The sequence below is a fragment of the Peromyscus maniculatus genome, chromosome 3 (assembly GCF_049852395.1).
Source record: "Peromyscus maniculatus bairdii isolate BWxNUB_F1_BW_parent chromosome 3, HU_Pman_BW_mat_3.1, whole genome shotgun sequence".
NCBI lineage: Eukaryota > Metazoa > Chordata > Mammalia > Rodentia > Cricetidae > Peromyscus > Peromyscus maniculatus.
Genome location: NC_134854.1, coordinates 148,290,155 through 148,434,333, shown reverse-complemented (window position 1 = coordinate 148,434,333; position 144,179 = coordinate 148,290,155). Strand labels below are relative to the sequence as shown.

The 144,179-nt window shown below is 45.2% G+C and overlaps 1 protein-coding gene across 1 annotated transcript; it reads left to right on the top strand.

The window, feature by feature from the left end:
• The first annotated feature begins 66,349 nt into the window (after nt 1-66,349).
• On the top strand, nt 66,350-134,139 carry Ntf3 (neurotrophin 3). Its single transcript, XM_016006411.3, has 2 exons — nt 66,350-66,610; nt 133,213-134,139. The coding sequence occupies exons 1-2, from the start codon at nt 66,593-66,595 to the stop codon at nt 134,008-134,010; spliced, it is 816 nt and encodes a 271-aa protein (XP_015861897.1). The 5' UTR covers nt 66,350-66,592; the 3' UTR covers nt 134,011-134,139.
• The last annotated feature ends 10,040 nt before the right edge of the window (nt 134,140-144,179 follow it).

Below are 144,179 nucleotides of genomic sequence, written 5' to 3'. Positions count from 1 at the left end.
CATCCATCCATCCATCCATCCATCCACCCATCCATCCATCCAGTCAGTAAGTCAGTCAATATTCATTAAGCATCAGTTACAGCATCAACCACTATGGGGCTTTCACTGTTCACTGTGTGCTCTACTCCGATTAGACACTTTATCTGTTCTTCTTTTAAGATCAGAGAACAGAGAATGTGTTTTTAAAAACACAAGGGAAATCAAAGTGCAGTGGGGCCCTCAGACACACCTTAGGAAATTCATGTGTTGCTCAATCTCAGCCCTCAATGTGGAGATCATTTGTGGATGAGGTATCTGAAGTCTTAGCAGTGGCTTCACCACAGAGAATTTTGCTTGAAATTTTATAAATGGTTACATTAATTCACAAAAAGTAGAGTTCAAGGGTGATGGGGCAGTTTTAATTGGGCAAATCAGTCTGTGGACACATGGTTGCTGGGTCCTGGGGAGAAGATGAATGAGACAGGGCTCTTTCCTCAGGAGGAAGAAGAAGGCATACACAGATCTGCATTCACTGAAACAGGAACATCATATGTCCTCAAAGACAGGGGCTGAAAAACACCTTGAAGGAACTGAGCGAATAATCACTGTGGTCTCAAGTGATTAGAAAAATATCTAGAAAAGCTGGGGCTTAAGGATAAACAAGATTTTGCCAGGAAGAGCCAGAAAGATGCAAAGAAGGAAATAAGACACACAGATGGCAAGTTCAAGAGCCTGGATGAGGAACCAGGATTCATACAGCCTGAGAGAGTCTGAATTCTGGGGCCAAATTCTCAATTCAAGAAGCTCTGTCATTTTATCAGCCCTGGAGAAATTCCAGCTGTCATATTTAAAGGTTCATTTTGAACAAAGATGGGATGCCACCTTCTACTCCCCACTGTCAGTCCCAAGAAGACCCATTTGGAAGGTTTGACATCAGCATCACCTTCTATAACAACAACAGCAAGGTACATTGCAATCCTAAGACATATGCAAACTAGATACAGGGAACCTTTCACAAAGCAGGGCCATGTGAGTCTCCCTTCAACTGCTTGAACCTGGCACAGAACTCTGCATGTAGAGACACCGAGGAAATGCTCACTCAGTTAGTGAATGCATCTTTTCATTTGAGCTTTAACTTCTGAGGATGGTCAATGCCTCTCCCTAGAAGAGAAGTAAGACTGGAGTAGGGAAATCATTTGTCCAAGCTTTCTTTGTCTACTCTTGTTGCTGCAGTTGTGTTTGTTTTGAAGTGTAGGGACTGAACCTCAGGTCTTATGCACATTATGCTGATGCTATGCTACTGAATCATGCCTCATGTCCAAGCTTTTTAAAGTACTATATTACAGACTTTACATGAAAATTGTCAACAAACTAAGAGCTAGAAGAACTGGGAACTTGTGAACACAGAACTTAACTTTGCTATCTGATTACTCCATGCCATCTGACCACTCCAAGTCTTTACTTCTTGAACTGTTAAAAGAGTTAAGCAATGCATACATACAGGCATACTTACATACACTCACAGACATATACACACAGACATACACATATACTTTACAATTGCATTTTAATATTTTTGAAGGTGTTTGAAAATGCACTTTTATTTTATTTAGTGTGTGTGTATTAATGTATGCCGCACATATGCAAGTGCCTGTGGAGGTCAGAAGAGCACATTAGATACCTTGGAACTGGAGTTACAGGCAGTTGTATGCTGTGGAATAATGTTTTTGTACACTGGTTTGGTAAAATGCTGATTGGCCAGTAGCCAGGCAGGAAGTATAGGTGGGATAAGCAGACAAGGAGAATTCTGGGAAAAAGAAGGCTGAGTGAGGAGATGCCAGCCCACTGTCCAGGGAGCAGCATGTAATGGCACACAGGTAAAGCCACAGAAAATGTGGCGACAAATACATTAACAGAAATGGGCTGAGTTTAAGTGTAAGAGCTAGTCAGTGGTAGGCCTGAGCTAATGGCCAAGCAGTTTTAATTAATATAAGCCTCTGTGTGTTTACTTGGGTCTGAGCGGCCGTTGACCAGGCAGGACACAGGAAAACTTTTAGCTACAGTTGTAAGTCACCAATGTGGGTCGTGGGAACCAACGTCCTGTTATCTAGAGGAACAGCAAGCACTCTTAAGCACCAAGCCTTCTCTCTAACCCCAATCTCTGAACTTCTCATTTGCAGTATTTCTCTTGGTTTGGACAACAAATTCTAGGCAGTATGGTAAACTGTCCTACCTGCATGCCTGATGAAATGTGAATGTGAATGTTCCTTGTAAAATGGGAAGTGAACAAAAAAAAACTAATGAAATAAGGGTCACTACTGGCCTCATTCAATACCTGGTCTCAATTCCTAACCTGTGCTAATGTCTTCTCAAAATCCCCAAGCAGGCTCTGTGACAAAGAGGATTAAAGGGCATTAGCCGAGCCAAGAAGATCCTGCCATCCCAGGGACACCTGGAACAGACCTTTGCTATTGATTAAAGGAATTAGTGATTTTGGAATGTACGGGTAGACAAAAAACAGAGAAATGCAATCCTTTCCCACAAGCCCAGGCACAGACCAGACATTTGCCGGTTTCTTTTTGCCTGCTGGTACACACCTGTGGTTCAAAGGGCTAAATTTCTAGAAGGAACCCTTTTGACACTGAGCCCCTGTCTAGAGGCCACACCCTTCCCAGCAGAGCACCCTACTCCATGCCACTCCACAATCTGCTAGGACTTCAGTGGCCCATGGCCAGGCAGACAATCCACTAAGACTTGATAAGAGAGATGCCAGTCTCTGCTCTGAGTCTGCTGTGGGCTGCAGTCAAAGCCAGCAAACTACTCAGATGGTCTCTGTTTGGTCTCCACCACCCACAGTTTCAAAAAGCAAACAAATATAGTTGACATTAGGAGAGAAGGCAGGAATGAACATGGGAGCCACATCCAGGGTGAGGCAAGTTGAGTGTCCTGTAAGCAATGGAAGTGAAATGAAAAGAGGAAAACACATTACAGAACCATGTTTAGCCTCAATATCCAGATTCACCAGTGGCCCCTTGAGCTGAATTCCCAGGGGAGTCCTTGCCCTGGAGGAGATGGGAATGGGGGGTGGGCTGGGGGGAGGGAGGGAGGCTGGAGGAGGGAGGACAGGGGAATCCGTGGCTGATATGTAAAATTAAATTAAATTATAAAATAAATTTAAAAAAAAATCTAGGATAAAACTTTGAATGCCCCTGGGCTCCAATACCTCCAAACATAAACAGTAGAGTTGTCTGTTAGATGAGAAAGCTTCTTGCAACACTTAACTATGAATATCTCTCTCACACATGTTGTTATATGTTCTTATTGCCACTTATACATTTGTTATGATAATATAAAGCCATCTATAGCTAGACATATAACTGATATAGAGCACAGACATCGGAAGCCAACAGGGGCCTAGCACCCAGAAATAACTTGCTGTAGAAGTCTAGGCTTTGCTCAATGCATAATGTCCACTTTAGTGCACAGCATGACAGAGTTGTCTCACCTCCTGCAATGACCACACAGATGTTAACTAGGAGTCACATGTCTCCATCCTATGCGCTATTGATTTAACAAGGCCTGGTTTAAGGAAGTTGACATGGACTTTCAGCTTTCAGGAGATGTTCCATGGAAGAGTGGAATGCACCACAATGGGAAAGAGGAGAAACAGATGTTTTGTTACTGTATCAGACTCAAAGTGGAAATGGAGGGGGAAAGGACGGCATTCCGTAAGAGAATCCATGCACAGCATCTGCAGATCTCTAAGTTAAGAAACAAGACCTACCATAGTCCCTCTCCACAAAGACGAGATAAGTTTCCAAAACACATCTGAAACAGCGTGATAAGGACTTGCTTTCAGAATTGTGAAAATAATTTATTACTCTGGAATTCATCAAAGGCTTGTCCTTACCAAGGACCACTATTGAGAGGTCATCAAAGCCTTGTTATTGCCAAGGACCATTATTGAGAGGCAATGACCTTCTCTTCATCCGCCTTTCTCTAGGTCTATGGCAGTCTTGAAAAATCAACAGCTTTCCATTCATTTTGGCCATGAAAAAAAATAGCATCCTAACACCTACTGTTAAAAAGAAATGATAGGTTTGGAGCTTCCCCTCAAGCCCTGTCCCCAGAAAATGATCTCTATTGGATGTGGCAGACAGCTTTCTGGAAAAGCCTCATTCACCAGACTAGCTATCCAGCATATCTACCCAAGGCATTTATTTTAAATAAAGGAGAAATTAAGCTAATCTTGGTTAAATGAAAGAGTGAGTTCATTGTTGACAGGTGTGCACTAGAAGAAATGTGGAAGGAGTCCTTCCAAGCTGAAATGAAAGGGGTGAGGGAGCAGTTGAACTCTACACAAAGACACAAAGAGCACCTGGAAAGACAACTTCCTAAGCAAATTGCAAAGGATTCTTAAGTATGTGCTTGTAATTCCTTAGATCTATGCAATGAAAAGCAACTGAGAAAGAGCAACCATTGTAATAACAGCACAGGAGGGATGTAATTCTAAGGGAGAGTAGATTTTTTGTATGATTAAAATTAAGTTGACATTAATATGTTCCAAATTGTTGTAAGTTAAGATGTTGAGTACAATTCCCAAGGCAACCACTAAGGAAATATATATACATACATGTATTATGTAGTCCTTTCCCCTCCATTTCCACCTTGAGTCTGATACAGTAATAAAACATCTCTGTTTCTCCTCTTCCTCATTGTGGTGCATTCTACTCTTCCATGGAAAATCTCCTGAAAGCTGAAAGTCCATGCCAACTTCCCTAAACCATGCCTTGATTTATATATACGGGGGAGAGAGAGAGAGAGAGAGAGAGAGAGAGAGAGAGAGGGGGGGGGGGAGGGGAGGGGAGGGGAGGGGAGGGGAGAGGAGAGGAGAGGAGAAGAGAAACCAGGAGAAAACAGTACACTCAAAAATATCACTCAATACAAAAGCAGGCAGTAATAAAGAAACTAAGAAACAAGGTGACCTAAGCCATACATAATACCAATAGCTAAATGACCCATATAAATCCTACCTTAACTATAATTACATAGACTGTAAATTGTTGAACTATTCAATTCAAAGAATGAAGCTGGTGAATTGAATTATTTTAATGAACAAAGCATATGTTACTTACAAAGACACACTTTAGATACAAAGACACAAATACTTTAAAAGCCAAAGGGATAAACAGAAGCATACCATAGAACCAGTGTGCAAAAGGGAACTTGGATGGCCATATTGCTATTATTTAAGTAGACTTCTTCACAAAATTGCTAATAAAGACAATGAGTGATATTTCATAGCAATAAAAGTGTCAATTAATCAGGAATAAATAACCATTACAAACATATACACATCTAACAACAAAGGTCCAAAACACATAAAACAAAATCTGTAAGAACCAAATGGAGAAAATGTCAGTTCAATGATAAGAATTTAATATCACATATTCTTTAATGTAGAGCTGCTAAACAGAAGTCAACCAAGAAAATATAACACTCCAACAACAGTGTAAATCAACTAGATCTGTGAAACAAACACCCCACCTAACAACACCCAAATCTGCTTGCTTCTCAAGTGCATATGGAATATTCTCCAAGATAAACTATGTGTTAAGCCATAAAATAAGTCTCAATGGATTTACAAGTGTAGAAATTATTCTAACAAGATTAGAAATTAAGGGGGAAAAGAAAATTTTAGAAACTCATAAATATATACAAATTAAATAATACATTTCTAAATAACCATTGGGTCTGTTAATGGGCTGAACAGTATCCTCAGAGTCTCCTATTTTGATGTATTTGGAGAATACATCCTTAAGAGATAATCAAAGTTAATTGACAATGTAACAGCAGGACCCTTAATTTTATAGGACCAATGTCTGCAAAAGAAAAAAGCTGGCATGGTGGCACACACCTTTAATCTAGCCAAGAGATAGAGGCAGACAGATCTCTGAGTTCAAAGCCAAGCTGGTCTATATAGTGAGTGCTAGAACAGACATGGCTACACAGAGAGACCCTGTCTAAAATGGGGGACATCTACAAGGACAGATAGATTTAAAATCCTATTTCCCAGAAATATCAACCAAACTCAGAATAGCAAGATACAATAAGACTAGGCATATACTCCTCATATCAAGACTGAATGAGAGAACTCAGTAGGAAGAAAAGGTTCCCTCAAGCAGGCAAGAGAGTCAGAGACAGCTACACTCCCACTGTTAGGAGTCCAACAAAAACCCCAAGCTAATGAACCACAGCATGTATGCAGAGGGCCTGGAACAGACCCATGTAGGCTCCATGGTTGCTGCTTCAGACTCTGTGAGCCTCTTTGAGCCCTGCTTAGTTGATTCTGTAGACAGTGTTCGGGTGTCCTCAACCCCTCTGGCTCCTACAATCCTTCCTCCTCTTCTTCTGCAAGGCTCTCCTGAGCTTCACCTAACATTTGGCCATTAGTCTCTGTATCTGTTCCCACCAGCTGCTGGAGGAAGCCTCTCTGATGACGTGGGACTAGGCACCTATTCTATATGTATAGCAGACCATCAGTAGGAATCATCTCATTGACTTTTTTGTCACTTGTGTTTAGTTCTTCCCTGGGTCTCTGAGCCATCCAGCTTCCTGATCCTGGCCATCTCTTTTCTGAAGGGAAACACAGGAGCAACAGATCTGGGGGAGAGGGAAGCGGGGGGGGGGGATTTGGGAGGAAGGGAGGGAAGAGAGGCTGTGGTTTGGATGTATTGTATGAAAGAAGGATAAATAAAATCAAATCCCATTCCTTATTTTTTTCACAATCTCCTTAGCTTCACAATAAAACAAACAAAATGTCAGATAAAGGATTAGAAACAAGAGCTTCCCAAACCTGAATTAATATAAAACAAAGGAGGAAAGAACATCATATGAGGAAAAAATATTCCCTGTAGATAAGGGGTACTAAGGGTCGAAAGAGTTTCCTTTTCACTGTGGGATGACAGAGAATTAAGCGTGTTTCAGAGCTGGGAGAGGAATGAGCAATTAGATAGGGTGCAGTTACAGAACTGGGGGCTTTGGTGAAAGAAGGTGTGGAAGGAGACTGTTGGGGAGCAGGCTCCTGGGAATTAGGAGCCACACATATGCTAACTGAAAAGATGGCGATCATGTCCTTGAAACCAGAGAAAAGGTAGCCAGGGTGTCTATGGATGTGGAGAGAGTTTGACAAAGATGAAAAGGATGAAGACAATGACGTCTGAGGTGATCTTGAATGAATATCCCCATGAAATGGAAATGAGCATTTCTCATGAGGTTGGGGGGTCAGGAGGGTGTAGGATTCTTGGAGGAAATGATGGTACACTGGCTTCCACCACTGAGGATTTGATAGTGGGAGCTCACCAGGTAACTTTGAAAACTGTGTCAATGAGTACCCAGGACCTGACTGATGATTCCAATTTTTAGCTCTAAGATTGTTCCAGAAAGGTGGGTGATGATTAGAGGAAGAATCCAGAGCCCTGAAATAGGATTGGATTGACACTCATCCTTGCCGGCTACAACTTCTCATCTTTGAGCTCCTACTGTCTGGCACAAAGCAGAGCTGTTTCTCCCAATACTATTCAACAGGGGTATGAAGTTTCTCCACATTTGGATGATACGAAGTTCTACTCCACTGAAATATTGTACAATGTGTACTTCATTTCTGGGCATAACCAATAAAGCAGCAGACTGAATAAAGAACATCTATAACCCAAGAAACAGACTCATGTTTATACTCCTCTGCAGTTAAAAATGATGATAAATTTTATTTAAAATATCATAAATTGAAAAAAAACTAAGCTAAACTAAAACTAGTATTCTTGCTCTCCATCTCTCATTGAGGAACTGGGGCATTTAATGGGTGCTTGGGGAGGAAGGGCGAATTTGGTCAGTGGTGCAGCCAAGAGTAAGTTGCCCATGTTCTAGTAAATAGCATCCACTTATGCTTGTGCAGGCAGCTATGAGTAAACTGAGTCAATGCACACACACACACACACACACACACACACACACACACAAGCACGCATGCATACACACAACACATGTACACCCATGCACAGACACACAAAGTCAGAGGGGATTTGCTAGGAAGAAGTTTCAGCAAGGGAAAAGGGATGGTCTGGGTTGATGGGGCTGAAAACTATCTAATCCAGTATATATGTATATGTGTATATGTGTGTCAAAAAATAAGAAAGAACAGTTTTAAAAGAAAATCACAGGTATGTGGAGAAGTGGCTCAGAATTGAGAGCACTGGCTGCTCTTGTAGAGGACCTTGGTCTGGTTCCCGGCATCCACAGGGCTGCTCATAATCATCAGTAACTCCAGTTCCAGGAAATCTTACACCCTCTTCTGACCTTGGTGGGCACTAGGCACATATGTAGTGCATGTACATACATGCAGACAAGGCATACATATAAAATCAAATAAACATGTTTTAATTTGTTTTGTTTTTGAGATTTTTTTTGGAGGGGGTGGGTTTCGAGGGTTTCGAGACAGAGTTTCTCCATGTAGTTTTGGTGCCTGTCCTGGATCTCGCTCTATAGACCAGGCTGGCCTCAAACTCAAAAAGATCCTCCTGGCTCTGCCTCCTGAGTGCTGGGATTAAAGGTGTGCACCACTACCAGTGTCCAGCTTTTTTGAGATTTTAATATAATTACATGATTTCTCCCCTCCCTTTCCTCTCTCCAGGCCCTAGTATATGACCTTCCTGACTCTCTTTCATACTCAAGGCCTGTGTTTCTTTTCAATGTTGCTACATGCCTATATGTATATAGACATATATTCCCAAGCATACGGAGCTCAGCCTGCACAATGCCATTCGCATACACTTTCTTGGGGCTGACCATTTGGTAGTGGATAACCAACTGGAGTGCTCTTTCCTAGAGAAGACAATATTTCCCATCATCAGCATTCCATGGTTGTCTGTAGTTCTTTGTGTAGTGTTGAAGCCTGTGGGCTTTACTCCACCTACTTGGGCACATCTATTGCTGTTGTCCTTGATTAGTTCATGCTTAGGCAGTCAAATTGGTAAAACTAGAAAAAAACACATTCAGAATATTAAGAACTAAAAATATAAAGTAGATATGACAGTTAAGGACACCATGGGGCAGAAATGATTTCTGGAAACCCATGGAAGTTGGGAGCGAGAAAACCTATCCTGACCAGTCATAAAGTATACTTAGGAGTAAAGACATTAATAATATTAATGGTCCTTTAAATTCTTATCTTAAGAAAGAACAGCTGAATCTGACTAAATTCCCTCTGACTAGTTTTCTTCCTAACCATCATATACAATATGATAATATCATACCAAGTAAAGAGTACTAGCATTGGGAATATTTGAAGGTTTCAAAGTAAGCTTCTTTTCTTTAAAAAGCAAACCACAAAAATACTGTGCATTAGCAATGTGTGATGAGAGGGTTGGTTCCAAGTAGTGACAAGACTTAAATGAGGTCCCGGAGGCAAGACAAAAGCAGCCTGAGAACTTGGTTCCAGAGTGGAAGAAGACTGAGAAGTGTGTGGCCCTGTGAGATGGAGGACATAGTTTTCTTTCTTTATTTTTTTTTTCATAGTATCGATTAGGGGCACAGACTTCAAGCCAGCCCTCCAGGATGCAAACCCTATCTGTCTTGGCACATGGATGCTCTTGGGAATATTAAACCTTCAGGCCTCATTTTCCTCTTCCATCAAGTGGACATGATAACAGCAGCAATGTTGTTAGGTTTCCTCCACCTCGAGTTAACATCTGTAAAATCTCAACATCCTGCTGAACATTTCATAAAACCCACATGATGTTTTTGTAACAATAAGTATGGTTGACTTTGTATCTCTAAGTCCTGATCAGGTTTTTGTTGTTGTTGTTGTTTTGTTTTGTCAACTTGACACAACCTGGACTTATCTAGAAACAAGGACCTCAGTTAAAAATGTCTTCACCAGATAGACCTGTGGGAAAGTCCGTGGGGCATTTTCTTGATTGATGTTTTATGTGGGAGGATGGCCCAATGCACTGTGGGCAGTGCCACCATTGAAAAGGTATAAAATAGCATTCTGAGCAAGCCATGAGGAACAAGTTCATCAACAGTGTTTCTCCCTGGTCTCTGCTTCAGTTCCTGACTTCAGATTCTTGCCCCGACTTTCCCTTCATGATGGACTGTAAGTTGTAAGCTGAAATGACCCATTTCTTCCCCAAAACCAAATTTGGGTCATAGCCTCTATCACAACAATAGAAATAAGTGGGATAGTTTGAGAATAACTTGAATACATGACTTAATTCACCCATGGATTTTTTTATTGGTGTTTGTTTTGTTTAATTAAATTTATTTATTTATTTTACATCCTGACTGCAGTTTCCCCTCCCCATCTCCTCCCTTTCGCTCTTCCCACCCCTCCTCTACCACCACCGCCCCAATCCACTCCCCTTCTTCCCACCTCCCCTCTACCACCACCGGGTTATTCACTCTTCCTCTTTCTGCTCAGAAAAGGGCTGACCTCCCATGGGTATCAACAAAGCGTGGCTTATCAAGTTGCTGTATGACCAAGCACCTCCCCTTGTCTTAAGGCTGGGCAAAGCTATCCAGAATGAAGAATAGGTTCTCAAAAGCCAGTCAAAGCATTAGTTTTGTTTTATCATGATAAAACCTCAGCAATGTTCTTCCCAGTTAACAAAAAACTTTTTAATCATGTCTAAGTCTGTAAGAACTTACCCACTAAAATACAGCAATTTCACATTAGGATGGAAAAGAAGCGAGGGACCCTGAATGCAGCCCAGTATTGTAGTTGGACCATACCTACCACCTTTCCCTCTTCACCCAGCAGCCCAGGCACTCCCATCTCCAGATGCTCAGCCCATCTCAGCATGCCTGGTATTTTCAGAAGAAGAAGAAGAAGACGAGGAGGAGGAGGAGGAAGAGAGGGGGGAATAGGGGGAGGAAGAGAAGGAGGGGGAGGAGGAGGGAGGAGAAAGAGAGGGAGGAGGAGGGGGAAGGAGGAGGAAGAGGAGGGAGAAGGAGGAGGAGGAAGAGGAGGAGGAGGAGGAGGAGGAGGAGGAAGAAGAAGAAGAAGAAGAAGAAGAAGAAGAAGAAGAAGAAGAAGAAGAAGAAGAAAGAGCTCCATGAAGCAGGCTTCCAGTATTCTGGGATCAGAAGCTCTGGGTTCTGCAAGGAGAGACCAGCTCCTATCTGCTCCTTCCACCCCTGGCATTCCCCACACAACAGCACCTTCAAAGGATCGCCTAGAAGGCTGGGCTTCCACCCACAGAGGCTTGGGCAGAATTACTGCAATTCCCTGCAAACCTCTTCTCTGAAGCAGGGTAATTTTCATAAGCTAGAATAAATCCTTCGAGTGACAATGAGTAATTTTTATGGTCTTTCTGCAGCCATCTAACTAATTGCATATCTCACATTTTATAATTCCCCTCCCCCACCAGCGTAAGAGTGGTGGTTAAGCAATGGCCTTGACCTCTTCTCCCTTAGAACCTGTTCAAAATCGTGACTGTGGGGGCGGGTGTGGAGGAGAGTGGGGAAGGGAGGCATGTGTAGCTGGGGTCTATGCAGAGAGCATCATTATTCTCTTCTCTGCTTCTTCTATAGTTCCTCCATCTATGTGTTTAAACTAGTCAGTGGTTGTGGAAAGCTTCTGTAGGATGGAAAATGAAGCTATATTTTTGACACATGGCTACCCCTTCCCACACCAACTCCAGCTGTCCTTTTTAAACACTGATTCTGCAAACTCTTGAGTGAGGTACGTTTGAAGGTGCAGAAATGCACAGCCAGACATAGGTGCAACAAGGGAGACAGGCAATATGTGAATAAATACCCAGCAGTGAGATAAATGCACAGTTCCACTAGATCTTTAGGTTCAGTGGGAACCCTAACAAGGAAGCCTCATTCTTCAAGGGGTCAGGGGGCATGATATGGGGGTTAGATCCTGAAACCTGAATAGGAATTCTCCTCGAAGAGCTCCAGAGAAGTGAAATGACCTGTATGAAGTCTTACAATTGCATTGTGTGTTTGGGAAATTGCAAACGTTGCAAACTCACGTCGTTAACTAGGGGAGGGGACTGGGAAACAGCTCAGGAGTCCTAGTGGTAGGCAGAGCCAGGCTTCTGAAGACCTTGTGGCTAGTCATGGAAGCTATTCAATGGGCAAAGCATTGTTGTTGTTGTTGTTGTTGTCATTATTGTTGTTGTTGAAGCCCTGCAGAATTTTTGGTGACTGATGCCAATAGCATTGAAGGAGAGCAAAACAGATTGAAGAAAGCTGTAGAAGGAGCCTGTGCCAAAGACAGAGGCAGCAAGAACAGAGGTCAACATTCTTTCTGCCCCCTCTTCCTCAATGTTCCTGGGCCTTGTGGGGAGTGATATGAGTTCTTAATTTAGGATGGTGTATGAATCTATTTCATTTTCCTACAAGCCTAATAAATACTCAATAGAGTCTAAGAATTTTTAAACACACATGAAAGAATGTTTCTCACTTTTCCAGGCACTTTTCCAATCCTCGTCTAAGTAAATGGAAGTTTAGGTTAGGGCTTTGGCTTCTGATGAGCTGTCAGCAAGTAAAGGGCTTCTCCTCAGAACTATAAAATGTGACCTCTGACCCTGTAGAGTTACATCAGAGAGGAAGAGGGAAGAGTCCCAAACCATCACTGAATGTGGCCATTGAAGGGACCTCATACCAATGTCTCCACTCTAAAAACAGATAAGCTGAGTCCTAGATAAAAAGTGATTCATAATCATCTGTGTATTAGCATCTGAGGACAGATCAATGAGGAGCAGTAATAGCATGTCCAGAGAGCAAGATGTGACTAAGAGAAATGACACAATGTAATGCTAGCACAGAGGTGCATGTGGCTACGAAGACCAAAATAGGAGGGCTAAGGCTGATCTCCATCATTACATTGTGGGTGGACTCCAAAGCAGTTGCTTTTCTGATGGTAGGGAAGAGCAGAAGCCCAGACTTGTTAGTTTTTCTTTCCCTCCTCTGAGCTGTGAAGAGATGTCTAGGCAAAGCTTCCTAGAAAACAGATTGGACCATTTGAGAGTCTGAGGGTCAGTGGGATGGAAGACACTAGGCAGGTTTCCTAGGTGTCAAATTAGTACAAAGTGCTATTGCCTCCGTTCAATAAATAAAAGCATTTCCGGCCCTGCGTCTATTGATGGGAGTCCTGGTATATGCAGCCCATGGGTGTAGACTGGCTCCTTCAAATACTGCACCACTCATTCAGCTTCCCCTCCCTCATGCACTATGGGAACAGCTCCCCTTAATCAGTGTCTCTTCTGTCAATACAATCAGAGCCCCCCTGACCTCAACCTGCCTCATCTTCTCTGGCCTCAGTGACTTGAGCCTTGCACATACTTCCACCCATCTTGGGAGAGAAGGCAGCTTTATACACTTTCTACTTGGCTTAAAAGAGTCTTGAAAATCAGATATTTTATATCAAATGACAGGGCAACAACTAGAAACTTGAAACCCAGTGGGGGAAAAATCCTTTTGATGAAAAATCTCTTCCGTATGTTTGGAAACCAATCTGCTCTCATGTTAATTGAACATAACGAACATACATAAAGTAAAACAATTTCTTAAGATCTTCCTTTTATGGCCCTGGGTTCAAAAGCGTTGGATTCCAAAGTGTTTCTGCCGAGGCTCGGAGTGTTTTGCAGACGGTTGTGTACTCCTAGCTCAATCTGGCTCAACATTTTGGGCCAAGCTACTCCATTCTGTGAGTCATGTGATGTCCTTTGACATTTGAAATGTGTTCCACATCGCTGTGCCACGGAGAGGAGGAGAACTGCAGAAGGGAATATGTTGTGTGGCCATGATCTGGAAATTCAGGGGGAACCAGAGTTAGGGAGCATATGCTTGGTTTCAGAGTCACAATTACGGACCATAGGTCTAGTCCCCACTCCTGGTCAATTTTGTAACTTTGCAACAGACAAAACACACAATTATCAGGATGATTGTATGCATTCATTCCTCTGGGCCTTCTTTGTCACTCTTTCTGAATATTCAGGAGCAAAGGCATGTGCCCGTTTTCTGGCTAAAACAGATCAAAGGTAGCCAGGGTTTTGAAACTATCCATGAAGGTCCCATGTGCTTTCTTGGATACCAAGGTCATCAAGTAATTCTCAAACCTCAGGAGGTTGTGCTGCTCTTCTTTCTGTGGCTGCTCCACAGACAGGAGCTCTGACAAGTGACTCAGTATCAAAGGAGTTACCATCAACACATATCTTCATGAGGCACAATGGCATTGAAAATGCTGAGAGAGAGAGAGAGAGAGAGAGAGAGAGAGAGAGAGAGAGAGAGAGAGAGAGAGAGAGAATATTTAATATTGAAGTAACTGGCAATGATTCTGGATATTCACTATCTTCTTCCAGATTCCCAGATCTTTTCAGTTCCCACCATCTTCATCATTGGATCTATCTCCAACCACATCAAAGCTTCTTAGGTTCCAAGAATATGTGTCCTTGGACATGTGTCTTGTCCCCATGGTTGATTGGCCTGTCCATCCCTGTCCACCATCAAACACACACACACACACACACACACACACACACACACACACACACACACACACACACTCCTCTTTTTCCTCTCTGAATTCAGTTTTAAATCCTCTCCATGTGGCCTTCCTGGTTACCTTGAAGTAACTGGCTCCTTCCCAATCTTTAGTACTCTCCTCTTTCATTAAAGCTCATATTAGTTGTCATTAGCTAGTAGCATCCCTGTAGCCCAGACTATGAGGTCCTTGAGGACAAAGATGGATTATCTGTAGCATGAACCTTACCTTAATTAAACAAAGCCAGAGCCAGGTATTGGGGTGAACTGGAAGATCAGAGAACCAGAACAAGCCACAGCTACCTCACCTCGCCGGATCCTTAGCTGGTCTAATTTCCTCAGACTGGAGGCCTCTGAGTCCTCATATCTGAATGGCTCTCAGCTGAACTGTGCTACTCAAACCCTAAAAGCTTAACCAGCCAAATGCTTCTAGTTCCTGGTCCTCATACCTTATATATCTTTCCTTTCTACCATCACTCCCTGGGATTAAAGGCGTGAGTCACCATGCTTGACTGTATCCTTGAACAGATGGATTTCTGCCTCTGGAATGCTAGGATTAAAGGTGTGAGTGCCACCATTTTCTAGCCTCTGTATCTAGTGGCTGTCTGTTCTCTGACCCCAGATAAATTTATTAGGGTACACAATAATTTGGGGAACACAACACCACCACAATTATCCATCTCTTAGTTTACAGAATCCTCCAGGACACCTGGCCTTGACCATTTGCTAACCATAAAGTCAGATGGAAGTGTGACAGTGACAGCTTGTAAGAAGGGTTGATGTCTCGGAACTCTTGTTAGGTAACATTAGAAAGTATATGTAATCTTAATAATCAAATAATATATTTAAAACAAAGTTAAAATATCATAACTTATCACAAACGCTCCTTTTCTTTGTTGGCTGTACATTTGGGGTCAGAGCTGAGCATTTCCCAATTGTTGGCAGTGTAACCGTGCAGTCACACCTCCCTGCCCAACCCCCATCATCAGTGATGTCGTGTCAGTGGCTTGAAGTTAGCAGCCATGATAAGACTGTTTACACACATCCTGGCAAATGATGTAAACCAGAGCTTGCTTTATTGTTTTGTTGATTGTATACACATAAAAAACCGAAAACATGTTCATGCACATTTGATTTACAGTATGTATAATAATTGTATTCTGAATCACGCATACAGCTGAGGATTTGGAAACTGCCATTGAACTCAGCAGTCTCTCGTGTATCACTGAAAATGGACAGAAATGTGACATGCATCTTTGGAGTTTCACTTTATTTTGTTTGTTAAAATATCAACCAACACTTATGTCAGAGAAGGAGACTTGGTGAGGGGAAGTGGGTACCAACGCTCCATTTGGGCAGAGCAGTACCAGCCAAGATGCAGAGATGGGAGAAGCTGAGCCTGTGTGGGAAGAAGTAAGGCATCTGGACTGCAGGCTTTGGGGGATGTGGCACAGAACAAGCCAGAAAGGGCTGGATTCCAGAAACCAATGCCAATGAAAAGGAAGAGAATTTGATTTAGCAGGTAACAAGGAGCCATCCTTGGGTCTTGAAAGAAATGGGGATGAAAGAGGAACAGTGACTTTGGAGGATTAACAGGGCCACTGAGGTGCTCAGAATAGATTGAAAGGAGAGACTCACTCCAGTCCCTCCAAAAGCAGGGGGCTGAGGCATTTCAGGTGAGACAATGGATAACACAGCACCCACCCACCCCTGCATCTTCCCTTCACTATTTCCCCTCCCTCCATCAGCTCAGCCACATGCTCCTCCCTCGATCATTGCTATAGCAGCCCTTTTCTCTGGCATCTATGATTAATTTTGCCTTAAAAGTATGTGCTGATAGATCAAGGAGCATTTCACAGATTCTGTCTCTTTATGGTTTTAAAACTTCCTTTTGTCTCAATCAATTATGAAGTAATAAAATCTGACCTGAGACAGATCACACATCTATTCTTCATCTGAAATTCAGCCATAACCAGAAAAACCTAAAAATAAATGGGATTCTGTATTTAAGGAGCCCAGACATAAGATGCTAAATCAGCATTATCAGATGGTCTTTAAAGTCAACTGCATAAATTCTTCTCTTTTCATTTCATTATTTGTGGATTCTACACACACACACACACACACACACACACACACACACACACACACACACACACGAGATGATAGGTAGGTAGAGAGAGAGAGAGAGAGAGAGAGAGAGAGAGAGAGAGAGAGAGAGAGAGAGAGAGAGAGATACTACACATATACACAGTCTCCTAGTATGCGGCAGTATGTCAGTTGGATATCTCTAGCCTACCATTTCTACTTACATGGACTGCTAAAAAAAGAGGACTACTCCCAAAGGAGTCATTTTTAAAAAATAAATCCTAACATTGATAATCTTTCAAGGATTCCAGTTGCTTTAAGTCCACTGCTGGCACCTAAATAATAGTCTGACTCAAGAAATACATCTACCTCTTCATATTTAAGTCATCTAATTCAGCCATCATGTCACTCCAGGTGCAAAAAACATGCCTAATTCCATGATCTCTGCATATACTCTAGCTGGTCAAGCACTAATTGAACAGTCTTTGAGTCACTAATAAGGCCTTATGGGCTGGTGATACAAGACATTCCTGATGACTTCAACTTAATTGTCTCCTATTTCTATGGTGACCTGCTTTTGTTTGCCGAGGCATATAGGGGATCACTGTATTAGTCAGCTTTTCATCACTGTAATGAAATGCCAGTGATGGTCTACTGATGGAATAAAAAAGGTTTGTCTTGGTTTATAGTTGTAGAAGGTTCACACTCAAAATGAGGAAGTCCCACTGAGTTGGACCTCCAGGGATTGTAGCACATCATGAAAGGAGTGAATAGTGAGCAAGCCACTTACAACATGAGGCAAGATGGGAGAAACAGAGAAGACTGGCTCCCACAATCCCCTGGGAAGATATGTGTTGCCCCCCAATGATCTAAAGATCTCCCAGTTGGCTCTGTCTCTTAATGGTCTACAGCAACTCTCAATACTACCCCCCTAGGAACTGAGCTCTTCTACAGAGGTTTGGAGAGGAGGAGCATTCATCCAAGCTATATCTGTATCTACATCATCTCTCTCTCTCTCTCTCTCTCTCTCTCTCTCTCTCTCTCTCTCTCTCTCTCTCTCTCTCTCTCTCTCTGTGTGTGTGTGTGTGTGTGTGTGTGTGTGTGTGTGTGTGTGTGTGTGTGTGATGTGAACAATGGAATGATTCTTTGTAGAGAAGAAAGGCCTTTGTGTGGTTTTTACTTCTTCAGGAATATGATCTTACTACAAAACGAAGTACGAAATATATAATTAGGCTTTTTCTTCTTCCCAAATGTAGTCTTTTTTTTTTTCTAGAAGCTACCAGCACAGACCCTTGATCACATTCTCCCATGCACATTCAAAGGCGCGCATGGGGCGTTTCTGTTCTGTCTTTGAAATGCCAAGCCTGCAAACACTTCTGCCCAAATTACTCAGACACTTCAACTGCTCCTTTCCTCCTCGCGCCCTGTTGACAACCCACATGGACTTGGCTCCCTAATTTTTCTTCCTTCCAAGTATAAAAATAAAAAGACATAAATTCCAGAAATTTCTAGGGGCCTAGTCAGCGCCTTTTGATGGGTGACGTCTATGCTGGGCTCTGTCAGCATTCTGTCAAACCTCTGGCACTCAGCTCCATGGAAAGTCAAGCTGGGTTGGTGTTACCCATCACAGGCAATGGGTACCTGTCCATCTGTGGCATCGGTGTGGTCTTCTTTTCTTCTCTTTGTCTTTGACGTTGAGAGGGGCAATTGCAAAATTCAGAGATGAAGTTTTTTTTTTTTCTACTTTTAAAGAAAGAGAAGCTAACATGTGCACAGCTATTTGAGAACAGCTCAGCACTGAACTGGGTGGTGCTAACCAGTGGAGACAGCGAGGCTGTCAACAAGTGCTTCATTTGGAGTCAGAAGTGTGAGCACTTCTGCCCATTTCCCCATCCCTCATAGCACACAGACTGGCCGGCAGGCTCTTCTGTGGCACTCAGTCATCTCTACGCCTAACCCGGTCTCACCCCTTGACCCCAAAAGATTGCCTGAATTAGTTATTCCATCAGGGTCCCTGGAGATGGGGACACTGATGTGCTACTTTCTACGTATGGGGATACATAGTGGGAGATGTCATAGACGCAGCTCTGCTAGTCAGGGCTGTGTTTCTTCTTCCCTGTGTGAAGAAGCTGAACTCACACAGGGCTCTGACTTTCAGCAGGTGCCTAAAGCTGCAGCACAGGCTTGTCACTGGGGCCAAGCTAATGCTGCATTTGTTCCAGCCGACTCTCATACTCTCACTTTACTTCCATGAGAACATCCATCAACCTGTAGTTCTCCAGGGTTGCGGATTCTTGTTGGATTCTGAAAGTCTGGCAGCATGAGGTCAGAAAGCTATTTATGTATTTACCCTGTTCGTCCTAGTTTTGTCTTCCATAAGGAAAGAAGAACTTGTTCTATGTGTCAATCATGTCTAGAGTCTGTTGTTGCTTAGTAGCTTATGTTCTTCATGCTATAGGGTCATCTTGCTTTCTTCTAAGATAATTATAAAATATCTACTCATTCAATTACATTCATCCAGTATATACTTTGTGAATGTTAACTCTATATTGGCCTTGCTGAGCATAATCCTGTCCAGGCACATGTGGTATATTGTACTAAATCCCTATCCATGCCCAGACAAGGGAGTGAAAATGAGGATGAGGAAATAATTACTAGCTTTCCCTAAATAAGCACCATGATCACTGCATGAAGGAATGATTATACAATGTCGTAGTTGTGTGTGTGTATATATACATATGCACACACATACAAACACAAGGACACACACAAACATCACATCACATGAGCTCTGCCTATTAACTCATAAATGAACTCAACTATAGTGATAAATAAGTTTCACTTACCAAGTCCTTACTCAGTTTCAGGCACTCAGCAAAGACCATTTGATACTAACAGCAAAACTGAGATGGGAGCTATGTGATTCCTAGTCTCCTGACAAGCAACTAGTACTTTGAGGGACTGGAGAGAGGTCTAAGGACACCATGCCCTTCATTGGGCTTTTACTTCCATAGCGATTCCACGTTTCTCTTCCTTCAGTGAACATGGCAGGCCTAAACCATTGGCTACCTCAACGCTCGGACAGATATGATTCTTCATGTCCAATACAAATAAGGTCACACCTACTCTACAGGTAGACCTTTGCTTTTCACACCCAGAGAAGCCACTGACAGTGGTTCCTTGCTCCCACTGTCCTACAAATGTGTTATGTGATTTGGGAGCTGTCTAAAGGAAAGCCTGAAGGTAAGTTAGGACAAAATCAAGAACATCCCACCCACAACCAGGCCTGGCTTACCCGTTGGGAAGAGCTTCTTACTTAGAAAGTCTTGCTATCTGCTACAACATAAGATGGGGAGGAATGTGTGTCCTTACAGCCAGTGGGCATTGTCCTAGCTCTATCAGGAATAATAAGGAACTAGCCTTTATCCTATATGTGCAGTTGACACTCATGGGATTTGTAGAAAAGAAATAGAGTGAACCAAAAGAACTTCCTGAGGGAGTCCTGTAATTGTAAGAGAGACCCTTAAAAAGTATATATAAATTGCTGACCTAAGCACCACATGGCATTCTGTCCCTGACTAGTCACAGCTCCCCATTTACCGAGGAATTTTATAAATATTATAAAAACTAACAATTCTTCAAGTAGGTACAACTATACCCATAACCATAGGATAAATTACCTGAAGCTCTCTGAGTCCCATGGTTGGTCTGGCAGGTTGTAGATCCTTTCTGTAATACCTGCCTGTCCCTGGGAACATCTTCCTCATTTTAGCATAGAAAAAAATGAGCACTAATATTAGGACTTGATGAAAAATTGTAATGTGATGTCATAAGGGAAAAGACAAGACACAGCCTTGACCTAAAAACTTTGAAGGTAGATCTCAAGGAAAGAAACAGAACATTCGACAACCTCTCAAACCTCCCACAGAACTGGTAAGTTGACAAGATAAGAAAAGTTATATTTCAACTCTTAAACTTAGAAGATGTGAGTGAAGTGGTGGGTTTCTCTGCCTGGTGGGGTGGTAGTACATGGAGCTAGTCACAGAATTTGGGGAGATTTCTATAGGACAGAGAGATACACACCCAAACGGTGAATGGGGACAGTAAACAAAATAAGCAGAGAACTGGATGATTCTCCATGACATTCATACAGAGAGCCAGATGGATGGCAGCTCTTACCCCTCAGCCTAACTGAGGAGGACAGTTGACTCTAGTCAAGAATGGAAAGAAGCTATGCCCACTTCCTAGCAAATTAAATGGAAGATCAACATAGGCCATTCAGATCAAGCCTCAGCAAGACACAATGAAATAAATCAGCCATGGAAAACAACCAAGAGGGCACACCATTCAGAAGAACATCTTAGGGCAGAAGAAACGGAATCTAAAAAGGATTTTCTATCTTTGTGCTTCATACTGTACAACATATGTAATTAGAGTTTGAGCTTAATTTTTTAAGGTTTCTGTATTTTTTATTTTATGTGTATGGGTATCTTGCCTGCATGTCAGATCTCCTAGAACTGGAATTATAGATGGTTGTGAGCCACTATATGGGTGCTGGGAACCAAACCCAAGTCCTCTTTGAGAACACCAAGTGTTCTTAACTGCCGAGCCATCTCTCCAGCCCCAGATCTTATTAAAAAAATACCTTGAAAATTTGTTGGTAAAGTCACAAAATGAGGTGTTTTCTGACCTAAAGGAAAATTCTGAGTAGAAACAGTATTACCAGAGACCAAAAAGGAAAGGAAGAAAAGAGCAGTTCTAGCTGGGAATCACAACATCAGTTCTCATGTTAAGATCTGATTGGGAATGTCCCCTATAGGTTAGGTGCCTAGTGTTTGGTCACCAACTGGTGGCACTATGTTACAGGCAATGTGGAAACTTAGAGAGGTCGATCCTCAATAAAGGGAATGGCCAAGCTATACCTGATTCTTAGTTTTCTCTTTGTTGTCCATGAGGCGAGCATTTTCTGCCATAGGCTCCTACCACCATGATGATCTACCTCATTATAGGCCCTGAGTGGGTGGCTATAAGGATCTCTCAAACCATGGGCCCAAATCAGTCTTTCCTCCCTGAAGTTACACCAGGTATTTCATCCTACGTAAACCATTCAAAGTCTTTTAACACAGTAGGACATGGGGTAAAGTCTCAAGAAAATCTCAGCAAATACAGAAGAAAAAATACAATGCTAGGTAATCAACTGGAATATAATGACATGGTGGAAAGGGAAGAGCATCGAAAGTGTTACTGATTTACATAACTGGATGCCCTGAAGTAAGTCATTCAACAAAGGCAACAGAACGTGATTGCATAAATGATGAGAAAAATCATCTCTGAAATGAAAGAGTCAAGTATCTGAGGGACCTGAAATGTCCACAATCACCAAGGCAATGTTTCAAATGTGAAAAACAACTGCCCAAACCAGGTTAAGGTTAAACGATGTGGTGGTGACCTCAGAAGATTCAGCCCAGACTCTGCTCAGCATCCCCAAACCCTGCTAGCCATCCTTATTCTGAGCCAAGTCTTAGTGCAAGGCTTCCTTGGACTCCAACAAGCCACCAACTCAGAGATAAAACACAACCTGAACTTGACATTGAGTGGGGATACAGAGAAAGAGGAAAACAATGATACTGATCATCAAGACCTTCTCAGGTTCAGGGAGTTTTACCAACTTTTCTTTGGCAAGAGGCTGTAATCCCAACTATATTGGCTTAAGAACAAAACCCAGAGGAACTTTGGCTTAGATCCATTGGTGTCAAGTGCTCAATAAATCTCCATTCCTCTGTTCTTCCTTCTGTGTAGGCTCTGTTCTCAGGCAAGTTTCCTCCTGAATATAGAGGTTTGCCCATAGGAAGTATAGTTCTAAGTCCAAAAAATAAATAAAGTATTTCAAGTTAGACAGTCTGGAACTGAATCTCTTTAGATCTGAGTGGTTCATGTGCCCACCACTGAACAAAGCCCTGTGGCTGGGAGACCTTATAGCTCTAATCAGCAAGGGTCAAATCAGTTCTGAAGCAAGCAGACTCAGCTCTGTTCATGGTTGTGAGTGGAAGAGGACTACTGCCTAAAGGCTATGTGTGGGAATGTGAATGAAGGAGATGGATGTTAGCAAAGAAAAATAAATAGATCCACTACATTAAAGACCAGAACAGAGAGAGAGAGAAAGAGAGAGAGAAAGAGAGAGAGAGAGAGAGAGAGAGAGAGAGAGAGAGAGAGAGAGAGAATGAGAGAGGAAGGAGGAGGAGAAAGGAGGGAGTCATAATTACACACTTTCGCATTCACAAAGCATACTACAAAACCATGACCTTAAGAGAAAGAATGAAAAAGGAGCCACCATTCAAATGGAAGATTCTAACACCTTAAGTTTCCATGTGTTCCACCAGCACTGTCACTGTCGCTATGAATAAGACAAATGAAACATCTTTTGTCACAGGTGTGTTGTAACCAGAACCATCCTATTAGAACAAATTGAAGATTTTCTTTCTTTCTAAAGGCTCACCTTGTAAAATAGGCCAAATGTGGGGAGGACTGAGTACAAAGAAATGGAGGGCAGGTAAAAGGTCTGGAGCTCATCTGAGAACAGACATATAGATATCACAGAACATTGATTGATGCATTCTTCACGTATGCCTGTGTCTCCTGGGTGTGAGGCAACACCATCTGCTCTACAGCTACATTAGAGAGCTAGAGGGCAACTTTGCCAAGGTTATGTCTTGTAGAAGAGGTTACTAAGTCCAGAACTGGTAAGTAACATTGCTAAGGCCATGATGCCAATCAACGTCTAGAACTGGAATGGCTATCATCCAAGCATCCACATTCTTGGACTGTGAAATAACATGAACTTGGAAATCAGCATAACTGGGGTGCACAGTTGACTCTGTCATGAACTAAATGTGAGAAGCCCATTTTCTCTACCCTCCCTTGATCACATGTTATATGTAGAGAATCAGGTGAGCTGGGCTGCCTCTGCCTGCAGACATCTGCTTTGTGAGCTCAGAAGTATTTCACAGTGATGATTCCCCAGACAGGTTTATAGCTGGTCTTGGCTCAGTGCCTTGGAAACACTCACCACGTGATGAAGCAAGAATGTCATCCTGCAGACCATCAATAAACCACCCTGGCCTTCCCACCACACCATCACTCCACTCTCACAGTTTCCCTTCCCTGCAGCCAGCTCCCTCCCCACATCCCAAAGACATACTCACCATCTCATTAAAAAGCAGCCTCCAACAGGATTCACTGCTGAGGATTAGAAGCGGCCAGCGTCTGTCTGCAGCTTTCAGACACTTTACTGTATGGTGTTGAAAGCTTGATGATGAGCATGTACAGTGCCAAAGCAAAGCGAGTTTGAGTTAGAAAACCCATGAAGCATCCATTAGAGGGCTATGCCAGATAGCAGAACAAGCCCTCAGTTCTTGCCTGCAATGGCATACTACAGACTTGAAAAAGGCTTGCCCTTTGGATTCAATCCCAGGCGGTTCATCCTGGGCTTTCCCTGCCTGGGGCAAGAGTGGATTTTCCTGAAGAAATGGCACCTTGGCTTGAGTTCCCAGAGTGCAAGGGTGAGATGGATGCCATTGTGTTGAAGTCTAGCCATCCCTAACCCTTCAGAGATGCTGGGGGGAAGTAAAAGGTTCAGCAAAGCCTTCAAGGAATGTAACACAGTGCTTTCCTAGCGCCTTCAAATAAAAAAAAAATCAACCTTGTCTGCAAACTTGTTATTCACTCACCTTGTCCAAGGCACAAGTGTTATTGGTGGTCTCTGTCTAGAGGAGGCTTTTTTAGGTTCTTGGAATCTTGTTCAAGGAATTGAAGAAGCACACACAAATAGTAAGTCAACCCAGAGTTTTATTCAGAAATAAAATGCACTTACGGGTGAGATGTTCTGCAAAGGCTCAGTGTGTCCTGAGCAGGAATGCATCTCAAGGGCACCTGCTACTGCCCAGGATTTCCTGTTGTAGGTCTAGGAGGAAGAAGATTCATTGCTAGGGGCAGTATACAGGTGGTCTTTCCTTTGACTGACAGGCTTGGCTTATGAAGACCTTGGTTCACTGTGTGTGCCCTTTCCAAAGATGCTCCTGATTTTAATCACATGCATGCCCAATTATACATAGGCATAAGAGAGTAAATAGACAGGGTCTCCCCTGGGGAGTCAATCCAGCCTGGTAGACTCAGCCGAGGCAGGTCCTCTCCTCCTACACCAGGGCTGAGCAAAGTGTCCCAGGGGGGTGGAAGGAGGGAGGACGAGGGAATCTGTGGCTGATATGTGAAATTAAGTTAATTATAAAATAAAAATATTTTTAAAATTTTTGAAAAAGAGAGAGTAAATAGTTTTGCCTTAAAAGCTCATTTTGAGGACACAGTCTTACTGTGCATGCACCCCAAACTAGTCTGGGCTGAATGGGTGTGATGCCCCTTCTTCCAGCACGTGTGTCAGAATGGGTTTGGTCACAAAGGAGGAGTCACCAAGGGTCACTGGGAAACGATAGGTAGGAGTGACTACTTTGTTTGGGGGAGCGGATGCAGCTCAACGCACATAGAAGTCCCAGGTTGCTAAAGGGTGTGGCTTTGGACAGGAGCATCACTCAAGCCAAGCAGGGTCCTGATTTGCTTAGCCCTCCCTATACCACCTGGCTCACAGGCCCTGGTATGTGTGTCTGGGTCACTCCCTAGGCATGTAGAGAGAGCGACTGTTCCCAAAGAAGTAGGCAAAGTCATAAAGAGATTAAAGCACATTCACAGCCGGGGAGAAAACGCACAACCTTAAATTGTGAACGTTCAGAGCAACAGAGGCTCAAAGAACTCTCCAGCTAGGAGACACTGACACCACTAAACAACCAATACTGTTTGAAAGGAAGACTCAGTTAACCAGCATTTTCTTTCAGCCAGGCCACAGAGAAGCACGCCCTTTGCAAACCACCCTACATCCACCAACATCATGGCCAAGTATGAAACTGCCTCTGAATTAGGACCTGGTAATGCCGTACCTTTGACTTCCTTATTTCCGGGAAGACAGGGCAACTTCTCAGTGTGTCAGTTCTGGGGTTAACAGTGCCACTTCTTAGGTTTACTGTTTGAAACAAATATAATGATGATTGTCAAGAAACAAAATCAGCACTGATTTAAGGCATCTGACATGGAACTGAGTGGGCTTCTTTAGTCTGGTTTCAAATACTAACACAGCCCAGCCTTTGATCTAAGCCACAGCTGGTCCACCCTCCATGTGGGCAGACCTTCACATTGAATCAAACATAGCTTCCTGATGCCTTGTCTACTATCCCCTGATGAGCAGGTCAGCAGACTCCTTCCACCAAGCCACCCAGGGACAGTGACCACGCCCAAACCCTCCGACAACACACCATTTTACCAGCACCCATCATAATGCCTGACTAACAGGTGAGGCAACTTCCAACTTCCCTTGCTGTTCAAGACTATAAATACACCTGCCATTTTGTCAAACCTGAGAGCATATTTTCTGGACTGCATGAATCTGTGTTTCCCAGATTGCAATCCTAATTAGCCCCAGATACATGTAATGTTGCTTGTGTTCAGTTAGATTGATCTTAATTCTGACAAGATAGATTTGAGAGAATCTTGAATAATTGTGAACTGCCACTATTCCAGTCATTGATATTTCCTGTCCATCTTCTATTATTTGTATCCTGTTGATAAAACTAAGCACTTAGGGTCTGTCTTCCATTTAGAATATATATTGCTGCAAGGACTTAGGCTTCCTTTTGTGTAATTGGTGTTCTAAAGGTTTTTTTTTTAAATGTATTTATTTGTGTGGTGGAGGATGTGCCATAGCATGTATGTGCAAGTCAGAGGACAGTTTTTAGGAATAGGTTCTTCCCTTTGCCATTTGGGTCCAGGTGACAGCACTCGGGTGACCAGACTTGGCAGCAAGCACCATTACCTGCTGAGCCATCTCTCCAGCCCCCTCCACAGGGGTTCTGATGAATGAGTAAGGAAGGAATGATGGACTGCTACAGTTCACAGTCCTCTCTGTGCTGTCCCAGGAGCATGCATCTGTGCCTGCTTCAATTTACACCTGGTGGCCCTGGGCCAGGCGAAGGTACCAATTGCACAGGGCTACACTGGGCTGGAGTTCAGCAGCCTGTCTTTGCTCTGGCTGCCCATCTGTTCTGTGACCAAAGCCAGCACTAAACTTAGCTATAGTGACTCATGGACACAGGGCTGCTCTAGGCCTCACAAGCCTCTCCATAAGCCACCTGGCTGTGGTCAATACCCACTCCCTTCTTCTCTGCTCCTATTATCCTTAGGGAAATTCTCTGACTTACCTTTCCCAAGCAACTGAGCCAGTCCAGGGTTGAGATTTGGGGCTGAAAGACCAAGCCCATGGAGATGGCCCTCTCTTCCAACTCACTCTCCCCTAAGCTGTTGTGGAAATGGTCAGTGACTCCCTTGGAGAATCATCCTAGTAGAGTAAGGAGGTATTGAACAGCCACTGAGAGATGAGAATGGTGGGCAGCGTTTGGACTGTGGTGGGGACACTTACTGAGCATCTTTCCTGTGCTTTCTCCGTGTTTGAGTTTTACACTCAGTGTAACTGTAACTTCTCACTGCTTCTTGGAGCCTGCAGAGCATCAGGGAGAACCTCAAAGAGAAACCGTTATCCCTTCATTTTTGTCAGTCAGAAGCATCTGATCTACTTATTCTGGCTTGATTAACCACAAGGTGAACTGAAAAGGTACCACGGGCTACATCAGCTCAGACGGCAGAAAAGACAGAGGGAGAAGCCTTCCCTGCAAGTGGTAAGAGATGTGACGTAGCGGGGAATAAAACAGATTCAAAGTCAGCCTGGCTGTTGTCATGACTATGGGCTACAAATTCTAGAAATGGAGAGCTGGAGGGATGGCTCAACAGGGAAAGCATGAAGAACTAAGTTTACTTCCCCCGAATCCATGTTAATTATTTTTTATTTAGTGTGGCAGCAAGTGTCTGGCCTAGAGCTGGGGGAGCAGATACTGGGGCTGGCTGGCCAGCCAGTCTGGCCAAATCAGTGAGCTCAGGGTTCAGAGAGAAATGTTGTCTCAAAAATTAAGGAGGCTAGCAATTTAAGAAGATACTCCACACCAAGCTCTGGACTCCAGACACACAGGTACCTCATGTGTACACACACTGAATATCATGCTTACATACATCACACACACACATTCTAGAAATGAGTGAATTAGTCCTAAATTCTCTATTCAACTTCAACACAACCCTAAGCAACACTTGTCATTCGTGAAGTCAGCCAGCAAACACTTTCAAAGCATCTCTTAGGAGTAGGATGTTGTCCCGGAGGTTACAGTTAGATCTCATGGCTCTGGCAGCTGCCCCTGGCTCTCAGGCTCTTGCACTGAGTTCCCCAAGTCATAACAAATTGGACTGTTGCTACACTTGCCTGAAGATGGACGAAACAGAGGAGGATTACAGCTCAGCAAAGGGAAACCGAACATCATTGTCAACAACCACAGCTGCTTGAACACACTTTCCCTGTTCTCTCTCCATGTACTCCCTTCCCATACCCTGCATTCCTCCTCTGTGGTACCATGGCTCCACCATGATAGACCACATGATCACTTCCAACTTTCCGGACACCTGTGCTGAGCGTCTTAGTTCCACATCCATTGCTGACTTAAGGTTCTCTTTTGTGTTCATGTCCCCAAAGCATGAAAATGAAAGTCGTTAAGCACAGTCCACTCTCAGCGGCATTTGTAAAGCGGTCATTCACGCTGTATCCAAGAGATTAGTGAAAAGGAGACAGAGAGACCTGGTGAAAATTAGAACCAAGGGATTCCACAGCCGTCTGGTGTCTGCGTTGTGTTGCATCTACAGAGAGAAATGAACATGGGAAGAACTCCAGGGATCTTTCAGACCCTTTCTTTGAGGTCACAGTCAACTGCCACAAGGTAACATGCTGGGTTATTTTATGCTAAGCAATGATCTGCATAGATTCCTCTATGTGCACAATAAGCCTTAAGTCGTAGATCCTTGGAAATCTGTTGTCTTAGGGTTTCAGTTGTTGTGAAGAGACACCATGACCACAGCAGCTTTTATAGAGGAAAACTTTTAAATTGGGTGGCTTAGAGTTTCAGAGATTTAGTGCAACAGGCTTTTTCTTTTGGGCCACTAACCAGCTCCCAAATCATAACATGGAGACTTATTATTAGTTTTGAATGTTCTGCCTTAGCTTAGCTCTTATTTTAATCTGTTTCTCTTTATCTACATTTTTGCCTCCAGGCTTTTTACCTTCCTTTCTATATGTCCTACTCTCTGTCTATTGGCTGGTGGCTGCCTGGCTGGCCCTGGGCATCTCCCTCTCTTTCTCTCTCTTCCTCTTCATTCTTCTCTCCTCTCTCATTCTTTTTTCCATCCTATATACCTCATCCTATTTATTCTCTTTGCCTGCCAGCCCCACCTATCCTTTTCCTGCCTAGATATTGGCCATTCAGCTTTTTATTAGACCAATCAGGTGCCTTTAGGCAGGCAAGGTAAAACAGCAACACATCTTTACATAGTTAAACAAACGCAGCATAAACAAATGTGACACATCTTTACATAGTCAAAATAATTTCCACAACAGCTTAGTCCATTATCGCCATGGCGGGAAACATGGTGGCATAGATGCAGGAATGGTGCTGGAGAAGTAGCTAAGAGTTCTACATCTTGATCCTCAGGCAACAGGAAGGGCACTGTGACTCTGGACATAGCTTGAGCACAGGAGACCTCAAAGCCCACCCCTACATTGACACACTTCCTCCAACAAGACCACACGTACTCCAACAAAGCTATACCTCCTGATAGTGCACACTCCCTTTTGGGACTATTTTCTTTCAAGTCACCACATCTGTAGAGCCAATGATACTTCTGCCCCATTTCTCAGCTTCAGCATTTTATAGTGAGCTACACAGGGACACACAGCACAATGTCAGTCCGTCATCATCTCACGAAGTCCAGTTGGCTTTAGTGAGAAAGTGGGAAAGGTGGTATCAGTCAGGCCATGAAATGTGTGGGCTGGGCTGGGATTATATTGGAAGAATGAGTAGCAAGGATTCTGGGGACATCTCTCTCCTTCAGTACTTGGGTGGTCTTCTTTTTGTTCAGCTTCTTTTTCTTCTTTTCCTTAAGATTCTTGCCTTTGAGACTAAATGTTGGCCCCATGCTCACACCCTCTCTCCTTTCCTTTTGCTTCCTCATGTCCCTGCCACAGTCCTATTTCTTCTAGATTCATCCACAGTGTGACATTTACTTTTCTTTTTTATTTTTGTTTTGTTTTGTTTTTCGAGACAGGGTTTCTCTGTGTAGCTTTGCGCCTTTCCTGGAACTCGTTTTGGAGACCAGGCTGGCCTCGAACTCACAGAGATCCGCCTGCCTCTGCCTCCCGAGTGCTGCGATTAAAGGCGTGTACCACCACTGCCCGGTGACATTTACTTTTAAAAAAAGAAAGCAACAAAGGAATGTCATGTTAAAGAGTTTAATCTCAACATACTTAAAGTCTTTTAAGGGCTTTCCCAAGACACCTGCTGTAAGAGCTTTAGTGTGCCCCCATGATTTGAGGTTCTTAAACCGTACTACTATAGTAGGCCACTTTAGCAGCTTGATGAAGTTTATGGATGGAGCAATCCTCTCAAATGCATAAAATAAAAATACATGGAGTTAAAATGGATACTAGTTTTATTGATGCACAGGTGTCAATGCAACAATAAAATAAATTGATTCACTCACAGCCATGCTTTTTCTAACACATGAAATAACAAGTTGCAGCAAGATTGAATGACTTTAATTCTGAATCAGAGAAGGGAATAAAGAATATGTCTTATCTTCAAAGGTATACTATGCATAGAAACATTTTATTGATGTCAGTGTCACTTACTGCTAATACATTGTTGCCTATTTAATAATTGAAGGGATTGCTGAATTTAGGTTAGAGATTAGTGATAAAAGTGTGTCACTTTCATCAAGTAATGTTAATAGTCTCTTGAACTGTCTGAGAGAACAAATTTTTCTCACCACATTAAGTGCTGAATGCAGACAGCCTTTTGAATAACAATTGCTACAGTATGAATGTGTTCCCAAAGCCTGCATGAAGGAATTCAATCCCCAGTGTGTTAAGGTGGGATCTTGCTGTCTGGAGTTTTGAGAATAAGTAACAGTTGAGTACTTAGCCCTGAACCATTCATTTAGGCCAGCCCTTCCAAGGCTCAGGGGATACCCAGGAAGAGGCAGAGTCCATGTTGTCAGAGCCAGAAGGCAAGGAGGACTAAGAGATTTCCTGGGAATGAGACAGCCATTGCAAAGAGGATTTCACAGCAGGCGGGGCTGCCTATACTGAGCCTGCCCAAGACTGGGCCTGTCAGATGTCAATCATGGGTCAGGGAGGGTTCACTGGGCCCTACCCCCTTCCAGTTGAACCATTGGCTACATGAAGGAGTGGCAGTCATTGTTGCAACTGTGTGCATTATACATATATGAAATTGTCCAAGAACAAATCTAATTAACAAGAAAGAAGTGTGACCTTGAATAGGGGAGTAGTGTATGATGAATGGATTGTTGTAGTCACCACTGGAGCCAGTCACTGTAAGAGTGGGTTCAGGGTTGACAAGATGGCTCAGCAGGTAAAGGTGCTTGTTGCTCAGGCCTGGCAACCTGAGGATGTTCCCTGGAACTCAGGTGAAAGTAGGAGAGAAATGTCTCTAGAAAGATGTCCATACAAGTTTCTTAGCATGTGAATCCCCACGACACACATAGTACACACACACACACACACACACACACACACACACACACACACACACATAATTAATAATAATAATAATAATAATAATAATAATAATAAAAATCTACAAGAAAAGCAGATTCTGTCCCCTCTTGTTCTCTTGCCCTCTGGCATAGATGCTGTAGTAGAAGGACCCTAATCACACATGAGACCCTCAGTCTTGGAGTTCCCTACCTCCAGAAATTTAGGAAGGAAATCTCTGTTCTCTGTAAGTGACCCAGCTTTGAGCATTGTGCTTACAAAGGCACAAAGCAGAGTAAGGCATCGTTCTTTGTTGGAAGCTGCCACTAGAAGTACAGTAATGGAGGCAAGCACGTGGTTCCAGGTGCACCAGCAGCCTCTGCTCCCTTCAGATCACTTCCTGACCTTTCAACCCCACAGCAACCAGCCTCAACTGCCATTTTCTTCCTGTCTATTGGGCCCTGGGAGTGGAGGTCCTTGAGTATTCCTTCTCTGACAGCCCAGTCTCTCCAGGGTTGGGTGAGTCTCAATAACTCTAATAGCACCATCAGCCAGAATCAACTAACAGCTTGAGAGTAAGAAAGTTAGAGGAGCTCCAGCCATGAAACTCAGTCACTGGGAACTTGATTTCTGAGCTCTACACAGTCTCAAGTTCCTTGTTTGTTAATGTTGATAGCGACCTCTGCTTTACTTGTGTGCAGGGCATTGTGAGGATCCAATTAGATCACATAAATTCTGCTCAATTGCAAATGCTATTATAAGAAGTTTGGTAAGTCAATGGCAGCAGATAGTGCTGGCCCTGGTTCAATAACAGAGCCAGTGAGGCCCAGAGAGGAGAGAGTACAGAAGCCTCAGACAGACTTTCCTGCCTTCCCTGTGGTCTCTTGTGAGACTGCACATACAGATGATAAGTTGAGTAAGATAGCAAGCTACAGTTCACCCTTCCCCCTGATTCTGCACCCCACTGGCTCTCTGAGAACCACAGTGAAGAGGACCAAGCCTAAGCCCTCTCAGACTCAGCCTGAAGCTTTCAAAGGGAGGAGTGCCACTGAACTCCTATGGAGACTAGGGAAAGGCTACACCGTAAGTCAGCATCACCACGGACTCTGAGCTTTGAGAGAGGATAGCAGTGAAGGGGACAGGGGGCCTGTTCAGGGCCATGGCATCAGGCAGGAAGGAGCCAGCTTCCTGAAATAACTTCCTGGATACTTTCCTGGTGCAATACTTGCTCAATAGCACCCACTCTACAGACTCAGACACTTCACTACCTTTCCATTGCCACTGAATTGTTCTGTGTGCCTCTCATTGATGACTTGTCCCAAGGAGCTTCATTTCATTCATTTAGAAAAGAAGAAACTGAGGTACAGAGGGAGAACACAGTGTATTCTCAGTCATGAGAGTCATTAGGACAAATAAGTGCAGCCTCTTCAGTCCAAGGTCAAAGTCATCCAGCTCTTTTTCTTCTCTGTCCACTTAGATCTAACCCACTTAGACTCTATATTCCAGCCAGGCCACACTCTTTCTTGTCCCTTTCTTGACAATCTTGTTGTTCTAACCATAACTGTGGTGGTATTGTGTTCCTGAAATATTGCGCACGCTAATAAACTTTTCTGGAGTCAGAGAACAGAACAGCCACAATATTAAACATAGAAGATAGGCAGTGGTAGCATGCGCCTTTAATCCTAGCATTCCAGAGGCAGAGATCTACTTATATCTCTGTGTGTTCAAGGATACAGCCAAGCATGGTGATTCACGCCTTTAATCCCAGAAAGTGATCTTTTAATACCAGGGATTGATGGCAGAAAGCAGAAAGGTATACAAGGCGTGAAGATCAGAAACTAGAAGCTTTTAGCTGGTTAAGCATTCAAGCTTTCGAGAAGCAGTTCAGCTGAGAGCCATTGGGATGAGGACACAGAAGCTTCCAGTCTGAGGAAACAGGATCAGCTGAGGAACTGGCGAGGTGAGGTAGCTGTGGCTTGTTCTGCTTCTCTGTTCTTCCAGCATTCACCCCAATACCTGGCTCCTGAGTTTGTTTTTATTAATAAGTACCTTTAAGATTCCTGCTACACATAACCTCCATCCTAAGGACTCCTAGTTTTGAAACTTCAGTCAGTCTCACATTTGAAGGAAAAGTACAGTCCGTGTTACCTCAGAGGTCAAGTTAGTTTATATCTCATACTGGAAGCTAAGTCATCTTGCACTTCAGTTTTCTATGGTGACTTAAGGATCATTATACATCCCACCAATTTGGCATCTACAACTGATCATCCAGGCAGATTATTTGCCTCTCCAACACAGCTATTATTTTTGCAGTTCAGGTCATCTAGTGTTCTAGGTCTAGTGTTCTAGGCTGCACTAGTTTGGGGTCTTCTCTTCCCATCTTGCATCCTTTACCTTATCCATGTGTGTGAGCAGGGGAGGTATTGTTCCATCCCTATGCAGGCTCGGTAACCCACCAAATACAGTGCTCCATCTGATGCCAGCACATCCTCCCAAGCATAAAGGCTACTACTCCCCATCACCTGTTTTGCCTAAACTTCATCCAACTTGTATCATTTGCCACATCAATCGTTCAGCAGCCAGCAATCCCTGCTGCTTCCGATGGCTGTATACTTGAGATCTAAAGAGAATGCCATGTCAAGAGTCTCCAAGTTCTTCTAAGGGATGCTGGTCTGAAAGTCTGCATCCTTTGAGGTCATTTCTCTTTGCATCTGCATTTCATCTTGTGACTCAGATTCATCTTCATCATGTTGTGTGTCCCTAAGAGTATCAACATGGGAGGTAGTCAATAAACACACTGAGTGGACAGACCACATGTTTAGCTGTTGATTCAAAAATAAATATCCACATGTTAACTTTTTGACTGTTACTTGCATTAATTACTGTATTCATCATGTAACAGAATACCCAACGGAAGCAATTAAGAGAAGAAAGGTTCATTTTGAGTCATGGTTTAAGGGAACACAGTCTAATATGGTGGGGAGAACGAGACAGTTGGAGTGTGTTCCACAGCTTGTTCACATCACAGCCGCTGAACAGAAATCAGGTCCCAAGCTGGAACCTGTCCCATCCATAACACTCTGGCCTTGCCCCTATGATTTTGTGCCTCCTTTCCAGGCCCCATGTCCAAAAGGATCCACAACTCTCAGCCCATCCACTGGGGACCCAGTACTCACACACCTGAGTCTGTGGAGGACAGTTCACATTCAAGCCACAGAACTGCTCTATTCTGTCCCCACCCCTCCAAACCTTCAACTGCTTTAGACAAATGTGACAAATAAAGAAAAGGAAACAAATGGTGTGTTTTAAAAAGCAGAAAAATAAAACCAGTAAAGCAAACAGGGAAAGATTACCTATAAACAGAGCAATGGTAAGCACGAAAGAATGGATTACATACATTGTCTTTTACTACAGGGAAACTGTGCATCTTCTTTAAAAGTAATTAAGTCTCTCCCTGAAAGGGTTAAGTGCACCTTGACCCACATGTCTCAGACAACAGGAGCCTGCCATACACAGTATATGCCACACATGTTCTGTGCCAGCCTCACTCACTTCTGTGAAGCAGTGTGTCCTGCTGAACTGATCAATGTTTTCAGAGACTCCCTAAGACTTTCCTGAAAGCAAGGTACTTCCAGTTTCAACGAACCACTAACAGGAGACTGTAAGTGACATGAATCACACCTTAGGATGCATTGACGCTGTGGATGTCTCAGTGTGGGGCATTGTACCTCAGTCCCATGGAACCATGGACCCATATCTCTGTCCCTTGTCTTCATCTCCCAAAGACTACAATGTCCAATATTGATGCTCATGTCACTTCCCGAGGATGGTTTCACATTTGTGGACAGCCTTGGAGCAGGACGCTCCTTTGCACTGACTCTCTATTCCCCCATGCCCAGAGCAATGCAAGAAGTCAGATGGTGAGGGTGAAGAAACTATTTTTTGCTTTAAAAAATACCTTTTTTGTTGGTGTTTTTGTTCTGTTTTAGTTTTTGTTTGCTTGTTTGTTTTTGAGACAAGATTACTCTATGTAGCATTGACCAGCTTCAAGTTTGCTAAGTAGCCCAAATGGCCTCAAACTCTTGGCAACTCTCCTGCCTTAGCCCCACACATGTTAGGAATACATGCATAAGCTTCCATCCACCACATATTTGTGCAAATTAAAAATGAAAACCTAAGACTGTAGACAAGAATTAGATCAGTTACCCAAGTGATTGCCTAGCATATATGAGAAGGTTCCAGCCCCAGCATGAAAAGAAAGGTAGAAAGAGAAACAGACGGGCACTTTTTGCAAATATACTAATGTTAAAGACCCAAGGGTAAGAGTATCCAAATTTCATGGACCATATGAGAGGCCAGGAACCAGGTATGTGGCCAGACAAAGACAAAAGCCATAGAATCAAGCTGCCACAGACGAAGGGAACCTCAGGTTTCTTGAAGCCACAAAGGGCAATGAACGGGCAAGAGTATTTCCCCTCTGAAGTCTTTGGTAGAAATTGTGATTTCAAACTCCTGGTTTCCAGGACAGTAATACAACGTATCTATCTTCTTCAAAAGTGCCGAGTTTGAAGTCATGCATTATGATAGCCATACAGACCCACATACAGAGAAGATACACATGGGACTGGGACATTTCCGTATTACTAAACACACCAGGGTGTCAGGGAGACTCAGACTTGGATTTCAACTATGCCACTTCTCAAAGAATGTTCTCAGATGAGTTGCAAAGCTCCTTCTGAAGGAAGATGAGACAAGATTTGTCTTGGTACAGATGCTAAGGAAATGCTGCTTTTCCTCTTCACTTCCTCTTCTCTTCCTCTTCTCTTCCTTCTGCTCAGAAAGCTGTGCTGGGTCTCCTGGTGACTTATAACATCAAGTCCAAATGTTGTTCAGGACCCATGCAGTTTGGGGCTCTCATTTCCATCAATGTCTCTCCAGACACCTCTTCTTCAAGCACTTACTTCTGCCTGGCTATGGTCCCAAATGTCTCCCTTCCAAGTTGTCAGACGTGTTTACCTGTCCCTGCTGTTATGCTAGCTGTACCCACTTAATCACATCCCTCCCTCTAGATCCCCTGCATCACTTCCTCAGTGCTCCAGTGCTGGAATGAATGACCTCAATCCTGCCATGGGGACCAGGATTGGCATGATAGGGAAAAGATGTGTCTGCTTTTGTGTCTTCATCCCACTGGCTCCTCTGTTGGGCTCCTTCCTTTTCCCAGCATTAACTTGTCCCTAATGAGTTCTGCTCCTCCCTTTGCTTTTTCACACTATGCTGTTAAATAATACAAAGACATAAACTACAGCTCAATGAAGAGGCTCAAAATCCTAAACATAAATAAGAAACTTGGTGTATCATCAAACATGGAGATAATGGAGATGATGGAGGTGATGGGAATGATGGAGATGATGGAGATAGGGATGATGGAGATGGATGGTGGTACAAAGAGAGATGTGGTCCTTAACCACACTCAGCTGGCCCTGCCCTCCAGGTACTCCTGTTAGGACTATGAGACAGCCTCTCCCACTCCATGCCTTACCTCTGTTGCTGGGATTATAAGCCGACATTGAGATTTAAACATCACTGTCTTAATGCCAGACTCGGTTTCTCTTTCTCAGCCCAGCCTTTTCCCTCCTATTTTTTTCCTGCTATTTCATGTTCTAATTGCTCTTTGGGGGAACCATTCATCTTGCTCACTGGGTATTCAATTAGAGCAAACCTTAGCAGCCCATCTTCCTTCCCCCTCCCTCCCAACATGCTACCCTTCAGGAAGCAATATATAACACTTTCCATCCACAGCAGCCTACTGGCCTCCCGCCATCTCCACCCCAAGTCCCCATTAGCTTCACAGAGGCAACTGAACAAATAAATCTCTCAGAAGGAAAAAAAAAGGGAGGAAGTGCTGGTTCAGAACTAATGAAGGTCACCTCCCAGCCAGACTTCCCACTCCCACTCCTATGAAATGGAGCCCAGGACTAAGGCGGCAACTTCCTCCTCAGACAAGAATCCGGCATGCATCCATCAGCGCATGTGTGCCCTGGGTCCCTTCCAGGATTGCAGTGTATTGTCATAGCCCTGCTCCTGAGAACATGGCTGGATTTGGCCTTCACTCACAGCGAGAGCTTAGGGCTTGAAAGGCACACTGACTCTTCCTGAGGTAGAGAACACCTGCTCAGAGGCTCAGGCAGGCAGAGCACTTACTGGTGTGGCAGAGAGGAGTCAGTGTGCCACTGTGGCCTGGAAACTGGAATGGTACTATCATCATGACAAGGGAGGGAAAATTGTCCCACCCAAGACTAGAGGTGATGAGATGCCAAATCTATTTTTTTTTTTTGACTTGGATTTTTATTCATTGACATTTCTCAGAAAGGGAACACACAACTCTAGGCATGCTTGGTTTTCTGCCAGGAACAGGTGAGAGACCAGAATGTCAAGAGGACATTTCTTGGCTGGTCAATTTCCTTTGCTATAAATAATCTGAGATAACTTATTACTAATGATGTCAATATGCCTATATTATAGCTACATATTTTGCAATATGTCGTATATACACAAAAAACAGAGAAACATATGGCTGGGGCGATGGCTCAGCAGGTAAGAGTACTAGCTACTCTTTCGGAGGGCCTGAGGTCAGTTCCTGGCATCTACGTGGCAGCTCACAACTGTTGGTAACTCCAATTCCTCTTTTGGCTTCTGCAGGTACCAAGTAGACTTACATACATGCAAGTAAACACTCGTGCACATAAAAATTAATACAATTTTAAAAGTAGAAAAATATTTGTATCTCATTTTGATTTAAAAAAAAAAGCATGCAAGCAAGCAATTGCTGGCTGTTTTTTCTCTACAGCAGGAGTAAAGCACAGGTTTCCCAGGGATGCCTGCTCACTCTCCCCTGACTTACTGACCAGCAGCCCTGGGCTACTCCAGTGAAGAGAGTGAAACCCATAGTCGTTCCATTTACTAATGAGCAATGGTGTGGCTGTGGGAGCTCGCTAAGAGCAGGCCTAGCCTAATTCCTTTCCTTGGTCATTCTTCAACTGTAGTAAGTCTTCACTAAGCCCACCTTGAGCATCACCTTCACTTGCCCCCTTCAACGGGTCCCTCATCATAGTCCGGACCACATTGCTTCTTGTCCTAATGACTACAATCAATTCATAACCTTTCCTCCTGAATCATGTTTGCTTCTCCCATCCATTCTTTAAAAAAAAAAAAAAAAAAAAAAACTTTAATTGCTTTATTTCAAGTGTATGAGTGTTTGCCTGCATCCATTTGTACACCACGTGCAAGCCTAGTTCCCATGGTGTTCAGAAGAGGGCATCATACCTCCTGGAACTGGAGTTACGGGTAGTGTGAGCCACCATGTGAGTGCTGGGAACCGAACCTCAGGTGTCCTGCAAGTGCAAAGAGTACTCTTAACCCCTGAGTTATCTCCAGCCCCATCTCCCCATCCATTCTCCGTATACCATCAAAAGAGGCCTCCTAAAATATAAACCATTGACCTCCTTCCCAAAGATGCACTCTGCTGAGATAAAGAAGCAAATGTAACAGCTCCAAGGCACTGCACAGCCTGACCTGTGCCTTCCAGACCACCTTCAGTGCCTTATAGCTCTCCTGCCCTCACCAAGCTCCAGGCTGTTCGCCTTCCTACGCCTTCAGCATGCCAAGCCCCCCTGCTGCAAGACCCTTACATAAGCCACTCCCTCAGCCTGGAGACCCCTTCCTACCCTCTGCTTCTGTCTTTTTACATAATCTAATGCAGCCAGGAGGCTCAGTCTTCCTCCATGGAATCTTCCCAGGTCTCCCAGTTGAAGCCAATGATGTCTCCCATTGTATTCCCTCAGGACATTGCCCTAGCGGTCCTTAGCCTGTTCTGCACATGTGCAGTTACTCTTATTGATGTTTTTATTTGTCCTGTTGTCAACATGCATAACTCTTTTTGCTTGAGAAGGTCCTTAAGGACACAGACCACATCTGTTTAGCTCAGCTTTGAGTATAATACTACTAACAGCCTAGGACCTGCCTCTTAAAAGGTATTCAACGTTATTTTTGATGAATGAGTGAATGAATAAATGAATTGCCTATGAGTGCCATCTTGACTGCATGGGTTTCATCAAGGGAAACCACGGTCCTAACACCTTTTAAACATGAAGTATAAGTAGAAACTGAGGATCAGCAGGGAGGGGATGGTGGCCTGAGCCATCTTACTCAATAGGAATGGTCAGTGTTTATTGCAAATTTTAAAGAAATTTATATGTCATAGGCCTTTTTATCAGCTAGATTTGAGTACCAGTACTGGATTTGACATTTACTCATTCAAAGCCTCAATTTCCCTAAAATAAAATAACCAAGTACCTAAGTTGTAAAGTAATTACAAGCATTAAATATTAAAATACTCAGCCAAGCCTTTGGCTTTCATCACACAGTCAGGAAAGATAGCTGTGTTTGCTTTTCTTATAAGTAAGGCTCAAAATAATACATAGTTTTTCAGCCACTGAGCTAGCATAGGCCAAATACCCAGCCACTTACTTTTCATTTGTTTTAATAATAGACCCAATAGCACAACTTTCCCCCAAAACACACACACACACACACACACACACACACACACACACACACACACACACACACACACACACTGGCTGAATACATAGCCACTTAGTAGATAAGAATAGCCAGTGACTCAAGCATATGCCAATGAAATGTAAGAAAACGACACACATGATTTCCATGCCACTGGGCTAAAGGCATTTCCTGACTTCACTTCTCTTCTGGAAGAGAGACACAGTCAGGATCGGTTCCTAGTTCCTAGCGTGCAGAGGAGGACCATACCCTGGGGAAGTGGCCTAGCCGTAATAGGAGAAGGATCTGGGTTTCACATGCCCTGGAAGTCACAGCTGCCCTGCCAGAGTCACCTGCTGGGCACTGGACTATTGAGAGTAGAGAAGCCACTTCTCACTTATTCAAGAGATACGGCTTCAGATTGCCTCCTGATGGCACATAGCCTGAGTCATTGGACTTCTTACTTTGAAAATGCTTGGGATCTAAGAACAACAGTATTGGGACCCACAATTCTTTCACTTGAACTCTATTTTTCACACTGTGGTATTAAGGAATGTTGTAAGGAAAGTATTAGTTGTTCTCTTGTTACCTGCCCCGAACATTAAAAATGTCCATTCATTTTAATCTGCATCTGAAGTCCATCAACAAGACTGAACCTCACTCTCCCATAGAACCATAGAATCTTGGCAGATCACTCTAATTACTGAGCCTCAGTTGACCCATCCTTAAGAAGGAGTTGTATTATTCTTCGAAGCCTCGCACATTTTTGAGTAGCCTGTGAGGGAGCAGTGAGCTGGAACATGCCATGCACTGAGGGATGTCCACGACACTCTCCATCCCATCCCTGCTCTAATCCTCTGAAACCTCGAGGGAGCTGGCTCTCACTCACTGGCCCCAGCAGTGAGAGGGAAAACAGGCATTTCTTTCAAAACCCATGGTTACCTGAGCTGTGCCCACTTGCCTTGCCTTTCTTCCAGCTGCTTAAGCTCTTTCTAATGAGGATGCCACCCTGGAGCAGATCACAGTGTGAGCTTGCAAAGCGGCTCCTGGAACATATTTTCCAAGTTGGGAGCCAAGGTGAAAGATGTTCCCTGGGGAACACACCAGAACAGGGGGGTGATAGAAAAACACTTAGCCTCTGGAATCCAGCTCTAGCCCTGACGCTGGGGCATTCTCCGACCATTTACCCCACTTACACTATCTCTAAACTCCATTCTAGAAAGTCACATGGGTTGAATCGGGTAATTTGGAAGTTTCTTTTCTGGTTCTACAATTCTGTATGGTTCTGGGGCACTACGGAGAAAAGAATTTACCAGACGATGGGGACTCGTTTACTCATAGGCTTGTTTATTTTCTTTAGTAGGACCCCATTGGTCCCTACTAAAGCACTCTGTGGGTGAGAAAGAAGGGACCAATTAATTTCCTAGGGACTGAAGGTGAAGGACCACTATCAGCCTGACACTAAAAGAAACCAGAAAAAATACATGAAAACTAGAGGTTTGTCACTGTATAGTTAATTATATCCCTGGAGGTAGTCACACAGCACACTTGGGTGCCTGATTCAATGACTCTATTCATTCATCTGTTTTTCAACATGACCCTGAAGCAATAATGGCTGAAATAAGAGAAATCACCAATGTTTAAAAATAAATGATGGCTACAAACCTCAGCTTGTTGAATTGCAAAGACCAGAGAATTTCCATGTAAGAACCAAAACGATAAGACAATAACATGTGCACGGTAGAGTTTGAACCAGACATCTGGGTTGTTGCCCACGATCTGTCACTAGTTGTGAGATCTATGTAACTCTGACCAAAGCGTATTCCCTCTTTGAGCCTTGGTTTCCTGTCCTTTAAAGTTTGGGTTGAACTCGGTGGTCTCCAGGGACACTTCGGGGTCTGATGTTAGACGATGCTGCCCCTGATGTTATCCCAGGAGGTACTGCTCCCTTCTAATAACAGCAAAATAAGAGCACCTCAAAGCCAAGTGCAACACATGGGCTTCCTATGCATGCCTGATTGAATTACTAAAAGCCAAGCAGGTCCTTACTGGGGAGTCTAGGAAATTGTTGGAGATCCTGCAGAGATTTCTGAGGTTAGTGTGTAGTTGTCCTTGGCTCACATGCACAACCCTCCAGAGTTCCCTTGGCGTTGTGATAAAGTGTGATGAAGTTCAGCTCTGCAGAAAACAAGCCTGAGCTCCCCTCAGGCAAAACACTCCTCAGCAAAGGAGCCCTTTACTGTGTCAAGTGAGGGAAGTGAATTCATTCTTTGATTCTGTGGGGTTTTTTCCTCTGTAGTCATTTTTTTAAGAATTGTATAGAGTTATAGAAGCAAACCTGAAAAAAAGGTCTTGAGTTTCATCTGACAGTTATAGGTTATTTGTATTATACTGGGGACTTCCTGGGACCCTCTGGCAATGCTGTGTTTGTGTGTGCGTGTGTGTGTGTGTGTGTGTGTGTGTGTGTGTGTGTGTGTGTGTGTGTGTGTGTGTGTACAGACATGCTCATGTATTGTTTTTGAGCGAAGAACTTGGTTGGGAATCTCCTTCTCTGAGGTCTTCTGAGATGATGGGACCTATGAAGTAGGTCACACAAGGACTCCCAGCATTTTGCTTTAACTGGTCTTTAAGTCTACATAAAAGCCAGTTAGAGCCAGGATGTCAATCATGATACAAAGAAGATAATGTGCATTTGGTTCATTCAAACTCAGGACTGAAATTGGGAGGACACAGAAGTTAGTCATCATCAGAAACCTATTTATGCTCTACCTACGGAGATAAGAACTTCTTAGGTATTTTCTTGTCCTTCAGATTCATTTTTCTGTTTCTTAACTAAGTATATGTGTTTGTGTCTGAATGTGGGCATGTGCAGATGACTACAGTTTTCCTCAGAGACTACAGGTGTTTTGTGATGACTGACCCAATCACTAACAATAATAGATTAAGGAAGGGTAGGCTGATTTTGGCTAATGGTTCAGAGGTTTCCTTTGGTCCATGTTTGCTTGGTCTCATGTGTTTGCAAAGAACATCTTGGTTGTGATAATCTGTGATATGGAAGGTCTTTATTCATGACAAACAGGAAACGGAGATAAAAATCAAAGGACCATTGAGAAGCTACCCTTGAAGACCCACCCCTAGTTATCTACTACCTCCGTTTAGATGCTGCCTTCCAAAGTTTCCAGCACCTCCCAAACAGAGTCATCGAATAAAGATCAAACCTTTTGTACACTAGGTTTTTTTTTAGGAGTATGATTTCTATCTACATCATAACATCACATTTACACATGCATTTGTTTATAACTCAGGTTATGCCTATTTGTGTCGATTTTATAAATAAGGAAAACAGAACTTAGAGATGTGATCTGACATTTATAAAAGAAAACAATTGCAACTCATCCCCTACTGACTTGTAAGCCTGAGTTTTTCTGCAAAATCAAGCCATTGTACAATGAATGTGTGGGACACAAATTGGAAGGAAGCACAGACATCACTGCATCAATGATAAAAGACTATCTGAGCTGTCCAAGCCCATGAGAAAAACTGACGAGAAAGGAAGGCAGAATGTCATATTTTACATTTACACATACTTTACTGAATGTGGCATGCCCTCACCTAGAAGCGTTAAAATTAAGAGGCCAATTCTTAGCCTTGTCTCTCCAGCCTCTTATTTCTGAGCCCAGCAGATTTTGACTTTTCCGTATTTCAAGGCCATGTCAGCGTCTCCTTGAGAAAACAAAAACAAAGGTGCTCGGTAAGTAAGTAGATGGTAAATGAATGAATTACCATAAGCCATTCATTCCAGGTTCATTAATTACTGTTGCCTCATTCATCAGCTGTGCTGCCTAATTTACTTTAGAGGGTCAGCTGTCATCAACTCCCGAGAGTTTACACAGGATTGAGATAATTAGTCCCCAAGCCTGGAGGGATATGGAGACTGTCTTGCTCTCTTGAAAAACTGTGCCCAACAAACCTGGAAGCCAGCATCAAAATGAGCTATTGCTTGAACATGGGTGGAGGGATAGACTCTTATGCAATTCTGGACCTGCACAGATCTAGAAGAGGGTATGTTTTGAAAAGATGAGATGAGATGGTCCCTTCACCGTGTTGAAGACATGAATCTAATTAGTCTTCTCTCCAAATTCTCACTAAGGTAGAAGAAATCTTGTGACAAGCTATCCACAGCCCAATGTAGTAAATCCAGGCAGCCCACCGCACAGGAAATACCCCTGGTCCAGTCTAAGCAAGCCCCCTTCCCGTTTGCCCCTGACAGCAGTTGGCTGGAAAGTCACTTCTTTGGGCTTCAGTTTTATGGTTGTTCTGGAACAGAGGCAATTGATGGATTAAGAACTAGTGAAAGGCGAGTTCTAAGGGCACTGAAAAGGATTTGCAGCCCAGAACATGAAGGCCTGGGCGTGTTCGGAGATCGCACCAGCACTAATGGGCAGTTGCCTGGTAAACATCTCAAATTGTTGAATTGTTGTTCTCTCTCTCTCTCTCTCTCTCTCTCTCTCTCTCTCTCTCTCTCTCTCTCTCTCTCTCTCTCCTCTCCATCCTCCACACAGAAGCACACACACAAATGATTACGCATTCTGCACTCCTCATTGCTAGCATGCCACACACTCACTTGCCTGGTAGAGTCTCTGCAACATGTCCCCCAACTGTACGTAGAATCACTTGAAAGCATAGTACACAGACCTCAGAAATTCAGCAAGCTAGCAAACTAGCTCCAGAAACCCCAGTGGGGCTCATGGGCTGGCAGACCAAGCCCAGAGCAGAACTGGAAGTTAAGAGGTTTCTGTCTGGCTCCTTCAGTGGTGGTGAATAACCTTTGCTCCTCAGCAGTGTTTGATGACTGTTGTGGTTATTTTTTTAGCAGCTTGACACAAGCTGGGGTCATCTGAGAAGAGGGAACCGCAACAGAGGAAATGCCTCTATCTGATTGGGCTGTGGGCAGTTCCTTGGTTAGTGATGGGTGTGGGAGGTCCTAGCCCTTATGGGCAGCTCCATCCCTGGGTAAGTGGTCCTAGGTTGTATATAGAATCAGGTTGAGTGATCCATGGTCTCTGCTTCAGTTCCTATGTTAAGGTTCCTGCCTTGAGCTCCCATCATGACTTCTCTCAGTGATGGATGACTATGATCAGAAAGTCCAAACAGATAAGCCCTTTCCTTCCCAAGTTGCTTTGCATCAGAGTGCTTTAAAATCACAGCACTAGAAAGCAAAGTAAGGCAATGGCCCCCCTTGGGAGCATCTCTGTTCAATCCTTTTCATGGTGTCTTGAGGATATACATTGAACCGAGTCAGAATGCTTTTAGCTGTAGGCAAAACACAGAACTAGGGTGGGTACACAGAACTAGGTAACGGTGTGTGTGTCACGCTGTTCACCTGTGGCCATCGGATGCTACACTAAAGCATCACCTTAAAACAAAGTTATCTGTGAGGCTGCTTTGAACACACTAACCTGGATATAACCTAGAGGAACTCACAAGCCTGCACAAGTGAACTCAGGGTAAGGACAGATGTAAAAGAACATTATAATAGGCAGGGTGAAATAGGAACAGCAATCCCAGAACACATTCTGGAAATGTTATAGTTTAAGGAGGAAGAGAGGGAAAGGTCACTCTGGGCATAATTTGGCTTCAACATCAATTTTCCTTCTAGTAGAAGTTGGCCAAGTCAAAAACAGAGTCCTCGCTCTTCCCCTATAAATGGGCTGGGATCTTTCCCCAAAGCACCATTATGCCTTCAAACATTCTTTTACTATATTTATGTGGGAAAGAAAGAAAATAATTCACAGCCTCCCCAGTTCTTTTTCTCGCTACTCTCCATTTGTCTGTGTTGCTGGCATGTTATTTCACTGGAGAGGAATGTCCTATTTTAAGGGGTGGAAGGCAGTATGTGGGGTGGAGGTTATGCTAATAAATTTTGACATGGAAAGAAAAGAGTCCTTTGCTTGTTTCCTTATGATAAAGGGAAATGAAGTCAAGAATTTTGAAACCCAATGTCATCACAAAGTGATGTGAGGACCTTCAGGAAGGAGGACATGTCTCAGAGGATGCCAAGCATGTGCTAGGATGGCAGGAGGGGACAGAAGAGCCCGGAGTCATCCCCCCCCCCCCCGTTTCATTAATGCCCTAGATCAGTGTTGATCTTCTAGAACTCCTCTGCTATTTCCTTCTCCCCAGGATGCGGTGCCTCTCTGTAACTCACTTGGGATGATGCCCATCACAGGTTCTCTCTGCCATTTGCTGTAGATGCCTTGATTGTTTCCAGGGTTCTGTGAAACTTGAAGTATTCAAAGATTAATTAAGAGAAGTTTTCCAGTAGTTTAAATGTATTGATTTGCTAGGGCTACTACAGAAAACATTACAGACCCGGTGACTTAGCTAAGGAGGCTGGGAATTAAAGACGGAAGTGTTGGCAGGTTTGGTTTCTATGAGAGTCCCCTCCTTGGTCTGCAGAGGACTGCCTTCTTGCTACACACTTGTGTGGCCTTTCTTTGTGTGCATTCACCCCTGGTTTCCTTCTCTATATACAAATTTCCTCATCTTCTTAAATGTGTGCGCACATTTAATGTGTGTTAGGCAAGCAGGCAAGCATTGTACCACTGAGCCTCATCTCCCTCCTTTTTAAAAAAGTATTACTATTTTTGAATTTGAGACAGTGTCTTGTTACACTTCCCAGGCTGGCTTCGAATGGGCTGTGTAGCACTGGCAATCCCTGAACTCACAGCTAGTCGCTCAGGAGGCTGATTACAGGGTTGTTCTATTTGCCTGGCCCATATTTCCTCTGCTTGTGAAGATCCAAGGCAGAGTGGATAAGGCCCATTCTAAGGCTCTCATTTTAACTCAGCGATCCCTTTAAAATCATCTTCAGCCAAACATGTCACATTCTGAACTCCAACATTAAGGACTCCAATGCACAGGTTAAAAAAGGGCACAATTCAACACGGTGACATAAAAGAAACTCCCCACACTCAGAACAATGGACATCTTCAGCCAACTCACATGAAAAAAGAAAACAAAAAGCCTCAGCCCTATGTGAAGAGCCAACAGGTGGAATGAATCTTCTGGGGAGGAGTGGGTGTTTCACACAAATTCGGTGATGATATCCCCACAATTCCCAACAGTTTCTGATTATATTGGATGTTTAGTGTGCAACAACAGTTCCACACAGAGAGAATAGTAGATGCAAAACTCAGAGAGAACCCCATGAGAGGGCTGGGGGTTAAACAGTGTCTTGTAGGGGATAGTGGGAGCTGGGACACTAGGTTGGGTACAGATGGTGAACCCAGCCTACTGTCTGGACATGTGCTAATGATCCACATTTTACCCTCTTTATGTAGTGGAGCTGGGGCTTTGAGCCCGAGTGCCTCCAATTCTCTAGGCATGTGTATATGTGTATAGCTGTATATGTGTATATGTGTATAGCTGTATATGTGTATATGTATATATGTATATACATAAACATATATTATATATGTGTATATATATATAGCTGTATATGTATATATGTGTATACGTGTATATGTGTATAGCTGTATGAGAAGTGGACCAAAGAATGGGAAGACTTAGACAGGGCCCTCATTTAGCTAGTGACCCACAGGGTGCAGAATAAGGGCAAGGGTCCCCCCTCATTGCAAAGGTGTCTAGCTGGCACTCTTATTATCTCAGGACAAAGGCCAGTGAAGTCAGAGTTTGGGAAGGTCATCATACGGAGATGATACACCGTTTTCTGTAGAAGCCAACAGACACAGTACCATCAGTTTCCCTTATATTTGAACTAAAACCATATAGAGCAGAAAAGAATGAAATCAAAGGCCCCAACATCTGTGTGGAGAATCTCCATGGCCATGTGAGTGTTTGGAATTAAATTGCTTCTTGGGAAAGTGTCATATAATTTCTCTTTCTTGTGTAGCATTCTTGGGAGAGAAATGTGGGCCCTCTACTACATATTAGCTCGATCTAATTCTAAGCATTAAGGCCAAGTGCTAAAACCAGGGTTTAAGGCTCATTTGTCTAGGATGTGGGTCTCACTTGCCAGATGAGACTAGACTCCTCTACTTCTAAAAACAAACCCTGTCTTCTGGGAATTTCTGTGCTTCATCTTGTATGTGTCGATGCCAATGGAACAATGATGACTATGAGTCTCAGGGCTCTGGCTTTGTGGTAGGCATCAGGCAGATATAAATGGATGACATAATGAATCCTGGCATGAAGGTCCTGTTGAACCTGCCTATCAAAGGACCCGAGGAAGAGCCACACTTGAGCAGTGGCTGTCATTAGACAAAGGATGCCACAGTTTCTGTGGAGCAGTGATCCTTCTAGATGCAAAGGCCAAAGAACTATTGACTGACCTGTGCAGGCACCTGGAACTTCAGTTCACCCACTTAGAATATCCATGTACCTAAAGTATATTGTGATGGCTAATCTTGGTTGTCAACGTGACCACATCTGGAATCAACAAAATCCCAAGTTGTTGGGTGCATCAGTGAGAGATGCTCTTGACTAGATTGCTTGATGTGGGCCCTATCTTCTAATGGCAGCCCATATAAAACACGTGGAAGAGGAAAGCTTTTGCTCTTTGCCTGCTTCCCCTCAATTTCACTGGCAAATTTGTCTATCCTATTGCTGCAGGAAGCAATAAATGCACCTTCTTTAGAATTCTAACATAGCCTGAAAACAGCAGCTCTTCAGGAATCCTTCCAGAGCCTGCCTGCCTTCTGAGAGTATGAAAAGGACTCACCTCCATATCCCCTGAGTCAGAAAGCACCTTGCTTCTGAAAGCTCATCTGTGTTGCTTCTAAGATGCTTTCAGGAAGAGGCATTCAGTAAACAGGGCCACTTTCAGTGTGGTTCATTTACCATTCTAATGAACTTATGCCCTGAACATATTCATAAATAAGATAACTTAACCAGGGGACAGAAGAGGAAATTCCTTGCCTTCAAAGCTAAAAGGCATCAAGATGGAACTCTTGATTTTTAAGGACCCTTTGCTAACTGATTGTGGGGGATCTGGGCCCCAGAGACCACTGCTGGGAGATTAGCCCTAGCTCCAACATTCCTGGCTAGCTCAGGGTTCCCAGGGATCATCTTCCAGTCAGTGGACTTGAAGTTCTTTCAATGCAGCCAAAGGCCACGTTTGCTTCAGCCTGGGTCTTCTACAATCTGCTCATTTCCGGGGGGCTGCTCACCATCCATGCAGTCTGCTACACACCCTGCCTAGCAGAAGTGCCTTTTCAATCTAAGCCTAGATTTGGAAGTTTTACCTTTTTGTCTCATTTAGTTTGATGCTGCTAGTTTTTATGCCCCACATTACAAATCTCAAAAATATTTTTAATACTATACCTGTAATTCACTATATTCCTATTTCTAAGAACTGAGCAATCTACAAGCATAGAAATCAGAAACTCTGTTCTTCTTCCAAGACCCTGATGAAAAGTAAGAAACACAGACACACATTCAGGCTTCTATAGATGTTGCTCGGCACCTGACACAGGCTGGCCCCAGCCTTTGAGACAGCCCAGCCTCAAGCCAGTCTGTATTCTGTGGCACATTTTCTAGGGGACACTTTCTAGATCTGGAGACCTACGCCTTCTAGGCTAAGGACTGAGAACGACCTGATTAATCATCTAGTCCAGAAGAGACCTACAACATCTGTTTCTTTCTCTCATCAGGAACAGACTCAGAACAGTCAATAACATTCCAGTATATTCACCAACATGTAATATAATATTTAGCTATTTAATTCCGCCTGTGATTATCTTTCTCCCCATTTGCCCATTCCCAGGACCCATTCAATTTTGTGGGACGCTTCAAAGCTTGCAAGATTCTAACCCCTGATTCACTCAGTATGTTGATAGGTACTTTATCAGATCAGGTCTGAATTTAAATAGGGCCTGGCTGTTCTTGTGCCTGTTTGTCTATTCTTCCATGGAGGGCTCAAGTAGACACATTTGGAGTCTATTAATTGGACTCCGTCTCACACGCAACACACATGGAAACTTCCCCTCCTCCTTAATCTGTTTCTGGGGAACACAAAGTTGTACTCCTCTCGAGACCACCCAGTGAGGTCAGCAGGCAGCATCCTCCTGTCAAGTCATGTCCCTCACACCTTCATTAGCTTAGACCCTGAAACCAATTAGCAACTTTTAAAAGACTGTACAATTTCAGAAGTGGGAGGGGATTCTGAGAGTCTTGGTGCAGGTCTCAGTACCAGCCTCTTTGGCCTGACCCCTGGCAGGTGGTCCTCAACACACACGAGCAATTTGCTAACCCTTAGTAGTTGGCCTGTTGGACATAGTTCAGTGAGGGAAGGCTTTGAAGCACAGGTCTGTGTTTGATTCCCAGGTCCCAGGGGAAGGAGAGACTCAGCTCCCAAAGGCTGTCCTCTGACCTCCGTGTGCTCAACCATGGCACATGTACTGTGGCCGGGCCATGTCTGCATCCACAGACACACACATCAGACACAAACACAGAGACCTACTAAATAGAATAGCAATTAAAACTTGGTTGTATATTAGAAGACATTATCAATGAGGCAACTGATTTTGGTTGAGCAGTAGTGACATTTTAGGTAACTCTGCCTTAAGGGCACTCTAAGTCAGGGACCTGAATCAGAAGCAAGCACAGCTCTTAAAGATTCTGTTGTGCTAAGCTTGGCCCTGGCTCCGCCCCCTTGTCATTCCTCCAATCACCCTAGTTTCTCCTTACTAGAGTAACAAACAACTCGGAATGGCGGGTGCTGTTCTTGGGTTCTTGAATGAAATAATCTATGTACTCTTCATAATATCCTTATAAAATAAGCACTGTTATAATCATTTCTGTTTTATAGATATGGAAACTGGGGTACAGAAGAAGGTCAGGAAGTGTTCTAAACTTGCATAGTGCTAAAGGGATTCCGCCCCAAAAGGCAAGGCTCCTAATGCTGTGATTTTAACTGTTAGGTATAATGCTCCCTCTTGCTCACAAGTGACTTGGAAGGATGTCTTTATCAAGGTGTCTGCCTCTTCCAACAGAATATACCTCCTTCAGCTGATGCAGCTGAGTTGATAAGTTTCTGGGCACTAAGGAAGGTAAAATGAGCTACCCCTCTGAGAGGGTGTCCTTTGGCAGGGACTGCTGGAGCAGAAGTCTCTGCGTGAACTTCTCAGTCAGCCTTGTTCATGGACAGGTGCCATGCGGGACATAGTAAAGATTTTTCTCAAGAGAGCTAACTTTGTCCTCTTTCTTGCATAGTGATGCCACATGCCCAGTGTTCCAGGAATAATAAGACCCTGTGCCAAGATGACCTGATGACCATTTCTTTCTTCTTGTATCCCTCCATGCAAGCAATTTCATACTGAGGTAATGCAGAACCTTCAACTCAGTGGTACCCAGGTGTAGACCAAAGCCTCACGTATGTTGTCCTATTTAGTGACCACAGATTGCTTTTACAACCTCATTTCACACCTGAGGAAACATCTCAGAGAGCTAACTACACATTATCAAACATCTCCACCAAGAGCCAGTTTGTTTGGTTTTAAAACCCTGCTTTCTCTCCCCTCTTCTTTCCTCTCATTCCCCACCACCTCCTCCCTCCTTCTCTTCTCCCCACTGCCCCCGTTTGCTCCTCTGCCTTGATTTTGGAATTATCTTATATTCTCTCACATCGATTAGCCTATTTTAGGGTATGGGTCCTCCAGGAGGGAATAGTGTAGGCATTTCACAGGAGCCAGATGAAGGGTGATGGAATATACTATATTCATCAGGCTTTACTGGAAGTTGACTAGAATGAGGACTAGACTTAGATCCTGGAGATGTGCAGCATCCTTAGAAAGGTACCCTGTTGCTGAGTGCCCATATCCATATCTGTAAGTTAGAGGAACTCAGGGGAGCTAGGCCCTTTTCTGGAAGTTTGTACATTTCACATAAGTTTTCAAATGCATTGATAACATCCTGTCCACCATGTCTTCTTAATTGTATTCAAACTACTTAGAATTGAAGACTTTCCTTTTTTACTCCAGATAGTATTAATGCATGTCTTACATGGCTTTATTAATGAGCTTTGCCAAGATCAAGTATATCTAATATCAACTATATTAGTCATTTATTAAGATGTTTAAGAAAATCATTTAAAAAATTTAACTTCTCTGTAGTAAGTTTGTTTTCTTCATCATTAATTTCAGCTCCTAGGTTATGATTTATTGCTTCTCTTTTTATTCAATTGGTCCTTTGTTTTCTGACTTCTTGAGATAGTATTAGATTAAATTAATTTTAGCTTTGATTCTTTCCTAATATATATTCAAGGCTATATATTTGCCTTTATTTTTTGACTTGGTTGAGTCTCACATATTTTCTTATTGTTTAATAGTTAGTTTAAAATGTTTAACTCATTGTGTGAGTTATACAAAAGTATATGGATTAATATTCAAGGTTTTTTCACTATTTGATATAGATTTGTCTCACATGAAAATTTAATGGATAATTTTAAACTGTAGAAATTTCTGAATCTTGCTTTGTGGTCCAACATGTGATCAATTTTAATTACTTGCTGCATATATGCTTGCAAGTAACTATTGGATGCCGTACTAGTCAGTTCCAGTGGTGTAACTAAAATTCCTCCCCAGCAACATCTATCCCTTCTCCTTAGGTCCCAAGAACAAATCAGGGCACTATTCCACTAAAGTTCACTCCAGGGAACAAGTGAGTTTGTTGGGCTTTCTTACAGAGCACAGGTGAAGGGTTACTTACAGGGTGCAAGTGTTCCTCCCCACGCCTAAACAGGTTGCACCCAAAAATCCTTACCCAGCAGGGATGAGGGCTTTCCCATAGTTACATAAATGCATCTCTGACTTTGGTCTTCTACAGCCTGTCTACTCCAGCCTCTTCTCCAGCCATGTGCAATTAAGACAGAGTTGAAAGCAACCGAATGCTCAAAGGAAGATCTCCTTACCCTCTCTGGCCCTCTACAGTGGGGTGCAAACTATCAACAAGCTTATTTGGAATCATCTTTTTCATAGATGAATGCCCCAAGATGGCAGTCATGTAGCTCATAGGACAGTCACTCATGACAAGTAGTCATAGTAAAACACCATAAACTATGTTACTTAAGATAACAGGAATATATTTTTCCACAGTTCTAGAGGTTAGAATTCCATGGTTAGGTTCTTCTGGCAAAGGCTCTCCTGGTTCCAAGTAGCTGCCTTCTCCTCATATGGTCTTACGGCGTTGGAGAGAAAGGGCTTCTTTCTGAGAACATCATCTAAATCTGCTAGCCCTTCAAAAATCTCATCTCCAAATCCCACACTGATGGGTGGGACTTCATCACAGGACACCGAGTTAGAGCTGGTTCACTTCAGTTCCACGCACAGCAGTCACAGTATTTTTAAAATGTGTTGCCAGTAAGTCAATATGAGTTGCTGAATTATGCAAATCTTTCATAACTTTACCATTTTTTTCTACTTGCTCTATGGATTTTGGAGAAAGGCATATTAAAGTCTTACATACTGTCATTTGGTTTTTCTGTTTCGTTTGTTGTCTTTCTTCTTTCTGTCTCAGTTTTGTTCTCTCTGTTATATTCCCTGTCAATACACATGTAGTACCAAGTGTTTGGGTTTTAGTTAGATCAAACTTTGTCCTGCATTCTCCCTCCTCCTTTCCAGTCTTGCTGGGCTATCGCATCTGGTGTCTGTATAGGGGCACCATCTTTCTTTGGATTAATGTTTTAATATTATATAGGGTTTTTATATACATTTGCTAGCACCTTTTGGGTCAGTCCTGAGTCCTTTAGACTCCTTTATCTCATTATATTCATTTATATATTAGTAAATAAATAGATAACTAATGAGTGTCTTTGGATTTGTCTCATCTGTACTAGGTTCTCCTTTGCCTCTTTCCTGGCGTTCTTCAGAATTGATTGATATTTTCCTGTCCTCTGGGTTGACATCTTAAACATTCCTCTTTTAGTCAATCTGTGACTGTCATAGAGACAACACACAAACTCAATTTTTTAAAACATTATTATTCATTTTATTTGTGTAAGCGTTTCTCCTCCAGTATTTATGTGTGCCAAGTGTGTTCCTGGTACACAGAGCCACAAGAGTGCTCAGACACCCTCTAAAACTGGCCTTACAGTGAGTCTCCAAGTGGGTGCTGTGAACTGAACCCTGAACCCGGGTTCTCTGCAAAAGCAGTAAATGTTCCTAACCACTGAGCCTTCTCTCTAGTACCCTAAACCCCAATGTTTGAAGTCTAATATGTACAAGTATTTTTATTATTTTCCAAAGAATGCAAGGATGTCTGGATCCTTCATCTATTCACAGCTCACGTGTCTTTCAGGCTATGATGATAATGGTGATTTAATTTTACAAGACACGGCACAGCTCCACTGTTAATACACAGTCATATTCCTCTCAAACTAAAGTTTTATGTTGCCTTCTGTCACTTTTTTTTCTCATCTCTATTTTTCATATGAAATCGTTTTCCCCATGCTGGAACAACTGCCATTAACATTCCATTACTGCACATCTTCCAATAATGAACTACTCAAATTTCAATAGTCTGAAAGTAACTTTATTTCAGCTATTTTGAAGAATATGTCTTCCTAGATAAAAGATTTGAGATAGCCAGCCATTTTCTGTTGTACGTTAATGCTCCGTTGTTGCCTCACCACCATATCTTCCGGCAGAAATTGAATATAAGTATGTTTTACCTTTGTGTTTTTCTTTCTCTTTTTGTTTTCAATGAATTTGCTACAATTTACCATAAAGAATGAGCTTTTCTTTATTTATACAAATCCAGTTTTGCTTAATTCCTTGGGTATGTGAATTGGTGTCTTTCATCAATTTTGGAACACTGTGATACTGTTTCATTGCCTTTCCTGGTGGGACTCCAATTACACATGTGTTAGCTCTTCACTCAGCGTATCATGTTTTGTGTTCTCATTTGTATTTACCAGCATTTTTGTGTCATATATTTGCCAGGATATTTTTTACTGATCTTCCTCCTATTGACTAATCCTTATTTTGTGTTATAATATAATAATAATGCTTAATTTCTGTTGGAGTTTTTCGGTTATGATATTTACATTTTGTTATTGTTTAGATGAATGTTTCCCCGAAGAGCCACATATTAAAGAATGGGTCTGAGAGTGGGGATAGTGGAAGGTGGTGAAGACTTTAAGGAGTGAGGACTAACTGAAGACCCTAGGTCACTGGGGAGCCTAACCCCCTCTTTGTTCATTTTCATGGTTTCTTGAAGTAAGCAGTTTTGTTCAACCACACACTCCTGCTGTGATCTGATGTCTCACCATAACCCAAGAGCTATGGAGATAGAAAATTGAACAGCACACAGTTGATTCTTATTCTCATTAAACTCATTATTTTGCTCTACTCAGATTTTCAACATGATAATTTATTTTAAAGTCTGTGTGTAGTGAATTCAGTATGGGACTACCCTGAGTATACTTTTGGTTTTGTGGTTTTTTTCTTTACACCTTTGATTATTTGAACATATTTCTTGATGATTCATAGCTAAGGATAGAGATTACATAGAAAGAATTGTACAAATCATTTGAAGCATGGTGTTCTTTTTTTTAACAATAAAGATTTTCTTTTGTCTTTAGCATGCAATCAGACTGAGAAAAGTTCATCTTTGGATTAATACCTGAATTTCTTCCAGTGTAAAAGTGTTTCTGCTGTGTTTGTTTCCCTGCTGGCACTAAGGGAGGCTTCTTGATATTCAGTACCAAGAGCTATGAAGTTTAACTCAGTGAAGTTTAACTCCAATTTCCATGTCTAGAACCTGGGGAGACTGTTCAAGGCTCATGTCCTTTGTGTGTTCTCAGCCACCACTTACAAATCGGCTGTGTGGTGAAGCTGACCCTCTATCTTCTTGCTCCTCCCCTTTCTAAAGCTCCTGGCCTCTCACATTCACATGTCTTTGGCTGCTACCTGGTTATTTCAAAATGCTCTCATTTTCATTCAACTCTTAATTGTGGGAATTTCAGACACAAGGAAAGGTTATATTATAGTGATCAGTCATATCCACAGACCAGACTCCACCATTTGAATTTTATAATTCTTGATTTCTTATATGCCTCTCCATCTACTTATCCCTCTGTTCACCAATTCATCTCATTTTTCGGTGAATTTCAGGATAAATAAAGGACATTTCTCTTTAAATACTTCTGCATGCATTTAATTAAGTTGAGTTCAATATTGCTTAATGGGTATTTCTCATTAGATGCAACAAATACATAAAATAAATTGCATAAACCTTAGATGAACATTGACTGTTTTGACAAATGTGTACATTATAATCTAAGGCTCTATCATTCCAGGAAGTTCTTTAGTACCTATTTCCAGTCAATACTCACTCCTCACACCACAGATGTAAAAATACAATATTTTTGTCAATAGATTCCTACTGTTGGCTACCATAGGACTTCCTAAGATTGACATTAGGAAGGCTAGAGATGGTTCAGAAGTTAAGACCATGTACTATTTTCACAGAAGAATCAAGTTTCATTCCCAGTACCCACACCAGGCAGCTCACATCCACCTGTAAATTCCAGCTTCAGAAGATCTAGTGCCCTCTTCTGGTCTCCATAGACACCTTCACTCCCACATGCACATACCTACACACAGGCAAACATATATACACACAATTTTTTAAAACTAGTTTAAAAAAGAATGGGGTCAGATATTTTCTATAAAATATCTTTAACTGGGCATAATATCTTTGAAATTCACTCTCATTATTCTGTGTATTGATAGTTTTCCTCATTATTGCTGAGAAAGTTATCTATTCCTCAACATCTAAGAGCTTGTTTTTCCTTTCCTCCTCTTATGGGTTTCTAACTTAATTCTATATTCATTCTTTGAATTGACTGGGATATGATCTCTGTCCAGCACTCAGCTTGTTGTGTTGAAGAGACCACACATCCTTTATGTGTATCTTGCACAAATCAGTGTAGCATTCTGCAAATGGCCATTAAATCAGAATTGCACTTGGACCACCTTTTTATTTACTGACATTTTTTATTTTTTTTTTTTGTTCTCATTTCCTAAAGAGGACTACTGAAAACTCAAGTAGGACTGGGAATTTTATTTTTCTTCCTCATCTTAAGCTTTTGCTACTTCGTGTGGTCCCAACCATGGCCTGCTCTTAAACTAGAAACCTAAAACCCTTTACCATAAAACAAAGACAAAGACAAAAGGAACTTTCACCCTGTACTGGTTTCTTTGAAATGTCAGTCCCTTTGCAGAGTCTATTTACCTTCACCCTCCAGTCCTGGGACATAGTTTTTAACTGCTGGAGAATTGGTCTTCTAGAGCTTCTGCAGCCATTCCATAAGTGGAACCTTCAAATCATTTTAAAAGTATTTTCCCAGCTTTAAAAGATATTCTTGATGGAAAGATTTCATGTATTACAAATTGGCCTCCATAGCCAGAAGTCAAGTTTCACAGTAAATTTAGTCGAGGAAAGTTTTATATCTCCACAAATAGATATAATGCATTAACACAACGTAAGTATCACTATTAAATTTAAAAATGTTTATCCATGCACAGCCCAAAATAGTTTTACATAACATCAGTGGCACAGACTTTGAGAAAGTACCCACGTACTGAAGGGATTGGGTCACTAGCATGTGAATCTCATATTCAGAAGGTATCTTGAAGACCAAGCTCCAGAGTTCTAGTCAATGAGAGAGAGGAGGGATTCTATGAGCAAGGGACATTGAGATCATGATAGGGAACTGTACAGAGATGGCTAAGCCAAACTCGTGGGAACTCATGAACTGTGGACCAATAGCTAAGGAGCCCCCATGGGACTGGACTAGGCCCTCTACATAGGTGAGACAGTTGTTTAGTTTGAACTGTTTAGGGGGCCCCTGGCAGTGGGATTGAGACTCATCCCTGGTGCATGAGTGAGCTTTTTAGAGCCCAGTGCCTATGGTGTGGCACCTTGTGCAGCCTTGGTGCGGAGGGAGGGGCTTGGACCCGCCTCAACTGAGTGTACCAGGCTCTGCTGACTCCCCATGGGAGGCCTAGCCTTGGAGGAGGTGGGAATAGGGGGTGGGTCGGGGGGGAAAGGCTGAGGGGTGGAAGGAGGGAAGAGAGGGGGATCTGTGGTTGGTATGTAAAATGAATAGAAAATTTCTTAATAATTAAAAGAAAAGAAAAGAAGGTATCTTGACAGATGAGCTAACCAAACAACCCTGAACCCCCTACACACATCACTTCAAGGCAGTTTTTGTTTGTTTGTTTGTTTGTTTGTTTGTTTAATAATTTATTTGTTTTTATTCTATGTGCATTGGTGTTTTTGCCTGCATGCATGTCTGTGTCAGATCTTGAACAGTTGTTAGGTGCCACATGGGTTCTGGGAATTGAACCCCAGTCCTCTGGAAGAGCAGTCAGTGCTCTTAACCACTGAGCCATCTCTCCAGTCCCTCGAGGCATTTTGATGCCTAAGATCACTCAGTGGCAGAGAACAACTCAAGAGCTGTGGAGGAGGCAAGTGGTTCTATTTTGGGAAATTCTGCATATCAGAAACACCACCTTTGACTTCACTTGGCATCAGCACCCCGGAGGTCCCTCCCACCTACCTGAGCCCCACCCTGGAGATCTTGTAGATCAGCCAGCTTTTGTTGGAAAATGAAACTAAAAGTTCTACCAAATATTCCTTTAGTAACATGGATCTTCTGGTCATTTTTTAAATATAAAGAAGAGAAGATGAAGAAGCACAAGACAACAATGGTTGAAGGTGTTGTTGCTTGGTTTTTTTTGTTTTGTTTTGGTGGGAACCTTCTAAGGTCATCTGATATAACTATCAACAAATTGACAGAGGTCATCTAAGGGGAGAGAGCCCCACTTATCTAAGGTTCTGCTTTGCTCAGTTGTAGTCATAGCCAACAACAATCTGAACATCTTAGATGGAAAATTCCAGAAATACAAAACTCATAAATTTGAAATAGCTTTTATGATAGCCCATTGCTCTGATTGTTCTGGTTTGTTACTGGTTATTAATCTTACTGGATTTTATTTCCGTGTTAAATTTTATCGTGGGCATATGTGCATAGAAAACAACACATGCACATGTACTTTGAGGTTTTGGGCATCCTCTAGGGGCCTTGAAATTCCAGAGAAGGGGGAAGGACCACTGTTGTCAGAAAGAGCTAACCCTATGTCACCAGCCCTAAGACAGCAGCCACTTCACGTTTAAAGCTATCTTTTCACCTCCTCTGATCAAAACCCTTCCAGTTCCCACATTAACCTTGCCTTCTACATTCTAAGTTACTCTTTTCATTTTTGGCCAGTAGTTCACAGTGAGAACAACATGAAGGAAATGAAACATTAAAATAACTTGCAATAAGTAAAAGAAGGGAGTAAACAGAAATGGCTGGAGATCAAGAGTGGTACACAGAATGTACCCTGGAGGAAACAGCCCTGCGTCTCTAGGGGCTGTATGGGAAGAACAGAGAGCATTCTGGGAGTCAGGATCATGGGTACCACACACTCACTGATGAGTCTGATTCTCTGTGTGTTCTCAGGCAAGTCCCTTCATTTTCCTGTATGATACTGACTTCCGATGTGAAATGGAGGACTGGACCAGGGAACTCTCAGGCTCCTTCCAACTCTAAAAGAATGCAAGCCATTCATGCGCCGGTTCCACATGGCAGCCAGTCTCTGTTTTCCAACTTGAGATAAGGGGTGTGGACCAGTGTGTCATCTTGTGATCCCCTGCCAGGTCTGATTCCATTGTCATTAACCACAAACTCCCTGCTAACTCTGGGAAAAAGTCATTGCTTTGATTTATGAATGTCTGTGTAGAAAACTGAGTATTTCCAATTCTGCTGTTTGGCTCTCCTGGTTGCTTTATCTGAAAGGTGTCCCTGGGGTCGGATGGGGAGGTGAACGGGTGAAGAGACAACTGCTGTTGTCATTTGCTAAGTGACTCTCTCCACTTCAAAGGATCTAATGTCTAATTTTTGGACTTGTTATTGCAAATTGCTTGTGGGAGAGCTCACAGAGTGAGAAAAGAACCAGTAGAGGTTTCTCATCCTTGTTTGGAGGCAGAGAAGAGGATGTGATGAAGCAGTGATGTGCAAACTGTGTGCTCTCTGGTTGTTATCTGGAAGCAGCTCCAGATTTTTAATCTTGGCCACAGGAAGACTTCAAATGCTGACATTTAAGTCTGTGTCTACACTGGACGGACAGACATTTGTATGAGTGACCAGTTGCTACTGGATAGGATTCAAATGGTAACACATGTGACAAAACATGCATTGTCCACAGGTTCAGGTTCAAATTGTATCGTTCTGGGTAGGCATGCACTTATTGCAGTCTCAAGACTCAACCACTTTCTTCCTCAATGTCTTGATTCTGAAAATGCAAGTTGTTTTGATTTAAATGTCTTTCCAACCATTGGAGCAAAGCCAATGGTCTGACCCCTGAGACAAATTTATGAGAACTCTGGCACGAAAGGCTTTGTCTAGCACGCCTGTGAGAGCTCTCTTACCCTAGCTGTCATGAACAGTTACGTAGGTGTGTCTTTCACAGTGAAACCAACAGGGTGGATGGCTCCATGCTGAAATCACTCTTTCTTCTGTATGTCAAGTCAGTGCCCTGGACACATTCACCTATCTGACCCATAGGTAGACTGGACCAAATCCCACTCACAGCCTCTATTGCCCTTCTCTCGTACTCCCAGACAACCTTGAGCCCTGACACACTGCTTCTAACATTTCTATAACACTCTCTTCTGGCCCCCACGGGTACTTGTTCATATGCATACACACACAGACACCCAAATAAAAATAAATCTAAAAAGAAGTTTGTAAAAGAAACTCTACATGACACAGTATAATAAGTACTTTTCTGGTTGCTGTGACAAAATATTTCAGGATTACTACTCTATTGTTATAAGAAGGAACTGAGCCTTAAGCTCTCTCGACCTACATCCTTTCTGATTCCTTCTAAGTGTTCAAGGTATTCCTCAGCTGACAGACATCTCTCACAGAAAAGACCATTAAGTTAGGGATTTAAAAATTAGCTGTCTCTATCGATTCAACCCTCAGGCCTCAACTGTCTATGAGGTTACACCAAAGTTCTTGGAGCCTGAGTCCATAGTGATCAAAAGCATTGCACATGTTTCAAAACATCTAAATTGATGCAACTTTTCCCTTTCATCCTGACATTTGGTGGCCTCTAAACACAACTAGTGGAAGGCTCAGGTTAGCATGCTCAGAGTGGATACAGCTCAGCAGTTGACTAGAAGGCTCGGGGTTTCTCCGTTTGCATAATCAAATCTGTGAAAAGAAACACTGGCATCCATGATAGAAGGACAGTCTATGGGGCATTTTATTGACCAAAGATGGAATTAATGGCAATGCCACATCTATGTCAAACACACACAGTAAAACTTTATGGTTCCTCTCCATGAAATATTCTGTTTATGTCACATGGGTCTAATCTAATGTTTTTTTTTTTCTTTTTGGTTTTTACATTTTTTTCTTCCCCTCCCCCACTCTCTTCCCTGTCCTCTTTGTCTCCTGAGACCTATTCCCTTTGGAAATGCATTAGTTACCTAGGAAACCTTAATGTCATTTTTTTAATGAGTGGAGTTTGGTACAACATAAAGCTAATTTATAGGGTGGTTAGGAATTCGTGTCGTAACTAGTGAAACAGGAGACTTCATTATGACTTCTAGATCCACCTGTGTGGCAGGGATACATACCTCCACTCTATCATTACGGGTAATTTTTTGAGGCCTAATTATAAATATGCATTCTATTTCACAAAGTGAGTTGATTCATTGTTGTTCCATGTAATGCATTAGATTGTTCAGCATAAGCCCCAGAACATAATTAGTGATCACAACAGGACAGCAACACACTAAGAAATCTATTAACAGTAGAAGGATGTGCTGGAATTTCCTCTTAAATGATGAGGTGATTCTGCCCCAGAGGCGAGGAAGGAATGAGGATTTTAAACCCTTCATCTATGTCTCTCATGAGGCCCACATTCAAAAATTAAATAAATTCTAAGTATGTCCACATCTTCATTCTGCTCATTTCCTACTGTCTGAGAACACACACACACACACACACACACACACACACACACACACACACACACACACACGAAGTTATATTAATGAAATATGGATGGAACACAAATAATAGGCATTTTTCTTTCTAATGACCGGCACACTCACCAGTGGGGGTGCCAAGACGTCAGTGTGAGGACTGCAGAACTCGGATCTGGGCTGTGCACTATACCAAGCACTGTGTGGTGAGTTTTAAATCACTGGGTTCATTTGGTCTTCATAGTGCACCTGTAGGGTGGACACCATTTCACCAACTCCAGATGGGCTTTGATCACCGAGGAACCCTGCCTAAAAACACATCTAGTAGGTTGAGGGAACAGCAACAGCATGAAACTCAGATTTGTCCGACTACAAAACTGACCCTTTCGATGAATTCTACTTCCTGGTCTCTTTGTGTGATCTTTTGTTTGCTTGAGTATTTTCTGTCCCTCTAAAGAAAGTCACTGAAAAACTAGGGAACTGAGTTTCTTCAGTGACTGCATGTAGGGAGGAGTCTGAGAAGATGTTAGAGTATTGTAATATGTTCACTATGTTGAAATTGGTCCTTGAAGCAAAGATGGGCTTGGAAGACCTCTTAGAGCTAAGCTGACTGAATAAGTATAGACACATCATCCAGTTTCCAGGGACAACTGATCTCCTTTGGGGGAAAAAAAGAAAAGAATCCCGGCAAATAATGTCTCATAAATGCTCCAGGACTTTTGGGAAGAGCTGCTAACCAGCAGGTTAACCTATATGCTTACTGCTTAACAAAGGTGTAGCTGTGTATTGCGTGGGGAGCCAAGATAACAGGATGCATCACATTCCCCTGACCCTAAGTTCCCATTTCTAATTCAAACGCCTTTTGCATTCACTTTGTTTTAGAACTGTAGACTTTCTGACTCCATCATCTGTGTGAGTGGGGGTGGGGACTGAGACCAAAAGCAAACATGGGGGCTCTAGCTAGTCAGCCCTAGTACCCTCCAGCAACACGCCTGATATTTAGGATCAGCTAAGGTATACCATTTATACAAAGGCAAGTAAAGGAACTGCAGTGAAGGCTACCATGTGAGCCAAGGCTAGCTGCACAAAGAAGCTTATCTTTGTCTCGTGTGTAGTCAGACAGGACCATGAGGTCCCATACATTCATTTCCGGGGTCAATATTTCACTGTGAGTTAACCAGATGCTATTGCTGCATGAGGGACCCTTTCCACCCTAGATAAGCATAAGGCATTCACTGAGCTGAAACAAGAGAAAATGCCATTTTCCAGGAGGCTCAGATTCATTTCCACCTTTTCATTTTGTTTCTGTTTTGCGTTTCAACCACACTGTGGCGCTATTACAAAAGATAAAGGTAGGCCAAAGGCAAGCTCTAGGAATTCGCCTTAGGAGAGAGTTGAAAGGGGGCTTTCAAAAAACTGAACAGGGCTTCTGCTCTCACAGACTGCTCTCGGGACCGGCACCTCAGATACAATAGGGAGAAAAGGCAAATCCTTTGACCCAAAGGTGCTGTCACAGGTTGGTGGCCAAAACCAGGGAGTCTGCTTAGAAAGGCCACTACCTAGCTAGCTAAGACAGGACTGTCTGTGGAGTGAGCACACTCCACAGCTTCTTGCCCTGTCTTCTCAAAACTCTAGCTATCTATAGGGCTCTTAGCTCTGGTCGTTCTGCAAAAAAAACCTCTCTATTTAGAAACCTGGGTTTGCCTAGAAGTCACTAGGACTCTGACGGGCTTTTATCTACCTGTAAGCGAGTGTGTCTTTCTGCCTCCTTTTTCTGCCCAGCATCCTCTTTAGACATCTGAGCTCCTACAAGTCCACGATGCCTTTGCATCTGCCGAGAGAAGGGAGGACCTTTAGCTTTTCAGTGGAAAGAAACAAGGAAGGAGAAGATTGACTGCCTGCTGGGGGAAGAAAATCCTCAGATAGGTCTTGCATAAAGAAAAGGACAACCGTTCTCCACATGGGTGGGGGTTGATGGGGGCGGATCAGTTCTCCTAGGAAAGTGCGTTTTTCCCCCCATGCTCTTGCCTGGGTCTCTCCCTGCTCCCCTCCCCCCTCAACACACACACACACACACACACACACACACACACACACACACACACACACACACACAAGACACCGCACATATTTGGCAAGATTAAGGTGTCACCTCTCATATTACAAGGCCTGTTGACTGCAGGCGGAGACAGACCCTCCTGCACCCTTGAGGTGGAAACAATGCACTCTCCCAGCCGTCGCCCAGGTCTGGCAAAGGGAGGCAGCCCGCCAGTGCACCGCATCTGCAGAACAAATCGGAGTCTTGAACTCTGCAGCCTTTTCTTCTGACTGTTCATATTTAAGCTTGCCCCTCTTAGACCCCTCCTCCCTCCAGACCGCCAGTGACCGGGGAGCAGCCGGCTGAGCAGCCCACACGTGTATTTAACCCGTTCCTCCCTGCCTGGCAGTCAAGCACCACTTTGGTTGCAGTCTGTGGAGCCCCGGGACCAGGAGCTTGAGAAATGAGCCCCTAGAACTCGGCCGGCAGCGAGACTGAAGGGAAAGGAGGGGGAAGCAGGGGGGAGAGAGGCAAGTGCGGGAAGTGGGGGAGGGCAGGGGCGGGCCAGAGGACCTCGAGAAAACCAGAACCCCACAGAGCACGCCCAAGCCAAACCTCCAAAGTGCTGTGTGGCAGGGCGAGAGGGAAACTCTGCCGCCCGATCGGATCCGGAGGAAGAAGGAGATATTTTGGCCGGAGGGGAGCCTTGAAGGAGGACTCAGGCCTTCTGAGGGGACCGTTGGAGGTGACGTCCTTGGGCCTCCGTGGGTGCTGCAGGCCATTTTCGATGTGGCAGCCCCCGTCAGCCAGGATAATGATGAGGCAGGTACAATCTATCTAGTACGCAGCCCCCCAGACTCTCCATCCTTTCTGGCCTCCCTTCGCCCTGCAGCTTCTCTTGGCCTCAACCGGTGGGTGCAATTCTGGTGCTCCTGGGTGTGGACCAAACGCACGCAACTCTAAGGAATTTTCAGGTTTTGAACCTGGAACCTTGCTGAACTACACTGCGGGTTGCTTATCAGACACTTTAATGGGAAAACAAGGAAGAGGTGGACTATTAAACCGCGCGTGTGAGTCAAATGTCCTGACAAGAGGCATCTTGGAGAGTGGTTGCGGTGGTGGGGGCAGGGTGGGGAGGGCGCTTGTACTTTGAATTCCACCTTGCAAGAATCGGGGAAGGAGTGAAGGAGCAATACTCTACTCTCGGGGTCTCCATTTCTCCTTACCACTAGGATCACTTCCCCACCCTACTCCCCTGCATTTCTCTTGGACAGCGATAGAGCAAAATCTAGATGCACTGACCATTGTAACTTCTGAGAGAACCAGCTCTGAACAAATGGGGTCTAATGGGTAGCTAAAATTATCTCCAAATAAGACCTCTGCCTGAGATCCTTTCTCAAATGAATCTAGCGGTTGTGGAAGAGAGCGTCGATACTTTCGGGAAGTCGGGAAGAGAGGTGTGTTGCTTGCCTTTTTTCTTCTGGACGAGCTGTTTTTGTGCAGAGCGGCGGCGAGTCCTGGGCGAGTGCTCAGCTCCAGGGGCCCGGGTCCTACTTTGGAAGGAAGGGGTAGAGAAGTTGGAGACTGCGTAAAATGCGGGGCTTGGCCTCATGCCTCTAGTTTTCTTTCACGCACGCGCCGCGCACGCAAACCAACCCCTCCCTTGGTTGCTCAGGACCCCCACCCCCACCTTACCTCTGTGATTTAACCTCCCTAGACAGCATGCACTGCGCCTTGGTCCCCAAGACTGGCGAGTTCAGTCCTGAGAGAGCAATTGTTCTTGGGCGGGTTCCTGTGGTGGGGGTGGGGGTAGTGGCGATAGGGGGTGGGGAGAGATTCAAAGCAGAAGGGTCTGAGGTTTGGAGGTAGAGTTTAAGGTTGAGACTCAAGCTTTCCTGAAGCAAGGGGCAAAAAAGGCCTTCTGCCTCGTTAAGAGAGAAAAAAAGAAAGATAATAGAATCTTAATAGAAAAAATTCAAAAAGAAAAATTTCAAGAATAAGACAGATCGAAGATACCAACGTGTAAAACATAATGATAAATTAAATGTTTTCTATGACTCCTCCCCATCTCTAAAAGGGAAATCAAATATAGGAGGTACTGGGGGATAGGCTATTTTGGAAGGGTTTGTTTGTTTGTTCGTTCGTTCGTTTGTTTTCCTTTAAAGGGGACTAGGAGAATTGACCCGGTCTCCCGGTTGGTCTCAAGAGCAAACTCCAAAGTGCTGGGGCACCGGCCTGCGAATCACGGCGGGCGGGGCTCGGGGGCGAGGGCTTGGCGCGGAAGGGGTTAAGGCGCTGAGCGCAGAGCCATCTGGCCGGGTTGGCTGGTTATAACCACGCAGATTATGTTCACGGGACTCAGAGTTGAAGGCTCCTCTCCTTACCCAGCAGCTCCGCGCACCGCCCCGCGAGAGAGCCCGGCACAACTTTCTTCTCTCTTTCTTCCTCTCGTTTTTCCCACCGCTGGGTAGTGGCTGCGGCAGGGGTGGGCGAGACTGAATGACCGAACTCGAGTCCACCTTTCTCTTCATGTCGACGTCCCTGGAAATAGTCACACGGATGCCATGGTTACTTCTGCCACGGTAAGGGGAGGTGGCGGGCACGCTGGGTGGGCAGATCCGGGAGGGGGTGGGGGATCGCGTGGGGGAAGATTTTTCTTGAGGATCCGCGTGGGGGGTCCCCAACTCTGCACCGAGCCCCACCCCCACCGTGCAACAAGCTTTTAACTTTACGGATCTTGTGCCTTCTTTAAAGTTTGCAGTGGGATCTGCCCAGGCCTAGGCGCAATCACCACCAGCCTCCTTCCACATGCACGCACACGCTCGCGCGCGGATATGGCTCCCCACCTCCTCCTCCTTCTAGTCCCCTGGCTGCCCAAGAAACCGCCCTCAGTCTGGGAAAGTGATCAGGTTTAAGAAACCTGCAATTGAAAAGGGAGGGAGGTGGAGGAGAGGGAAAATGGGGACCACGAAAAGGCAAGAAAGGGTTTCTGCATCCCCTGCCCCTCCACCTCATGCATACACACCTCCAGCCCTCCTACCTAGTTCTCCCAAAAGACTCCCGCGCATCCTATAACAAAAGGAGGCAGCAGACAAAACCGGGGCTAGGAAGAGGCCAGGATCCCGGCATTCGCCCTGCACCCCGCTGACCACCGGGCACAGTTCGACAGCTCCACGGCACAGCCAAGCAGGGCGTGGGCTGGGGGAGGGGACGCAAAGCTCTGGACCCGCGTGGTCACTTCTCAGGTTCGGGGAGTTGGGATTCCCAGCCCAGTAGTGCGTACCTGCGTTCGTGTCCCACACAAGCCTTTTCTCTGAGACGCTCCCCAGCCCCGGGCTACTCTGGCCAGCATCTACTCAACGGCTACCCACCCCGGGTCTTCGCGCAGATGTTGAAACAAGCGCTCAGTCCGCCAGTCTGGGACCCCGCCAGGGAACGGTGGGTACTGGGGCGGGGTCATCGGTAGGGATTTGGTAGCAGTTCCTCTGAGCCCATTTTAGTCGTCTCCCCAACCCCCGCCAGAGGTGGTGCAGGAAGGCCGAGAGCATAGACCCTCAGAGCTAAGTCGGAGTTAAAAGAACCCACAGCGGACTGTTTCTATTGCCACGGGGCTCTACACAGTGGTGGATACTTCTAATGAAATTTGGCACGCTTGGGAACTGAAGGTGCGGAATGGGAAGCTGGTGTGGGGAGCGAGCGGGGAGGACCGCTCTGCTTGTCGCTTTCGGGCGTGAGTGGGTGTGCATCCAAGAGGCGCTACTGCTTTGCGCAATTTTGGCGTTCTTCCGCAGCTCTCAGATGCGCCTCACTGGGACCCCAGCATCAAATGGTGTGGACGCAGTTGATTAGAGAAGTCGTAGGCGGGAATTGGAATCGAGGCTCGCGTTTTCCAGGTGGGGGAAGCACCCACCAGGTTGACCCCGACCTCTGGCGGCCGGCGGGTAGCAGGTTGAGAGTCAGAGTGGAGGCTGCTCTAGGACGCGGTCCTAGCCAGGGCAGGCTGCTAGCACGGAGAGCTGGAGCCCCTGAGCCGGGACTTGTTTATGAGTGTGAAGAGGTTGGGGGCGGGGACCTGCTGGGGGAGGAGAAGGAAGACTGTAAGGGTGTGTGTTACTCGCTGAGTCTGATGTTGGGAATTCTGCGGGTTACGGAGTGTGCTGGCAAACCTGCTTTTCAGTAAAGGGATGCCTTTCCTCTACAAGCCAGCGAGCGAAGAAATACCTAAGCACAGTGCCCTGAACGTCAGGATGAAAGTAGAGTGTACCAGAGGGGTGGCTTGTACAGGGGAGCTTTACAATCGGTTCTGTTTTCTAAATAGTCTGAACTTGACCAGCTTACTCAGCCTCTCCTGATGCTGACTGTTGCTCAAAGAAATTTGAGAGGTGGAATCCAGAAGATAGAGTCCAACTACCTCCGCCTTAGGCTCAAACAGACCCGAGTGTAGCGTTGGGAGAGTGGAGAAAGGGAGGGGGAAAAAGCAGGCTGTGGGCTGCTGTATCTAGCAGTATGTAGGGACAGAACAAAGTTTACCGGCAGCGTTCGCCTCCGGGAGAGCAAGTAGACTTGCGCTTTGGTGAGGACTGTGTAGAAGACTGTGTCTCTATGAATCGGGTCTGATTTCCCAAGGAGGGAGACTGATCCTTGGGTGGCCAGAGAACGACTGGGAGGGCCCTCTCAAGTCTCAGTGAGAGAGGGGTTGGGGGTGGGAGAGCAGGGAAAGAGGTGGAGCTCGCTCCAGCTTCCTCCAGCCCCCTCCAGCCCGGCTGGCCCTGGAGGGGTGGGGAGCCTGTGTGATGGGCATCTGTGTGCATAGCAGGAGATGAGAGCTTGTGGGAACATAGGTGTAGCTAATGAGAAATCTGCGCCTGCGAAGGGTGTCGGAGCTGGAGAAGTACAGTGTGCTGAAGACAGATGGCTTGTGCGTGCCTGCACAGACACATGGGGTGGGTGTGGTGTGGGAGGGCGGCTGGGCTCTGTGTGTGTGTGTGGAGGAGGGGGTTAAAGGTGGACATGTGTGGGAGCTGGACGCCTGAAGATTACCAAAGGGATGTGGAGGGGTGAGGATCTGAAGAGAGTGGAGTGTTAACTTTATGAGCATGTGCAGCCCTGGGATTTGACTGGAAGGGCATTGGGGCACATGGGAGATAAAGAAGTATAGACTCTGGCATTCTTGCAGAGATAGTGCAAGAGAGGGTGGCTTTTGTCTCTCCCCCTTCCCCGCCTTCCGGTGAAGGGACGGGAAAAGGCTTAGAATGAGGGTTGCACATTTAAGGGGAAAGTTCTTGTGTGCTGGCACAGGGTCCAGTGACAGAAAGTGCTGTGTGCACAAGACTCCTGAGTAAATGAATACATTTGCATGCCAAGTGGCAAGGATGCACATCGTATAATATCGTGTCACGGGCTCCTTTTAGTCGAAGGACACACTACCGCCAGTTGATTACTATGAAAAAATTAATGGGATGCCTACTAGATGCTCAGCTCGTTGTCGGGTGCTGGGACATGGCACACAGCCTTGGAAAAATTCCTTCTCCGTGCTCAGCTGACTGTTGCTAACTGTTGCGGTGGTGCCAGGAATAGGGAGTGCGGTGCCTGTTGAGGTTTCTTCTAGAGTTGGTCATGGATCAGGGGAGCCAAGGGGAAGCTGACTTGAAATATATCTGTGGCTTTGTCAGAAGGATTCGATAAAGGTAAAGATGATGGATACTTCGGTGGGTGGGAAGGGAGCTGGAGGGTGTTACTGCTGCTTAACCTGGGCACAGGCTAGGGTGGGAACTGAAGGTGATGCATTCCAGGATGGAGTGTGCCAGAATGAATCTTGGTAGATGGACCTGAGGAAAGATACAGGGATGCAAAGGACAGGCTGGGCCAGTAGTGTTTGCTCATCTTTGAGGCTTTTGCACTGTGTCTGAATCTAAAGCTACTCTGAGTATGTGCTGATGCTTTTGTCTGGGGGCTCGCTGGGGGCTAAAGCAACGATGAGAAAACTAGCCAATGGGGTGGAGAAATGTACGTGGCTATATGGCCCCAGTGAAGGAATAGGCAGTGTGCTTTTGCAGGAATTCTGTGGGTCTGGGGAAGGGAGAAGCTGGTCTTGGATGCTTAGACATGTGTCTTAAGTGAACAAAGGTGTGGTTAGAGGAAGAGCTGTGGGTCCCAGGGAGTGAGCACAAGGAGAAGCTCCTTGAGTTCACTGAGGTGTGAGCTAACTGGGACAAAGCAAGAAGAAGGTTATATACTTTATGGGTACACACATCTGCCCACCTGGGCCAGGTGACAAGGAAACCCTTTTGATCGTGGGAAGCCATCTGGGTAGGACAGTATTCGGTTAATGGCAGTCTTGCTTCATGAAAGTGGAGCTGTACTATTTTGAGGTTCTCCCTCAATGTTTCAGAGAAGTCCATCTCTCTGAGAAATAGCTGATGTTAGGCAGAGCTGGTGCCCACTGTTCTCTGAGCACAATAATGAGGTAGGAGACTCCCAGCTGGAAATGTCTGCATTTAGTCTGCCACTTTGGAACAGTGGAACTCTAAAGTTTTCTGATGTCTAGGACTCTCCACATCCCTCTCTGTAGAGTGACTGTATTGATGAGGACTGAGTAAGAAGGGAAATGCATTCCTCTTTACCCAACACAGCTCAAAGGAAGTAGTTGTAAAAGCTATACAGAGATGCAATCTACTTGGGCACAGGTGCGGGAATATGTCAGTCACTGGGAAAATGGAATCTTTGTCTGTCTGTCTGCAAGACAAGTCATAAGTCTGGATAGCAATCACATCTCCACTCCTTACCCACTGTAGAAACAACAACAACTTCCCATGGTTGCCTCAGTTTACTACTTATCCATCCACAAAGTGGAGGCAGCTCAACTTAGATTTTCATTTATGGAAGTCTGACAGGTCTCTGAATTACTCAAGAAGAGAGGCAATACAGAAATCAGTTATTAATTTTCAGAAAAACTTTATTTTAGCATCAGCTATGCAAACCACAATGACAAAACAAATGTGACTTTGAAAGCACAAAGCATAGTAATTGTCCTTGGCATAGCCATAGTTTGTGTAAGAGGGAAGCAAAGTCCAGCCGCCCTGCGTTTCTGTCAAGGTCTGTGTTTTTCTAGCCGATAAGTCCTTGGCAGGCCCCAGCCTGCCTGGAGAGAAGAACCCTGGGGCGCAGCGTTGTGAAATGCAGCATGCCCAGTGCAGCAAGTTGGGCACAGCCACTTTCCTCGGAGACAAGGATGGAGGCCCAGAGGCTCTGAAACATCCCAGTCCTCCCAGAAGTTAGCACACGCTGTCAACTCCTGGCTGAGAGTCAAGGCTCCCATCCTTGAGTTCAGTGGCCATAAATAGTCAGGAGCTAAGCTATTTCCATGAGGCACTAAACCAATTCTTTTGCTTTTTTTGGCGAGATTGGGCCAATTAAGTTGATTGGAAGAGGTCACTGCTGATGGGTCTCACATTCCCCAAGCAGGACAGGCCAGCAGAGTTTAATTACATAACATTTCCCATCCCTGCCATTGCACTCCCAGATGGATCAGATGTTCAGGCCTTTCCTCTTTCCTTCCATTCAGGATGTCTAATTGAGCAGGCTGCTTCTGCTGCAGGCTTCTCCAGACCTCTTCCTGAGCAGTTCCAAGGAGCCCACCCTAAGCAGAGGGGCTGCAACCCCAGGTGCTGGCTGCAAGTGAGAGAGGGTTTGGACCGACACGGAAGGTCGTTTAAACCCACCACTCTGTTTCAAGACCTCAGCAGCTGCTGTTGTACTCATTAATGAGGCAGGCAGTTTCTGACACTGGGAATACTGAACTAATGACTGTTGGATTGAGTTTTATATAAGACTGATTTTGTTGGAAAAGGACCAGATCTTTTACTGGAGAAAAGCCTATGACCCATGTGGGGTTGCTGATAAGGCCAGTGGATATACTTTGTGCGTGGGCAAGCATGTGGAGATGAGATCACTCTGTGTGTGTGTTTGTGTGTGTGTTTGTGTGTGTGTGTGTGTGTGTGTGTGTGTGTGTGTGTGTGTGTGTGTGTGTTGGAAGAGACATGAACACAGGAGCTGTCCTGGAAGGGCAAGAAGCATCATAGAGTTTATGTATATTGGTAGGCAGGTATATTGGTAGGTGGGAACTGGCTCAGTTTCCATTGTCATCAAATTGCTTCTCATGGGTGGGCCAACCATTTATTTATTGTGGAAAAAATAAGGACAGTTTCTTTCAGATCAGTTGAATATGGGGTTTGTGAGTTTTCAAGTGTGAGGCCAATGTCAACACTACCTCACCCTTCCTCATCCTTGCCTGGAAAGATTTCTAAGATCAAAAGGAGAGAGAGAGAGAGAGAGAGAGAGAGAGAGAGAGAGAGAGAGAGAGAGAGAGAGAGAGAGAGAGGAAGGGAGAAAGGAGAAAGAAGTATATGCATTCAGAATTCTCACTTTCAAACTATGAACATACATGTAGATAGTTCAAGAGTTTTTGACAGTTTTTTTTTAAGCCAACTTTGATTTTACCTACAAATACTTGGAGCTAAATAGAGATAGTAATTTCATGTGGTCAGAATACACTTGCTGTTTATTCATATCCTTATCTGTCACACTGCTTCTCTAACAGTATTGATTAGGAACCGAGGTCTCTGGGACTCTAAGCATACTCACAGGACAGATGTTTGGCTCAGAGTGGTTAACAGATTTTGACTCGAAATTTGGTGTGACCTGTTATCTAACATCACCAAAGAAGATATTTGAGTAAGTGATGTTCAAATGAAGCAAAGAACTAAATAGCTTACTGATCTCAAAAGACTTCATTCAGTCCAAGGTGATCTGAAGCAGCATGAGGCGGCAGATGGCCTGCTGACATGGAGGTAGGGATCAGGCTTTCAACTGAGCTCTGTCACTAATTAGCTGTTGCTATGTCACCCTGGACATTCTCTTCAGGCTGTGGTTTCCCTGACTATAAATGAAGGGCTTGAATTAGTAGACCTCAAAGCCCCGTTCCAGCTCCACCACCCTAAGATTCTACATTAATCCTGTCCTATCTAATCTTTGCTAATCTGCCTTACTTGGAGCGTGCCTTGGCATAGTCCAAGGGGCTCCTGTTTTTATCTTCAGGGAAAGGCAGAAAGGCATGCAAAGAATTTACCAGAATATTTTTTTTTTTTTTTTTTTTTTGGCCAAGAATGCTCAAGATATTGGCTTGCTCTATACAGTATGCAGTACACAGAGCTGATAATAGTTGCGTTTGGCTTTCTGGTAGACCTGGTGCTAATCATTCAGCAGCTTCTTCTCAAATACCTTTCATTGTCAACATTTCTAATAAAGATAAGTACCCATCTTTAAGACAATGATAGTATTGAGGTAGCTAGTGGGTGCCAGGCATTATGGCAAATATTATATGAACTTATCTCAATATCCCCAGATAATCCCGTGTGAACTGGGGACACTGAATTCATGTGAAGCTAAGGGATAGGTCCATAGTTGCACAACAGAATGCTGAATGTACTTTCCTTCCTGGGCCCAATGTCCACCAGATTGTGTTTTCTGTGTTCTGTGATGTTATCCAGGAGCTGGTTCTGTAGCCCTTTGCTGAAGTTTGTCACCCCACAGGATAGCCTGCTCCACCAGAAGCTTCCTTTTCATGTGCAAGACAAATGTTTAGGTTTTCTAGCCACCTGCTGGCAAGCATGTGTCCAATCTGTCAGAGCTTCCATCAGCCCTCTCCATTTACTCCCCTTACTGTTGACAAGGGAGTTTGCCCTTCCAGCACACAGGTATTGATTTAAGCCACAACTGCCTCCTTGTAAACTCTCGAAGAGTGGAGCTGGACATCTGGTTTTGATCCACACATCCATAAGAGGTGGTGGGTCCTGGCATTCCTGAGTCCTGGGATGAGGACTGCACAAACTGTAAACTTCGATGGAGAGCAGGATATCTCTTGAGAGTTTGGAAGACGCCTTTCTTTGATAGGCTGGAGAACTCAACCATTTAGACTCAGGCTTCGACTAGGCAGATTTCTTGCTGGAGGGTTGGGAAACATGAGTTGTTCTAAAGGACTGAGTCCCCAAGCTATGTTTGATACAGAGTAAAGCGGTCCTTCATGTCCTCCAGCCCTGGTGTCTGTCTCCACATTTCACTCTCTGGGCAGAAGTACTTGCAAGAATAGGGAAACAAAAGGACTTCTTGGAGGGAACTCTTATCCTCTTCGAAGGGTATGGCTGGATGATGCTCTTGATATCTCCTCTCCCTTATCTCCCCAGTACAACTCTCTCTCTCTCTCTCTCTCTCTCTCTCTCTCTCTCTCTCTCTCTCTCTCTCTCTCTCTCTCTCTCTCTCACACACACACACACACACACACACACACACACACACATACACCAAGGCCAATAGAGAGGTGACTTTGTTGTGTTGCTTGAAGGTATTTTCACTGTGCAGCAGAAAACACTGACCAAATGCCCATTAGATTGTTTTACAATATTTATGCTCCAAATACATTTATTTATTTTGTTTTAAATTTTTCACATTTAGGGTGATGCATTTCTTCTCTACAGAAGAGATATTCTCTCTCTCTCTCTCTCTCTCTCTCTCTCTCTCTCTCTCTCTCTCTCTCTCTCTCTCTTTAAGTGATTGCCAAGAACTTGAAACTTACTACAATTTACTGTTCCCTTCTGTTTCTAGACCTAAGCCTTCATCATTTAAAAATATCCTCCCTCCCCCTCTGGCTCCCCAGTGTCCCTTGAGGAATGTATTTCAAGTTCTCAGTCTGGGATTAGTTCCATCCTGTGTCTAGCAGACCTGTTCCTGCTGGTTTATAAGGTACTTCCACTGGGTTCAAGAGGGAGACGCAGCTGTAAAACTCACCTGATTCCCCAACAGGTGTGTCCCAGCACTGAGAAGTAGCTTGGCCAGCCTGACACCCAGTAGGTTATCTAGAACAGCTTGTAGCTTTTCTCCCTGCATAGGACTCAGACTAATGGTGAATTTTAAACAGAACCTTTTCCTTCCATGAGCCTCTGTTTCCTGGTCTGGAAAAGAAGGGAATTGGAGTCACTGGCTGATCAAAAGGAGCCTGAAGGCTGTGACTATTCAGATGTTCCATGGCTCTGCTGTTCCCTCTGCCTTACCATGGTCCATGCCTGGGATTTCCAGGTACTCCTTCTGGCCTGGAGTACTTATGTACAGAAATGTGGAGGGGGTGGAGGAGGAAATTAAGTTATGTGATGCCAGATAAGTTATTGAACATATGGATGAGTGAATGTTTATAGAGTGCTGAAGAAGCAAGCTTGCCAGATTTGTGGCGGATCTTGGATTGCTAGCTTGGAGCATAGGGGAGAGGTTTATGTGGGATAAAATTGTCTGTGGGTAGCTGAATTCAGTAAGCCAAATCCGAATGATCCCCAACTATGCTCTGTGAGACAGTCTTGCCTCTGACACTACCAGAGACCGGTTGCAAGTTAGACATCCAGGGTCTTGCTTTTCTTGCCTATTAAATGGCAGAGTTAAGAACTTGGATGAGTGCTAAAGTCTTTCCTGCCTTCTCATTAGACCGTGGGAATTTAGGGCTAGAAGAAAAACCTATATAGATGGATGGATGGATGGATGGATGGATGGATGGATGGATGCATGCATGGATGCATGGGTGGGTGGATGGAGAAAAGGACACTTTCAAATAGGTGTTATGGGAAATAGCCCGGTGGAAAATGGATAGGAGTGGTCAAAATATGCATCTGTTCTTGAGTTGGAGATGACGACAGAACATGTGGTGTGTATATTTGTGTTGCATCTGAATGCTCACCTCTCCATCTCCACCAACAATATTAAAATCATCCAATACATGTTTGTTTCTCCGTTACCTTCCTTGGGAAGCCTCGCTGTGTGCCCGCCTCCCCCAGAGCCTGGGGCTCCCTTCCCAGTCTTCTTTATGTTATAGCACTTAGCAGCCTCTGCTGCATTTGCATCCCTGTCTTCTGAGTAGAGGATGAAACCCTTGAAGAGGGGTCTGTCATCTTTGTGTTCACCAACACCTGGACTAGTGTCTGCCATGGAAATGAGTCAAGTGCATGTATGATCTTACGAGGGAATCATTGGTGAGTTCAGTAGTAGATGACACAGGAACTGGCCTCAGAGATGCGATGCACCTCGCCGAGGGCTCAAAGCTGTCTCCTCTGTGTTTCTCTTTTGTTTTGCCCCAAAGGTTAGGTCATAAATGCTGCCTGCTGACTTGCCAGGAAAGGTTTCTGGCTCTCCTTTGGACCCTGTCCCTCATGTCCTAATATACATAGTTCTGCATATCTGGGCTCTTGGTCTTGGGAACTGGGTGCCACTGGGCATGAATTAGAGTAATCCCCCTTAAGACACTCTGAAGATCTTAAGACACACTTAAGATCTGAATACATGTATAAAGATGATTCAATACATGTCCTGTTGGTGGCTCTATGCTAGATGTTAGAGAAGATGTACAGATGGATGAGGCTCTGGACTGGAGGGCTAGAAGTGGGTAGGGACAAGTCACATGATAACTGGGCTCCAAGAGAGAGAAAGGTGAATATTGAAGATGGAAGTCAGGCTCTCTGAGTGTGGATTTTTAATGTGGTGAACAAGACAGGGAGTCCTCTCAGTTCAGGAGCTGGCTGGCCTTCAGTTCTGTGTGGCAGGGGTTTTATTGCTTCTGAATTTCTGGTACCAGGCTGGGGTTAAGAGGAGGATGCTCAGAGCCTTTGGTTCTTCATGGCAATTGTGGTTAGTTGAAGAGGCAGTGCTTATGGGGATGTACGAGCTCACAAGATTACGTTTAGAAGTGTCTCCATTCATTGATACCAGCATGATGAGAAGGAAGTGGGAAGGAGGTGGATCCTCCTCAAGAATTGTTTTCCCCTGCCCCCTCCCTATGCATTATCTCTGTGGCCACTTCTCTCACAGGAACAGACTGCCATCTACTGTCCACTTCTGTCCTCTGAGTCCCTCCTGCTCAGCCAGCTCCTTGTCATCCCCTGCCACACATATCCCATTTTAATGGGTGCAGATACCAAGAAGAAATAGACAGTAGGTGCTTGTTCATCAGTTTCTGCAGAACTTAGAAGGAAGCCTTTCTAAAAACATAACATGTTAAGTGGTTCGCCTCTCTGCTTCATGACATGACATTTGAAGGGGACTGCCTGGCATCTCCCGAGTCTTCTAGGGCTCAGTGGCAGGGGTTCCAGGTGAAAGGCAAGGTCTCGCCATCAGTGACCTTGCGGTATCCTTGGGAGTACAGAGAGCTAGCCGGTAGGATGAAGTACCATGGGTCTGAAAAAATGCAGAGAACAGCAAGGACTGTAGTGGCTGTGGGGTTTACAGGAAGGTCCTTGAAGGGAAAAGATGTGTGGACATCTTGTCCTGCATCTCCACTCAGTAACCCGAATGTTAGGAAAGAGGGTCCTGGAAGCTTGTGGTGTCCTGCGATAGTCCCCGAGGCAGCCACTGTTTGACTTCCCTGGCCTGCAGGGGAGTTTGAGCACCCAAGTAGAAGGAGTGAACTTTTCAATGCTGCTCCTTTGTACCCCTTCTCCTGTCTCTCCGTGGCCTCTTTTCAAAATCACACCTGCCCAGTGCTGGAATCAGAGCTTCTCTTAAAGAAACTACATCCAGGTCCTGACTCAAGTCTAAGATTCCTCCATGCTAGAATTCATGTCCCCCCAGTAAGTATCCGAGATATTGCTGGTGTTTCCTTTAGGCTTGTTGTTTGTTTATTTGATTTTTTTTCTTTGAGACAGGACTTCTTTCTAGCCCAGAGTGACAAGGACTCACTTTGTAGCTGAGAATGGCCTTGAATTCATGGCAATCCTTCTGTCTCAGCTCTCAGGCACTGGGGTTATAGGCATGTACCATCCTGCCTGGCCTGTGTCTTTTGGTGGGGGTGACTTTTCAGTAAGTCTTTGTCTTATTCTCCAGGTGTTTCTTTCTTAGTGTTTATCACCACTGTGGAAATTTCCAGTGTTTATCTCATGTTCTTGTCCTTAGATATGAATGTGTGCACGTGACAGAGGGCAGGGCTGGGCAGGACAGGAAGAGAGGGTATATTCTATTGAGGTATAGGAATTCCACTTCGTTTTGAGGACTGGGTTACCAATTAAGAGATCTCAGAACCTCACTACAGTCCTCTCACATTCTCTTTTTCTTTTTTGGCTACCCCAGTACCTGTCAGTGTTGATATCTCCTTTTGGTTCTGCTAGAGAGTCCCTTCTCCATACAAATGTCCCGAATTTTGAGCGGACCATTTGACAGAGATAAAGTTGACCACAGGACCATTGGAAAAGGCCAAGTTTTTAAATTTATCTATTTTCATATGTATGTATGAGTGTTTTGCTTGCATTTATGTCTGTGTACCATGTGCATGTGGTGCTCACAGAAGACAGAGGAAGGTTTTGGGTCCATCTGGGATTGGAGTTAGAGAGAGTTGTAAATCACCATGTGGGAGCTGGGACTTGAACCCAGGTCCTCTGAAAGAGCAGCAAGTACTCTTAAGTGATGAGCCATCTCTCTTGCCCCAAAGATTAAGGTTTTGACCAGGGGGGTGGGGGGCTGTGAGAGGGTTAGAGCAGGATTCCAGGTGTTTATCGTGTGGCGTAATGGTTATCTGTGATTACTGTTGAAAAGAGATAGCGAGCCAGGGTTGGGGTAGAGATAAAGGGGACATTCTCTCAGACCAACTAATGTAGTGCGAGATAATCAGTTCCCAACAAAAACTTGGCCATTTCTTCCTCTGGGGAGATGATGCCAGCCTTGGAGAACAGGGCATGACACAAATGATTAGGGTGTTGCTAGCTGCATGGATCGGAGTTATGAGAGTAACTCTAGTACTGAGTCTAGGGAGCTGACAGAGAGGGCCGATCAGTCATTTGCCTCATGTGTTTTCTCACCCTAATTTGATTTCATTCAAGATCAGAGAAAAAAATGGCTTTGGGGTTACAACTAGAAATTTTGAAACTGAAACTGTGGCTGTGACTTGCTCCGGAGAAGGCCACTTGTACTGTGGGTCTTTTCTAGGCTCATGGTGAAATATGACTTTGGGGACACCCGAAAGGCTCTCAGATTCCTAGTTTTCAGATTCATCCATGGGTGATTCCTATGGAATGAAGTGTGTGTGTGTGTGTGTGTGTGTGTGTGTGTGTGTGTGTGTGTGTGTGTGAGAGAGAGAGAGAGAGAGAGAGAGAGAGAGAGAGAGAGAGAGAGGAGACAAAAACAGAGAGATGGGATAGACAGAGAGAGACAGACAGAAACAAGGAGGGAGACAGAGATAGAAACAGAGACACATGGAGAGAGAGAGAGTAAGAGAGAGAAGAGAAGAGAAGAGAAGAGAAGAGAAGAGAAGAGAAGAGAAGAGAAGAGAAGAGAAGAGAAGAGAAGAGAGAAGTTTTAAATCCCACAGAATCTCTTTTTCAATACTAGCTCACATGGAAACTTCTTTGCAAGGTCACATTATTTACTATGTGTAAGATGAGTATGTATGACAGTCATATATCGTATGACATATGGCACCCAACATATCACCCAGCAACTTTGGAGGTAGGAATACTAAAACTCTCCTTGGTGAAGCCAGCGAGAGCCAAAGGTGAATCTTGGACACCGAGTGTCATCTTCAAGGATTTTGCCCAACAAGAACTCCAATATTCTGCCTAGTCCATTCTCACCTTACACTCCAGGATCTGTGAACTCTAGCTGATAGTACTCACTCAGCTTATTATTCAGTCCAGTTAAGTCTGCATGCTAAGAGGGGGTAACGATCATCAGGTGACCCTCCTGTGCAGCCCAGATTAGGAGCCACTATCTTACAGAACTAAGCAACTGTGCCTGCACCCTACCTCCCTCAGCCTTGCTGGGCATCTGAGCTCTTCTGGCCCTTGGTGCACTTCAGAACTCATTTTGTTAAGAATGCCAAGCTGAGTTTGGGATTTGGGCCGAGCCCTCTGCCTACTGACTCATCCAGTGTTTGCCTTAGAAATCAGAAGATGGACAGGTTCTCAGCATATTCTAAAGTGCTACCCTTACCATCTACTGGAAGGGGTTCTGAGCGTGAACGGTGGGGCAGAGAGGAGGGGAAAAAAAAGCAGACCAACATTCATATGTCATTATTGGTGGTGTAGGCATTTCAGTCTCTAGTTCTCCCAGCAGCCCTCGGGGCAGTCAGTTTGCATAATGTGCTTGTATGGCAAATAGTTTCTGATCACCTTTCCTACAATAGCTCTTCCTGGGAAAAGCTGTCAGCTACCCTTAACCATGGATGAAATCAGCCCATTACTGAGACTGGTGGCTCAACCCAAGCATCAGTCTTGGGATGGTCCTTCCAAGAGACACACCTGAGCCTGTATCTTAAACCGAAGTCTTTCCTGTGAATGAAATATGCATTACTTGTTTGTGCATTTCCTGGGATTTGCAGGAGGCATGGGGAGCAGAGGTTTGGGGAAAGGGGCTCAACACAAAGCCGGGAAAAGCTCATTCCCAACCATATAGTCCCAATTTGTAAAGCGAACCGTGTGGAGCTATTACGCTCTCCAGGTTTCCTGCTCACAACTCTGTGAAAGATCCTGTTGCTGGTGCCATCCAGGATGCTGGGCAGGATGTGTGGCACCCACTGCTGGGTGTGTGCTTCTGAAGAGCCTCAGACTTGGAATTCTCAAGACTGCTGAGTGGCCTAAACACAGCATAGGAAGTGCCGTACTGTGCAACAAGTTATGCTAACCCAATGGATGGTTGGTTGTTCAGGAGACTAGAAATGGTGATACCGCCATGACCTGTAGGGTGGGCAGAGAGGCTGGGACACTATTGCCCTGAAGGAGGGACTGCTGTGGAAACTACACATCACACAGACAAGTTCTACAAAGGGCCGTGGAGTCAGGAGAAGCCAGGACTATCTCTTCTGTGTGTTGTGCAGACTGTACCAAAGTCTTCTTGGCCACGAGTGCTAACTTTCGCCTGGTTCCAAATCTATAACAATCACCTGCAGGAGTGACCTTTGTCTTTCTTTTCTTTCAATCTCTGAATTTTGTTTTGTTTTGTTTTGTTTTGTTTAGAGGATTGTGATGGTTCCAGGAGCAGTGAAGGGAGATGGGTGGAAGCGACCACTCTCAACGCTAGGTGATTTACTTTGTTTTATAGGGGCTAATATAGGACATGTTGACAAGGACCACAACCTAACAGGAAGTTGGCTGTAGTGTCGAGGAATAGCAAGTGCATGCCTGTGACGGTTTATATGAATGAGTCTCTTATAACTCACCTATTGGATCATTCCCAGACAGGGAAGCACAAGGGCTCTATGGGCTGTTTGTGCCTTAAGCTAATAGTGAAGGAGTCTAAGCCTCACAGAGAAAGATCTGGAAATCTAAGAGTCAAACCAAGGAGCTCAGACTCTTCCTCTTGCACTGCTCATTAATAGTCCCAACTTCTTAGAGTTTCAGTTTTATCTTGTGGGAAAAAAATGATATAATAAAATAATCCCTATCTATACAACATTAAGTGGAGTTTCAGATGAGATCATATACAGAAAAGGGTTTTGCAAGCTTCAAACTGCAGATGCATGTGATGGTTTAATCTGATACATTGTTGTGTGTTTGTGGCTAGTTAGCTTCCTACTGCTGTGATAAAGGCAAGTGACCAAAACTAATCTGGAGAGGAGGGGATTTATCTGATCTTATCCTTTACAGTCTATCATTGAGGAAAGCTAAAGCAGGAACTCAGGAGTCTGGAGGCAGGAACTGAAGCTGAGATTGACGGGGATGCTGCTCACGGGCTTGCTCTTCATGGCTTGCTCAGTTTGCTTTCTTAAAGCACCCAGGACCACCTGCCCAGGAGTGACACCACCCACAATGGGCCTTCTCACATCAATTCTTAACCAAGAAAAGGACCCACAGACTTGCCTATAGGCCACTGTGATGGGGGGCATTCCCTCAACTGACATCCCCTCTCAGATGACCCTAGCTTATGTCAAGTTGACAAAACAAAAAAACAAATAAAAAACCAAACATCGTGGAACCCAGGACTTCATGCATGTTAGTTAAGAACTCTACCATTTAGCTACAGTCTCACTGAGCTTAATCTAGTTCTTTCTTATACAAATAGCACATGAATGTTTTCCCCTAAAGCCAGCTGGGAAAACATTGCCTGAGGAGACCCTGCAGTTCCTAGGTATGCCTGAAACAGTTTCAGGAGGAATCTTAGAAGTGGGAAGAACTTTTGCTACTGTCCTGAAAAGCAACACATTACTCTGTCTCTTTCTGACAGCATCCCTGGGAGTTAGGGCTTGGAATTCTGCCCTCAGTGAGGGGCGCACATGGCCAAGATGCTCAGAGGGGCCTATGCTGGATGGGAAATGGGCCACTCAGCAAACCTGGATATACTTCAATATGGACCAACCATCACTTCTGCAAAGTCCAGGGCTTTGGCTCCAGCTGCGTTTGTATTCCCAGAAGTCACTTAGTACCTGCAGAACAGAATTCCCTTCCAGCACCAAAGCACATCCAATGGTATTTCTAATAAACAAACCCCTCCCCTCTTCTGATGGCCACCTTCTTTAGTTTCTTTTCTCCTTGAAAGTCCATAGTCTCATTTGTATATATGCAGTGCTCCTGTGTCTTTGAGATGATTAAGTATTGAAATTCTGTCTTGATGGCTCTTCTAGTGTTGTTGGGGTCGAGCTTTTGGAGTACAGTTTCCTATGTATTCACGAGACTGGCTTTCTTGGATGGACAGCTGCTTATTCTGATTTCAGCTGGCCTTCTGGGACACATGTTCTGTGATGTACCTGAGTGTGACTTCAGTGTTTGGTATCAGCTTATTGAATTGTCAGTGGCTTCTTGAATGTTACTGTCTGAGTTAAGGTTTCTGTTGCTGCCATGAAACACCATAACCAAAAAGCAAGTTGGGGAGGAAAGGGTGTATTCAGCTTACACTTCCACAGCACTGTTCCTCATTGAAGGAAGTCAGGACAGGAACTCAAACAGGGTGGGAACTTGGAGGCAGGAGCTGATGCAGAGGCCATGAAGGGGTGCTGCTTTCTGGCTTGTTCAGCCTGCTTTCTTATAGAACCCAGGACTACCAGCCCAGGGATGGAACCACCCATAATAGGCTGGGCCCTCCCACATCGATCACTAATTAAGAAAATGCCTTACAGCATTTTCTTCTCTTATGGAGGCATTCTCTCAATTGCAGTTCCTGCCTTTCAGATGACTCTAGTTTGTGTGTCAAGTTGACATAAGATTAGCCAATCCAGTAAACATCTTGTAGGGATCCCCTCAGGCAGTGAAAATCCTTCTTGTTTCTAAGCTTAGGCAGTTAGAAATTTATTTTTAGTGTATTTTCGTGTGTGTGTGTGTGTGTGTGTGTGTGTGTGTGTGTGTGTGTGTGCAGAAACGGATGAACTGTAGTGAGCATTCAGCATGCTTGGTTGACATTTGACATGTGAATCTCTTCAAAGTCCTTAAGAAGGTTCTATCACATAAGAAACAAAAGTTGTCTGTCACAGTAGGAGGAGGCATGGCATGAAAAGCTGAGCCCTTTCCACAGTGCCTATCCCATTGCAGAGCCTGGATTAAGAGTGATAAAACTACATAGTTAGATTTACGTTGTTGCAATTTTTAAAATATCTAATTTTTATTAATGCATATGTGTGCCTGCACAAATTTTTCTGCATCATGTGCTTGCAGGTTCATAAAGATGTCAGAGGGCATTGAATCCCTGGAAATAGGGGTTTGTGAGCCTTCTGATGTGGATGCTGGGAATGGAACCCAGGTCCTCTGCAAAAGCAGTTAGCACTCCTAACTGGCCAGCCACACATTGTTATATTTTAAGACAGAAGTGCCGTTGAGCATCAGCCTGGGTTTAAATCTCACTCTGCCCTCTTCTTAGAGGTGGGACATGGACAGCAGTTTCAAGATTCAGTCAGTGTTTGTAAGTATAAAGTGACACGAGGCCAGATAATAGTTTGCTTGTCCCAGCATATAGATAGATGCGAGTCCTCAACAAGATAGAGTCGCAATAGCTTCTAAGTCTGGAATGTGGTTGGGATTCAAGGGATGCTAGCCAACACTGTCCTGGGATGACTGTCTAGAATATTATGAGTAAACCTAAAGAGAAAATAAAGGATCTGGTGTCAACTTAAGAAATACAAAGACAGGAACTTCAGAGACTTCATAAGAGGCTAAATCAGAAACCAGGACACCATAGTCCACCTGCATAATAATGTGTGCTCCAAGCTCTGCATCCTTCTGCCTGTCTGGTTCTAAGCATTTTGACTGATTCTCCCAGAATCCTGAATTCCAAATCCCTTGTGAAGAGATTCTGATTGGCCCAGCCTGAGTCAGAGACTCACACTAGTTCATCAAGCTGTGGACCAGAGAAACAACCCATCTATACTGCCATCAAAATAGATGTTCGCTTCAGGGACCCACCTTTCAACTAATGGACAGTAGTTCTTCATGTGTAGCTGGTAGGATCAGAATGCCCCACAACTTTTCATGTTAAAATGATGTCATAACCGGAAGCAGATGTGGGTGTTAGGAAGATTCTCAGGTGAGGTTAAATAGGGGTAGCCTGAAGGAAGCCAGTCTTTCCTGGGCTGTACGCAAGTGCCCATGTGGAACTGTAAGGCAGGGCCTTTGCTTCTTAGCTGATTCTACCCAAAGGATAGTAGGGGCCCTGACCAAGACACAGACCAATATAGGCTAGAGCTTCTAGCCAGGAAGGGGAAAGATTAGCCTGCAGGGCTTCAGCTGTTACTGAGCCTTACTTAAGGCATAACAAGATTGTCCCTGTCCTTGACCTCTTGATGACGATTTGGTCAGGGCCATTGCCTGTCAGGACCTTTATAGGGTAAATCAGCCCAGAATGAGTTCTGCATAGTAGTTTAGAAAGGTTAGTCTGCCCCATGAGACTCTCTAAGGACAGCAGATCCAAAACTCAGGACTCCCTGGCTCAAGGCAGCTCCTTTATTATGGGCCTTCATTTTTCATATGCACATTTTATGTTCTTCTTTAGAAAATGCTCTGAGCCCTACCACTTAAGTTCCAAAAGTACTACAATCCTCATTGTAGACATGCCGTTGCCAACCTGTATGAACCTTCTGTTAACTCCCTGTAGTTTTCAAGCTAAACAGTAGCTTAAACAATGGAAGCCTTGAGGAGAGCCAAACAATAAAGATTTAGATCCTTAAATCCTAGGCAATTAGATCATCAGTCTGATCCAATATGATGGTTTTTAATGCGATAATTTTTTTTAAATCTGTTTAGGATTTACCGGTTTGTTTATTTGCATATGAGGCCCCGAGTCCTGGTTATTGCACTGTGGTAAGTGTCCTACATGCATAAGTTCAGCCCCACAGCTCCTCTGTAAGGCAGGCTTTATTTCTTTAAGCTAGGGAGCAGAATGCTGGAAATTCTAACAAGTTCTGCTGTGAGTTAGGCACTGTTCTGAATGAATGCAATGGACAGAGTAGCAAACTCCAGTCACCCTCAGCCCTTGTGAAACTCACCTTCCAGTAGGCAGCATTCATAAATACAAGCATATAAATAGATACACACATTTTTCCTTGTGGGGGTTGGTACCATGCTGAAAAGTCAAACAGTGGGAAAAAAAGACTGGGACACAGCAGAAGGCTGTGTGGCTGAGACAGAAAGGCAGAGAGGTAGGCTGGGTGGTAGAAAACACGTTCTTTGCTGCGTCTTGTTGGCCGTGATGAACTGAGGCCAGGGTAGGAAGCTGGCAGCCTCCACCCAGCTGGCTCCCTTCTACAGACCAGGAAGCCAGTGGTTTATCCTCCTCTCAAATATGACAGGAAGCAATTATTGGAGCAAACACAAGTGAGAATAATGCCATTTGATTAACATCTTTGAAAGGTCCCTTGGCTTCCTTTGCCAGAGATGGGCTGTGGAACAGTTAGACTAGTTTATACCAATAGAATGCTGAAGATAAAACAATGATCTTGACTTGGCTGGTCAGCAGGGGGTACTCAAGAAGCCGGGACACCAAGGGCCTGTTTGGAGGTAGAGCTAGCACAATGTGTGAGAAAAATACATTGGAAGAAACAGCAGCCAATACTTCAGAGGAGAGCTAGGACATTGTTCTCCTAAGGCCCCCAAAGACCTTACTTTCCATGCCTGAGAACTGTGTGCTGCTACTAGGAGCCCAGCAAAAGAAAAATAGAATGTTCAGTATGCCTCATTTATCTAATCTGAAAAATGAACTCTGCCCACTGACCTAATGGACATAAACTCCGCTGTTAAAATGCAACTCATTCAGTGTCTAGCCTCTGAGGGCCTGATATGGTAAGGTATTGTGTTCTGGGCAGTGAGGTATTCTTTAAAAATGTGTGTTTCCTTACCTCCTGGGACGGACAGTACATGTAGGGGAACCAGGCATCTCCAAGTGAGTAATACTCAAGATAGAAGTGATGGAGTCATGGGAATGGAGTCCAAGGATAGCAGTGGGTATTCCAGAAACTTCTGGTAGGTAATGGATGAGTCCTGGATTAGGTGAGAACATTGTGGGGGCTGAGGATAACACAGATAGAACCCGGAGATACAGAGAGGCATGGGGTGGATAGAGCTCTACAGTGTGCCCCAAAGAAAATTCATGAGGAGAACTGACTGGAGCTGTGTTCGGGATTGCTTCATCTATTCAGCAGAGCTATGGTTTGGAAGAGTAGAACCCATTGCATCCCTATGCATTTCTCCTTAGTCTGGGTTTCTACCACTTCCTCCCTAAGAGACAGACAGGGAGATAGGGAGACTGACAGACAGGGAGAGAGGCAGACTGACAGACAGGGAGATAGGGAGACTGACAGACAGAGAGAGAGAGGCAGACAGACAGACAGGGAGAGAGGCAGATAGACAGGGAGAGAGGCAGACAGACAAACAGGGAGAGAGGCAGACAGACAGACAGGGAGAGAGGCAGATGGGGAGAAAGGCAGGCTGACAGGGGGAGAGGCAGACAGACAGACAGGGAGAGAGGCAGACAGGGAGAGAGGCAGGCTGACAGACAGACAGGGAGAGAGGCAGATAGACAGGGAGAGAGACTGAGAGGGAGAGAGGCAGACAGACAGACAGGGAGAGAGGCAGACAGGGAGAGAGGCAGGCTGACAGGGGGAGAGGCAGGCTAGCCTCTTTGAACTCTGGGGACACCTCCTTTGAAACTTTTCTTCCGTTTAATGTGGTTCCATCTGGTAGGGTTCTGCTGTGGCGGATGCAATGTTTGAGATCCTGAGATTTTCTTTTGACTTGAGTATTCTATACATGTTTTCTGTTTTTCTACCATATCAGGCCCAGGAGAGCAAATGCTTACCTGGATTGCAGGCAGGGCTTCAGAGAAAACTGATGCCCACCCAATTTTCCTGCACTTGGCCAAATGAGGCCATGCAGGGAACGGGCACCCGCACAAACCTTCCTCTGTGGTGTCAAGTGCAAACAAATAATTTATTCCCTATGGTTCACCACCCATCAGCTACTGTCTAATTTACACTCTGTATTTACTCAGATGAAAATTTCTAGAACATAGGTTTGCTAACATGTGCACATACAAAATACAAAATGTATCTATTTATCTCTTATTGTCCTCTCCCAGACGTCCTCTCATGGCAGGCTGGGATCCAACACATATTATATATGACACCTAGAGAGCTTGTCCTTCTGTCCAGTCAGGGTGTCATTCCTTCCCTTCCCTGGAGAACTGCCTTCTCTTGTTTCACTGGTGGAGCAAAGGTCAGCATTGCCTTTATAATCCGGAGGGCTGCCCCTGGATCCTGGATGGGCATCTACCAGGTGACCTGTAGTCCACTGAAGGCTTTGGAAGAACTTGTGTCAATCTCCCAATTCCCACACATGGCCTGAAATGTTTGGTCTCAGAGGACCTACGGACTGCTTCCCTCTAGGCTACGCGGAGAGCTCAGCTGGGTAGGGAGCCACCTTTAGGAACCTGGCAGAGGAGGTCTTTCTGGATGATACCTGGACCCAGCCCTTGGAATGGGAGACACTGATGGAGCAGACAGAGCTTTCATTCAGTGGCAGAGCATATCAGAGATTCCTCTGGCTTCTTGTGCAGTTAGGTACATTCCACAGTGAAGGAAACGCTGCTCTTAACTTCAGCCATGAGGACCCCCTGAATCCTGCTGCTGGGCTTTTGCCTTAATTTCTCTCATCACTTTGCCTCTGCCATTTCCGAATGGAGGCTCCCATTTCTTAGACTTTCACTGTATTACCATGCAGGCAAGAACTCTAAGATTGGCTTTGTCAATGTCTCAGGAATGGAGGTGGTTCCTCACTATCGAGCGAGAGACTGTGTAGACTCTGACTCTGCCTAAGAACCCATGAAATACCTATTTTATCATCTCATTCCAGTTTGCCGATGAGACAGCCAAGGCTCCCAATGATTTTTCAAAGTTGCACCTAGGATCTCTAACAACTGACGCATTATTCATTTTTCTGATGCACACACTGTTCTGTTCTCTCTAAGAGAATGTACATTCCAAGAAGGCAGAGCTCGCCCATCCGTGTTCCGCTGCTGTCTCCAGTAGCTGGAATGCTCTGTAATTTGTGGAATGACAAAGCAACTCTCCTGGAGTCCAGTGGTTAGGAAGAGGTGGCATGAAGCTTGGGGGCCACTCTTCTGATCCAGGGGTCCAAGTCGTCTTGGCCAGTCCTTCACATCCCCTGTTCGTTCACTTGTGAGCAGTTCTCCTTTTCCTCCCACACCTCTTTCCCTCACCCTTTGCCTTTCTTCCTGCCATTTGCTAGACACAGCTGCTTTTTTGTGGGTCATCTCTTCTATTCCACTCCTTCAACAAGGTCCCTAAGACACAGTTAACATTTCAGTTGTTCTTTTCCCTTATCAGAATAGAAAATATTGGCTTCCCTAATTAACCAGTTTTGACTTTTCCTAGGTTAATAAAAAGAGTGAAACGATCCCCATAGAGTAGGTTGTCACTGCTAGCTATTGCTCTTTCTTGAACTCGGGGACAAGTGAAAAATACAACCAGGGCTCTAACATTAGAGTATGTGTTGGTCAGTTTTTGTCAACTTGATACTAACTAGACACTTGGGAGGAAGGGAACCTCAATTGAGAACTTGCCTCCATCAGATTGGTCTGTTGGTATGGGGGGGGGCATTTTCTTGATGGCTAATTGATGAAGAAAGACCTAGCCCACTATGGGTGGTGCTACTCCTGGCCAGGTGATCCTCAGCTGTATAAGAAAGACAGCTGGATATAACTCCCAAGGAAGCCAGTAAACAGCAACACTCCATCATCTCTGCATCAGTTCCCGACTCCAGGTTCTCGCCTTGGCTTCCCTCAATGATGGACTGTGACCTGTAAGCATAATAATAAACCCTTTCCTCTCATAAGTAACTGGGTCAGGGTTTAAAAAAAAAAAGGTGAACTAGGGCAGGGGTCTGGAAGAAACTGTAACTAACAACATTGATTTTTGATCATGTACTGTCTTTTCTAATATGTTTCCAGTACACAGAATTAGTAAAATGTTAAAAGTAAATAAATAAAAATCCTAACAGGAAGCACCAGCATGACAGTATATATTCTTCAGTTCTTTTCTGCTTCTCTGTGTATATATGTCTAATTTTTTGAGACAGGGTTACACTTAACCCAGGTTAGCCTTGAACTCTCTATGGATCCAATGATGACCTTGAACTTCTATTTCTCTGTCTCCACCTCCTGAGAGCTGGACTTATAGGTGTGTGTCCCCATGCCCAATTTTTTTTTTAATGTAGCACTGAATATCAAACAAAGGGCCTTGTGCATGCTAGGCATTCTAGGAACTGAGTCACACCCCAAAGTCCTCACTTCTTTTTAAGTGAAGAACCAACCGTACAACATACAGAATTTTTGCCTGGTCTCTTCTACCTACTGTTGCACTGATTATTATAAACACATTCTGTTGCGTACCGTATTTAACCATCTCATGACTGGTGCACACATTCACTCTTGTCACAGTCTCTGTACTGAAGTTGCCATCTCTTTACATTTATAGGCATCCCTGTTCATTCACTTAGAGTAAGTTTCTAGAGGTTTTATCTTTCTGGGGTTAGGGATGTCGGTGTTTTTAAGAAAGATGCAATTCTTGAAATCTATGGCCCTGCTGTGTGGGGAACTTAGGATGATGGTCTTCACAGGATAGTGCAGAGGCCCCTGGTTAACTCACACAAGCCCCCCCCCCCCCCGCAGTGCAGGGCACTGTAGATTGTGAGGAAAGGACAGCGCCTCCCCCTTTGCTCCCACAGCTCGGTCATCTAGATGTATATGCTTTCTAGATCTCATCTTAGAATGCTTCTCCTCCAGTCTCTTGGGCCCCACGCACCCCCAGGATGTCAGCTGAATGCACAACTTACATTATGCTTTTGGAAAAAAAGAAACTCGGGGGGCAGGAGCCAGACTGGCTCGGCTTTGAATCCAGCTTCATCACTTACATGCAGCAGTATTTAGAGTAAGATACGTGATGTCTGTGTTACCCTCATTTTCCTTGATATGTAAGGTGAGGCACTAATAGAAATAACTCTAGCTTGTATCAGGATTAAATGATTAATGCACACAGAGGGCTTTGACTTGTGCTTGTTTAAGAGGTGGGTATACAACAATAACTACAGATAAACATTATCATCTATATTCATATTGTGTGGCATCAAAGTCTGTTGCAAGTATGTGAGTGGCTTACTAATGAGACGCCACCCTGACACTGGTCCCGTTCTCCCTCATCACAGTTGTCCACTCTTCTCTTTCCCCTCCACTGTAGGGCTTGCTGCTATGCAAAGTGTGGGTTTTTTCTGGCGTCCAGATCTGCCCGCATGCCATGCCCATGTTTCTCTTTCCCATCCCTCTTGGACCTCCTCTCCTTATCAGCTTATTTGTTCCACTTAGGAAGAACTGGAGCCTGGCCGGCAGCTCTTACAGTTGGCTTTACCTCTGTGCCACATTGTAAAACTGTTCCCTCTGTTGCCTAGAAATCTCTTTGATCCATGTTTAGCTGTATCTTTCCTCCCAGCAGATGTTTCTGAGTAGTTAGAGGATTTTTCTTCTCCCAGTTGCCTAGCCTCATGCCCTTTCAAGCTTATGTTCACTCGGGATCACGTCTCTAGCTGACCACAGAGAAGAGCCATCTGTTGTTAAGGTTTCCCAGGCCCACCAGCACCAGAAGAAGCTCGGCAACCAGGACTTTCTGAAGGGTTGACTTCAAGGGAGGAGGGGGAAGATGTTAGCGATCCCTGCAGGGTGCAGATGGAGTTTCCTAGACACATTCCAGGAGCGCTTTTGATCCAGGGTAGACATGATATAGCTTGTATTCTGTGGCGTGTTAGCAGAAACATAACCTTACCTGGCCTGTTAATAGACTGTCACAGCAGCAGTAAGCTTGAGCAGACAACTGAGAGTTGGGACACGCACATGTTTGCTGGGGTTGCCATGACAAAGCACCACACATTGTGCATCTAAAGGCAACAGGAACTTATTTTTAACAGCCCTAGAGGCCAGATATATAAAGTCAAGGTGTGAGCAGCAGGACCATGCACCATCTAAGGACACCAAAGAAAAGACTGGCTCTGCCTCTTTCTTGTATCTGCCATGGACATTTCCTAATTTATCAACCAGCCCTGACATCCTGTCTCAGGGTTGTCTTCACACCCCTTCCCTCTTCTGTACTTGCCCCCCGGGTTCATAAAGACACCAGTCTTACTGGGTTCAGATCTATGTTCCTGACTTGACTCTGACTGGATTCTTCTACACAGACTGTACTTGTGCATGAGACAGCATTCTGGGGTTCTGAGTTGGGTGTGGGACTCCTATATACCCGCTCTGAGGAACCCAACTCAACTTACAACAGAAGGGAAGAGGCTAAGGACCTGCCACTCCTGTGAAGTGCGTGGTGGCCTGTGTGGAGTCACACAGCCAATTATTTTTGGAATGACACTTGCCAGGAACAAAGCCCCCAGAGAGCCGGGTCTTTTCTCAGTCCAAGAACTGCAATGCCAAAGAGGAAGGGGCCTTCCTCCCTGGACTCAGCTCGGCTCTTTATACTCCCAACACCACTTTTGCCTTTCACTATCAGCACCTGGGGAGTTTGCCACTCGTGAAGGAAAAGCGAGTGAACCTCTGTGGGAGAACAGAGGGAGGTGTGAAGGAGAAGGAAGGAGCTGGGGTGGGGGGTGGGGTGGAGAGCAGAAACCATGCGCCACGAGTTGAATAGAAGTTTGAGGAGGGTGCAGAGATTGAAGGTGACTGTAAATTCGCATCCTGGTCCTGCCTCTGGGCTGCATGAGCTTGGCCTTGAACTACCTGGGCCAACAGCTTCTGTGAGGAAGACTAAGGCAGATGGTGTCTTTGGGAATCCCTTCTTGGCCAAAACAGAATTCTCAGCTGGAGAGCATGAAGAGCAAATGGGCACTCTGGGTCGGCCCCCCTGCAGAGAGCACAGCCTGTCTTCCTGTGGAAACATCTTCAAGTGGGAAACAGGGAGCGAGGCTGCCCTGCCCACTGGGTCATACAGCACGCATCTGGCGCCTGCCTGCGTGTCTTTAAAGTGCCCCACCACTCCCCTCCCAGCTCCTGGCTCTCTCCACATGGAAGCCTGCTACTCCTTTTCATGATTCCCATTACTCTCTGACTGTACACATCTGTCTTCGATCGCTGTCAGCTCTGGGAGACTACGCCAAGCTTCTTGAGTGCAGACCGAGACTGCCTGGGTTATAGACTGTGAGGCAACCGTGAGGTGAGAGGAAGACGCTTGTGACTTGGGGCTGGGAGTCGCAGTGCCAAGGCCTGGCCTCCCCTCAGACTCCAGGAGAGGAGGGAAACCGCTGTGGAAAAATGGATCTTTGGACCATATTTATCTGCCTATCCCATCTCAGGGTTATACCCATACACATAGACATGCATGTAACCCACCCTCTCCCCCCCCACACACACACAGACACGCAGCTCGTCTGAAGGACCCTGAGCCTATCCATGCCATTCTAACTTACAAGACTTGAACCTTGTTCATATGGAAGATGGAGAAAGGGAGCAGGGTGTAACTCAACAGAAGTTCCACTCTTGCTCAGAGCACTCAATAGCTAAACTGAGACGTGTTGTGACTCAAAGATGTGATTTCTAAGACAGTGGCCTCTGTCCATCCGTCCTCCAAAGCCCCTTGAATGTTTGATAGGAATGGTGAAGGATGAGCAGACAGAAGCATCAGAAGTGAGGGTGGTTTAGAGAGGGGCGGTGCAGAGGGCTTAGAAGAGCAGTGTTAACTCTGGCAGGCTGAGGGTGGGAAAAGCCAACCCCAACCTGGCAGACGTCATCACCGTCTACGTGGAAGGGCAGAGGAAGAGTGTGGTCCCACAGCAAGGGAGGCATGCTGTTCTGTACCGGTGACTTCATCCTGTCCATGCGCTGGGAATTCGTGCAGCCGGTGAAATGCCAGCCGTGGTCCAATGGAACTGAGTTGTACAGAGACATTTGGGTCCCTTAAGATGAGCTGGTTACAGCCACTGTCAAGCAAGTCACATCAGCTTCCTCAGTCACCATGACAACCAGAAACACCTGTGTGTATTTCCAAATGCCTTTTAATGGGGCAATGCCAGCCTTCTAGGGATCTAGCAGGTTATCATGGATTACTGAGTGAAAAGGGAATAATAACCCACTTGTGTGATTTTTTTTTTTTGCAATTTTTTTTTACCCTCAAAATTTATCAGATGCCAGGATCTGTCAACTCTTGTCCCCCAAAGAACACTTCAACAGTGTTCTTTAATTCATTTCCTGCTCAGGACCAATAGCTCCTGAGGCAAAGCAGAGGCCGACTCCTTGAGACAGTCAGGTGTACAGCATCCATGTTCCACGCCTTCTGTTTTTATCTCTGGCTGTGAGCTCCGGGGCCACCCCCACCTCCTCCAGCCTCACTGGCTTAGTTCCTGAGGTCAGAGCTGTGACATGAATCTGTCAAGTGTCTGGCTGCTGGAGGGAGGTTTATGTAAGATTCCCTTCCTGGAGCTCAGCTCTCCTGGGATGACAAGGACCAGATTCAGTGTCTGAGTGCTGATATTTGCCAAGACTTTTCCCAGGCTTCCCGGAATAGACAGAGAAACAGAGCAAGCTTCCTTAGGACAAGTGACTTGGACGCGAGTTGAGCGGGTGTTCCTAAATGACTGTTCTGTGACCAGTGTGAGTATGTGGCTAGTTCATCCAAGAGAAGTGCCTGCAGGAAGAGAATGGCAGGAAGAGTGGCCTTCTGTTGCCACACCCCACCCCTCAATGGCTTCAGGGCTGAGATAATCTGTGCCTGGGTCCATATATTTGCAAGGGACACAGACTTCTCTAGTGTCTTCTGGAATCTAGAATGGACAGCCAGAGTATAGCCCCTGGCTTATTAGCAGAAGAGAAGTGTGTGGCCAGAAGCTAGACATTAGCCAAGTGCCCTCATTGTCAGGACATTCTGGTAATCTGTGGTCTGGTGGCTGCTGGTGTCCCCTTCCCTGACTGGGCTCTCTCTGTTCAGGTCCTACCGTAATTCTTCCCATCTTCATGGAGAATTTCACTTATCTCCATTTCCACATTCCTGTTTGGTGTTGAGACCCACAGTACCCTGGAGATAGTGCCCTGCCTGGCCTTTGAGGATGTCATCTTTCTCAAAATCTCCCCTCTCTCCTGGGATTCCATTGCCCTGACTTTCATCCTTCCTCTGCGCTTTTTCTCTGGCTCTTCCGGGAAGACTCCTCTCCTCTGTCTAACCTGGGCTCACTTCTCTTTCTATAGACACCCCCACCCCAGGCTCACTCCTTCCATAGAGCCCCCACCCCATCCCCGGCCGAATCAAAGATTCCAACGAACTCAGCCTTCTTGAGCAGGACTCTCAAATACTCAAGGATTTTCTGCAAAGCTACACATCCACACATCCAGCTGATCTACAAGTGCTCCCCCAAGTGACTGATAGGTCCCTTAAATTCAGTGCTCCCCAAGGGATCCCCAAGCCTCTTCAGTGAATCTTCTCCATTGTTTTCCATTCTAATAAAGGAACCACCTGCTCATAAGGATGGTCAAGTCAGGACCATGGGAGACATCTGCAGGTGATCTCCCTCTCTGTCATCAGATAACCGCGTAAGCCTCATAACCCTAACCTCCCAGATTATCTCTTTAATTTCTCCTGTCTCTTCCCAAGTGTCACGACCCCAATAAAAGCTACCTTTTAATATATCTCACCATTCTCCACATTTGCCAAAGCCCACTGGCTCATTTTCCTACTTGAAACACAGCATTGACTCAATACCACCGTCATCATTTCCTCCTCCTTCTCCTCCCTCTCCACATCTTTACCTCTGAACCTCAGCACCTAGGTGTTGGCTCCTCCTCCTTGGATACCCACCCCTCTCTACTTCTGTGCATCCTGACTCTCATCGTCCTTGAGATGATAGTTTGAGCATCACTCCCAGAGGCTTCCCCAGTCCTGTCTTAGCTCCAGCTCCCTGCTACATGTTCCCATCATACCTTCATTTTTTCCCTAACTCCCAACATTTCTTATTGTAACTCTTGGCTCAACGCCCCTGTCACTGGATGCTAGGCTTCTTGAAGGTAGGAAATGTTTCTGCTGTTCATAGCAGTGTATGCCGCTATGGACATATTGCCAGCCATACCTAGTGCCTAGTGTATCCCAGTCAACAAATAAATGTTGAATCAATGGATGAGTGGATGGAAGGTACTTTCCTAGCAAAGACCTGGAAGACGATGAAAGGCCAGGGCTAGATTAAGGAAACAGTTCCTCCGGGTAACATTATGAATTCCCAGAGTAGGTGACTAACCTTCATTCACTCTGACAAACATGTATTCCATGCTCCATAGCCAGGCAAAAAGCTGAATGAGGATTAATCCCTTCTCACAAGGAGCTTAGACTCCCTTTGAAAATCTTTTAAAGCTCGGAAATGATTTTGGCAGGTAGATAAATTGGTCTTTGTTTCCCTGTGGCCAGTAGTGTGAAGAAAAGGAGCATGCAGGCACACACACGCACACCACACACACACACACACACACACACACACACACACACACACACACACACACACACTGATGGACATCCATGCTCATCAATGGGCGTGCCTTAACCTCTCTTCTGTTTCACAAGATGGAAACCTGTACCCGCAGCCTGGGCTCTTTGGCATGCCATGGAGAGTCTCATTAGCTAGAGCTCTCAAAGAGGGGGCAAGTCTGGTTCCTACAATGAAGTTTGTATAGGGCTCTTCTTTTTATATCTCATTGGGGAGCACCACCCTGCTCTCTCCTTTCTTTTCATGCTACGTTTGGCTCTTCAGAACCCACTTCTTCTGTGCTTAGGACTCCTCTTTTTTTTTTTTTTTTTGTCTGACTTACCAGGTGGGATGAGGTTAGAAATGTGAAAGATGACCACTCCCTTCTCCTTGACCCCAGGAAAGCCTCTTTGGAACCTTGTACCCAGAGACAGCCAGTTCTGTTGGTAAGAAAGGAGTGCCTGGAAAAAGGCCTTGGGGAATCTCAAGTCTCCCAGTCAAGACACATCTGCCCTTCACACTCAGGGATTTTGCTGTGGCTCCTTTTCTAAGGTGACACACTGCTCTCACCCAAGCTCCCCCACACACAAATGCACACACTCACACCTCACAGCAGGCGGCCGTTTCCTGGAGGTCCTTGAAGCCATTCCATCATCGCCTGGGCTGTTTCTGTTTCAGTAGTCTTCAGGGAAGAATGTGCCTGTTGGATTGCTGCCTGGCCGTGAAATTTCATTTCCATTTCTTACACCTGCGGTTGCAATAAGAGAGAAAAAAGACCAGAGCTCTCGGACACTGGGTTATCAAGGCACTAAGGCTGTGGGTTCCCAAGAGGGATGTGGTCCTAAGCAGGCTGCCTCAGCAGGGATTGAAGGGGCTGTGTCTCTCGAGCTGCCTTCTCTGTAGGTTCTCTGCTTTCAGTCTTCATCATTCTCGCACAGGAAGTCTGTGCATTTGGTCCATGACTTGAAATCCGACATCGAACATATATTTGATGAGTGCCTCCAGACACTGACTGGGATTTGCAATGTGTCCCAAAATACCAGCTTATCCTCTTGCCAATTCCTTTGTCCTGACTTCCACCTAATCAGCACCCCCCCCCACACACACACAGAGTACCTCATAGGGGCGGAACTCACCTGTTTCATGCCTTTTACCACACAAGGTTGGTGGTACAAGAGACCTTTTCTCTTTCCTAGCTCCCTGTGTGCCATCACTTGGCATATATTAGATGTACATTTAATGATCTCTCTCTTGTACCTGGGACACTTTCCCAAGGACAACACTACTTAGAAAAGGCTCTCTTACCGGAAGAGCCTCCCATCCCACCTTCAACCTCGTGTTCCCTTCTCTCCACAGCACACTGGATCGGAACCAGCAGCTCTGGCAGAGTGTGTTTCTTTGCTTCGATACCAGGCCCCAGAGAGCATTTGATTCCTTGGCACTGCAGTGTAGCCTTAATTAATTTTTCTCTTTTCTTCTTTGAACTTCTTGGACTAAACACATACTTGTGTCCTTGCACAATTGGGTGTAAAGAATTTTAGTGGCAGGTGGTGTTAGTTTTTAGCTTCTTCATACAGGCCAGGGACTTTTCCATCTGGACTTTCTAGCAGGACTTAGGAATACTGACTTCCTAACCATTTGGATTTGGGTGTAGTGTGCAGAATGAGAATGAGGAAGAAGGGTCAAGGGGGAAATATACTCATGTATAAATCACACGTGAAGGGGGTTTTGAAGTCATTATTGTTTCAGGGTGTGCAAACTGTAATTATTTTTTAGGATCTTGATTTGCCCAGTGAGCATTTCTCAAGGTTGCTGCTCCGAGCATGGAGCATGACGTCTTTGCTGTTGGGGAGGGGGTGTCCAGTCTGGGTTGACACACGTTAAATCATTTAAGAAGGGTCTAGGGTGGGATCTGGTTTCTCCACGTGCTCAGCTGCAGTCAGATCTGCATGCAGCATGTTCAAATGACTCAGATGATTAGGACAATGGAGTTAAAATGAAGGAGAGGCATGTTTCCTCTCTGTGTTCCTAGTTTTTCTCAAATGGTTGTGTTCATAAATCAATAGGTCACTTTAAGACTGAACAGGCAATTGCTAGTTAAACATGCTCTTTGCTCTCCTGAGCTCTCTGCTCAAAGCAGGCAGCATTGTCTGGCTCAAGCTCTCAAAGTGTCTTCTTAGCTTACCTTGGGATACATAACCTAATCTCATCTCCACCACCATCCTTCCACCCGCTTACACGCTGCAGTCTCCTGGAGTCAATTCCTCAGGCTCATCAACTGCAGCCTTCAGTCAATAATGACCATTCCAGGGAATAGTTTCCAAGGGTCACATGAAGCATGCCCTTCTGTGTCCTGAGAATATTTTCCATCCCCAAAGGGCCTTTCTCGATAATGAGGAAGGTCAAACTGGGGCAGTCCACAGGAAGAAGTCCTTAAAAGGAAATCTGTGGCAGTAAGCCATCCTGATCCGGGATGTTTGTTTTGTTTTGTTTCTTTCTTTTTTCAGGCTAGTTATTTAAAGAGAACTGTGAAGAACTGGAAAGACAATGAAAATGCTTGATTTTTCAAGAGCATGTTGAAACTATATGTATGGGGAGATTTAAAATGATATACATGGTGGAGAATCGGATTTACAGTAAAACTTTGCAATGTAGAGACCTGTCCTTCCACAAAATTGGCAAACGAATGCAACACATGTGCTGCCATATCAGACATCACTAATCAATCATAAGATTATTTCCCCTCCTGCACCTTTGCCAATAGCAAACATCGCTAATCAATCACAGTATTCTTTCTCACTGAGATACAAAAGTCTTTTAATCCTTACAGCTATCAAAATTTACTGAAACTTGGATTAAAACCCATTTGCCACACTTACTTCAATGGAAAGACCATTCAGTTATAGCAGCAGTATACCTGAATTTGAGTTGCCAGTTTTTAAAAAAAAAAACAACTCTCCAGCTTCTGTTTCCCTTTCCATAATTAAAAGAACAATGCTTATCACAGAGGCCCCGGGTAATGATTAAGTAAAATAATACTTAAGACATAAGAAAGCAGATGCGGTGGTGCCTACACGGTGCCGGGAACATTGTCTGCACTCAGCAAATGACGGGCACATAGGAACTTGAGGTGGCACAGACACATTGGGCGTCCACCATACCTCATCACTATCTGCAGAACAATAGAATGTGTATCCTCTTCCAGTCTCGTTCTTGCTTCTCTTAACATCCTCACTGGAGGCAGGCGGAGAACAGTTGGTCCTCCCATTCTCTCTTACTTTAACCTCACATTCTTAGGGCCCATGAAATCTCTTAATGCCACCTCATTGCCCTGGAGAGGGGGGCGCAAAATGAATGCATCATTTGGTGATGTGAGCAGAGTTCTGAAAGACACACTGCATAGGTTCTCAGAGCTGTGTGTTAACACCGGGTTTGCCTTAACACTCCACCTGTCCAGAGCCCTTCCATTGTGACCAAGAGGAGCACCCACTAGCTGATGATAGGACTCGCTTTAGTAATGCTTTGATTTGGAAAGGAAACCAAGATCTTGTGGGATACTGGGGCAGGAGGACAGGCTTCTCCAGAAGAGGTTTCACTGCCATTTACCATGGTCCAAAGTAAGAAAAGTGGGAAGTGGTCTGTTGGGCCCCAAACGCACTTCCCTGGCACTGCCTTGGGCCTGCCTCCCCAAGCAAGACAATCATTTTCATAGCAACAAACTCAGAGAGCATTCATTAAGCAATTCAAACTCTCACTCTCATAAACCCACACATCCTGAGGTTAAGTGACTTCCCAACGCTTGTCTTAGGGGATGGCTTCCTGCATTTTACCTCTCAATTTACCTCTCAGCGATTTTCATCTTCGTCCCATCTGTCTCAGTTAGAGTTTCTATTGCTGTGAAGAGACACCATGGCCACGGCAACTCTTACAAAGCAAAACATTTCATTGAGGATGGCTTACACTTTCAGATGTTTAGTCCATCATCATCATCACGGCAGCATGCAGGCAGACATGGTGCTGGAGAAGGAGCCGAGAATTCTACATCTTGATCCACAGGCAACAGGAAGTGAACTGTCTACCACAGTGAACTTGAGCAAAGGAGACCTCAAAGCCCATCCCCACAGTGATGAATTTCCTCCTACAAGGCCACAGCTCCTAATAGTACCACTTCCTTTGGGGGCCATTTTTTTTTCAAACAACCACACATCCTAATGACTCACTGAAAGGGGTGAGCTGAGGGGATCTCTTCCACATGGTCTCAGCTTTCCTCAACTTTTACTCTGTTCATCCTTCCTCTCCAGTATGGACACACTTTTCAAAGGTCATCCAAAGGCTTTGTCTCCTTCCTTCTGGCATGAAAGAGGCAGGACTCAGACAACTGCAAGAGATCAAAATTCAATTTAATGAAACAGATATATATTAATTGCCCAAGTGTCTGCTACCTGATGTTGAGGATATTGGTAGGTGTAAACACAATCCCTGCCATTATGTAGTTTAAGAATACTCAAAAGGGATAAACAAATACATGAAGGACAATAGAAAAATTAACAAAAGGGCACCAAAATGGACAGGGCTTGGGGATGTAGCTTAGTTGGTAGAGTTCTAGCATGCAGGAAGTCCAGGATTCAATCAACAGCATTTACTGCATAAATAAAACAGCCATGATGGTTATAAGTCTATAATCCCAGCATTTGAGAGACAGAGACAGAAGGATCCAAAGTTCAAGGTCATCCTAGTTAGAGGCCACCCTGGACTAAATGCAACTTTATCTTTAAAAAAAAAAAGCCTTGGGAGGCAGGAGAGAGATAATTAAGAGCAGAGAGTGTCAGGTAGAAGATCCTCAGCCTTGAATGGTGATGGCTGCTATGAGGGTGGAGGGTGTGAGGATTGAGGCTTGTGGAGAGGCTGAGATTTGGAGGAGGGGATTCTGGTACCAGCAGGTACTAAGAAGAATCTAGTGTGGGTGGGGTCTTGACCAGTCTGTAGAACATTTTGACTAGTTCCTTTATACCACACATAAGGCAATGTCACCTTGCTTTGTGACTTTATGTGGCTGCCTGTCTCTGGGCCTCCAGTTTCATGTCTACAAGATTAAGAAGTTGAATGAGTCTGTTCTAGGTCTATGGTTTTGTGATAATAGTGAAAAGCTTACAGAAGCATCATTTTGAATATATACATATATATATGAATATATGAATATTACTCCGAAAATGGAATATGAAAAACTGTATCTGCTGCCAACGAAAGTAGAGGTGTAGAAGTCTGGGGGCTGATTCTAGGCTTTGCTGGGGCTGGGCTTGACCAGTTTTTCTGTGCTGGGTCAGTACTTGTACTTTACCAGAGTGTAAGTCTCTGCAGAGGGATACGAGTCTGCTGCTTCCCACGTGGAGGACTTGGAAGATTCTGTGTCACACCAACTTAGAGTCCTACCTCAGAGAGTATTTTTGCTGGCTCCTGGGCTGTGCTGCCTTAGATTAGTGGAGGGAGAAACTCAAGGCTTGGGAGGAGGCCCATGGCTCAGACTTGATGTTTATTGAGACCCATATAGGACAGGGTTGCTTTAGCAAACAGGTTCCCAGGCCACATCCTTGTTGATGGTAGACCAGTGAGTGAAGGGGACCTCAAGAATTTATTCTATTAACTGTTCCAGAAGACTGGGATTCAAGGCCAAGTTTTGAAGTGCCTGATCTAAGGAAATTCTCATGTTCCTGCTTGCTTGCATTTTCATGAATTTATATGCATTCGTATAATAAAATAATATGAAGTAATTATTGTTACATAAGTTTACTAAGTACCCTATGGTCCTGATACTGGTGTATATACATCTGGGGGATAATGTGGATATGGAAAACACAAGCCAGACCATGTTAGGATACTCACTTCTGAGCACCTGGACCACCCACTGCCTTGCTAGGAAGAAAAGCTATTCACATATAAATTGAAGGCATCATTTCAGCACTTACTTAAAATTCACAGTTCATCAGTAGAGACAGAAAAGAATCCCTAAAATGGAACTTAGGCTGAGAGAGCTGCATTCTGATGTTCCAGCTTACATCTTCTTCCCTTAGTCAGGACTGCTCCCTACTCCACAGCAAGTGAAAAGAAATCTTCCACAAGAGTGGTGGAGCCTGACTCTGGAAGGGGGTGGTGTAGGCTGGAGTCCTTGGGAACACTTTCTGGAAGAGCAAGGTTCAACAAGGTAGAGTGGTCTGGCTGTAGCCATAGCTAGGAACAGGACAAGTGACACTATTTTGCTCTGCACGGACTCTTGCTGCTGAGGACAGCTTCCATATCTGTGTTCCAAGGTAGCCCCACCTGGAAGCATGTGTTTGCTACTTCATCTGTTGCAGGATGCAGAGAGAAGGCAAACTTATTCCTCAGAAGTATACTCACGGGGAATTGAGGCCTGAGGTAGGATGCCTACTAAGAGAAAAGGACAGACTGCGACTTCTCAAAAGCGCACTGTCCCAGGCAGTAGGCACAGTGGGCATATACTGTACAATGCATCCCTTATTCTTCATAACTGCTGCTGACTTTATGACTACAAACTCCAAGGTTTACAAAGATCATGATCCAATTGTTGTCTGACTACTGATGATGACATAGCAAACCCTTGGACTCCCCCACCACCCCACAATGTGCACCTCACCTGCTGGATCTGGGTTCCAAGCCAGTGATCTCACTCAAGCAGCTTTAGCAAAGGAGCCACAGCAGCAGCAGCAGCTGCTGCAGCAAAGACTTGGCATGGATCACGCACCAGCATCTGTGTCCATCTAATAGGACCCATGCTGCAGGGGGCATATGTTTAAGAAACATTCCCACCAGAAACTTCTCCTTTTAGCTCTACACCGAGACTCAGAGAGCTTGGAAACCATGGAGCCCGAGTTCAAAGACAGGTCCCAGCCACTCAGCCATCCTTACACCTGGGCCCCTTGAAGGGTCAAGCCAAGGTGATCAAATGCAGAATAGGGACCAAATAGGGGCCCCTGGGTATCATGTGGCCCACACCGTAGTCTCTCTGAACACCACCATTAGGAAGTTCCTCTCGAATGGCTGGTACATGTCTTTTCTGCTCTGCTGGTGAGGTAGAAGCAGCCTGAGGGGAAAACAGCTAGGTAAACCCCCTCAACCAATGCAGTGCACAGAATGGGAACAGAATGAAGGCCCGTCCTGTTTCTGTAGTGTTGACTTTTAAAGCCAGCCCACAAGCATGATGATAGAGTGTCCTCTAAGCCCCAGGAGTATCTTTATGAGTGTTTTGTCCCCTCACAACTCTTCTGACAAATTCTCCTCAGACCCAAACTTCTCAGAGCACCCACTCATTCCAGAAGTACCTGTGCGCGCGCGCACACACACACACACACACACACACACACACACACACACACACAAACACACACGCACACTTCATGGGGTGAGGGAGACAGCAGAGGGGAGAGAAGCAGGGAATGGAACTCAGTCTACTCAAATGTTGGAAAGAAATGTCTTCCAGAAAGTACTGCTCATTGACCCGAATACTGTTTGCATTTTTTTTTTGGGGTAGTCTTCTTTTGTGAATAATTGTTTCCTGTTCAAACTTGAAAATGGAAATGTCTCCACTTCAAAATGAACAGGCAAGAAATGCCACAGGTTGGATTTTCCCAGGGAAACCACTGACCGGGACAAGCTGCAGAGCCTGAATTCTGGGTGTTTGTGGGTTCTGTTTGTGGGAGGGATTAGGGGGCGGGTGGAACATCAGCAATCTGTTACCCCTAGAAGCTCTCCACCCTGGGGACCAGCCACACTCAGGTCTCTGGAAAAGAAGCAGTTCTGGGATTGGAGTTTCTGTCACTCCCTGAGTCCTTTGCCTGAGCCCTCCCCAACTCAGGATGGAAGACACAGAACTGTATTAAAAACAACAACAAAACAGTCCGTGGCTCCCCAGACTTAGGCATCTCGGTGGCTGAGAGAAAAACGCTTTTAGAAGGCTGTTGGCTCCTTCTGCTTTTGACTCCCATGTTCTTAGGAGACGCTCCCTGGGGCATCTTCTGTCATTTAGCTGATCCATTGATTATGACATAGTTAGAAAAAGAACACAAACGTTGAAAGAAAAAAAAAAAGACAGGTAGACCTTTTTATTTAACTGGGGACACAAAACCCAGTTCTGCTGCCCTTGTTCCCTGTGTGATCGCGGGCGTCTCAATCATTTCACTTCAGTTTGTCAGACCTTAATTTCTCCAGTTTTCAGCTGAAGACTGAAGGGACTCGATGGTATCCAAATATCCCATGACTGCTAGGTGCCACCCTATTTCAGAGCGTGTATTTGTAGAGTTCCCTCAGCTGAGTGTGAGCGTGTGCTGTGCTGTCCTGGGGTTTTGCCCTTTGGTAGGGCTCCAGTCACCACAATTGAAGCACGTGGCTTTGAGTGGCTTAGAGGGGTGGAATTCCAAATTCGCTGTTTTCTTTTCCCAGGAGCTGGCCAAACGCCAGGTTCTGCTATCTTCCTCCTCACGTGATCTCGTCTGAAGAGATTCTTTTGATGCTCCCTGCTAGACTTGTCCATTAATCTTCCTTCTTTCAAGCCTCCATGTGATGAGCATCCGTCCTTGGATTCTGGCTGTTAGCTTAAGGTGACTCCACAGCTGGGTCGGGCTTACCAGAATGAGCAATACAACAGTAGATGGACCTACTCCTCCCGGCAGCCTTTCCTGCCACTCCTAGATCTTTCTCTGTCATTTTGCCCCATCACTGGGCCCCAGGTTCATCCTTTTCTGTACCTCAAACACCCTTGAAGGTGGACAATCACTTTCACCCCTAAACATTATCATAAGGGACGTGTTCCCACTATAAGGGACCCCAGATGTTTCTTCTGCTGAGATTCATCTCCAAAGGAACAGTCCGGTCATTTTTTTTCTGCTCCCAAATGAATGTACCTGGTCCCTTTAAATCTGGCTTCAGTTAACATCATCACAATGTTTCCCATAATATCAACACTACCTTGACTTGGTCATGTGACTCCTGGGGTCTGTATATGTGTAAGTATGTGCATGATATGGTGAAAGAGAGACACTTTTGGTCATGTTTGTAATTGCCATTTATATCTCCCTAGATCAATATTTGCATATTTGCAATATCAATTAATGCATCTCACCTGAACTGGCTTCCCTTTGGGGACACCAGGGAACTTTTTTTTTTTTTTTACATAACCTATTTAATTCCAAGTCAAACACTGGTGATATTCTGAGGATAGACTTCTATGCCCATCACAGTTCCTACCCAGGGAATGGACCTATGATGGGGTAGGATCTGAGTATCCATTTGAGGCATCCTTTGCCAATACCACATAGTGTTCACCTCTCTCCTGTGGTAAATGCCTCATAGTTGTGGGACAAAAGAGGTAAAGTGGCCAGGGGAAGTCTGTGAGTAGAGGCCGTTAGCAGCACCAGGGTTCTAAACTCAAAAATGTGACTTAGTGACATCTCTGTGTGACTAACCATCTACTACTGAGTTCTGCTGGCCATGCTGGGACACAGGGATTCAGGTGGCAGAGAAATCCTCCAACTCCAACACTCATCTCCTAGATGAGAATGGACACCTACACCTACAGAGGTCGGTGGAATTAGCCACCCCTTTTGCAAGTCTCTGATGGAAATTCTGCCAAGCCATGTTTTTTAACTACTGGAGCAAGGCACTTAAGAGAAAAAGAAAAGTATTTTGTAGAGTCTAAAACTTTGACTTTTCACATTGAAAGCCAAGTTCCGGGGAAGTCACAGCATCATGTCCTGAGAGCCATTCTTCCAACCAGCAGGCTAGAGAGGAAGGTGGGGTCCCATGGCAGCAGAGTGTGGCCACATTCTAGGTGAGAAACAGAAGTCGGGATGACTCTGAGAACTGTGCTTGAGGTTTCTCTAGTGGCCTCCATCACCTGTAAGACACCGTGAAAGTCCTGCAGTGTGCAACACAATGAAGAACTTGATTGACACCTTCACTTAACTATAAGCAAACACAGGCTTTTGTATTTAATGCACAATTAATCCCAACCAATAAAGTGAAATTTAGAAGGTTTTTCTCAAGGTCACGAATCTGGCCGAATCTATCTCTCTTGCACTTTTTGAGACAATATAAAAATAACCATTGAATCACGTGCTTTGTCACTACTTAAGCATGTATAAAATGCTTCAAATTGCCGTCACCTCCCACTTTGTCACCTTTCCCTGTCCCCTTCTCCCCTCCCCCACATATATACCCGTTGGCTTTGTTTTGTGACCGAAGCTTAAGTGAGGCCATCTGTGTGACCCTGGGTTTAGAAATACCATGTGCCTTTTAACATTGAAGCGTTGTATTTTGAGATCATCTTGGGCTCACAGCATCCATGTGTTTCTGGTGACCCCTGCCTTTGATTTAGTGAGACTTCATCTTATTAAAACGGAAAAAACAACAAACAGACCCCACTTCCTTCTTGCCTCAATCGTGTTTTAAGAAACTTTTACTGTAGTTTTATGTAGGGAAGAGTGACAGGCTCTGGATACTTGGAGTTTGTGATTGAAATGAAGATGAGAATTTGCTCTCTTCTCCTCACTGAGAGCAAAAGGCTGGACTAATGGTCACAAACTCCAAGGGGAATGTCTAGAATATCCAAGTTACACAAGCAAACAGCCCCTCAGCCTGATGCCTAATTCCCAAATCCTTTGTCCTGACTCCAAGGCAGAAGCAGGGGTATCTGGATTCTGGAGCATTCTGTGGCTAAGTCCCCCAAGCCAGTTCATCCTCCATGGTGTCTGGGTGCAGTTATGCCCTCCTCTTCATCTGCAGCCCCCAAGCAAAGGTGTCCCTGCCTTCTCCCAGGTCTGAGGGACCAGCCTGACCTTAAATGGAGTTCAGTGTTGCCTGACTGTTCCCTCTGCCCCTTCTCTGGCTTGTACTTCTCAGAACTGTGAGCCCACAAGACGGAGCATCTCTCTTACCTGTGAGGAGCACGTACATTACGAGCACATGCCACCCAGCCACGTGGTTCCTTTCCAATGAAATGATCATGGGATGAGTCTGCAGCCCAGATGAGTTCTGATAAAGTGTATGATTTTCAATACAGAATGCATGTCTTTCCAGCGCTGACATTCACGAAAGCTGGACCACTGTCAGCACCTGCTCTACCCTCTTCCTTCCTCCCTTCCCTCTGGCAGCACAAGTTTCAATTCGAGTCCCTCCACCCCTAGCCCTCTTTCCTCTCCCCATTACCAGATCTGGGGATAAACATTTTAAATAGTTTAATTGTCTACAGTATAATTCGTGTTAGGAAATCTGAACTCCCTGGCTGTTAGGGTCCTCTAGCGCTAGACATTCCTCTGGCTTTTATAGACTGTTTCATGGTCTATTAATGGGGAACAGACAGCCTTTGGAAACAGCCGTGCACAGGGGCTGGGGAGACACGGGTTCCGATTTCCCTTCATGTCACCAACCAGTGAGCCTGAGACACGTCACTTTCTTCATAGGGCCTCAGTTTCCTTGTCTGTCGCATAGAAGACCTGTGTGAGTTTGGGAAACCTTAAGGGAATAAAATAGTCACGTGTATAAAGTATCCGTAAAATATGGAAGGGTGATTATATTGACGCGCTGTCCTCTGAGAGCACACAGAAACAGAAGGGGCGGACTTTTCATCAGGAAGCTTCTGTGCAAACAGTGGGGAGAAAGACCGCTCTTCAGTAGAGCCTCTCAGAAGGGTCCACCTCTGAGCCCACTGTGTATCATTCCATCTCTTCCCCTGGTCTTCAGGAGCTCTTCCTCGGGGCGGGGACAAGGCAGAAACTGTGTGTAGAGGTTCTGAAGAACAGTAGATTTCCATGGAGAGGTGTGGACAGAGGCCTGACTTAGCTCACAGCTTTTAGGATCTGGATAATTCAAACAGATTTTTTTTCCTAGTATGAAGCAGAGAGTGGCCCTCAAGCATCTGGAGGTCTTCCCTCTGGGCCAGGGTTGGGAGAGGAGACACAGTATGTAGCCTCTGCAAGGGTGATGCTGGGGTTCTGTGCGCCAGAGAATGGGCCTGGAAGCCTTGGAATGTTTGTACATTGTCCATGTTTACCTGGTTTCATTTTGATGAATGTGACACCTGGGATCCTGGCCAAGAAAGTGTCATCTGGCAAGAAGTATATTTGGCTAGTGGGAAGGTTATCATGAGAACATAAACAGGCCATGGAAAAGGTTTGGTCTTATAAAATGTATTGATGGCAACAATGTGAAGTTCCTAATGCACATTTGCTGTCCTGGAATAGCTGAGGGTCCCAGGGCCCTGTTGGGTGATGAGGTCTGTGTGATGGGAAGGGGAAGTGTGAACAGGCCTTTAGTGAGTAGTTAGAAACAACTTGGGTTAGAGGATGGCAAATTTAGTTCATTTAACCTTCCTGAGATTCAGTTCTTTTAAATATGAAGTGAAGAAAATAGTTTTCTTTATATTTCTTGGGCTACTGTAATGATTGACTTGAAAATACACAGCAATGGGGTCAGAAATGATTAAAGTTGTAGTTATTCTTATGTCGCTGCAATAAAATACCATGACTAAGGCAACTTTTAAAAAAGGTCATTTTTACCTAGGGTTCCACAGGGGTAAGATGGTAAGGAAGCATGGTGGCAAGTGGGAGGGGCAGGGAACGGGGTGCTCACATCTTTAACCACAAGTACAAAGCAGTGGGAGCGAACTGGATGTGGGATGAGACTATAATCATCCAAATAGCACTCCCATGACATACTTCCTCCAGAAAAGCCACACCTCCTAAACATTTCCAAACAGTGCAGGCAACTGGAGAGCAAGTGTGCAAACATCTGAGCCTAGGCCAGACATTCTTGTTCAAAGCACTGCAGGGACTATGATGTTTGGGCCACCAATTGCCACCAGCTGCCTTTTCCTCTCCAGTGACTATCTGCCACTCTCGGGTTCCAGGTGAGACCTGCCTGGGGTGAGGAAGGCACTGATCTCCCAGGAGACTGGATGATGGACAGGAGGGTCTTCAAAGTAGGACTGACCAGTGTTGTAGCTCCCTCCTCACTGGCACCCATCTTCCCCTCCCGAAGTTCAGTGTTCCTGCAGGGTTGACACTATGGCAGTGATAAGTGGCAGGGTCAGACACCATGGCAGTCAGAGAGTGGTCTCTGAACTGGATTTCCCATTCATCTTGAGAACCAGTGACCTCATAATTCTGTTACTGGTTGAATTCATTTCTCCTAGGAGTAGTTAGTTTCTTAAAAACAAAAAAATAATTTCTTCATCTCCAGTTTGCTTATGACCCTTAAGAGACCCAGCAGCCAAGTTCTAAGGTATATCAGCTCTATTCCCCTGTCTAGATGATCTTGCTAAAAACATTTTCTCTACCCCAGACCCAACCAAGTGCCTCAGCCTGGAGTCCTCTCATGTTGCCACCAGGAGGAAGTTGGATGTGTTTCTGCTTTGACCTTTGCCTACTCAACTATTCCCAGATCCTCTATAGCTTCCAGAGGTTGAATTATTTTCAGGTCTCACACGTAAGGGTGTGACGTGTTGGGGTGATACTCTGTTTTAGGTACTGATGCTATAGAGATGGATGAGGCATGAGCCTTTAAGAAATGAAACCCAGAAGAAAGAGCAGGTCATTGGCAGTGTGGCCTGAAAGGGGACTGTGGGATACCCAACTCTCCTTGACTTTTCTTCTCAAATGACACGAGGTGAGTGGCCATCGTCCACCATGTTCTCAGACCTCGATGTGCCAGACCTCGATGTACTGCTTGAAATGGTCTAAAGATAATAGGTCAGCTGACTGTGGGCTGGATCTCTGAAACTATGACCCAAATTAACTTTTCCTCTTTTAAAGAAGGCTGTCTCTGATAATTTGCTATAGTAATAAAAAGTTGACCGAAGCATCTTGGATATCAGTTCCACTAGCTTTTGTTTGCTAGTCTTTTATGTAGTCATGTGCCTTCTCTCTTAAACCTAGGGATTTCAAGTCTAATCTTGATTCTATGCCCAGAAGCTTCTTGGAGGAATGGTAGTCGATCAAGTGGAGTAGGAAACAAGTAAAACTTGGGACTGAAATGGGCAAAAGAGGGCCTTCTGCATAGGCCTTCCGCTTCAGTACAGCTGTGGTTTTCTGTGCATTAGAAAGCTACCATCCTCCTTTCTACCATCCTACCTTTCCAGAGAGAGGTAGCATGCTGATCTGGACCCCAGGCTAAGGTTGCTGGTAGTAAAATTGTATTTCTGTCCTAGGCATCTGAGACCATCTGAGACAGTTGTTGACACATTTTCTTGGAAATGTCATCTCCCATGACATCCCAGAAACTTCTTCTTCATCATGCTCACATAGACCCACCTCAACTCTGTGTTTTCTGCCTCACTCATCCACTTGATCGTTCCTGATTGAGAATCCACAGAGTGAAAGGAGTCCATACATGAGCTTTGGCACAGGGTGGGCATGAAATTATTAATCAAAGTGGGACACCCTAAAGGCTGCAGATGAGTGCTGACAGGGGTTAGGCCAAACAGAATCTGCCCGTGGGCGTGTGCCTTAGCAGCTTTCCCCTTTTGAGTCATTGACTTTGCTCCTGGTGCACTCCCAGGGGTCTAGGCATCATTGTAAGTGTGCGAAAGGACAAAGGCAGCTTGCAGTTAAGTGGGGGGAGATGTGCAAGGAAAAACACGATTATAAGAGTGCAAGAAGTGCTGGGAAGTTCTTCTTGGGGAGGCCAGGGCAGGGTCAGAAGGACAAGAGAAGTTGTGGGGCAGAAAGGATGTTACAGCAGTCAGGAGTGGTCAGAGATGAGCAGGCACATGCTGCGGATGGAGAACTCGATGTCCCTCAAAGTAGCTGCTGTGTGCAAGATCCAAGAATTGGACAAAGGCAGACAAGGCTAGGGCGAGAGGATTAGGGAAGGGCCTTGAGCCATACTGAGAACTTTGGGCTTATTCTTAAAGGTTACAAAGAAGAAACAAAATTCCGCTAGCAGCAAAGTGATCTGATTTAGTTTATCTTTACAAGGATCATTCCATTCCAGTGTGCAGAAGAAACCAACAGGGAAGTTGGCAGAATAAGGTCCTGGAAGACCTTGAAGAGTGTTGATGGAATCCAGGCAAGAGAAAGCATGGAGGGAAAGGGGCTAGATTTTGTAGGAAGAGGCAGGATGAACTAGAATTAAAATCAATTTTATATGGGGCGGGGCTGGAAAGAAAAAGGAGCCAAATATGATCTCTGGTGCTGCCCTTTCTGTAGATCAAACAGGAATTGTGAGGAAAGGCTGGTTGAGAGAAGACGGTGACTGCAGCTTTGAAAGCATTTCCCTCGAGCTGCTTCCAAAGCTTCCTCGGGTGTTGTGCAGGCAGCTGCATCTCCCGCCTTGCAGATTAGGATGGACTCCTCTGCTGAGATGTAGATGCGAAAGTTATCCACATGTAAGCAGGGAAAGTGAGACCGACCGTGCATTCATAACCGAGAGCGGGGGAGGGAATGTGGGGAGCCAGCATGGTGCTAGAGCCAAGGTAAGTCCTGATGTTGGCAAGTGGCAAACCATGAGGCAGGAAGAATGCTTCACTAGGGACTCTGATGCTGGTACCTATGAGGGAAGGCCCGGGTATTGCCTGTTTACAAGCGGAGATGGCAGGCACAGTGCTCTCCTGACGTCCTAGGATCGGGTTCTCATCACTAGGACAATTGTTTCATTTTTGTTTTCTAAGATTGACAACAGTGGAACAGTATATGCTAAGAAAGGAGATCCTGCAGACCAGATGGGTTCTGCTCTAACTGGCATGGTGGTTCTGATGCTGGTGGTGATGGGGATGGCAGTGAAACATCTGAGGGAATCAGTAGTTGAGCCCATACATGTCTGTGTAGAGCCTGGAGGGAGAAAAAGATCCCCGAGAAGAATCTGAGGTTATATGCAGTATGACATACATCCTGAGTGATCTGGAACAAGATGACTAATGCCCTCTTTTAATATGTGGAAGAGCTGGCTTGCTGCAGGATCACAGTCCCAAGGCCCTGGTTTTTTCCAAAAGTCACAGCTTTATTGAAGAGTGGCCAACCAGGAGAATGATCGGGTAGTAACCAGGGAACAAACACAACCTAGAGCAGGAAGAATTAGGGAGATGCTTAATTGTAACAGGAAGTAGATGACCCTGTGCATGGTCTGTCTGGAACCTGGGGATACTTTTTTACTGGAGCTTCTGGGTCCTTTGTTATTCTGGTCCAGCAGGGTTCCCTCTGATATATCTCTTCAACATACTGCTCTTTTTCCTTACATTCCAGAAGGCAGAGATTTTGGATTCTGCTGCATTTCAGGGTCATCTGTGGCCAGGTTCCCTAGTATTTGGAACCTGTGACTCATCAAACAAGCTTGCATGAATGTTTTCAGGAGCAAGACTCTGGTCACTTAATGCTCTGCTTCATTGGCATTTAGAAGTATACTGTTTTAGAAGCCACAGTGCCCAGTCACCTCAACTACAATCTATTCAAGTAGATTTGTAGATGGGATTTAAAACAAAAAGAGTTCTTACCTTCAGAGATCTTGTGTTGCTATTATGGATTTTTTTTGTTTGTGTGTGTGTGCGCGCGTGTGCGCTCGCACGCGTGCGCACATGCACAGTAGGAAGCAAGATCTTCTTTCTACATTGTTGTGAGAATTTTGAAGAAGAAAGACTCAATTTGGGAAGAATGGTAGCACATTGTTGACCCAAAGCAATGGCCCACTGACCCTGAGAGCTGCAGTTTGCTTGGGACCAACCATTCCATGTGTTATGGCTCCCCATCTCAGCAAGGCAAGTGTCAGTATGGAGAACACATTTGAACTGATCAGGAGAGGCAAGTGCTCAGGCAGATGTGACCATAGTGTAAGGGAATGGTAGAGTGATGGGCCATGAGAATTACTCAGGCCCTCAGTGAGCTGTGTTCAGGAAGATATTTATTGCTTCATTGTGTATGAGTGGAGAATTAAAAATAATAAATGTCCCACAAGGGAATGTCAGCCGGTAAATTATGGTATCCTTTTATAAAATTAATTTTTTTAAGTTAGCATACAAAGTAATGGATTTTGCTATGACATTTCCTTACATATAAGTCATTACACTTGGTTCTTATCCATCTTCCTTTCCTGCTGCTCTCCCATCCCTCATTCCCTGACTAGCTCTCCCTTCTGTTTCATGTCATATGTATTCCACTGCTGTTTTAAAAATGTGTGTGTGTATGTATGTGTACTATGTGTCATGTATACACATCTATATGTGGTTCTGTGTACCTTTGTGAGTGAGTATAGGCATGTGGAAGCCAAAGGTTAATGTTGGATGCATCCTTCCTCTATCTCTGTCCATCTTATTTTTTTAATACAGGATCTCTCACTAAAGTTAGAGCTCATCGATATGATGAGCAAGGCTGACTGGCTGAATGAGAGATAAATAACCAAGATAGGCAGCGAGGGGCTGAGAAAGCCAAGCACCAAGATCATGTACTTAAGATAGAGAAGTTATGTTGTCGTCTCAGTACCCGGAAGACTGGGACAGGGGAATTGTGGGCTCAAGAACAGGCCTGGGCTGCAGAGCAAAGCCTTGTCTCCATGAAAACAAAGCACAAACCCAGATATCGAAATCATACGAATTGGCCCCAAGTAGCCTGGGGAGAAGATCAGTGAAGCAGGAGCTAAAACACTCAGGAAGAGAAGGACGAGAGAGCCAGAGTTGGAGTGTGAGTGCATTAAGGAATAACAGTCTCATGATCCAAAAACCACAGGTGTGGGGAGGGAGGATTTACAGGTGTAACCAACTACAGGGAAGCAGGTGGGCTTCCAGTCTACTCAGGCGTTTGCAGGAAATGAGGGGAAGTCATTGCCTGGGAGGGTTGCAGAAGAGATGTTATAGAGGAGTGCCAAGTCTCAGTGACTTTGGAGTGGACCTTGATGGGAATTTTCTGACAGCCACCAGTGCCAATCAACAATAAGTGTGCTGACCACTGAGTCCTGCCCTTATCTCCACCTCCTTTTTCAGAGCAGCTAAAATTCACGTTGTTATTTGTTTGTGGGAGACTTCTACATCTAAATGTGTTAACTCTAAAACTCTATCTCTCATGGTGACATACACCTATTTAATCCCAGCTTTCCAGAAGGTTGAGGCAGGAGGATGGCAAGTTTAGGGCTAGCTTGGAAAACAAGCCGTATCTCAAAGCTAATGAATTAATGAATTCATATCACATTCTAGCACTCTTTAAAAAGCCCAATGAGGGAGCTGGAGAGATAGCTGGGAGGTTGAGGGCACTGGCTGCTCTTCCAGAGGTCCTGGGTTCAATTCCCGGCAACCACATGTGGCTCACAACCACCTGTAGTGAGATCTGGTGCCCTCTCTGGCCTACAGGCATATGTGCAAGCAGAACACTGTATACATAGCAAATAAATAAATCTTAAAAAAAATTAAAAAGAAATAAAAAGCGAAATGAAAGAGTGTCCCTGAATTTCAGGCGTGTGGCCATGATGGATGATGTTTTCTCATAGTTGCCAAAAGTGTTGGGAAGACCCAAGAGAAGACATTTCCTCCATTATTCAAGACTATCTTAACTGTAACAAATAAGTGTGTGTGTGTGTGTGTGTGTGTGTGTGTGTGTGTGTGTTGTGTTTGCAAAGACCTTAAGTTGAAAGATTCTGTATCCTTAATCAAATGGTGATTGCTTGCAAAAACAAGCAGTTACACATAGTATCTACAGAACAGAGATCCCTTACGAAATAAAAATGTGTGCAGGGGAACAAAGAAGACTGAGTGGCCAGCACGTTTCAGGGATCCTTTCATCTCTGCTTTCGCTGCACTAGGATTCTAGGCATGTACCGCCATGGCCAGCTCTTTCCGTGGGTGCAGGGGATCCAGACTCAGGTCCTCATGCTGGGGCAGCAAGTGCTCCACCATCCTCATCCCCAACATTACTCTCCCTTAGTTCTCTCTTCTTTGAGTCCCTTTTGTTGTAGGAGTTTGTTGAGTCATACATTTTTGAGTTCATGAAGTTTTTCAATGTGTTTGTATTACTTCTATAGTAAGTCAAAATAAAATGTAAGAAAAAATATTTAAGGAAAAAATTATTGAAATATAAAAAAGATCGTATGCAATTACAGTTTAACTTTCCTCTTGAGAGAGCTGGTCCTACTGCCTTCGCCTCCAGCATGGAGACTGTCGGGATGGCACTGGGAGGTTGGGTGTAAGTGTCAGGCATGCCTGGATTTGCAGCCCAGCTCTGCTGTCACGTCTATCGTAGGGGCATGGGGACACCTCAGGCTTGCTTTCTTCCTTTGTGACGTGGGGGGGGGGGGCGTGGTACATCCCAGTGCTCCTCTTTACAGTTCTGAAACCCAGAAAGCTCTAAGAACTGATCTCGTCTCAAAGGTGAATATTACTTGGCCACAAAATCTAACCTGAATTGACATAGCCACTGTTCCACTTACAGGAAGATTTATTATTTTGCAGTGGGAATATTAATGTTTTATCATGGGACACTGCTCAGAGTCAACTTGCAGGTTTTGAAAGATGAGACTGGACTGTAGGACCTGCAACCTAGGGGTGTTGGTATAAGTCAGACTGTGACTATAGAATTCCTAGCAGGCAGGCAGCAAGTGTTCCATGATGCTGGCTGGTCATCACAAGCATGGATGTTGTCATCAAGTACAGAATGGGCGTCTTCTGCTTGCCTGCCCCCTTCTTGCTGTCAGGATATGAGAGAACACTGAGGTGGCCTGTGTGATGGACAGTAAGGATTGCTCAGGAGACAGGAGTGGAGGTACGTGTCCAGAAGGGAATGATCTTGCCCCCTTTCCTCTTCCAGGTTTCTGGAATTCTTTGGAATTAGCCACATGAAGTAAAGCACATTACTTAGGTTTCTATCACTATGCTAAAACTCCATGACCAAAAGCAACTTGAAGAGGGAAGGGTTTATTTGATCTTACAACTCTCAGGTCACAGTCCCTCACTGAGGGAAGCCAGGGCAGGAACTCTAAATGTAAGGGCTTGGAGGCAGGACCAGGAGCAGAAGCCATGGAGGGCCACTGCTTACTGCCTTGCTCGCCGAGGCTTGCTCAGCCTGCCTTCTTTTACAACTCAGAACCATCTGCCCAAGTGCGGCAGCACCCACAGTAGCCTGGACCCTCCCACATCAACCACTAATAAAGAAAATGCCCTACAGAATTGCCTTACAGACATCTGGATGGAAGCATTTTCTCAGTTGAGGTTCCTCTTTCCAGATAACTCAAGCTTGTGTCAAGTTGACAGAAAAAAAAAAGAAAAGGAGGGAAGGAAGGAAGGAAGGAAGGAAGGAAGGAAGGAAGGAAGGAAGGAAGGAAGGAAACAGGAAACCAGGGTACCTAAGCAGTTGAAGAGCTTAAAAAAAAGTTTCATTCTTGACAAAGATTTTAATCTCAGAACCTTTTTATTCACAATGAAATTATAATGAATTTATCGCATATTTATTCTACATTTTCAATAGTACTTTGCTTTGAACTAAAACTAGCTCAGGATGTAATTTGTATATGTGTATGATGTGTGCATGTGTGATGTGTGTTTGTGTGAACACATGCTCATATGTTTGGAGGCCTGAGGCTGGCATCGAGAGTCGTCCTCAGTTGCTCTCACATGAAATACTGAGGTAAGTACTTGCTGAACCTGGAACTAGAGTGCCATTTCCTCTCGCTGGGTCTTCCCTGTCTCTGCCTCCCATATGTTTTGAAGGCAAATGGACTGCCACACTCATCCGGTGTGTATTCTGGGGACCTGAACTGTGATCCTCACACTTGAACACCAAATACTTTACCCACTGAGCCATATCCTCAGCCCAGTATGTAATTTTGTTTTAAACAAAAGGGTAGTTATGTACTTTCAGTAGAAACTCACAACTAATTTTTTTAACCAAGTCTCTGATACCATTACACTACAACTGAATTAACAAAAACTGATGTGCATTCAAGCTTTGCAGAAGCCTACATAAGGCACAAGTGGAGGTCCACCTGCACAGCCCTTACGACTGCTGTTTCTTTTTCTTGGAAGAGCCCACAAGTCATAAATTCTGTTAGTGTGGGCATCGGCCAACTCCATTATTAACACCACCAAGGGGAATTTAAATGTATCATGTTATAGGATCAAAAGTTCCACTCTCTGAAACGGTGCCAGCAATACAAAGAATTTCCAGACCCTTCGGTCTGACCACAGGCAGCAGGGATCTCTTCCCACCAATACTATGACTCACTCCATTGTGGGGTGAGGGTCACTCAGTGCTCTCCCAAGGCCATGGCCCATCTGCCTCCTGTGGTAAAGGGTTGTGCATTCACAGCGTGAACGTAGAGCCGCAGACCCTCCCCAAGGTCTACAGGGAACTTCTTTGCCATTTCTTCTAGTTAATTCGGTCATGTAGACTGCATCCTAGAAACCCACTGTAGGGTTCTTGAAAGTAAGCCAAACTGGACCTTCCTGAAATAGATGACTCCAACCTTTTGCTCATTGGTCCAGTGGCCTAAGAGCCAGCCTATTGGCCGGAAATGACTGCCTGCTAGGAGGACTCCAGCCTCCTTGAACTTCAATATATCAGGCCCTTTTTGGCACCACATGGGGAGTGCTCATCAGTCTCAAAGCACATTCCTACACATCCTTGAGTTCCAACTTATCCTCCTTGTTAATCCATTCATTAGCAAGGAATCGCAGGGCTTCTTGCCAAGCCCGTCGGCATAATCGGAGCTTGTGAAGTCAGAATCCCCCCGCCACATGAGTTCAGTTGTCTCATTAGCTCCCCTGCGCTACCCAAACCCATCATCAAATGTGTTTTGTTTCGAGTTGTTGCCATTTGCTCAATGCAGGTATTGTTGAACAGGATTGTTTTTAATACCCACTTTGGCTTAACTCTCGTTTGATCTTCATAATACAATAAATCTGCAGGCTAAATAGAACTGAGTTTGGGGGAAGGGGAGGGGAGCCGGGAGACATCCCTCTCCTTAGAATTAGAGATGAATGGATGCAGAACCTGAGCAGACAGCTCTCGTCTGCCGCTCTGGGCAGGAGACATGGTCTTGCAGCCAGCAGTGGTCCAGCTTTGGGATAGAATCCACTTGGTGTAAACTGGTCCATCAAATGATGGCGTGAGAACAGAGAAAAAGAGCAGTCCATGTTGCAGGCAGCGCACACACCCTCCCCTGGGCTCACAGCTGGATGAAGGGTCACTGCTTCTTTCCCAGGCTTTGGTTTGGTTCTGGATGGTAGGGCTTTGGTCTTAGAAAGGGATCTTTGGGGAAAGTACCGTCTCAGGAGTCTGGAAGCAGGGCTTCTAGATTGTACTTTACTTCAGCTGTGACACCGTCCAGGTCACCACTCACCTATTCCATGCCCTGTTATTCTCAGCTTTAAAAATAGCAATGTCTTCTCTGTAGGTTTTTTCCCATCCCGTCTCTCTCCCAAAACTAGAGATATCGGGAAGCAAGAACTCGGCTCATAGTAGGTCTTCAGTCTCATCTTTTCTAAGAGTTGATGTCTCTGTCCAACAACTGTCTCTCAATGGAGACCACAAGTCCCTTTGGAAGCCCTGGGTGCCCTCAATCTGGTCCCTGGCACAGCAGGTTTGTCCCAATGCTCGGTCCTACTTCTCAAGCTGAATAGAATCCCCCTGCTTGTTTCAAGGTGGCAGTTGCTTGGTCCTTAGAACATCCCTGAGAACCTGATACCTTTAAGGACCACAATGCTTCCAAGGAAGAGGAACTTCAGGCTCCTCTCAGGCTTTTGTGACTAATAGGAAGTTATCTTCAGCCCTGGCAGCCCATCTAACATCACTGAAGCCCACCTTCTCATTGCAGGGAAGCCATAAACACAATCATAAAGCTGTGCTCAGCATTCATCTAAAGCCGTCAAGGTGTCTCAACAAGGTGGGGAGGTGGGGTGGGCTGGAGTGCCGGGTGTGTGGGTTGGAGGTTGAAGCAAGAAAGGGAAGGATGTCTGTTCACATCCATAAAGGGAGCGGTGGAAGCTATGGAAAAAAAAAAAATCTCTTTAGCCTCTGTTTACCATGGTGGGTAGCCATGGGGAAGAGAGGGGGCGGGGTGGGAAAGGGAGACAATAGAATTCTGTGTTGCCTGCTATAAAAGCATGCTCTCCCAAATGATGTGGCAAGCTGCTCAGAACACTGCTCAATTAGCCCCAGGGCTTAAAGGAGGGTCTCCCTGCAGCTGTTGGTGGCAAGCAGGAGCGGAGGCAGGCAGCTCTCCATAGCTCTGAGACAGTGGGGAGGCAAACCTGCAGGATTCCGGACTGGGAGAGATGGGAGGGGGAAGCGAGGAGATGGTTGTCCATGCTTCTTGGATGGAAGGCCCCAGAGGAGGTTGAGGAGCTGTTCTGGGGAGAGGCATTGCCTGGCAGACCTCAGAGGAGGTGACCAGAAAAGTGAGTGCATGCGTCTCATGCAGAGAGTGACCGACATATGGAACGTGTTATCTGGAAGGGTTACAGTCTGAAGGAGTTTCCTAGGGGTTTTCAGGGGGTGGGGTGGGGGAAGGGAGCCTCTGGAAACTCAAGGAGCTTTCTAAACAAAAGGAATTTGAGAAGGCTTGGAGAAATAATGAGAAATGCAAACTTGACCCAGAGTTTTCTTCTATCTCTCTGGCTTTTCCTCTGCCTGTTTTCGCATTTCCAGTTCCTGGGACCCAAGAAGGCCCACACATTCAGTGTGGACAGCTTGCCTGGCCCGGGGTTAAGAAGAACCCTGGAACAGTCTCACTCCTTTGTGCTCAAGGAAAAATAGCTAAACTGTAGAGCCTTGGGGACAGGCAGACTGCCTGAAATGGATTGACCCTGGGGATGACTGTCTTCTGTACAAGAGCAAACTGGTGTCCCCTGGGATGTGGGAAAGCCTTACCCAAGGACTCACTGGGATTGTAAGGGATTCCAGGTGAGGACCTCAAGTGCTTAATCCTTTCTGCCCTCTCAATGTCCTTTCCAAATGTATAACACACACACACACACACACACACACACACACACACACACACGTGCACACACACATATATGCATACATATATACACATACATACACACATTTATTCAGACATACCACACAGACATGCACCACACACACATTCATTGTCATGCATACATCACACACATGCACACAATTTTTAGATACATACATATAGATTTATATACTATATACATGGGCATTCAGACACCACATATGCAAATATATGCCCAATATACTCACAGACTCACTCATACACACAGCAATCTATGTACAGCACTGTTACACACACACCATGCGCACAGAGACAAGCACTCACATAGAAGCGTGCATACATGCCTTCCCCCCCACACATACACACATACCACTCACAAGGAAACACACTGCCTGTCTGTGTCCCAGTGTATGTCCTGTCTGAGAACTTCTTCCTTCCAGCCTTTGATTAGTGTCCCCTTGTCTCCTTTTAAGACGAGAGACAGATGGCCTGTACAGTCCTGGCCTTTCCCATTGGGCTTCTGTGACACTGCCGGGAAGTTCTTTTGCCCACGTGGCTAAGCCTTCACTCTTTCCTGTGGTTCCTGATCTGGGAGCCCTGCTGTGTCTTCGGTGCCTGTTTGCTGTGTCTTCGGTGCCTGTTTGCTGTGTCTTCGGTGCCTGTTTGCTGTGTCTTTGGTGCCTGTTTGCAGTGTCTCTGGAGGTAGGAAAACAATGTCAGATAGTGTAGGGTTGGCTGATGGTTTGCGTCAATGGTGGCTGTGTAGAACAGTCACAGATGTGAGTATCGCTCTGGAACTAGAGGGGTTGAGTTCTGTCGGTGCTGTCTGTCATCTCAAAACACTCGTCCAGGGGCCTTTGGGACGACTGAACAACTGAATGTCCTGTCCATACAAAAGTCACCCTTTCTTTTTCACTAGCTTTACCCCCACGCCACCCCCCACACACAAGTTCTCTCTACCCAGGTGACTCTAGTTTGTGTCAAGTTGTTCAAAATAGTCACCACTTCACCCAGATACTGAAGCAGGGGACATATTTACCATCGTGGGAAGGGACAAGTGTCAAAAAATCCAACGTTGTGTTTTAAAATTAGCAACATACATGTGCAAGTATCTGGACAGAATGTATTTTTCTGTGCAGAATTTCTCTCTTTTCCTCTCTTATTTTATTTTGTGTATGTCTGGTCATCATGTGCTGGGTGCCTGCTGGGTCCTCTGTAAGAATACAAGTGTTCTTAACTGCTGAACTTCTTGTAAAGACTTTGCCACTTAGTGCTGTCTGCTATAGCAAGGGACCCCTTGTCTATGCTAAAGCCTCCTCTCTCGCGTTTTCCAGAAGTGTCTCCTGAGGCCAGCAGCCTGTAGCCACCCTGTCCCATTTGGTTTTTTCTCAAGAGGCCATGCATGATATTCTCCATGTCAATGGCAGAGGACTAGAATGAAAAGCGGAACTTCAGAAACAGTGGCAACTTCAAGTATCAGGAAGGGTGATTGGCCAGAGTACACTGAGCAGCAGAAAGATCAAGGAGATGGAAAAGCCATCAAGTCGGAGAGGACGCCATCCAGAGTGAAGAAAACAAATAAAAAATGCAGACTTCTAATGCATGGAGGGCAGAAATGTCATAGATGTAGCTACAGAGTCTATCCCCATGGCCATCTCTGGGGCTAGGTCAGGGCATCTTCTCACAGTAGTGCTAAGCATTATAGGCTGTTCGCATTCTCCTGTGGCCCCGTGCTTTTTGCTCAAGAAAGGCCTACTGACCAGCATGAGCAGATTTCTTTCCAGGTGTCCTGCTTATGCTCCCATACACTTAGCATAGGGCTGGTTCCGTGGGCTTTCCACTGACCATGTTGCTTTATGTTGGCCAGGCACTTTCCCTCCATACCCATCCTGTTATACAAGACCAGATTACAATGCCACTTCCCACCTCCATGTCTTCAAGGAGACAGAGAACTAAGGCCAGAAAATGAGGCTAGCAATAGGGATCACTTAATCTGGTGAGGAAATGCCTAGGGATTAGCATGAACAATAGAAACACAAGATGTTCCAGTTAGAAAACCTTAGACATTCTTTAGCTCAAGAATTCTAGGGCTGGACAGACGGCTCAGTAGGTAAAGTACTTGTTTTGCAAACATGAAGACAGGTGGTTGGCTCCTCAGAAGCCATATAAATGTCTGGTGGGTATGGTGGTACTCAGAAGGCAGTGTTGGGATCCCTGAGCAAGCTGGCTATCTAGACTAGCCAAATCAATGAGGCCCAGGCTCAAGGCGAAGGCTCCACTTCAATATATAAGGTGGGGCATGATCAAGGAAGACATTCTTTATCATTCTCTAGTCTCCATACATATAAGCACACACATGCAGTGTACCCGAGCTCTTATGAACATGTGTACATGTGCACACACGCCACACGCATACACTTGAAAAATTAGTAATTTAAAACCTAACATCTGTGAGCCACTAAGTTGGGCTTAAGGAAGTCTATAAACCACAGTGAGATTATTTTGCGAAATGTTCCCTTTATGTTTACGTGTGTACATTTTGAACCCCTAAGCCTTTAATTTTAATCACAATTCTGAATCACATCCACCTGCATTCTTAACCAAGGATGGGTAGGCCTCCCCAGATAATGTTTAGAAAAGTGCTCATTGATGGGGGTTGTCACCAGTGTTGGGGGATGTGATAGGTGTTGAGCAGGTGGGAACTCAAGTTTCATGTGTGTGAAATACAACTGACCTGCCTAAAATACAAAGAGCATCCCTATTGGAGAAACTGCCAGGAACTGAGACCCCCGCCTCAAGTCATCAATGGTTCTCTCTCAGCCCCAAAGCTAGTGGCATAGTTGGTTTTATTAATCAATCAACCCAAGAGATGTGCTAGAGTCCACATTATTTCAATTCTCATTTCCTAAATGATACTGCAATCTATGAAAACCAGGAGTCCAGAACATCATCTCAGAAAACCTAGCCCATTTGGGGGCTGAGGATTGAGCCTGTGACTTCGTGTGTGGTGAACAAGCACTCTACTGCTGGCGTAGATCTCTAGTCTGGGCCAGTTTCTTGTTGTTGTTGTTGTTTGTTTGTGTGTGTGTGTTTGTTTTTAAGGAATTCCAAGGCACTTGGTCTTCTTTGTCATCAAATAAGGAAAGGAATACTTGAACTTTGAAAAATGAAAGCACAGACACATGAAACTAGAGCCTCAAGGTGAATGAATACTCTTTCCCAGCCACTCTGAATCAGGGATGCCAGCCTTAGCCTGTGGAATGTCCTCCTGACACTTCAGGGGACTTGGCTAGAATGCCTCTTTTCTCTAAACATGGAAAGAACCATTGAAAACATCATGGTGTTGCTGCCAGTTTGCTGCGAAGAAGTAACAGGTGCCTTGGATTCAGAGTTAAGTGGGAGGAATTATGCAATATTAGCTGAATGGTAGGGCTGTGAGGTCACAGAGATGGGTGTTTAAATCCTGGCTCTGCATCTCAATTGATGTGTGAGCTTGGGCAAAATTATTTAATCCTTCTGAGCCTCAGTTTCCTCCTCTGCAAAGTGGGCATAACAATCGTATCTAGGAGGATTAATTGAGATAATCCATGCAAAGTGTCTCACAAAGTCTAGCATATGGGAAGGCTCACTGAAGGTTAGCAGTTAGTACAAGTGATTATCGTGACTTGTGTCTGTGATTAAACACAGCTTTGAGTTCAGTGTGTTTGTGCCAAAATTGCTTTCAGAGGAGAAGCGCTGGGTTGACTTTTTTTTTGAGTCTTGCCCTGCTGCCCAGAAAGTCCCTTAGACGGTCTGGGGTTGGAGTCATAATATTTAGTAAGTGCCTGCCTCTCATTCCAGTTTGTATGAAAGGTTGGTTATCTTCCTGCACACATATCCTGGTGTTGCTGGGCGAGTGGGTGAGAACAGACCCATAAAATCACCAAACAGATACCTCCTCTGATTCTGCCTCCTGAATTGTTAAAGTGTTCCGGTGAATGCTGGTGGCCTCAGGGAGTACAAAGAGAGACGGCCACTAAATGAAAGGAGAGCTACTAGGTAGAGTGAAAGGTGGCCGTGACTCCCATGGCCTTCAGACAGCAAAGTTTCTTAGCAGGGAGCATCAGACCTAAGATAACCACAGACCAGCACCTCAATGCGGCATGTCCCATCCTCATGGAAGGAGACTGGCCTTGTGTAAGGAAGGTCTGTGAGGGACTATGCCTGGTACCAGCCAGAGCACCAAGCATAGAGGAGGAAGCCTACCATCTGACCACATTTTCTACAGCCACATCCTCTCAGGGCCAAACCAGGATGGTTTCCCTGATCCTAGACTTCCTTCTGCCACCATGGTTGATGCAGAAAGCAGGATGGGCATTGCCAAGCCATCTGTGGTCTTGGTTTAGAAGAGAGGACAGGAGTATACATGGAAGAGCAGCCATACCCTGGGAATTCCCTCAGCCAGTGTCTTTATTCTCTGGAGTTGAGACCCATTGTTTGCTGGGCAGATAAGATGGGTACCTTAGCATCATCTTCGTTATTATTCATCTCAATATTAGACATTGTAATTGTTATAGAGCAGTTTCTCAGCAGCCACTGCCTTGTGCTGGCATTCCTTTTAGTTACCTAATACTTACCCACAATCAGAGGATTAACATAAGCCTAATGCAAACACTGGGCATAAATTTAAATAAAAAATGTTGATGTGGGAAAATTACTTTCTGAAGCTAAAGTTAGTCTCTAGTGTCCACTTTCTCTCAGCAGTTTGTGTACAGCTCTTTCCTCCTGCGTATTTGTCTTTGGAAAATGGGGTTAACCCAGACACAGAAAATCATCTTCCATATTAACATGTGTCAAAACATTAAATGATTTGGAAAAGCTTAACTAGTGATAGCGATGTAGTTCAGTTGGTAAGGGCTTGACCAGCATGTTCAAAGCCCTGAGAATGATCCACAACATGACATAAACCAAGTGTGGTGCCACACAATTGTAATCCCTACACTTGGGAGGTGGAGGCAAGAAGATCAGACGGTCATCCTCAATGATGTGGTGATTTTGAGGCCACTGTCTCAGAGAGAGGGACTGGGAGGAAGGAAGAAGGAAGTATGGAAAGAAGGAAGGGAGGGAGGGAGGGAGGGAGGGAGGGAGGGAGGGAGGGAGGGAGGGAGGGAGGAGAAAATAGTCTAATTATAAGTCATCCATCTTTGTCAAGAGGAGATACCATATGTATGTGTGTGTACAGTCCTGTGAATGCAGCAAGTCTGTGAACAGTGGCAGCCAGAATGACCATCTAGATCAGAGCAAGATTTACTAGACAGGCCCAGTATGACCAGTAGCTGTGTGGACTCATTTCCTCTGCCATTTCTTCCTAGTCCAGCCTGTGACCATGAAATGAGCCCTGCAAGGAATAATGTAAACGAGAGCTTCCTGGGGCTCCGATGGGCCTACCAGGCACCCTTTAGATCTTCTGCCAAGAGGAGGCTGAGCCAGAGGGCTCCTGGCCTGGGAGTCAGCACACTGCCTTCCTGCTCAGTGCTGTGGTGTGCACATTGTTTTGACATGTGCCGTACCTTCCATCTCACAGTGCCTGAGGGCCTGAGGAAGGTGTACTTTCAACACCGTGGAATTCCCAAGCATCTGCACACAGTGAACTCCTCGCTTCCCACCTCCTCCTCGGCATAGTGAGCTTTCCTGAGAGCAGGGATGAGGTATAGGGCTCTGGTCCACAAAGGGGTTCTGTTTCTCTCGGCCTGATCTTGGGGCAGACTGGTTTTGTACTTGCAGAGATGGGTCAGCTTTCTGAGGGTCTCTGGTTTGTTTGGGCTCATCCAAACCTGTGCTATCTAACTCCACTTGGCTGTGATCTTGGTTGCCACAAGAAAATTAGCATCTCGTGAACCTAGAGGCTCTTGTCTTGTCTCATACCTTACACTCCAGGACAAGCAGCCACACTGTCAGTTTCCAAATTCTTATTTTGAAGTTCTTGTTACTGCTTGTTTGTTTGTTTGTTTGTTGTTTGTTTGCATCAGGGTTAACACCTATGCATCTCAGGCTGATCTCAACTCATCCTCCTCCTGCCTTGGTCTTCAGGGTCCTGGGATTGCAGGCATGAGCCACTATGCCCGACTATTGTAAGATTTAACCAGTAGCAGCCATGCAGAACCTGATCTTAAAGAACAGGCTAAGAATCCACTTCCTAGCCCAGGCCAGCCTGCCCGCACCTGCTGATGCTGACCTGCCTAATTCTCAGGAATACCCAGAAGAGTTCCCACCAAATACAGGCAGAGAACGTGCAGCTAGTTCTTGTCTTGACTGCTGGTGTTTCTTGGTTTTCTGTGAACATCTGAAGTATTCCTCCGCAGCTTCCTGGGCTAGTCCCTGGGCTGCTCTTTCATCACAGCTCTGTTCCTTACCCTCTTGGTTTCCTGTCTCTAAGTTTTTATTTTTACATCCCTCTATAGTGCTGCAACAACCAAACAATATCAAGAACCAGAGCATGCCTACGTCGACAGTGATGGATGGCTGTCATTTCATTAGACCATCGCTAGGATACTGAGGTTTTGGAAGACATATAAGCACTTAAGATGGTCACATTAAATAATTTCCTATTCCCCCTCCCCTTGGGTAACCTTGTATATCTTTAAATTAGTAATGATTACACAATCTCACTGTTAACAGACCTGTAAATGAGCTGAGTGATGGGTGGGAATCATTCAACTGCTCTCCTGGAGGAGTTGCTTTTCCTTATTGTCCATTGTAAGACAGGGAGTGCCCCGCTCCTCTCCTGAGCTATGCTGAGAGTGAATAAGGACAGCACCAGTGTAGAGCTGGATGGGAAAGCAGAAGGTGCTGTGGGAACTCACACGGCCCCGTGAATGGGAGTTCATTTCTCATTCACTCTTACATCAATTCCAAGTTCCTCCCTTCACCCTCTCCAGGCATTTGCCTCCCTTGTTGGATCTGGTTTCCTCTTCCCTCCGGAGAGCTGGCCTGTGTGTTTTCACTTTGAATTGAACTATACTATTTCCAGGTTGCCCACCCCCATGGATGCTAGAGCCTAATTGGTCTGATCTCCCCAGCGTCTTCAGAGCCTTCCCTCTGGGTGTCATCTGTGCATTTGAATCAATCTGCCTCTCTTTCCCCACCCGTTTCCAGTTCTTTAGGAATGTTAACAGACAATTTCCTCTAGAGGCTCCATCAGAGTCTCGCTCTGGCCAACCTCCTAGCCTTGTCATAGGTCAAAGCATCACTGTGTGACTGTTGACTCATTCTGAAGCCTCAGGACCTGTGACCAGAGCAAAGCCAGGGTGAATTCATCTGCAGTTAAGAAGCAGGGAACAAGCTGAGCCATGTATATGGTCCTGATTTAATATTCCCACCACATCCCTTTTCTTTTTGTCATTTAGCTTTGAGTGAATCACTTTCCCACCTCTCCTGTTTCCACTGCCTGAAGAAGATGTGAAGGTTATCTGGCTGGACATGGTCTCAAAGGCCCTTAGCCTTAGTCAGAGGCCAGGTCACAGAGGCAGAAATCTTCCAGAGAATTAGACCCATCTGGGTACGGCTGGACAGCTTCTTCTTTAACCCAGCCACAATAATGCATTCGCTTCCAGAGGACCATGGATGTGTAAGAAATAACAAAATCTCTTGGGTTTTCATATTACAATGTTGTCAGATTAAAAGCTGATGTCAGACTGATCCTCTCCCCTCTGAGGAATACCAACATCACCTCTCTACCTTCTCTGAAGTCACCCGGGGTTTCCAGAGATGGCTGCAAACCCAGGACATGAGATGACGTGCTCAGTGCTCTGTCCCTTACAACATTCGACCTCTGCAGGAATTGGTGGTCTCCAGAGGGATTGCATTGCAGAATCCCAAGTCGAGGAGGGACAGGGGCCAACTGACTTATTTATTGTCATGAGTAATGGTTTCATAAGAAATAGAGAGAGGAGGAAACAGAAGTAGTGGCCTCAAATCCCTAGAAACTCGTTTTATGACTCAGACATCTTCGGGAGGTGCTTAACCTGCTGGACAGCATCTGTCATGGCTGCACTTAACTCTTAGAACACGGAAGAGTAGGGAAGGCAAAGAGGTCACAGATGTAATCTTGAGGAACATGAGCTCCAGTATACTCAAACCCTAGCTCTCCTGCTTATTATTTATTTAACCCCACTCCCCAGTTTCCCCAGAATGGGATATATGAAACTACTTACCTCAGTGGGGTGGTTCTCAGGAATAACAATGTCACAGATATCAATATGTGGCTCCTGGCATTTTTATTGTTGAGGAGCTTGCCATCACCGGGCTAAAAAATGTATTCCATATACAGAAATCCCCATGTTAAGCAAATGAGTAGGACTTGGAAAGACTTACCACATGGTTGTTCTCATATCAAAGAGATGTGCAAGCAGAAGCGTTGACTACTTGGGAGTGGACAAATCAGGGTACTGAGAGGTGACTATGCTCAGAGTACATGGCATTGGTGGAATAAGAGTGTCATAATGAAAGCCATTGCTTTGTACAATGACTGACTGTATGCTAGTTTTTAAAAAATCTATGCATGTTCAACAAGAGCAGTTTGCAGGTGTATAGTCAGGAGTCAGCTCCTGGGTAGGGAAGCTGGTCCCAGAGGGGCAAAGCCCCTTCTGCAAGTGCCAGCACGGATACGGGCTGTTGTGGTCTCCGGTGTACTACCACCTTGTGCCCCGGCTCCCTTTCCCATTTCAGCCACTTGCCGAATACCCAGAAAGCCTCGGTATGTGTTGGAAACTGAGCCAAAAAGGAGGAATCAGAAATTGCTCTCTTTTGAGTATTTTGAAGGATGGTGAAACCTTGTTAGGAATGTTGCTCCAGGGACTGAGAAAACACCATATGTGGGAAAGCATTGCTAAGTGAGGAAAATAGCATGTGCACGCTGGTCGGGATCTTGGAAAAGTCTGAGCAGGGAAATGGGCACTAGAGAGAGGGTAGGAAGGGGGTTTTACTGAGGTCTTTAACAGGTCTTTTTCTAATTATAGCCAAGAAGAGCCTGGGGACTGTGGCCTGCTTCAGAGCCAAGGCCTATATTTTCTTTGGGAAAATAAGGCAGAGTTGATTGGCTTCCAATCCAGGCTTGGCAGAAGCCCATGCAGGATTTCAAGCCAGTAAGCAATGCCTTGGGTAGGTCTTGATTGGTGCCGGTGCCCATCCAGTCAGCAGACACTGAAGCTCTGCAGTGATGTCGAGCCAGGGGCTGGGCTTGTAGGATGTGAGGATTAAATAGACAGGGTTCCTCATCATGGAGGAGGGGACCTACCGCTAATAACAACCGTAGGACACTTGCTGAAGTTGAACCTTCTTCAGATGACTGTGAGCACTCCATAAGTGAAAGTAAATTCACTGTTGTGCCTGGCCCAGCTGACACTGCCTTCCTGTTTCCACTCCCCACCCTGGGGAAATAGTCCCTAGGGAAAAGTCCTACCCCAAGAGACATGGTAGGAAGTGAAGGGACCGCGGACCAAAAAAGGACCAGAAGTCACTCTTCGCCTCTCCTCATGGCCAGCGTAGTCACGAACCTCACTTCCCACTTCCCACACTTGCTTCCTTAATCTCCCATCCCTGTGTATCCAATGCATGGTGTTCCTTCTCTCCCAAAACCAGCATGGCTGCTCTGAGCTCCAAGCATGTGTGAGCAATGACAACTGGGAGCCACCATGCTGTTACAGACTGCTGGGAGCCAGATGTATAAAGAGGAATTTTCCAGATGTTTGGTCTTCTGTGCATACACACAGCAGGGGCAGGATAGGGCGCCTGTTACCATGGACAACTCAAGTTCATGTTCAACTGCCATTTCTAGTACACTCAGTGTGTACCTGATTGTGTCCTTCCAGTTACCTGGTGATGAAAAAGCCTTGTCTTGTCGAGCTTAAGAACCAAGTCCTCTGATCCCTGCAGTTAACTAACAGTCCACTAGACCTCAGTTTCCCATCTGCAGAAATGAAGTGTCTAGGATCCTATGCATCCTGCAATGTGATACTTTAAAAAAATTTTGTTCCAATATTCTTGGGATTGCTTTTTTTCCAAAAACAAAGAAAGGGATGAAGAAATGGAGGGAGGGAAGAGAGAGGAAGGAAAGAAAGGAAAGGAAATAGATTTTCAAAATGGAGTCCAGAGGACGCCTGCTGGGATTTGAGAGAGGCTTGCAGACAGTTTAGAAACTCTTAGCAACCTGCACCTGGCATACTGTCGTGACTCACTCCAAAGTGAATAGAGGGTAAACGACAATGTGGACTAGGGAATGGGTGAGAACCAGGCTAACTTCCATAGGTCTATGAAGGATGCAAGACCTCCTAAAGTAGCCACTTGGAGGACAGGCTGGCAGAGTGTGAAGAGAGCATGGTTGCTGTTGTTGGAGGCAATTGGAGAGCACCAGAGAAAGGCCAACTTATGAAGCCAGCAGTGAGGAAGGGGAACCATTCAACAGAAGTGTCTGTGACAAGGACAAGGACAGAAGACTTACCCATGAGTCACAAAGCTTGCTCAAGCAGCAGAGAAATAGTGAATGAGGTTGGAGTGTGGGGCATGAGAGCCCGATACAACTGTGATGGGAAATCGGAGCAAGAAGGCAGAGATACCCCACCTCCTCTCCCTGTTAGGCCCTCTCTGTAAAATAGCTAGAGCTTATACCTGGAATTTCTCTCACAGGCCCATGTGTTCAAGGTTTGGTCCTGACTTGGTGGTAGGTACTGAAAGCTTGTGAGAGATTTTCACGTCACTGGAGTCGTGCCCTGGGGTATTGCTCTCTCTCCTCTCTCCTCTTTTTTCTTTCTTTCTTTTTTTTTTTAGCTCCAGATCATGATTAATTTTTTTTTTACTCAAGCACTCTTTTGCCATTCACCAAAAACCCAAGCAACAAGACCAATTCATTGTGAGCTGAAGCCTTGGAAGCTACGAGCCAAGAAAACCTTTTCTTTTTCTTTATATATTGATCCTGTTTGGTATTTGTTATAGTAGCTGAATGCTGACTAGCAAACCAGTGAAGGCATGAAGTTAGATGTGCTTTTGTTTTTAAAAGGTTTGCTTTTATTTTTATTTGTATGTGTGTGTGTATATGTGCATGCCACATGTGTGCTGGTGCCCATGGAGGTCAGCAGAAACTGTTAGCTCCCCTAGAATTATAGTTACATGCAGTTGTAAACCACCCAGCATGGGTGCAGGCACTGAACTTGGGTCCTCTAGAAGAGCAGCAAGCATCTTTACCCCCAGAGCCAGCTCTCCGACCCTCAATAAGTCTTTTCTAGCAGTAATTTTCGCTTCAAAGCTCAAGCTATCATCCCAAAGACTTTCTTCATATCCTAAGTCCATCACACCATCCAATATCCACCTTGCCAAATCATCCTCCCAATTACCTTGGCAACCTCTCTGTACAGCCTTTTATTTTATCTGTGGCCCCACCCATACAAATATCATCCCTGATTTTCTGCCCTGTGAGCAAGTAGCCTCCTGTGTCCAGGCTTTGGGACAATTTGATAAATTGTTTTTTGATAGACTTCCAGTTTCAGATGATTTTATTGCAGGTCTACTGGGGTGAGGGTGGAGACTCAAGCTGTGTGCGTGCTGTTTATTTTGTGTTCTTGAAGTTTCATTTTGTTAGGTTTGCAAGACTGACAGAAATGTCACTTGTCTGCAGAGTGGAAGGGAGATGAATTACCCTGTGGGAACCATTTTCCTGGGATAACACAATTCCTGGAGTAGTCTCTAGGGCAGGCAGCCATGGTAGAACCCTTCCCTTAGTTTTGACTTCGAAGGAGTCAGTTATCCTAAGAGTGGTTCCCAGGGAAGGAAGATGGGCCCTTTATCACAGAGGCAGGCCAGGGCCAGTGGGTAGACCGTCCAGTTGATGCCTGGACCTTTGTCAGCCGTTGGGGATGAGGGAGAAGGTCCCACCTGAGAGGAGCTGGGGGAAGAGGCTGGGGTGGATTCTGGGGACGGGCTCCTGGGTGAAGATTCCGAATCAGAACTCCTTTTCTACAGCTTGTGTCAAGGTTGTTTGTTCCTTTGTTTTCCCTCTGGATCTTAGAAGATCTTTCTGAAAATACCAACACTGAACCAAGGGAAAGGATTTTATTTTCCATGTGAAGGCAGAACTCGGAAGAGAAAATACCCATGGGGCCATTGGGGTGGCAGCAGCGGTGATTAAAAAGTGAACGCTCTGGGGGTGGGGTGAGGGAACTGTAAGGTCAGGGTCACCAGCTCAGCTGTCTTTCCACCTGGGAATCTGCCTCCTGGGCTAACCTGCCGGAAGTGTGGGCTTGGCCCCAGTGCAGGAGAGGTGAGTGGGGAGGATCTCAGGATCCCTCTGCGATTCCACAAGGACTCACCAGGAGCCCTGTGCTGAGGTTCTGTTATGGCAACAGAAGAAGAGTGTGGTGGGTTAAAGAACCCTTTCAAAAGGGAGAGGCCTACAGAAGGAATATAGGACTACAAAAAGAAATAGATAATGGAAACTCAAAATCCCTAGGAAGGAAAAAGGAATCAATATCAACCCTTGCTACTCAGAGCAGGCAGAGCCATTCATTTGAGTTGAGTTTTGCTGGGTCTCTCTGTCTCCTGCAGGAAGTGCTTCAGAGTGGTGGCTTTTAGGGTTGGTAGATCTGAGGGGTGTCCTGTTGACACATGTTCTTCTGAGAGCCTGACAGAGCACCTTGACACTTAGGCCCTCTCGGTAGGTGGCCAGTGGTCTTGTGTTTGTTTTCAAGGACAGAAGGGGCCAGGAATGAGCCTCTCTTTGAAGCCACACTATAAAAACAACAGACCCAATTCCCAGCCTCAGTGTGCTCCTCTGGAAGATCCTAACAGGCTAGAATAGGGGACAAGAATTCCATGTCTTGAGAACACTACGAGGCTCTGAGCTGATCAAGCCGTCCACTGATGCGGTCCTCACTGCTGTTTCAGTACAGTGGACCACGTGTGTCTTCCCAAGCTCAAGGGACTTGTCAGGATGTCATGGGGGCACAGCAGGAGGCTGGGGAACCAGGCAGACATCTAATGTCAAAGCAACTGGTGCTGTCAGTCTGGGAAGCCATCGGAAGACCTGTGTGGTGCCTTTCCCAGTATTTCTCAGGGGCTGGGGGAGGAAACTGCCCCTTCTCAAGAGCAGGGAGGAGTCCCGCTGCTTCCTTAAATGGTGGTGCCTTCTCTTTACTCTCAGAGATTGCCAGCCTCAGGCAGCTGATACCAGAATGACCCAGACTCTCCCAGCCAGCTGTTAACACCTGTGTTTCCTCTTTCAGATCTTACAGGTGAACAAGGTGATGTCCATCTTGTTTTATGTGATATTTCTCGCTTATCTCCGTGGCATCCAAGGTAACAACATGGATCAAAGGAGTTTGCCAGAAGACTCGCTCAATTCCCTCATCATAAAGCTGATCCAGGCAGATATTTTGAAAAACAAGCTCTCCAAGCAAATGGTGGATGTCAAGGAAAATTACCAGAGCACCCTGCCCAAAGCAGAAGCCCCCAGAGAACCAGAGCAGGGAGAGTCCACCAGATCGGAATTCCAGCCAATGATTGCAACGGACACAGAACTACTGCGGCAACAGAGACGCTACAATTCGCCCCGGGTCCTGCTGAGTGACAGCACCCCTTTGGAGCCCCCTCCCTTGTATCTCATGGAGGATTACGTGGGCAACCCGGTGGTAGCCAATAGAACATCATCACGGCGGAAACGGTACGCAGAGCATAAGAGTCACCGAGGGGAGTACTCAGTGTGTGACAGTGAGAGTCTGTGGGTGACCGACAAGTCCTCAGCCATTGACATTCGGGGACACCAGGTCACAGTGCTGGGGGAGATCAAAACCGGCAACTCCCCTGTCAAACAATACTTTTATGAAACAAGATGTAAAGAAGCCAGGCCAGTTAAAAACGGTTGCAGGGGAATTGACGACAAACACTGGAACTCTCAGTGCAAGACGTCCCAAACCTACGTCCGAGCACTGACCTCAGAAAACAACAAACTCGTAGGCTGGCGCTGGATACGAATAGACACTTCCTGTGTGTGTGCCTTGTCGAGAAAAATCGGAAGAACATGAATTGGCATCTGTCCCTACATATAAATTATTACTTTAAATTATATGATATGCATGTAGCATATAAATGTTTATATTGTTTTTATATATTATAAGTTGACCTTTATTTATTAAACTTCAGCAACCCTTACAGTATATAAGCTTTTTTCTCAATAAAATTCTCGTGTGCTTGCCCTTCCCTCAGGCCTCTCCCGTCTGTTAACCTTGTTTTGTGACCGGGCTCTCGGGACCCCTTCTGTAAAAACCTGTGTACACCAGTATTTTGCATTCAGTATTGTCAAGGCCATGACTGTGGTTTTAGTAAAACTTCTTAAAATCAGACATGTCAGAGTTGTATATAAACAGAGTTCTATCCTCCTTCTGGTATATTCCACGTTGGATTAACGAATTAAAAACAACCACTATGGCCTCCATTGAAGAAGGTGCCTTGCAGCCTGTGGCTTGGCATTCTCCTCTGGACAGCAAGCTCACAATCGGGTCCTCACTTGCTCCTCTCAGCTCTGGGGCCTGCCAATTAGAATTGTGGTTTGCGCCAATAATAACGAACCTGGCAATTTTACTTTTCAGCACATTTGTTGTTTGGGGATTGTGTAAGGGTTGGATTCTTTTTTCCTTTCTGTTTGGCTTTGGTTTTGTTTTTACTTTTGGTAAGTGGTTTTCATCCTTTCAGACAGAGAGGAAAATTTTTTCTAACTATTCCTAACAGATTTTATGTGTATGTGTGTGTGTGTGTGTGGTGCTGGGGTTCGAACTGTAACAGGAAAATTACATATCTACCCAGGAGCAAACTGAAATGGCTCATGAATAATCCATACACAGAAGATAAATGTACTCACTGCAGAATTTCCCAGCTCAGGGCCTTCCCCACTGATCCTGTGGTCTGCCTCCAGCTCATGAGCAGTTGTACACTGGTAGACTTAGGAGGAAGACCTGGTTTAAACTCCAGCTCCTCCCCTATGACCTTGTGAAGGGTTTGAAGACTATCAGAGCCTGGGTTTCCTGGGGATGCAGTCACATGGAGACTCCCAGGACAGCTGATGCGTCAGTGGCGTTCCCGTTATCAACTTAGTAGCCAGAGATAGGCCTCTGAGAGTGTCATAGCCTGTCCATTGCTGCCTTCTTTCCAGGGCATTGTGGTCAACCTTGTATCATTGTTAATTGATGCAACCATAAGAAGCAAACAGTCCAAATAAAAAGGACTTTCTTGATGCCTGCTGAGTCCTGGCAAGGGATCGCTGTGGAGATAACCTCTGGTCCTTGTGAGAGTAGGGACAATAGTCATGCCCCGCCCCAAAGAGTTTCTTGATGTCCTCTTCCCACTGTGACACAGTTCATTCTGTTGGAGCTGCAGCATAAGTACTCTGGAGGTACAGAGGTCTACCACCCCAATATGGGAGCTTCTATGACCGCCCTAACCCCTGCTGTGTGCCTGCTCTGACCTGGATTGCTCGGCCTCAGTTTAAGGACTGTTTGTGCTCTCTCGACAAGGCCTCTGACATGTACAGAGAGAACCCATGTCCTCTGTATGACGTGAGCATCTGAAACAGATGCAGCAAATAGCAACCACTGTGGTTAAAAAACATCATTTTATACTCATTTTATACTGGGTCCTAAACTATGAAGGCAGAAAACAAGATACCTACTATTTCCCCACAATGCACTGGACACTTTAAAAAATGGCTGACATTATTTGTCAAAGGAAGGAAGGGAGGGAGGGAGAGAGGAAGGAAGGAAGGGAGAGAGGAAGGAAGGAAGGGAGAGAGAGAGGAAGAAAAGTTGAGGGAGGCATTGTCATTTCAGGGTGAGGAAACAGGTAGGTTGAAGTTGACTGTAGTCTTGCAGGGAATTGGCAGAGTAGAGTTAGGTTTGTATGTCAGCGATGACACCGGATGCCCATTGTCGGCCTTCCCTCCTCTTTTAGCCTGAGAGCGCTGCATTTTCCATGAGTGCTGCAGCGCTAAGGGACGAGAGGCACAGTTCTCTCACGGAAACCTGCTGTTGCCTGGGCTTCGCTGCCCGTGTTCAGGACAGGGAAACCAGCAGGCAGTCAAAGTGGGTCCGGTGAACAGCAGAGCTCAGTTCTCAAGATCTCCTCACTCTGAGGACCCCATGAGCATTTCTAATGAAGATGTAGCACCCCAGATGCTGGAGACACCTAAAGAGCTGAGGTCCGGATGTGAGTGATGAGGAAGAGGAAGAGAGGGTGGGCACAGAAACTCTCATTCTAGAATTCTGGTAGAAGTTCCATGGTAGAAGAGTACCTACTAAGGCTTATCCATCACCTACCGAATGGGAAGGGGACCTTAGGATAGCACCTGCTAAGTTCCCCTTTTTTCAGGTCTCTCACCAAGCCTCCTTCTCCATGGACACAATGGGGGAGGTATTGCGAACCCTCCACACAGTGTAAAAATATTCGGTTAGCAGTTGTACTTACTGCTCTTCTGAAGGGGTGTGTTCTGTTCTTCCAGGATGTTGTTGTTACCCAGGGTGTGGGATTTGTTACATTACTCTGCTTGCTGCTTCCTCTCTCTGGGTGGGTGCATGTGTGTCTACGTGCCTTTGCTCGTTCATTTAGTCAGTGTGGATGCTCCCTACTGAGGCTGGAGAGACCATTTGCATCGCTGTTGACCATCTCTGACATCTCTGAACATGTGTTCAAGAATGAAGCCTATGTAAGCAGTTCACAGCTATCTGGAGACTCACATGACTTCACCCGGAAGACTCATCTCCAGGCCTCAAGCTCTGACAGCCTTGGGTATGCAAAGGCAACGCTGAGGGTCTCCAGTTAGGTCTGACTTCACTTCACAAGCTCCAGCTTTGTCCAGGGGCACTATGGGTTCTTCCTCAACCAGAGTGCCCTGAAACCCAGGAAGAGCCTGTCCACAGCAACAACCCCTTACTCTGCGACCCTGGCTCCTAGGCCAAGATCTGAATTCTCTGAAGTCTCATACATCTGAAAGCTCCTGAAGCTAGAAGTTTCTTCCTCCAGATCCCTATTCCCACTTCTTCTCAAGTTACAGTCGCATAACTTTCTCAAGTTACAGTGGGCTGGTGGCCTACTTGATGTACACGCATGTTCCACAACACTTTGAAATGCAAATGCTTCTTTCCTGGCTCAAGTCCCCAGGTTTTGATTTGGTTCTGGGTGGAGGTTGGTCCAGCCTTGAAGAGCAGAACTCTGATATAGGTCAGAACACTCTGAAGGACTATGGGTTTGTTTGTATCGATGTTCAGCCTCATGGAACCAAGGGGTTCCTGTGTAGGGACCCCAAATCGGGAGGGGCAAAGAGGCAAAGACGAAGTGTGCCAAGAGTACCAAATGCCCTTTCTTTCTTCTTTTAAAAAATGTTGTATGTATGGGTGTTTTGCCTGCATGTATATCTGTACACCACATTCATGCCTGGTGCCAGGTCAGAAGAGGGCATTAGATCCTTGGGAACTGGAGTGACAGAAAGTTGTGGGTCACCAAGTTGGTGAACCCAGGACCTCTGGAAGAGCAGCCAGCACCCTTATCTGCTGAGTCATCTCTCCAGCCTCACCAAATGCCCTTTCTTGAAGGAACTGATTACCACTGCTGAGTCTCTCTGGGTTGAACTGTTGTGCGGGTCACTGACATTTCGGGTTAAATTACAGAATGCTCTGCAGCAAAAACACATTAAAGTTTATTGGGAAGTTGTGAAACACAGCCTAATGAATTAGACAACTATTCACATGGAGGTGGATGAGTAAGTAGGTATGCATGTCTTATGGGTGCCTGCACGCATTCCCCCTCTCTCTTTCTCTCTCTCTCTCTCCCCCAGCCTCACCGTGTATGTGTGTGTGTAAAAACTATTTTGATATCCTAATTACTGATATATTGTATTTTTAAAAAGAAATTAGTGCTTGAAACAGAATGTTATTAAGCACAGATTTCACCTTAAGGAAACTGAACTGCTAGCCAGCTGGAAGCATGAGAAAGAGACAAGAAAGGGTAGATGGGTGAAAATTTTATAAACAGGAAAAATAAGCAGGCCAGGGCTAGGTGTTCTCCTAGGAGCCATGACAGAAGGATCTAGAACTGTGGATCTTCCAATCTAGAAAGAAAGTGACAGATGCTGGCACTGGGGGCTGCAGATGGAAGCAAAGATGGAACTAGAGTCAAGGGGGAAATACTAAGAATGATGTCATTTCCTGGGTGCTTTCTTCACGCTAGGTACTGAGCGTGAATGCTGATGGATCCTCAAGCCACCCCTGGTGTTCTGTCCTCAGTTGTACAGCTGAGGGAATTCGTTGACAAAAGCAGCTTTCCTGAGGTCACACAGCTAATCAGTGGGGAAGGCCAGACAGGAACCCAAGGGGTCTCCATGGCTCAGAAGCATGGGCTTCTACGTATGTAAGACCTCAGTGAAGCCGACACTAAGGGCCTTGGAGACCCTGGCCTCTGAATTTCCGTGGGGTAGCATGAGGGGGTGTGCACTTGGCACAGGCAGGGAGATAACAGGGTCAATTCTAACAATGAAGAATGACAGCCTCAGTGGCAGGCTCCCGGATGCAGGGCTTCAGTACACTGGAAAGCAAGTGGGGCTCTCTTATGAGACCCCCCATCCTCCATCCAGGGACTCTTAAGAGATAGAAGGCAGGAATTTCTGTTTAGACACAAACTTTGAGATCCAGTAATCCATGCTCCCTTATAAGGCAGAAATCTATTTTTATTCATTTGATACTTAAAAAAAAAAAAGTGGCATGCCTACTAGGTGGTGGGCACTCTGCCCAGATGTATGCTCTGTGCTCACAAGAGGTATCGTCTCCCCTGGAAGTGAGGGAAGGGATGGGCCTCAGGGAAGGCAGCGTGGAGTCGCCTTGACAATTCCCACGCCTCATGATGAGTGCGCCTCAGCCAGCAGCTTGCTCTATTTTAAAGCAGCCATGACTATCTGATAGAAAGTCTCTCCCTCGGCCAAAGCCCAATCGAGGACACAAAAATAGTTGTAGCGAGGTCGTCAACCAATGGTCTGCAGGCAGCCAGAAAGTGGGCAACTGCGTGCTGCTCAGGACATTTCAAGGAAGGATTCACTGAGGCATGTGACCTCTGGGATGGCTTCTAGGAGGCGGGTTGGAGTTCCATGGGGGAGGGAGGAGGAGAAGGGTGTGTATGCCAGACAGAAGCAACACACACAGGTGTAGATGGGGCAAGAATGTAACCTGTGTAGGGAGAACTGAAAGGTTCGCGGTAACAATTTTAGGACTCTGGGAAGTGGGAAAGGGTGGTGGAGATAGGCTAATTCAAGGCCAGGAGGGAAGGGTCTAAAGCTTCTACAGTTTGCTTACTTAGGTGCTGGAGCCCATGTCGGAACCACCTGAAGGACTTGTTAAGACTGATCCTGGTGACTTGGGCCCCATCCCTGAGTGTCTGATTCATTAGGTCTGGGGTGCGGTTGGTGGATTTGCATTTCTAGAATGTTCTGAGGGGATATCACTGCACAGAGAAAAATCACTGATTCATCAGGCAGTGAGGAGTGGATGAGAGGTTCTTCAGCCTGCCTTTGAGAAGACAGCTTTGGTGCCAGCATCCCAGAGTGAGAGCTGGGTGATTCGCAGCAAACGACACAGAGAAGGTCTGCGGTGAGGAGAAGGCAGTTGGAAGGGGAGTAAACCAGATTAGAGAAACGTGCACAGGTGCAGTCAATATGATTTGAAACTAACTAGAAGGTGAAACAACAGAGGCATTAAAAAGAACATGCCACTTCCAGATCTGGTCCTGAATCTATTTTGAGAAGATGGCAACGTGAAGGGACCATGAGCAGTAAGTCTAAGGTACCCACAGGACATCAAGGTAAGGATATATCCAATGGAAAATTGATTGCTGACCTGCTTGAAATGAAAAATGACAACAACAAAAACAAAGAAAGAAAAACAGCTTGGAAAGAGCCCAGCATCATCTGAACATCCCCCTGGACCAATGAGTGCAGTCTAAGTTCAATAAAAGCCAAGGCCATCAGCTCATCAGCAAACCAGACAGTGGGAGTCACCCCCCTCAAGGGATGTGTGGCTCAGGCCTCCATTTCCGAATGGCCAGATGTTCATCCACTGTGTAGCTTTGGAAGTTGCAGAGGGTGATGGCAGATTACTGAGAAGAGGGAATGGGTAAGGGGAGGCTCAGGGTAACTGTACTCTCAGGTAAATGTCATGACATGGGAATAAGCCTTAGACATCAGTTTTATATACTACTGTGAAAGACATTCTCTCTCTCTCTCTCTCTCTCTCTCTCTCTCTCTCTCTCTCTCTCTCTCTCTCTCTCTCTCTCTGTGTGTGTGTGTCCAAGTACATGCGGCAGCATGCAGGCAGACATGGTGCTGGAGAGATAGCTGAGAAGTCTACATCCCTCAGGCAGCAGGAAGAGAGAACCACTGGACCTGGCTCTAGCTTCTGAAACCACAAAGCCCACTCCAGCTTCCTCCAACAAGACCACACCAATCTAACAAGGCCACTCATCCCAATCCTTTCAAATAATGCCACTCCCTATGAGCCCATGGAGGCTATTTTCGTTCAAACCATCACATCCACCTTGTTTTCCGAGACAAGGTTTCTCCCTAGGACCTGAGGCTCACCTATCATGTTAGGCTGGAGGGCTAAGGAGCCCCAGGGATCCACCTGTCTCCACCTCTCCAGCAGTGGGGTCATTAGTGTGTAACACATGTGTTTTATATGGAGGCTACGAATCAAACTCTAGTCCTTGTGTGTGCATGGCAAGGACTTTCCTGACTGAACTATCTCCCCAGCCCCCAGGTCTTAGTTTTAAAAACCTCCTTTTCCTTAGGGGGCATCTCCTGTCATATCCTGGAGTTATTTATGGTCAAGCCTTTTCTCTCCCCATTTTATAGTCTCATAGGACCAAGAATCGTATTTCAACTCACATAGCACAACTGAAAGTGTAGCTGTAAGGCTATTTGTGTAATTCCTTCTTCACCATGTTGTCCCATTTGGCTTTGGGCCACTGTGTGTCATCCTGTTTGAGTCATAACTTTATCCCCAAAGCTGTATCTAGGCCATCAGTAAGCGCTAAGTCGATACTTGAGCATAACAGTGAATGAGTCCCCTTCATACCCGCAGTTAAGATAGGAAGAGGGTCCAACCTTGGAGAGAAGGGGTGTTCTGAAGAGGGTTTTGTTATCCTCTCATTACTTAGACCTCTATAATGAGTTAGGACAGATGATATAGAATAACAATGTCCCTTTCTAGCCATAAGTATGTTTAGGTTTTTGTTGTTATTCTTTAAAATATCATACAAAATAGTGGGTTTCTTTATGAAATTTTACACACATATATTACTACGCAGCCCTGTCCCCTCTCTGTCTAAAGATTTGAGGCTCCTTTATTTCCATCTGAGTGAAATGTTGGCAAGGAGGCTCAAATTGGGAGAAAATGAATTTTAAACGTAGCTAAAGAAAACAGTAACCAAGGTTCGCATATCTAAGACAAAGAGCATCTGATGCTGAGCTGGGGGGGCACTAATCCATGCTCTGTGCACCCGTTCTCCGAACTCCTAAGGAAGCTCCGGGGTACCAGCCACCTTTGGGGATACAATTAGAGAAGTGGCACATGGGCAGGTCAGACCCACGCCTTCGTGAAGTTTACTTTGTAGAGTCTACGGCAGGGGGCAATGGTTTCTCTTGGGAGGGCTAGAACGCAGGAAATGGGTAGAGGGAGAAGGGAGAATTTGTAGGGGATGGCAGTGTTGATCTTCAAGGCACACAGTGTCAGGATGCCTACCTATGGGAAATGGGTCATGCCATTGAGTAATTAATGGTCCCAATGAAGGCACAGAATCCTTAACCAATCAAAAGCCAAACTTTGACAATAAAAGTGCAAATAGGGCCAGATTTCTGAATCACCTCCCCTTTCTTCAGCTGTGTGTGAAACATTTTAGGTTTTATCAGGGACTTTAGACGCTGATTTTTGTGAATAGAGAGCATTCTGCTCTTCCCTTTCCATGGACTTCTACCTGTCAAACCTGTTCCTCTGCAGAAGAGCACTCTGCAAATGAACCATTTTCCTGCCATTGGGCAGGTCTCCTGGTCCCCTTCCAACGTTGAAAGGCCCCAGGAGCAGGCAATAGGCAGGGTCACACCCTCTGAATTCCTATGCCTAGGGCTCCTCCTGGCAGGGCTTCGGGCAGACTAGGTGGGGACCTTGGCCGCACCCAGAGCTGGGTTTCTGCCTCTGTCACCGGAGGTTTCCTCTAAGGCAAACATCAGGAAGGCCCCTCTTGGGGCTGTCATTGAGTCATTTGTACTCAACAACCTTCAGTTTTCTTTCCTGAAAAAAAAAAAAAGGAGTATAAAAATATCCCCAACTCACTTACAAAGTGTCCTGGGAGCTAATCCAGACAGCTAGGAGAGCTTTGAGATTGCACCAAAGGTAGTTTGAGCCGGGTGGGCTCTGGGACACACCAGAAAGGTCAGACTATATAGCCAATCCAAAACTGCTAAGCCACCTAGAGTTCGGAGAAGTCAAGCGACACAACCAAAAATCATACAGCCCATATGAAATGAAAACCAGGCCTTGTATCAAATGGTCTAGAACAATCTATTCTTCCATATTGCCTGTGATAAAGTATTCTGATCAAGACAACTTAAGTGAGAAAGGCTTTAGTTTAGCTTACAATTCAGGGTACAGTCCGTCGTGGTTGGGAAGTCAAGGTGGTAAGAGTTAGAAACAGCTGGTCTCCTCACATCCATAATCAGGAGAAGAGGACAGTGAACGCGTGCATGCTTGCCTCACCTGCTTTCTCAATTTTATATAGTCTAGGATCTCCTGCTGAGAGAATGGCCCTGCCCACAGTCAAGGGAGGTCTTCCCATGTCAATTCAGGCAGTCGAGATAATCTCACAGACAGGCCCAGAAGCCCATCTCCCTCCGAGGTGATTCTGGATTCTGTGGCTAACACTAACCATCAGACTGCCATAGGGCTGGCAGAAGAGCATCCGCTGGAGCCCAACAGATCTCACCGAGCTGCTGCTCTACCAACAGTTGTCTTTTCACTCTCGGTTCCCTTCCAGGGACCTAGACTATTATACCTGCAGTCTTCACTCCATGGCTAGCTGACCCTACAGACTCAGATCCTGTGGTTGGTATTGTGGGGCAGGGACCAGAGTCAGGCAGATGCGGAGGCTACTCCTAGCACTTGCATTCATGTGACCTACCTAAAGCAAGTTCTCTACATAGCGTATCCTGTAAAATACTGATGGTGATGTTGCTATCCGCTGATGGACAACAAAAACTGTATCTGGAACAGGGGCCTAGGGTTTTCTTATGATATTGAATCCTAGGGACTTCCTAAGGGGGAAGGCCCCAAGGTCACCAAACTAGTGGGAGACCACAGAGAAGCTTGGGCAAAAATTGCTACTAACTGATAGAGTGATTTAGTTTGGTGTTTTCACAATTGGTCCAGCTGAAGCAACACCTTCCAGGATGTTGTCAGCATGACACACAAACATGCAAGGAAGCTCTCTTCCCATGGAAGATTGATGTGCACAGGGGGTTTGCAGTAGCCCCAAGCCTCAGTAGCAGGGCAGAATGTCCTATGGGACCATTCTCTGCAAGAGCATGAGGAAGACAGCCTGTGTGGAAGCCCCAGAGAGGAACACACAGCTGGACCTGCACAATATCCCACTGATTGCCACCTCCCCACTGAGGAAAGTGTTTCTTTTTCTTGCCCAACCCCCTTCCAGTATAGCCCAAGTCAGTTGAGTGCTTTGGATTTCCAAGTCCTTACCAAATGCAATAGAAATTTTTTTTTTTAAATTGCAGCACCAGGGATGCAAGGAGCAGAGGACTCCTGATTCCATCTTCTGCATGCCATGGCACACGATGCTCCCAAAGAACACCTGTCCTGCTGCTTGGAGCTGAGGGTGTTTGAGGAGACTATAGTACAACCTCTGTATTGGTTGCAGTTTTATGGGATAAGACTCACAGCAACCTGTCTGTGCCCGGCCCTGCCGAAAATTGGCTGAGTTGTCTGTCGCTGGATTCTTTTCAGAACCCATGTTCCACCCCAAGATAACTGAGATAGGAAAGACACACTATGGAGGAGAAAGCATGACCTCAGATGAATCAAATCTCTCTGCACATGCGTGCCCCACCCCCCAGCTCCAGCACCTGCCCTGTAGATAAACCTTCTGCCTTTCTCTTTGA